Consider the following 144,179-nt stretch of genomic DNA (forward strand, 5'->3'; position numbering starts at 1 on the left):
TTCTCAAACAGTTCCACTAACTGGGAACCAAACTTTCATATGTATGAGTTTATGGGGGCCTTTTTCATTCAAACAAGTGCTACTGGGCAGTGGGACAAATGCCTTTAATACCAGCAATTGGGAGGTAGAGGCAGGTGGATCTCTGAGTTCAAGGCCAGCCTGGTCTACAGAGAGAGTCCCAGGACAGCCATGGTTAAACAGAAAAACCCTTTCTTAAAACAACAAGCAACAACAAAATAAAAAAACAAACAAACAAACCCCAAACCCCCAAAAGAACAACAAACAAAAAACCAAACTACCACAAGCTTCTCTTTGAAAACATTTTTTTTATTCTTTAAAAAGTTAACACACGAGGGCTGGAGAGATGGCTCAGAGGTTAAGAGCGCCGGCTGCTCTTCCAGAGGTCCTGAGTTCAATTCCCAGCAACCACATGGTGGCTCACAACCATCTGTAATAATGAGATCTGGTGCCCTCTTTTGGTGTGCAGATATACATGGAAGCAGAATGTTCTATATATAATAAATAATTTTTTTTAAAAAAGTTCACACATGCACACAAAGTATTTTGATCATTTATCCTTCTTGTTATCTCCCTATACTTTCTATTGTGTATGCTATTTCTTTTTTCTTGAGCAAAATTAATTTTTCTAATTATTTGATATCAGAAACTTGTTGCCTAAATTAAAGCTAACTCTTACGTTTTTTTTTTTTTGTTTGTTTGTTTGTTTGTTTTTCGAGACAGGGTTTCTCTGTGTAGCTTTGGTGCCTATCCTGGCACTCGCTCTGGAGACCAGGCTGGCCTCGAACTCACAGCGATCCGCCTGCCTCTGCCTCCCAAGTGCTGGGATTAAAGGCGTGCACTAACAACATCCGGCGCTAACTCTTATATTCTTTTTTTTTTATTTATTTTTTATTTTTTTGTTTTTTCGAGACAGGGTTTCTCTGTGGCTTTGGAAGCTGTCCTGGAACTAGCTCTTGTAGACCAGGCTGGTCTCGAACTCACAGAGATCCACCTGCCTCTGCCTCCCGAGTGCTGGGATTAAAGGCGTGCGCCACCAACGCCCGGCCCTAACTCTTATATTCTTGAAGTGACTTTCTGTGGTGATATTTTGTTTATGATCTAATAAAGCTTGTCTGAAGATCAGAGTGCAAAGCTAGTCACTGCCATAGAGGCCAGGCAGTGGTGGCCCAAGCCTTTAATCCCAGCACTGGAGAGCAATATAAAACAGGAACAGGGTTTCCAGCCACGTTGAGGACGGGATCTCCCCACCCCTGGGGGAGGTCAGAACTCTCTGGTGACTTGGCTGCTTTGCTTTTCTGATCTTCAGCTTGAACTCCAATATTTGTCTCTGGGTTTTATTACTTGTGCCACACTTTCCACGTGTTCTTACGTGGCCACAGTCCCTCTCTCAGTCAATGAAACGTCCACACTTTCTCCACTGTTGTTGCCATCGCCTGACAGGAGGCTACCGAAGACTGTGCTTTGCCTGAACCCGCAGTGTGCTCCCAAATTGTGCCCCTGCCACCATCCCAATGAAATGGCCAGAATTATGTTTTTAAACTTTATAGAATATTGTGTTACTTTTTCACTTACTGCCTGAGCTCATGAGTTTTCCATGCACTACGGGAAAACTCTGACTCTATGGCAGGACTTTCAAGGTCTCTAGGGCACAGGAGCCAGTGCTTGTGAGCCCTCACATGCCCTTCTTCTGTGTGGATGGTCCTCTATTTCTCAGGAGTTTTTGATTTCTTGCTGTCCAGGCATCACTCCTCTGGTTTCTTCCAGTTGCTGATGCTTGTTGTGTTCATCCAATTTTTAATTTTTTTTCAGGACAGGGTTTCTCTGTATTGCTTTGGAGCCTGTCCTGGAACTTGCTCTGTAGACCAGGCTGTCCTGGAACTCACAGACATCTGCCTGCCTCTGCCTCCCGAGTGCTGGTATTAAAGGTGTGCACCACCAACACCCGGGCAAAATACACACATACACACATACACACCACACACACACACACACACACACACACACACACACACACACACACACACAAATTCTATGTTGTATTAATTGCAATTACTAATTGTTAGATTCACCATGCCGGGGCCTGGAGATATGGCTCAGTGGTTAAGAACACTGACTGCTCTTCAGGAGGACCCAGGTTCAATTCCTAGCACTCATGGTAGCTCACAACTGTCTAACTCCAGTTCCAGGGGATCTGACACCCATGGCAAAACACCAGCACATATAAAATTTAAAAATAAATTAATTGGCCGGGCGTTGGTAGCGCATGCCTTTAATCCCAGCACTCGGGAGGCAGAGGCAGGCGGATCTCTGTGAGTTTGAGGCCAGCCTGATCTCCAGAGCGAGCGCCAGGATAGGCTCCAAAGCTACACAGAGAAACCCTGTCTCGAAAAACCAAAAAAAAAAAAAATTAATTAATAATGAAAAAAGAATCACTATGCCAGCATTTAAAGAATAATGATCAGAAATGAGATGTGCACATTTGCTGTGCAATCCTTGGCAACGTTTCAGGCGAGCATGGAAGAAATAAGATTCTGACGGTTAAAAAAAAAAAGAAAGATAATTCAATGTAGAAAGACTTCTTTACTAGCACAGATTCAGTTTCTCAACAGCCTTTCCCATACAACCATTTATTTTGGCATACCTCACAAGCAATGTAAGTGTACCTAATGTCCCCTCTCCCTGCCTGCAGGTGCTGTTTGTGGTGAATGCCACTTACCCATGAGTGTGTCCTCAGATTTGATTTCTTATCAACCTTTTACTGGCAGAAAGCTGCTGGGGTACGGTGCTCTTAGTAATTACATCTTACATCTTCGTAAGGTCTTTCTCCCCTACCTATCTTAGTTTTCTATTGCTGTGATAGAGTACCCTGATCAAAACAGCAAATTGGGAAAGAAAGAAGGCCTTGTTTCATCTTACACTTTCCAGTCCATCATTGGGGGAGTCAAGGGAGTAACCCAAGGGCAGAAACTGAAGCAGAGACCCTGAAGGAACTTTGCTGAGCCTGTTTTTTCTATTGTCCTGCCCACCTGCCCAGGGTGGCACCACATACAATGTCTGGATCCGCCCACATGAATCATAAATTAAGTAAATGCCTGCAGGCGGCCAGGCATTGGTGGCACTCGCCTTTAATCCCAGCACTCAGGAGCCAGAGGCAGGCGGATCTCTGTGAGTTGGAGGCCAGCCTGGTCTCCAGAGCGAGTGCAGGATAGGCTCCAAAGCTACACAGAGAAACCCTGTCTCGAAAAAAACAAAAAACAAAAAAACAAAAAAACAAAAAAAAAAAAAGAAGAGGAAGAAGATAAATGATATGGGCCCACATCTTTAATCCTAGCACATAGTAATTTCTAGGACATCCAGGGCTATTTAGAGAAATGCTATCTCAAACAACAACAGGTACAATGATATATCTGGATGGTGAGAATCCAAAATGCTGAAAGTCCTGAATGCCAATGAGAGTAAAAGGAACTCTTATCTTCATTATGTATTCTTGGGGATGTAGCTGATGGGGGAGGCTATGTAAGTCTAGGCATGGATGGCCCAGGGGAAGGAGCTCTTTTCCACTTCATCTTGTTGGGAACCTAAAATGTACCCAGGAGTTGTGTGTGAATGCCATCTTTTTTTTGTTTTTGTTTTTGTTTTTGTTTTTTCGAGACAGGGTTTCTCCGTGGCTTTGGAGGCTGTCTTGGAACTAGCTCTTGTAGACCAGGCTGGTCTTGAACTCACAGAGATCCACATGCCTCTGCCTCCTGAGTGCTGGGATTAAAGGTGTGTGCCACCACCCACCGCCCGGCTGTGAATGCCATCTTTATTGGTTGTGTTTTCTGTTGTACTTTTGGGTTTTCTTTTATGAGTCTCTCTTTTGTGTTATTTTCCTTCTGAAAGTCACGGAGTTTATATTTATAGCTTGGGAAGTAGGAAAAGCATTTTGTGACAGGAATAGGCTGATTCATAACTATTAGACATGCCTAATTTACTCGCTCTCTCTCTCTCTGTTTTTCAAGACAAGTTTTCTCTGTGTAGCTTTGTAGTTTTGGCTGTCCTGAAACCTGCTCTATAGACCAGGCTGGTCTCGAACTCACAGATATCCAACTGCCTCTGCCTCCCGAGTGCTGGGATTAATGGCATGTGCCCCCCCCCCCCCCGGCTAGTTTATTATTTTTAAGATCATAAAATTTAATTGATTGGCAGAGGCAGGCAATCTCTGTGAGTTCGAGGCCAGCCTGGTCTCCAGAGAGAGTGCCAGGATCGGCTCCAAAGCTACACAGAGAAACCCTGTCTCAAAAAACCAAAAAATAAAAATAAATAAATAAATAAATAAATAAATAAATAAATAATTTAATTGATTAAGAGGACCTCTGAAATAATCCCATATGGTGTTCTCTTATACACTTTGATTCTGAGAAGCTAGACAAATGGCTTAACAGTTAAGGTCACTTGCTGCTTTTGTAGAGTACCTGCGTTCAGTTTCTAGCATTCACGAACTGGCTTTGGTTTCCAACAACCACATGGCAGCTTACAACTATCTGTAGCTCTAGTGTCTTCTGGCCTTCACAGACACCAGGAATGGGCACAGTATACTTATATATATGCAGGCAAAATGTAACAGGCCCTCAGACTAGCACAACGGACTCCGAGATGGAAGTACCACTCAGGCCTTTAAAACTCAGTTTGTAAGCAGGGCATTGGTGGCACATGCCTTTAATCCCAGCACTAGGGAGGCAGAGGCAGGTGGGTCTCTGTGAGTTCGAGGCCAGTCTGGTCTCCAGAGTGAGTGCCAGGATAGACTCCAAAGCTACACAGAGAAACCCTGTCTTGAAAAACCAAAAGAACAAAACGAAACAAAACAAAAAACCCTCAGCTTGTAGAAAACACCCCCTCCAAAACTAAAACAAAGACCTAATTCATCAAAGTCTACAGTTTGGGAAAGTCTCTAAGTGTGCTAATTTTGGTTTTTGACTTCTGTAGTTCCGCATCTGGCTAACAGTTGTTATTAACTGAACTATAACAACCCAGAACATCATTTTTGTGCTTAAAAGCCCACCTTGGGATTGTGCTACCCCAGGATTGTGAACATTGAGTTTAGTTGCTGGCCAAGATCCCCAGACACCAGACCTGGAGACACTGGGTTGGGGGTGGGGTGCTTGGAACAGTGGTGGCCAAGGAGCTCCCAGGGGGTGTACAACCTAAGCTCCAGGTCCCTAAGGCTCCCATTGATCAATCACTGCCTAAGGCTTTGGAGGAACCTGATACCTCTTTCCTTAAAGGAAACAAATAAGAAAGTCACCTGATCTGTCACCTGTGGAGGTGAGTCTAGTTAAGACTCCTTCTGTTTGGACATGTAGCAGAGGTCAGATGTGGTCACTGATCCAGTGTCTGGGAATTCATGTGAAACACACTGGATTCCCTCTGTCTGTTCAGGTGTATGGATGTGTGGTGGCTGCTCCAGGTTGTCTTTATTGTGTGGCTTTCTCTGGTGTGAGAACCTCCTGGCTTAAGAATTGTGCCCCTCTTGTTGAGGACCTGAATCCTTTTGGCTGTGCCAGGTCACCCCAGAGAGTCCAAGCCAAACCAAACAAACTTCCACTTGTCCCACTATGGGAGCAGAGACACATGCTTGTTTCATTGTTTGACTCCTGCTCAAGGGTTGGTCCCTATGTGGAGGTGGGAGGGGCCAGGCCTCTCATCCAGGGCCAGCTGCCATCTAAGCAGAGTGTACACAGGTGAGCATCCCCTCTGCTACTTTACTCCATGCCTGCTCTAAGCAGCCCCTGGGAAAAGGAAAATTTCCCCTGGGCTGAGCCTGAGGGAAAAGAGAAAGTCCACTCCTTTCTTTCTTTTTCCTAATTATGACTTCTTTTTAAGAGAAAAAAAAATATGTCTTCTTTTAAGCTAATGATCAGTATAACTAGAAACCATTCTCTAAAAAAGTTTAAAAAAGCCAGGGGAGCCGGGTGTTGGTGGTGCACGCCTTTAAGCCCAGCACTCGAGAGGCAGAGACAGGTGGATCTCTGTGAGTTCGAGACCAGCCTGGTCTACAAGAGCTAGTTCCAGGATAGGCTCCAAAGCTACAGAGAAACCCTGTCTCGAAAACCAAAAAAAAAAAAAAAAAAAAAAAAAAGCCAGGAAGTGGTGGTGCACACCCTTAATCCCAGCACTCAGGAGGCAGAGGCAGGTGTCGAACTCTGTGAGTTCAAGACCAGCCTGGTCTACAAAGAGAGCTAGGAGAGCTAGGGCTGTCACACAGAGAAACCCTGTGTCAACAAAACAAAACAAAACAAAACAAAACAACCTGCCCCTGGACTGGGCAGTGATTCCCCCTACCAGGCAAAGTAGCCTGGACAAAATGGATTGTCCCTTCTGTACAACACCGAATAGGGAGGCTTAGTTTTTTTTTGCTAGGTCCTTCTTAGAAGGATTAAAGATAGATGTTTTGCCTTGATATCCAGTCGGCCCCAGATAGTGAAAAAAATTAAAAAAATTTAGGAAAACTTAAAGGTTAATTAGGTCATAATTGCTGGAGGTAGCTCAAAAGGTGTTTAACAACAGAGAACTGAAAGGCACAAGACCTTTTGCATAACCTGAAAGCCACAGGCCCCTTCTCTGATGATGGGATATAGCTAGATTTACAGATACTCAGCACAGCTTTGGTGCCTAACCTCTTTCAAAATATCTCCTAGCTGCCTCCAAACAAAAGTAGAGTGGCCAGCCACTTGACGTTTTTTTTTAGCTTTGGAGCCTGTCCTGGAACTTGCTCTGTAAACCAGGCTGGCCTCAAACCCATGGACATATGCCTGCCTCTGCCTTCCAGTTGCTGGGATTAAAGGCGTGTGCCACCACTGCCTAGCTGGCCATGGTGTCTTTTCACAGCCACAAAATTCTAATTAATTCAGGGACCAAGTCAGGTACCTCAGTCCAGATAGCAGAGCAGATTAATTTGATCCAGGCTCTCAGACAGGGAAAAGAAAAGTCCACCACCATATACATGGACAGTCACTGTGCTTTTATTACTGAGCATGTCCACAGTATTATAACCTGAAGAGAAAGAGGCCTTCTTTCTCATTGCTGGAAAGAAAGGACATTAGAAAATCTTGGACCTCCTAGAGACCATTTGGCTTCCCTTATGAATTTCTGTCCTTCACAATCAGCTCTTGACCTGGCTGTCTGACAAATGACCCTAAAAACAATGGGGCCTACTGAATCTGTGGTAAAGAAGAAATGGACAGTTCAAACCCACATGTTGATGAAGGACACCAGAAGGAGAGATCATTCTTCCAGAAACATCTGGCAGGATTCTGGTAACTGACTTTCACCAAGCTAGTCATCTGTGGCCCATAGAACTTTTTGAGTTGCTCAGACCAAGGTCTGTTATACCTGGACTGGACAGCCTGGCACAAGATGTCTCCCTCAGTCAGATGCCAGATTTGTGCTCAATTAATCCAAAACAGACACCCCTTACTTATAAAGGGATCCGAATGAGAGACCAACACCCTGGTGCGCTCTGGGAAAACTGACTTCACTAAGATCAGCTTGCCAGAGCTAGGTGGTGGTGGTGCACATCTTTAATCCCTGTGCTCAGGAGGCAGAGGCAGGTAGATCTCTATGAATTTGAAGCCAGCCTGGCCTACAGAGTTTTAGGACAGCTAGGGCTGTTACACAGAGAAACCCTGTCTCAAAAAACAAAACAAAACAAACAAACAAACAAAAACAAAAGATCAGCCTTCCTGGAGAGGATATAAGTACTTGGTAGTTTGTATAGATACCATTTCCTGGTGGTGGCAGCATTCCCCACGGTCTTAGTTAGGGTTTCTATTGCTGTGAAGAGACACTGTGACCACAGCAACTGGTTCTACCACTGGATTGGCAGACTGCAAGGAGAGAATGAGACATGGGTCCTGACCTGAGCATCTGGGACCTTAAAGGCCACCCACAACGATGCTTCCACCAACAGAGCCACACACACTCCAACAAGGCTTTACATACTAATAGTGCCTATCAGTCCCATTTTATTCAAACCACCATATTCTACTCTCTGGCCTCCATAGGCTTGCAGCCATATCATAATGCAGAATTCATTTAGTCCAACTTAAAAAGTTCCCATAGTCTATCATAATAGTATCAGCACTGTTTAAAGTCCAAAGTTCAAAGTCTTTTCTGACTCACATGATCTTTTAACTGTAATCCCCTGTAAAAATCAAAATGAAAAAGCAGATTACATTCTTCCAACATATAATGACACAGGATATACAAAATTTTTCCAAAAGGGAGGAAGGTGTCCATAATGAAGAAATACTGGACCAAAGCAAAACCAAAAACCAGCTGGGCAAACTCTGAACTCCACATGTCCATGTCTGATGTCAATGGGCTCTTCAGATATCCTCCTTTTAGCTTTGTTGACTGTAACACACTTCTCTCTCTTAGGCTGGTTCCACACCCTGTTAGCAGCTCTCCTTGGCAGGTATCTCATGACTCTGACATCTCTAACATCTTAGTGTCTCCAAGTCAATCCAGATTTCACTTTTTTTGTTGTTGTTTTTTTTTGTTTTTTTTGTTTTTCAAGACAGGGTTTCTCTGTGTAGCTTTGGAGGTTGTCTTGGAACTCACTCTGTGGACCAAGCTGGCCTCAAACTCATGATCTGCCTGCCTTTGCCTCCCAAGCGCTGGGATTAAAGGTGTGAGCCACCAATGCCCTGCCAGATTTCACTTTCACAGCTTCATGCAATGGCCTCTCTAGGCCTTCATGCAAGGACACCCCTGACCTATACCTGGCCTCAGCAGCTTTCCTTAGTAGCAGAGGGAGATTCTATAAGCCCTTTCTTGTATTCTTGTCTCTAAAGCCAGAATCATGTGCCTGATGCTGCCAAGTTCTGCTGCTTGCTGGGGCAGGAACATGGCCTGTACCTGGGAACTAAGAAAGACAGATACAGGGGAGGTGATACTGTAAGACCCCCGGAAAGCTCTGGCTTCCAGGATCTTAGCCCAGGACCTCGGCCACCCCAATCACAGAATGGAGGCGAAAGCTTGATGCAAATTACATGAGGCTTTATTGTAGTTTAATGAGCTAACCCCATGTTATCTTGGGTCTTCGATCCACCCACCATGTTGGATGGCTAGCAAAGACAGTTCAAAGCCGCTGCGTACAGATCTTTATAGGGCAGCTTAGGGGAGTGTCAAGGGGTAAGCACAGTCTCTGGATTGGTGTGCCTCCAGGCTTGGAGGGTTTGCCCTGTGTTGATTGGTCAACTGGTTGTTATGGCCCATAGGCCCTCCCAGGGTGGTTGCTATGCTCTGAGCGTCATTGCTGTGCGCTTGTCTGTAAAGCACACCCAAAGCCATAAAGCATAGTAGCACCAGCTAACTTCTGATTGGTTCCTTGCCTCGAGGCAGGCATCTGACCTCTAAGTGACCAAGGGAAGGTTATGGCAAGCACGTGTTCGGCTGTTATGGCTGCCGAAATGGGGAGCTGGCCCCTTCAATACCAAATGTGACTATAAAACAGCAACCCATATTCCATCTTGTCCTTTACTTACTGGTGCCCACTGTCTTAGTTAGGGTTTCTATTGCTGTGAAGAGATACCATGACCATGGCAACTTGCAACTCTTCTAAAGGAGAACATCTAATTGGGTGACTTACAGTTCAGAGGTTTATTCCATTATCATCATGGTGGGACATGGCGACATGCAGGCAGACTGGGTGCTGGAGAAGGAGCTGAGAGTTTTACATTTTGATTTGCAGGCAGTAGGAAGTGATGTGGGACACAGGGTGTGGATGGGCATGTATGAGACCTCAAAGCCCACTCCCACAGTGACACACTTCCTCCAACAAGGCCATACCTATTGCAACAAAGCCACGCCTAATAGTGCCACTCCCTGTGAGCCTATGGGGACCAATTACATTCAAACTACCACATCCGTTTTAAGTGTCTGGTTGTATTGGCGACAGGAAAGATGCAGGGAGTTAATCTTTTGAGATAGGAATACAGAGTTTATAATTCTATGCACGCCCTGTGGCTGGGTCCCCTGTTGTCAAGAACAAGGGAGTTTCCATTGCAAAAATTAGAGGCTTCCTGAAAAATTCCTTAAGAAAGATTCTGGTCTTTTAAAAATAGGGAAAAACCTGGGGAATCAGATTCTATGCCACAGGAAGGGACCCTGGGGATAGAGTCAATTATTCTCACCTGGGTGGTGGTGGTGCACGCCTTTAATCCCAGCACTTGGGAGGCAGAGGCAGGCGGATCTTTGTGAGTTCTAGGCCAGCCTGGTCTACAGAGCAAGTTCCAGGACGGGCTCCAAAGCTACGGAGAAACTATGTCTCAAAAAACCATTAAAAAAAAGTCATTCCTAGCTAATAATTGACCAGGATTGCTGGTTAGACTGCCAGCCCATTGTCTGAAAAAAAATCATTGTGACTGAGAACAGCCCAAACTAAAGTAAAAGAATAACAAGGGACTGAATGGAACTTGTCTAATATCCAAAACATTTCATCTAGGCAGTTCTCCTTATTCTGACATCTACTAGTCCACCGTGTCGCTCAACACATCTGGGCAACATCATTGTTATTGGGCCCCTGAGACTATATGGTAGGCATGTACCAATGGTGACTAAATGACCCTCTTCCGATGCTTTCCAATTGGCTAACTGTTGTTTTCTTTTTTAGATTTTATTTATTTATTATGTCTTCTGCCTGCAGGCCAGCAGAGGGCACTGGATCTCATTCAAGGTGGTTGTGAGCCACCTTGTGGCTGCTGGGTTGCTGAGAATTGAACTCAGGACCTCTAAAAGAGCAGTCAGTGCTCCAGACCCCTGGGCTATTGTTAACTGAACTATGTCAACTAATGACATGCCGCGTGTGTGTGTGTGTGTGTGTGTGTGTGTGTGTGTGTGTGTGTGTGTGTGTACACAAGTGCATGTGTGTGCTTAAAAGCTCATCCTGAGAAAGACTCAGTGCTACAATGCAATCCCAAACCCCTAGGGTAGTTGCCGGCCAGCTAATAAAAACTTTCTATTGGCTTAAACCTATGTTCAAGCAATCTTCTCTGGTGAATACCCCATAACACAAAAACATTCCTATATATAATGTGAATGTAAAAAAAAAAAAAAACAACTCTCTAAAAATAGTAAGGCCACAAAGAAGAAAAGGAAAGGATATTAGTAATAAGCTAGAAGAATAAGAAAGAAATGCACTGGGATCCTACAAATGAGGACAGGGGAGAAACAGAGGTTTCTTTCAAGGACATAGGATGTGTGATTCTCTCATTTTAGTGAATAAGTTCCGACTTCAAAAGATTTAGAGTTACTGCTAGAGTTCGAATGCTTTTCCTTGCCTTCAGAACTCAGGGGTACCATGTCTGTCACTCAGGAAATAGAAACAGGACAATCAGGAGTTCAAGGTTGTCCTCTGTAACACAGTGAGGTCAAGGCCAGGCTAGGCTACATCAACCTCATTTTTAGAAAGAGAGAGAGACCCTCAAGTTCAAATTGAATTGCTATTGTGCCAATAACAAGAGGAGTTTAGATCATGGGGGTTCGCCCCTTATAAATTTATTAGTGCCCTTATGGCAGCAGTGGGTTCCTTATCTAGGAGTGTGGCCATCTATTTGCTCTTTTGGGTTTCTGTTCATGTGTTGATGTCCACATTAAGCACAGGAAAGCTCTCTTCATCTGGCATCTTGATGAACTTCCCCAAATCTAAAATGAACCAATAAATTTCCATTCTTTTTTGAATTCATTAATTTTTCTTTTATGTGCATTGGTGTTTTGCCTGCATGTATGTCTGTGTGTGAGAGCATGTCAGATCTTGGAGTTAAAGACAGTTGTAAGTGGAAGCCGGGAGTTGGTGGCACACATCTTTAATTCTAGCACTTGGGAGGCAGGGCAGGCAGATCTCTGTGAGTTCGAGACCAGCCTGGTCTACAAGAGCTAGTTCCAGGACATGCTCCAAAGCTACACAGGGAAATCCTAGTTCCAAAAACCAAAAAAAAAAAAAAAAAAAAGACAGTTAAGCTGCCATGTGGTTGCTGGGAATTGAATCCCGGTCCTCTAGGAGAGCAGTTGTTGCACTTAACCAATGAGCCATCTTTCCAGCCCTTAATTTCCATTCTTTATAAGATATACAGGCTCTGGAATTCTGTTCAGAATAGACAGACAGTCACAGGGTTAGCGAGCAGTCGTATCAACATCGGCTTCAAACTTTGGGGTATTCTTCCCGGCATCCTGACTCTTCTTACTTCCTTGGGAGCATTTTGTTTGGTTTTTGTTTTCACAGATAAAGGTTTGTGCCAGGCATTGATGGCGCACACCTTTAATCCCATCACTGCAGAGGAAGAGGCAGGTGGATCTCTGTGAGTTTGAGGCCAGCCTGGTCTCCAGAGCGAGTGCCAGGATAGGCTCCAAAGCTACACAGAGAAACCCTGTCTCAAAAATCAAAAAAACAAAAACAAAAACAAAAAAAACCCAAAAAAAAACAAAAAACCAAAAAACAACAACAAAAAAACCCCCAAAACAGATAAAGTCTTGCTTGATTTCAGTACCTGATTTGTACTCACCCAGGCCATTGTGTAGCGACACCAGACACAAACTTCATTTCTTGGTTTCTTCTTCCAGACAAAAGGAGTCTAAGGTGCCCTTCTTAGGCAGAAGGCTTTTTCTTCTTCCTGCTTGAGAACTCTGAAGCCTGGAGTTTCCCCAGGGCCCTTATGGAATGTTCAGAACGTTTGGTGAGGATCCCCTTCTCCTCTGTGAGCAGTTATGATACACGTGGTGTTGCATCTTATTAGATTCATAGAATCTGAAGCCGGCATAGGACCTCACCCAAATCACCTTTTAATGGCATCCAAAGGCAGGCTGCAACCTTCTCATACCTAGGCCCCAGCAGGGTTATCCTTCTCTGGACCACACGTGTTTTTATGGATGCTCACAGGCTTGTCTTATTGGATAAGACTCTGGATGCACTGGCAGAATTGACATTTGGTTTATTTGGTCTTACCAGAGATGAAAAACTGGCCCTGTAGTTTCTGCTTCCTCCTAAAAGTTTACAAGCCAGACCTCCATCATCTGTACTGCTCTCAACATACCTTTCTCCCAATCTCTCCCAATAGCGCTTTGAGCTCTGAACACTAAATGGCTTTTGCAGTTCAAAGTTCCAAATTCCTTCCACCGTCTTCCCCAAAGCAATCGGGTCAGTCTTGTCGCAGCAATACCCCACTCTCTGGTACCAGTTTCTATTCTAGCTTGCTTTCTGTATGCTGCAGGCCTGGGAGTCCAGCACCTGGAAGGAAGAAGCAAAAAGATCAAGAGCTCCATGTAAGCTTGATTTGCCTGAGACACTGTTTCAAAGAAAAACAAAACGGAAAAAATGAGAATTGACTGATAACTGTGGAAGCTGAAGGATCTGTATAGCACTGGACTCCCTGACTGTTTCAACGTGGTTAAGAAGGTCCCTTTCCAAGGGACCAAGACACAGTGGCCTTGCTTTCTATTTTTTTATTTTTTATTTTATGTCTGTGAGTGCTCTGCATGTATCCCTGCAGGCCAGAAGAGGGCATCAGATCCTATTATAGATTGGTTGTGAGCCATCACGTGGTTGCTGGGAATTGAACTCAGGACCTCTGGAGGAGCAGCCAGTGCTCTTAACCTCTGAGCCATCTCTCCAGCCCAGCCTTGCTTTCTAAAAAGCCATTCCTGAAAGGGCTCTTGCACTACAACTATGGTTCTCAACCTTCCTAATGTCTAGACCCTTTAATACAGTTCCTCATTTTGTGGTGACCCCAACCATAAAAGTATTTTGTGGCTACATCATAAATGTAATTTTGCTACTGTTAGGAATGGTAATGAAAATATCTGGTATGCAGAATGACTGTAGGCAACCCCTGTGAAAGGTCATTCCACCTCCAAAGGGGTTGTGTACCACAGGTTGAGAACCACTGGACTACAGAGACTTGTATCATCCATTCATAAAAGCCATTCATCCCATGGCTGCCTGCCTCCTCCTTCTCTCACAAGGTCTTGTATAACCCAGACTATCCCCGAATTTACTATGTAACCGATATTGGCCTTGAATGTCTAATCGTCCTTGCTTACCTACCCCCCACCCCCCAAGGGTTTCTCTGTGTAGCCCTGGCTGTCCTGGAACGTGTTTTGTAGACCAGGCTGGCCTTGAACTCAAATTCACTGCCTCTGCCTCCTTCTTCCCAACTGGGATTTAAGGAGTGTGCCATCACTCTCTGACCTGCTTCAATTTCTGAAGAAGTGAGGTTACAGTCTCCCCCCCCCAAAAAAAAAAAACAGCTTGTCGTGGTGGCGCACGCCTTTAATCCCAGGACTTGGGAGGCAGAGGGAAGCGGATGTCTGTCAGTTTGAGGCCAGCCTGGTCTACAGAGTGAGTTCCCGGGCAGCCAGGGCTACACAGAGAAACTGCATCTGGAAAAACAAAAGAGCCAAAGCCAGGCAGTGGTAGCTACTTCCTATAATTTGCAGCTCAATTATCTTCATCCTGTTAGTTTACCAGGCCCATTCACTACTGACATAAAACTTCACATGAAGTTAAATAAGAATTAAAAGTGAAGTTAGGAGCTGGGTGGTGGTGGCATTGTCTTTAAACCCAGCACTTGGGAGATAGAGACAGGCCAGCCTGGTCTACAGAGCAAGTTCCAGGATAGGCTCCAAAGCTAAAGAGAAACTCCATCTCAAAAAACAAAAAGCAAACAAAAAAGAAACAAAGAAAAAAGAAAAAAAAAAGTACAGTTAAGGCTACAAGATGACTCAGTATTGTAAAGATGCCTGCTGGGAAGCCTTACAAGAACACAATCCTCTAGAACAGTGGTTCTCAGCACATGGGTCTGGACCTCCACAGGGGTTGCATATCAGATATTTACATTATGGGTTTTTTTTTTTTTTTTTTTGGTTTTTTTTTTAGAGACAGGGTTTCTCTGTGGCTTTGGAGGCTGACCTGGAACTAGCTCTTATAGAAGAGCTGGTCTCAAGTTCACAGAGATCTGCCTGCCTCTGCCTCCCGAGTGCTGGGATTAAAGGTGTGCGCAGCCATGGTCTGTCCGGCTCAATGAAAATTTTTATAACTGGCTGTCTACAGTGGTACACATGTTTAAGCTTAGCACTCAGCAGGCTGAGATAAAATTTCTGTGAGTTCCAGGGGAGCCTGGTATATATATTGCATTTCAGGCCAGTCAGGCAACACAGTGAGAGATTGTCTTACAACAAAATGAAACAAAACTCTGATAAGTTGTTAAGTTTTATGAACAAAATAAAATGATGAGCAAAGTATTGTGTCTAATCTTCCTCATATTTTTTAAAAACATTTTTTTTAAATGGTGACATGCCACAGCATGCTTGTGGAGCTCTTTTTATTTTTATTTTTATTTTTTTTTTGTTTGTTTGTTTTTTGGTTTTTCTGAGACAGGGTTTCTCTGTGTAGCTTTGGAGCCTATCCTGACACTTGCTCACAAAGATCTGCCTGCCTCTTCCTCCAGAGTGCTGGGATTAAAGGTGTGCACCATCAATTCCCGCCTTCATTTTTATTTTTAAATTTTTATTTGCATGTTTGTCTGTGTGAGGGTGTCAGACTTGTAGGTACAGTTGTTAGCTGCCATGTGGGTGCTGGGAATTGAACCCCGGTCCTCTGGAAGAGCAGTCAGTGTTCTTAACCACTGAGCCACCTCTCCAGCCCCATCTTCCACATATTTTATTTTTTAAAATTATATCATACACTTATTCACACACATACATGTGCACATGGATGTTCGTGTAGTGGCACATATTTGTAATTCTTGAATTTAGGAGGTATAGGCAAGGTGAAGAATCCAAAGTCATCCTCTGCTACAGTATAAGTAGGCCAGACTGGAGTATATGAGGCATTTGAGCAGAGTACCTAGACCCATGCTTATACTAGAATTTGAGAGGTAGAGGCAGAAGGACCAGGAATTCAAGGTCTTCCTTAGGTTTGAGTTCTAGGTCATCTGGAGCGTAAGAACTTGTTTCAACTAACCAGATAAACATTTGAATATTTTCCAAGAAGGGTCATGCACACCTGCCTTCCACTGCATGGGTTCCAGGGAATGAGCTCAGGTTGTCACCAGAGATTCGTGAAGTATAAAACAGCAATAACATCAGGGAATTGATAGCAGTGTAAAGCTGCTCTCATGTGAACAGCATGTGGCAAACCAATCAGCCTACCACGTGAAAACAGTTCTAACCATAAATTCAGTGAGTCAACTTACAATACGGCCCTAATGACTTCATCAGACCCCTCCCTCAAGGCTCAGGGATGTATTCAGCAGAAGACAGATTGTTAGAGCAAGAGGTGCTGGGTGACTCCAAGGAAACAACAGGAATGATACACTTATGGTCTCTCAGAGAGATTCGGGTATAGAACTCATGGGACCTGCAGGCGTTCAGGTTCCAGTATTGTGAGGGGGGAAGTGGACTCTGGGGTCCCACTCCTAAACCAAGAAGCTATTTGTAACTAGTATCTGTTGGCAAATGGAAAATCAGTTTTCTCCAAGGGACTGTCATTGAGTATATCAGCCACTAGTCAGGGCACACCAGGTGCCCAGGAGTAGTTGGCCAACACAAACGAACTCCATGCTTTTTTAAGTAGACCTTTTGTTTTGACATTATTTATTCACTTGGATTTTTGCAGATAGGGTTTCTCTGTGTGTGTAGTCTTTCTTTCTTTTTTTTTTTTTTCTTCAAGACAGGGTTTCTCTGTGGCTTTGGAGGCTGTCCTGGAACTAGCTCTTGTAGACCAGGCTGGCCTCGAACTCACAGAGATCCACCTGCCTCTACCTCCCAAGAGCTGGGTTTAAAGGTGTGCGCCACCAATGCCCGGCTCTGTGTGTGTAGTCTTGGCAGTTCTGGAACCCACTCTGTAGACAGGGCTGCCCTCAAACTTGGATTTGCCACCATTGCCTGTCACGTTTTGGCATGTTTTAGTCTTACTGATTTCCTTCTTATTTTCTTGAGAGAAAGAACAGGAAGTTGGGGTAGGGAGGTGAGGAGAGAGCTTCAAAGAGGTGAAGAGGGAAAACATGATGGAAATATATTTTATGAAAACATTTTTAAAGAAATAAAGGATATGGCTCTAGATGGTAGCAAAATAGATACTGTCACATTTTTAGAGAATTTTATTTTCCAAATTTATTAAGAGGATGTTCCTGTTGTGACAATGACATCGTGCATGTCAATGTAAAATGGCATTGTGTAATATGAAATTTCACAAGAAAGTTTAAGTGTACTGAAGACTTTTTTTTTAAAACAAAATTTCCTGAAAAATATTCTTTGAAAAGCTGGGTCAAATACATGTAGGCCTTTTACAATTAGTAAAAGAGAGTAGTGTATGTGCGGAATTTAGACAAGGGTGAATGCACTTGGGTTTAATTTTTTTGAGAATGAATCTCAATTTCTACAGGTTATACTTTGCAAATGGCATCCACTAGAGTTTACACGTTAGTCTTGAGTCTTTAATCAATAATTCACTTCATTAAAAATTTCATGTTCATTATCATTCTGAAGAACTTTAAAATGTATGGTCATATGTCTCACATTATAATAGGCAGTATTGTCAATCCGGAAATGGAGGTCTAATCCACTCAACCATTTGGCTGGGGAAGCAACCAACAGCATCAGTTGTAATCCCGCTAACAACCGCCAGGGCGAGGCGCATCTCTCAGGTCTTTACTGGAGTCCTGGAAATCCGGCACCATGACATCCGCCGAAGACGTAGGTGTAGACGAGGAACAAAAGACCCTCGTGCCGCCCTCCCGCGGCTCCGCTCCGAACGCGCCCGGCGGGGCTCCCGGGCGAGGGTCGCTGCCCACGGGGCCACGGCGGGCAGGAGGAGCGGAGGGCGCGCGGTGGCCCGAGGCCCCGTCAACGTAGAGGACAGACGCCGGGCAGGCCCGGGAGCGCGCGCCCTGCCGGGCACCGACGGCCGAGCCCGCACAGCCCCGGACCTGGGGCGCGAGCCCGCTAGGGGGCCCGCGGCTTCCGGCGGCTGCACCTGGGCCCCGCACCGTCGTGTGGCCCCGCCGCAGCCTAGGCGCGCACGCCCTCAGCGGCCGAGCGCATGGTCGATGGTAGAGCGCGGTCGGGGCTGCTGCGGGCCAAGTTTCCCGGCCCCACGGGGCCCGGTGCTGATGGCACCAAGTTCTCCCAACAGATCCCACAAAATGGAGGACGACGTCTCCTCCCGCCGCAGCCATGGCGGAGGTGGGGGGCCGGCCATTCCCACGGGCGAGGCAAGGTGGAAGCGCCCGCGCGGCCGCCAGCGCGCCAGTGCCCTGCAGCCACGGCCCGGCCCGCCCCCTCGGCCCGCCGCAGGCACCGCGGGGCTCGCCCGTCTCCCGGGCCCTGGGAGGGGGGCGGGGGTCTGGACAGGGAGGACGCTGGGGCATCGAGGCCGCGCGCGTCTCTCCTCGGGCAGAGTCGCGGGGGACCGCGGCGACCGTCTGCAGGCCGAGGCCCGGTGGCCCGATCCCGGGCCCACGGGAAGCCTCGACGAAGATGCCCCGCCCCGAGGCCCGAACCGCGAGCCCTGTACTGCGGGCCTCGCCACTCGGGCTCCTGACCCGGGCGGACCCGGCGAGTGGGGGCGGGGCGGGGCGGGGGCACCGAGGGAGGGAGGGAGAGAGGGAGGGAGAGAGGGAGGGAGGGAGGGCTGGCGAAGCCCGAGGCTGGCGGCAGGGGGGAGGGAACGGCAGGCCCGAGGGCGTGGCCCACATTTGACGGACAGCCGCTGCGACTACCTCACCGAGGAGGGTCGTGAAAGAAGGCCGGCAGAGCCAATGGACATGCCCGAGGCATTCCGGGCCGCCTTCGGCAGCAGCCAATGAGCGTGCGGAGGGCGGGGCGTCCCCGGGCTCCGCCGCGCCGCCGCCTCCTCTGCCTCCTCACCAGCGCTAAAGCCGGGACTGGACCGAGCGGAGTTGTGCGTGTCGCCGAAGGGGGGTGGGCCGGGGGAGGGGAGGTTCGTTCCGCGGAGCTGCAGCCAGAACCGGGTGAGGCTTATCCCCGCTGTCTTTCCTGTCGAGGGCCGCGGAGAGTGGGGGTGGCTGGGAGCAGCGCAGCCTCGGGAGGAGGAGGCGGAGGCGGGGGCGACAGGGGAGGCGGAGATGGGTGAGGGCAGCCTCTGGAGCCTCCCACCGACCCGGGCTTAGCAGCCCGCGGCGGCTGGTGTCGCCGCTGCTGCGTCGGGGCCTCGGGGTGCGCTGGGGGCCGCGCTCATGTCCCGGGCGTCTTCGCGTGCGGCCCGAGGGCTGAGGGAGCGCGGGCGCGGCCGGGCGGGCTGGGTGAGGCGGACGCCGGGGCGGGGGGCGCGGGGGCCTTGGGGCGCGGGCGGCGGCGGCGGCGGCCGGAGGTCGTGGGGTGTTTTCTGTGCTGCGGGCGGGCGGGCCGGGGAGGGGCCCGTTGGCCCTCCCGCCTGGGGGCCGCGCTCCCACCCTGTCTGCCTGACCAAGACCCCAAGTTTTCGAAGGCTAGGGGCGCCGCCTGAGTCTCGCCGGGTTCTCTTCGTCGCTGGTCTCCTCCCGGCTCTGTGCTGCGCGGCTCTTGCTCCTCACGTATTGTTTGGCTGGGTCTCTAATGGCGGACGGGGAGGCAGCGCTGCCGGTCGCGGACTGCAGGGGGGGCAAACCTCGGGCCCAGGGCAACTGCTTGGGGCAAATATGGGCAGTATCAGCCCAGCTCAGACGTGAACTGTTTCTTACCTGTAAATTGGTGCTGAGTTTGCCTGCAATGACGGTGGGTGGTAAGATTTGAGAGGGAGTACAAGTCCCTTGCTGGCGTCGGGGCAGTGTTTGCCCTTCCCCCCTCCCTTTCCCAGGAGCAAGCTTGATGCCCTCAGGTCCCTTCCCCTGCAGCTTGTGGCTTTTCCATCTGTTTTGGCCCCAAATAAATTATTCACTCCACTTGCATAGGAGTGGGCAGTTTTGCGTGGGCTGGGGGTAATAATAGAAGGGCCGAACCTCCTTGACCTCTTAGTCCCTTCTCTGCCTCCTCCTGGTGAAATAGGCTTGGTGCTTCTACCAGATTGGGTGTTCATCCATTTTTTTTCCCTTTTTTTTCTCTTATCCCAGGACCAGAAATTTCGTTCAACCCTGTCTGGTGCATCTTTGGGAGAAAGTGAGGAAAACACCCCCATTGTGAGTCCTTTGCTTCCAATATGTTTTTAATACAGAGGACATCGTCAGGTTATAGGGGTTCAGCTATGGGACTTGGTTCTCCTGGTTGTTTTCAGGGGGAGGAGCCTTTGCTTGGGTGGCAGCTGCTCCCGGGGAGAAGCCGGAGTGATGCCTGGTAAGGCAGCTGGGAGTGGGCGCTGCTGTTTCCACCGCTGCAGACACCGCTTCTGCGGCTGCAATACCAACCTCAGCAACCAGACGACGGGCTTCTGCAGCTGCTCACGTTACCGGGGAGGAGGGGTGTTGTGAAGGAGGGCATATTTCTGGTGCCCTCTAGAGTTGCAAAGTAGGAATTAACGTTATTTCGTTTGAAGTGCATGCAACCATTTTTGACATTTTTCTTGTCATCATGGTTAATTGATCTAAGGTATTGGAAAACTAGAGAGAGCTTCGTAACTTTCTGTGTCTGATTTAAATTGAAAAAAATTTGATCCTTACTGTGGATGGGTTTTTACACCTTTTCTTATCTTTGGTTAAGAAAGGACACAGTATCTGTTCCTTTCGTGTCTACTGTTTTACCTCACCAAGCAGATGCTGCTCAGAGTTGTGTAGTCCTCTACTTAGTTATTCATCTCCAGTGTTGGCCAATCTTCCATGAAGTCATTCTTTTTTTAATTGCTAAAACTTTTTATTGTGTGTGAGTACCTGATATGTTTGTGTGGGTGCACATCCCACGGCACTGGTGTGTAGGTCAGGACAGGTTTTGGAGTTGTTTCTACTCTTGAGCTTATTGGGTTCCATGGAACCAGCTTAGGTTTGTTAGGCTTGTGCAGCAACCACCTCTGTCCACTCAGGACATGCCAGCCCTGTCACTGATTTTGAGACAGGGTCTAATGTATCCCAGGTTGACCTTGAACTTTTGTTGTACAGCCTAGGAGATGATTTTGAACTTGATCCCTCTGTCTCAACTTCTTAAGTGCTAGAATTACAGGTATGTGCCCTCTTGCCAGGTTTATGTGGTGCTGGGAGTCAAACCAAGTGCTTCCTGCATGCTACAAGCACTCTACCAGCTGAGCTACATCCCTAGTCCATACATCATTCTTGAGCCCAGGATAGCTTGTGTTGTAATTTGTAGACTTTCTGGTTAGGTGGTTTCTTCTTCTTTTTTTTTTTTTTTTTGGTATTTTGGGATAGGGTTTCTCTTTGTAGCCTTAGCTGTCCTGGAACTGGTGCTCTAGACCAGGCTGGCCTCAAACTCAGAGATCTGCCTGTCTCTGCCTCCCGAGTGCTGGGATTAAAGGTTTGCACCACCACTGCCTGCTATAATTTGTAGACTTTCAAAGGTGTGTTACAAATATTGTTGCTTATGGTTTCTTTGGATCTCTTTTTATGTCTGTGAGTATTTTGCTGCATGAATATATGTGCACAATATCTGTATCTGGTGCTACAGGGTGTCAGAAGAGGGTATTGGAACCCGTGGAACTGGAGATAGTTGTAAGCCACTGTGTGAGTGCTGGAAACTGGGTCCTATGCAAGAACAAGTGATTTGTTTTAACTGCTGAGCCATCTATCTCTCCAAACCAATGTTCTAGCCTTTTTAACCTGTATTAATTTAATTCACAGGAGAACTTGGTGGCATAGCTAATATTTTTTCCCGTTTGAAATGCTCTTTTCATTCCTAATATGCAGAGGAGTAAATGGGGGTAATTAGTAAAGCAAGGTTTGAACTTAAGCAGAGTGATGATAGAGCCCAACATCAGCAACAACATTATACTTTATTCTCATGACATCTCAAATTTGAAACTGAGTCAAAATGATCTTTCCTGTTTGGAAGTAGAAACAAACATAAAAAAGTGCTTGAATCCTACTGAATGAATTCTTTTTAAAAAATCAGAGAATGCCAGGCATTGGTGACACATGCCTTTAATCCCAGCACTCAGAAGGCAGAGACAGGCAGATCTTTGAGTTTGGGGCCAGTATGGTCTAGAGTGGGTTCTAGGACAGCCAGGGCTGTATAGAGAAGCTCTATAAAGGGGAGGGACACACACTTAATTTGCATCTATTTAATTAATTTTAATGAGGATTATGCCCCAGGCTGGCTTTGAATTCATTGTGTAGCACAGGATATCTTTGGGTTGTTCTTTCTGCCTCTCTTTTCTAGTTGTTGGTGTTAGAGGCATGTGCCACCATGGCCTACTTCATTTAAATATGTTTTTACTACCTCATCAAAAACAATAGAGGCTGCTTATGTCAGTATTATTTTTTTACAGTATATGTCTAGATGAGTCTGAAAATTTTTAAGACCTTTATTATTATTATTATTATTATTACTGTTACTATTATTTGAGATGTTTTACATTATCGTCCTGACACTCACTGTGTAGAGCAAACTGGCCCTGAACTCAGATTCACCTGCCTCAGCAGTCCAAGTGCTGGGATTGTAGGTGTTTGACATTATGCTTGACTTGAATATAAACTTCTAATGACTGTAAAGCTCTTTAGGAATTAAGTCGTTCAGATACTAAATTACAGGATCCTTCAAGTGAATGATGTTTATCATATTCTGATGAAAGCTTGACTTTTCTTCCCCGGCCGCCGCCGCCGCCGCCCGCGCGCCGCCTCCGCCTCCTCTCCTCCTCCTCCTCTCTCCTCTCCTCCTCCTCCTCCTCCTCCTCCTCCTCCTCCTCCTCCTCCTCTTCTTCTTATTGAGAATAGTCTTGTTCACACTGGCCTAGAATTTGCAGCAATTCTCTTGACTCATTCTTAGTGCTAGGGTTACAGGTGTGCACGACCTGGCATGGACTGACTTCATGCCCCTCATTTGATGAGTCAGTTCTTTGTCAGTCACTTTGGTATTTCATAGAAGCTGACATTCCACCTTGCATGGATATGAGCTTGTCAGATCATAGATTTGTATAACTGGGTTCATTTTTTAGTCTTTTACTCTATTTTGCTTGTTTGAGGTACAGAAGTGCATCTTTGCCTGTAATAAGTTGCTCTGATATTACTGTGATAGAAAAAAAATAGAGAGCCAGGCAGTGGTGGCACTCACCTTTATTTAATCCCTGTACTCAGGAGGCAGAGGCAGGCAATATCTCTGTGAGTTTGAGGCCATCGTGGTCACAGAGTGAGTTCCAGGACAGCCAGGGCGGTTTCACAGAGAAACCCTGTTTTGAAAAACCAAAAGAAAACAGAAAAAGAAAAAAATGGGTATGAAATGCTGGAATTCTTTGTTGTCAAAAGTTGTGGTATTTTTAGCCAGGCGTTGGTGGCGCACGCTTTTAATCCCAGCACTTGGGAGGCAGAGGCAGGCAGATCTCTGTGAGTTCGAGGCCAGCCTGGTCTCCAGAGTGAGTGCCAGGATAGGCTCCAAAAAGCTACACAGAGAAACTCTGTCTCGGAACCCTCCCCCCCAAAAAAGTTGTGGTTGTTTTAATTTTGTTTCTTTTTGCATTGATATCTGTCCCCATTTCATTGATACTATTAACACATAGTTTATGGTATTAAAGGGACTTTTTACAAGAAATCTTAGGCATATTCATTTACTTCTATGTGTCTTTAAGGAAAGCTCAGACTGTTACTTAGTATGAGTGCTAGGATTATATGTGTGAGCTATTTATTACAGTGGTAAGGGAGGGAGGGTTCTGTCTTTCTCTTTCTGGAATACCTCTCATTAGGAAACAGACTCCATGCTTAGTAAATTTTAACTTTAGTTCATTAATATTTTTCTATTACTAAGAGTATAGAATGAGGATTTTTGCAATTGAACATACTCAAATCTAAAAGCTGTGCAGATCCCAATACATATAATTCATAAAGTTGCTAGTGAGGAAGAAATGCTGTTAGATAAATGATATTTTAAGTATGAGGTTTAGAGAAACAATTACAGTTTATTTATTTATTTTTTGTATGCTATCCAGAAAAGTATATTTTACGTGGTTGGAGTTGGAAATTTACATCTGTAGTCCACCTCTTTTTTGCCAGTAATAGGGGAATCACCTAGGCTCTTAAGCTAGGAAAGAGCTCTACCAGTAAACTACAACCCTAGGCTATTCTGTCTTAGTTTTAAAACAACTATTTTATAGTTGTTTTATTTATTTATTTTCAGGATAGCAATAGCATCTTCATTGATGTAAATTTGTGGTAAAAACAGTTGATGGCCAGGCGTTGGTGGCACATGCCTTCAATCCCAACACTCGGGAGGGAGGCCAACCTGGTCTACAGAGGGAGATCCAGGACAGCAGCCAGGGCTGTTAGACAAAGAAACTTTATCTTGGAAAACCAAAACCAACCAAACAAATAAAAAAGGTAGTTGATCATCTTAAAGGGTGAATTATAACACACCATTTATTTGGCTTAAAAGCATATCAATTTAAAAATGAAGTTTAAGTAATAATAGCACTTTTGTTAAACTGCAGAATAAAATTTTGGTAGCCATTAAAAATCCCTTTCGACTTAGAAAATTAATGAGGTGGGGCTGAAGAGATGACTCAGAGGTTGAGAGCATTGGCTGCTCTTCCAGAGGTCCTGAGTTCAATTCGCAGCAATCACATGGTGGGATCTGTAATAAGATCTGGTGCCTTCTTTTGGCATGCAGGGATACATCACTGTATACATAATAAGTAAACCTTTAAAAAAGAGAAAATTAGGGGCTGGAGAGATGGCTAAGAGATTAAGAGCTGCTCCTCCAGAGGTCCTGAGTTCAATTCCCAGCAACCACATACGGTGGCTTATAACCATCTATAATGAGATCTGGTGCCCTCTTCTGGTGTGTATACATACATGCAGGTAGAGCACTGTATACCTAATAAAGCTTTTTTTCTTTTTCTTTTTCTCTTTTCTTTTTCCTTTTTTTTTTTGGCTTTTCGAGACAGGGTTTCTTTGTGTAGCTTTGGAGCCTATCCTGGCACTCACTCTGGGGACCAGGCTGGCCTGGAACTCACAGAAATCCACCTGCCTCTGCCTCCCGAGTGCTGGGATTAAAGGCGTGCACCACCAACGCCCAGCATAAGTAAAGCTTTAAAAAAAAAAAGCAAATTAATGAGGTTGTATAATTACTTTATCACACGGTGTGATTTGTGAATGTTTTCATTATTATTATTGTTTTTTTTGAGACATAGTGTTCTAGTTTGCTTCTCTGTTACTGTGATAAAGCAAAGATTAGAAAAAAAGTAGTTTAGGGGAAGAAAGGCATTGTTTTACATTTCTAGGTCACAGTCCATCATTGAGGGAATTCAGGAGGACAGGAACTCCAGATAGGAACCTGGAAGCAGGAATGTGGAGGAATGCTGCTTGTTGAATTGTTCTCCCCTCCCCTCCCCCCTCCCTCCCCTCCCCCTCCCCTCCTCTCTCCCCCTCCTCCCTCTCCCCCTCCCCCCCTCCCCCCCCCTCCCCCTCTCCCCCCTCTCCCCTCTCTCCCTCTCTCTTCCCCTTCCCTCCCTCCCCTTTCCCTCCCCTCCCCCTCCCCCTCCCCCTCTCCCTGTATGTGTGTCTTGTCTTGTATTTTTTTTTCTTTTTTCTTTTTTGAGACAGGGTTTTTCTGTGTAGCTTTGTAGCTTGTCCTGGAACCAGGCCAGTCTGGAACTCCGAGAGAGACCCTGCCTCTGCTTCCCCAGTGCTAGGATTAAAGGTATAGGCTACAATGCCAGGTTTATTTAGTTTTAAGTAAACAGCCTATGTTGTGTGATATTTTGACCGCATTCTGTCATTCCCAAGACTGCCAATAAAATTTGCTTTGAATCAGAGGGCCAGAATTACCCCCCTAGAGGTTTTGGAGGGCTGAGGATAGAAAGACACATGAAGTAGTAAGGTGGGGCATAGAGGATCTCACCCTTTTTGGATCAAGGAACCAGAGGAAGGACAGAAGGGAGAGGGGAGAGAGAGAGCCAGAGATCACTGGTTGCTTGGCCACTTTGTGATCTTTCAGGTTCTAACCCCAATATCTGACTCTTAACGTTTTTATTGATTAAAAAATAATTAGGCTGGGCGTTGGTGGCCCATGCCTTTAATCCCAGCACTTGGGAGGCAGAGGCAGGTGGATCTCTGTGAGTTTGAGGCCGTCCTGGTTTCCAGAGAGACTGCCAGGATAGGCTCTAAAGCTACACAGAGAAACCCTGTCTCGAAAAACTGGGAAATAAAAAAAAAAAGAAAAAGAAAAAAAATTAGCCCAGGCCTGCCTGCCACAGACATGGTATGTTGGGCCCTCCCATATCATTCATCAGTTAGTACTGTTCCTCAGACATGGCATAGGCCAATCTTATTTGAGCAGTCACTCAACTGCAACTTTCCCTGAGATTACTCTAGGCTATGTCACATTGACAGTTCAAGGGTATTATTGACAATTAGAAATAACAACTTCTTTCTTTGGCCAAAAATAAGCTTTTCTTCACAGCTATAATTGTATGTGTTGTTTGTGTGTACATGTGCATTTGGTAGTATACACGGTGTACATATTGAGGTCAAAAGATGATGTTGCTTGATGTTGCTTGTCTTCCCCAATTGTTCTCCACCATAGATTTTTTTCCTTTCGGTTTGGTTTTTTTTTTTTCCTCCCCAGGTTTTTGAGACAAAGTTTCTCTGTAGTTTGGCTGTCTTAGAGCTCACTCTTTAGACCAGGTTGGTCTTGAACTCAGATATCCACCTGTTTTTGCCTCCTAAGTGCTGGGATTAAAGGCATGCACCACCACAGCCTGGCCTCCACCATAGTTTTTTGAGGCAGTCTTTTATTGTTTGGATGGAGTGGTAGTTGCTTCCCATAAAGATTGTGCTCAAAATTTAGTGTGAGATACTTACAAAAGGTATCATTTAGCTGGGTATGGTGGCATACACCTTTAATTCCAGAACTCTAGAGGCAGAGGCAGGTGGGACTCTGAATTTAAGGCCAGGCTGCTCTACCTGAGTTCCTGCTAGCAAGGCTACATAGCGAGACCTTGTATCCAATGTAAAATTAAAAAAAAAATTAAGAACAAAAAGGCATTATAAGGGGCCTGGAGAGATGGCTCAGTGATTAAGAGCACTTCTTGTACTTTCTGGGAATCACACACTAAGCCATACATTGACCCTTATACAACATACGTTAATAAAAAAATCTTACCCCAAAATATAACTTTTGTCAGTATAATATTAAGATGGATGTTCTCTCTTTTTTTTTTTTGGTTTTTTGAGTTTCTCTGTCTTTGATAGGCTTTGGAGCCTATCCTGGCACTGGCTCTGGCTGGCCTCCAACTCACAGAGATCAGCCTGCCTCTGCCTCTTCCTCCCAAGTGCTGGGATTAAAGGCGAGCGTCACCAACGCCTGGCTACCCTTGGGTTCTTTAGATCTCTTCTTCTGTAGACTTAAAACTGTCATTTATATAAAGTAAACAGTTAAATGTAAATTCTAAATTGAGTTTTATGGGCAGCTTTAGCAAAGTTTGGACCTAATGAGAGGATCTTGAGGGCTCCCAGTTTTAGAGCTGATTAATCAGAAATAGAAGTTCAAACAAATCTACCATTTGCAATCTGAAATGGAAGGTACATGAGTTCTCAACCTATGGGATCTGATGTTGTCTGTAGATAGATGTCAGAATTAAGCTGAATCAGGGTATCTTGCCCAAGGAAGTCTGTACTGATTTTTGAATGGGAGTATTGGAGAAACTTCAGTGTATCTTTTTTTTTTCTCCTGATTGGTTGTCTTAGGGTTTCTATTGCTGTAAAAAGACACCATGACCATCACAACTCCTAATTGGGGTGATTTGCTTACAGTTTCAGAGGTTTAGTCTGTTATCAGTCATCATCATTGAGCATGGTGGCATGCTGGCAGATGTGGTGCAGGAGTAATAGCTGAGGATCCTGTATTTTACAGGCAGTAGGAAATTTTTTTTTAAAAGATTTTATTTATTTATTATGTATACAACATTCTGCTTCCATGTATATCTGCACACCAGAAGAGGGCACCAGATCTCATAGATGTTTGTGAGCCACCATGTGATTGCTGGGAATTGAACTCAGGACCTCTGGAAGAGCAGTCCAGTGCTCTTAACCTCTGAGCCATCTCTCCAACCCCTGTTTTATTATTTTTAAATATGGGTTGTGTGTTTGTGTGTGTCTGTGTGTGTTTATGTTTGCATGTATGTGCACAGTGCCTTCAGAGGCCAGAGAACTCTCATCTGCCTGACATGAGTGCTGGTGATTGAACTTCCATCATCTTCTGAGCCACTCTTGTGCAGATTGTAAGTGGTGGCTCACACCTGTTATCACAGTACTTAGAAGACTGAGGTAAGATGATCACCAATGTTTGAAGTCAGCTTGGACTACATATGAATTCTAGGCTAGCCTGGGCGACAGTAAGACACTTTCTCAAAAAAAAAAAAAATGTAAGCAAAACAAAGTATTCCTGTAAAATACACTAAAATAAAGTTACCTTTCATTGTTGCGGTGGTGAAATCAAATTAGAGTAAGTACCTCATGATTGGAGTCATATAGTATTTGTTTTTTTGTGTCTTTTTGTTCATCAAAAATATTTTCAGAGTTTTATGTTGTGTTAGAATTTAATTCATTTTCAAGGCTGAGTACTATTCTAAATATTATAGAACAACATTTTTGCTTACTTACAAATTTGGTGATAGACATAAATGTAAAGATAATTTCTACTTTTTGGACCTTATGAAAATGTTCCTATGATTGATTGTTTTTGTACTGCCCATGTGATTCTTTGCTTTTATAGTACTGTTGGGTATGTATGAAATGAGTACAGTCAACAGGTTGTATGTTATCTAATATTTAGAACAACTGTCAAACTCTTCCATGCTATAATATTTTTCAATTTAATTGGCATGCACAAAACCTCTAGCTTCAGGTATCCTTGTTTGTGCTTGTTATTTTCCTTTAAAAAATATTGACAGGCTAGAGAGATGATGGTTCAGTGATTAAGAACATCAGGTTTGATTTCCCAGCTCCCTCATGGAGGCTCCCAACCACCTGTAACTCCTATTCCATTGGATCCTACACCCTCTTCTGGCCTCTGGGGGCACCAGTTATGCACATTGTGCACAAGCATACTTGGAAGCAAAATACCCATACACATAAAATTAAAAAAAAAATCCTGTGGGCATTAGCAAAAGGATATTATCTTTCTTACTAAAGTTGACACTTTTTTTTTGTGTGTGTGACTGGGTCTTGTGTAGCCTAGGCTGGCCTCAAACTTGCTGCGTAACTAAGGCTGGTCTTGAAGGCCTGTCTTGCCAGTCTCTACTTCCCAAATGCTTGATTGTAGACATGTCTGCCCTCTCCCCTTTAAATTAACACTTTTTTTTTTTTTTTTTTTTTTTTTTTACAGGGTTTCTCTGTGTAGCTTTGGAGCCTATCCTGGCACTCGCTCTGTAGACCAGGCTGGCCTCAAACTCACAGAGATCTGCCTGCCTCTGCCTCCTGAGTGCTGGGATTAAAGGCGTGTGCCACCACCTGAGACTTAGTAAAATGTAGCTCAGACTGGCCTGAAACTTGCTTAGTATGCAGAGCTGAGATTATATTTAAATCTGGTGTTCAAAGTTCCACTCACCTACCTACATTTATTTCCATGTTGGTCTTTGATTTGAGGTATTTCCCCTCTGCATTGTCTTCATTTCCTTGGTACTAATTCTTTGCAGAAATACTGCAAATTTTGGGCAATCTAATACGTTTTTTTCTGTATTTTTGGTGTCATCCAAAAAGTGAATGACAAATCCAGTGACATGAAGTTTTCACTTTTTCCAAGAGTTTTAGTTGATTTCTCTTTAGATCTTGATTCTTTTTGAGATTTATTAATTTATTGTACATGGTCTAAGTAAAGGACAAGTTTGTGAGTTTTTTCTTCAGATTATCATTATATTTTTGTTTCCATATATGAAAGAAGGCATATGACCATTTTATTTTATTTAACATGATTTTTTCTAATTCATCCATTTTCCTGTAAATAAGAGGATCCCATACTTCATGCTAAGGCAGAGTGAGAACCTTTTCTATAAACAACAACAAATGAACAGAAATAGTTGAATGTAACAGAGCATTGGAAGGCCATGGACTTGTATATTCTTACTTTGTACTAGGTACAATTTTCTGAGAGGAGGGAGGCAGAGAGAGAAGAGAGAAGGTAGGTAGAGGGAGAGAGAGGAGAGAGGGGAGTGGCGAGAGGGGAGGGAAAGAGAGAGAGAATGAACAAATGTATATAAATTATTTTTGCCTGGTGCTGGTGGCACACGCCTTTAATCCCAGCACTGGGGAGGCAGAGGCAGGCAGATCTCAGTGAGTTCTATCTGGTGTACAAATCGAATTCCAGGACAGCCAGGCCTGTTACACAGAGAAATCCTGTCTAGAAAAACCAAATATAGGGCTGGATAGCTGGCTCAGAGGTTAAGAGCATTGACTGCTCTTCCAGAGGTCCTGAGTTCAAGTCCTAGCAACCACATGGTGGCTCACAACCATCTATCATAAGTTCTGGTGCCCTCTTCTGGTGTGTAGACATACATAGATGCAGAATTCTATATACATAATTAATAAATAAAAAATAAATCTTAAAAAAAACCAAATATATATATTATGTGTATGTATCATGTATATGGTCTGATGTCCATGGAGGGCAAAAGAAACCACCTGATTTCCTGGAAATGGAGTTACAGATGGCTGTGAACCACTATGTGGGTGCTGGGAATTGGATCTAGATCCTCTGAAAAAACAGCCAATAAATTGCTGAGCTACCTCTCCAATCCCTAAGCTACAATTCCTTTCTTTTTTTGGGGGTAGGTGTGGTTTACCGAGTTTCTCTCTGTAGCTCTGTCCTCGAACTTGCTCTGTTGACCAGGCTGGTTTTAAACTCAGAGATCCCCTGCTTCTGCCTGCTGAGTGCTGGGATTAAAGTCATGTACCACCACCTGGCCTTCCTTTATATATAAATCTAAGTTTTTTTTTTGTGTGTGTGTGTGTGTAGTTGTAGCTCACTGGAACTCTATGTAAATAAAAGCAGGTTGGTCTGGAACTCTACCTGCCTTTGCTTGGAATTAAAGGCCTGTGTCATGTCTGGCTTGCAATTTCTTAATTATTAAGATAGGATACCAATTATACCTCGATTCAATGTTGTTTGGGAGATAATTGAATAGAGAAATGGATTATTTGGGCTTGTGGCTGCTGCAACAAGTATAATAAACTCGGTAGCTTAAAACAACAGAAATTTATCCTGATAGCTTTGGGGGCCAGAAATCTGGAATCATTTCACTGGGATCAGATCAAGGTGTCAGCACTGCCACACTTGCTCTGGAGGCTCTAGTCCCTGCCAACCTTCTTAAATTGTATGGTTGTGAAAAATTTGTAAACAATAAAAAGTTTCCAAATGTCCAAATAGTAAAAATTCAGTGAGTTCTAGGTTTAGTGTAAGATTCCTTTTGAAAAAAAAAAAAAAAAAGTTGACAGCAATAGAGGAAGATACCTGATGTTCACCCCTCACCTTCATAGTATCATGTTAGTTTTGGATTTTCTGTTGACACTTACATTTGGGGTAAACTTTATGGAGTAAATACTGTCTCCAGAAAAGAAGGTGGTACTGAGAATTGGCTGTGTTCCTTGTTCCTCGGCATGTAGCTATATGGATATGTAAACTATAAAGTGCTTGTCCACAGAATATTACAGCAGTCTTATAACAGAAAATAAATGCATCTTTAAAAATAAAATTACATACTCACATCTATATTTTATTTCCCTGAACAGGTTCTTTGGTATGGAAACAAGTTCAGTGGGAACATTAGAATTGACTGATCAAACTCCTGTTTTATTAGGAAGTACAGCCATGGCAACTAGTCTCACAAACGTAGGAAATTCATTTAGTGGTCCATCGAATCCTTTAGTGTCTAGATCTAGTAAGTTTCAGAATTCATCAATGGAAGATGATGATGATGTTGTTTTTATTGAACCTGTACAACCTCCTCCATCTTCTGCACCTTTGGTCGCTGATCAAAGAACCATAACATTTACATCTTCAAAAAATGAAGAACTACAAGGAAATGATCCCAAAATCCTTCCTTCATCAAAAGAGTTGGCTTCTCAGAAGGGCAGTGTAAGTGAGACAATTGTCATTGATGATGAAGAGGACATTGAAACAAATCAAGGGCAAGAGAAGAATTCCTCAAATTTTATTGAAAGGAGACCTTCTGAAACTAAAAACAGAACAAATGATGTGGATTTCTCTCCTACTTTTTCAAGAAGTAAGGTAAACACAGGAATGGGTAATAGTGGTATTACGACGGAACCAGACTCTGAAATTCAGATTGCTAATGTTACAACCTTAGAAACAGGCATAAGCTCTGTGAATGATGGCCAGATAGAAAATACTGATGGGAGAGATATGAACTTAATGATTACTCATGTAACATCACTGCATAATACCAACTTGGGAGATGTCACTAATGGACTTCAGTCAAGTAACTTTGGTGTTAATGTACAAACATACACCCCATCTTTAACTTCACAGACCAAGTCTGGAGTAGGACCTTTTAATCCTGGCAGGATGAATGTTGCAGGAGATGTATTTCAGAATGGAGAGTCAGCACCTCATCATAATCCTGGTAAGCAGTAATACTCTACTGCATGCAAATGAATTTCATATTTTGTCTGATCTCTTTTTCATTGTAATAAGAGGGGTTGCCTTGTTTAATATCTAATAGGAAATGTTTTAATTCTGTTGACTTTTAAGTTCAAAGTTTTTTTTTTTTTTTTTTTGGTTTTTTGAGACAGGGTTTCTCTGTAGCTTTGGAGCCTATCCTGGCACTCGCTTTGTAGACCAGGCTGGCCTGGAACTCACAGAGATCAGATGCCTCTGCCACCGGAGTGCTGGGATTAAAGGCGTGCGCCACCAACGCCCGGCCAAGTTCAAAGTTTTAATGAGCTGTAAAACAATGTAGTATTTGTCAAGTAGAATATTAATAGCAGTATGATTTTATGTTGAATGGATTAAAAATAATGTGTAAATATAACATCTAGTTAACTGTTTTTTTGCTAATACGTATTAATATTTAAATATGTAAATTAGAAAAGATTAATAACATCTTAAAACTATATAATAAAGTGCATTTACATTCTCTTTTTCTGAATATTTTTCATTTTTTTTGATGAATTGACTAAGGTATCCTTTTATTTTCTATCTTTTGAAGAAAACCAAATACATTGTTTTTTATTCTTAAACTATTTTAAGGGTGATTGACATGCACGAGTTTACTATATTCAACTCAATGACTTTGAAGTCCTTGTGGTTTGCTTGCTTGTTACTATTTTTGTTCTTTTGAGCCAGGGTCTCACTATGTAGCATTAACTGGCCTGGAACTTGCCATGTAAACCAGGCTGACCTTGGACTCACAGAGATCTGCTTGCCTCTGTCTCCAAAGTACTGGGATTAAAGGCAGTGACAGCACACATGACGTGTGTTTGATTTTGATCAGCCACCTTATTTATTTATCTATTTATTTAGTTTTTTTTGTATTTTTTCAAGACAGGGTTTTTCTTTTTAGATTTAGAGCCTGTTCTGGAACTCACTGTGTAGACCAGACTGTCCTCGAATTTACAGAAATCCACCTCCCTCTGCCTCCCAAGTGCTGAGATCAAAGGTGTGTGCCACCACCACCTTGCTAGAGGTTTTACTTTTTTCTCAGTGTTTTCAATAAGCACTTCATTTATTACTTTTTGAAAGTTGGTATAGTTCTTGATTGTTGGATGTCCCTTTATCTTAGTTGCTTTGGTCTTTGAAAAATATTAAAATACAGAGGTTATAATAACTCTGGCCTTAGCTAGGTATAGTGGCACATACCTGTAATTCCAGCACTTGAGAGATGAAGGCAGAAAGATTAGGAATTCAGAGACATCCTTTGTCACATAGCACATTTGAGGGCATCTTAGGCTACAGTGAGACACTATCTCAAAAAGTTCTCTCTCCAAACCAGCCAACACACAAAACTGGCCTTTTCACAACAGTAGCTGTACATACTTCTCTGTTTTCGTTTCTTTCTCTGCACATAGATATGCCTGTCTCTATCTCAGTTTCTCTGTGTCTATTTCCACTTCATTATTTAGTCTCATTAGCAACCTTAACACTCTAGGAATTGTGGAGGGTAAATGTGAGTTACTAAAATATAGATGATATGCAATGCTGTTTGATATATATGTCAGTAATTTATTTTTTAAACTTATTTATTTAATGTGTATGAGTATTTGGTCTGCATGTATGTAGCTACAACATGAACTCAAGGAGGCCAGAAGAGGGTATAGAATCCCTTGGAACTGGAATTATAGATGGTTTTGAGCCCCCATTTGGGTGCTGGGAATCTTGGGTCCTCTGGAAGTACATCCATTTACTGTTAACATGTAAGCCATCTTTCTAGCCTGTTATTTTTTTTTTTTTGTTTATTGACTTTAGCATTAGTATTGATCAGTAAAGAATGTTTGAAAAATGTTTAAGAGGCATTTAAGAATAAGGGGCAGAGTCCTTTATACTAATGAACTTTTTATAATCATTGTCAGTGCTCAAATCATGTTTTCTTTTTTTAATTTAGTTTAATTTTTTAATTTTGCCTAATTGAAACATAACTCTATATACTATTTTGTTTTTTTAATACTATTTTTAAGCCGGGTGTTGGTGTCTCATGCCCCAGCAGTCGGGAGGCAGAGGCAGGTGGATCTCTGAGTTCAAGGCCAGCCTGGTCTCCAGAGCGACTGCCAGGATAGGCTCCAAAGCTACAGAGAAACACTGTCTTGAGCCCCCCCCCAATATTATTTTTTAGATTTACTTTATTATTTGTGTCTGAGTGTTTTGCCTGCATGTATGTCTATGCATCAAATGTTTCCTAGTGCCCAAGGAGGCAGCAAGCTAAGAATTTAACCAAAGCAAGATCAAGTGTTCTTAACCACCAAGCCAACTCTCCAACCCTTATGTTTTTTGTTTTTCCCATTTAATATTATGCTTCTCATAACATGAACATTTTCTGTATAGTTTGTGGGGAGTAGTTGAGACAGTGTAAGGTCCCACTTTGTATCGTTGAACTCATGGTAATCTTCCTGTTTCAGCCTGAGTTTACTGGGATGCACTGTGGCACCTAGCTCTATTTATGTGTGTTTATGACTCCCCAATGGGCATAAGTGTCCGTTTCTACTTTTGTGTTTTCCTATTTACTGTATTTTGCTTTTATTCCTGGTTATTTTCTTAGCATATATTTCTAGAGGTGAAGTTAGGTCATGGTTATCCTCATACTTTTTAGTTTGGAAAAAGAAAGTGGAGCTTGTTGTGGTGGTGCATGCCTTCAAACCTAATACTTGGTTAGCAGAGGCAAGGCAGAATTCTGAGTTTGAGTCCAGCCTGGTCTCCAGAGCAAGTTCCAGGACAATCAGGGATACACAGAGAAACCGTGTGGGGATGGTTACTAAGTTATAATAATAGATCCTGAGTGCTGTGATTAAAGGTGTGTACCACCACTACCTTGCTGAAAAGATGTTTCTTATTACTCAATTTACAGATTTGTTTCAATACCTTTTCCCATACATATGCATTCGTGTGTATGTGTAAATATATGCAAAAATGTAAGGGGGTGCATGCATATGAGTATTGTGTATTTATTTGAATTGTGTGTCTTAGTCACTATTCTGTTGCTGTGAAGAGACCATGACCAAAGCAACTCTTACAAGAAAGCATTTAACTGTAAGGTTGCAAAGGGTTGGTCCAATATCATCATGGTGAGAGCATGGTGGTACACATGGCCCTGGAACAGTAGCTGAGAGCTACATTCTGATCCATAGGCAGGGAGAGGAAGAGAGGCAGGGGACAGACAGTCAAAGACACTGGGCTTTATGTGGGCTTTTGAAACCTCAAAGTCCTCCCCCAGTGACATACTTACTCCAAGAAGACCACATCTACTCCAGCAAGGCACACCCCCTAATCCTTCTCAAATAGTGCCACCAGGTATTCAACTATATGAACCTATGATTGGGGGGGGGCATTCTTAATCAAACCACTACAGTTTCTATGTACACATACATTTAGAGGCCAGTGGTCACTCTTGGATGTGTTGTTGTTCAACCACTTTTTGAGGCAAGGTTTCTAAGTGAACCCGGAACCTATGGATTTGACTAGGTTCAAAACTGGTTGGCCAGCAAGCCTTAGGGATCCTCCTGTCTGCCTCCCTAGTACTGGGATTACAGGTGTAATTAAGCGCGCGCGCGCGCGCGCGCAGGCGCGTGCGTGCGTGTGTGTATTCTAGGTGATGAAACTTGGGTTTTTAGTCTTCTGTGGAGAGTTTTTTTTTTTTTTCTTTTATTAGTTCAAATTAGGAACAAGCTTGCTTCAGATGTCAATCCCTTCTCCCTCTCCCTCCCCCCCTCCCCCCCAACATCCCACCTGCCCCTAGCCATCCCCCCTCCACTCCCCAGGCAGGCTGTGGAGAGTTCTTTACCCAGATCTATTTATTTTTTGAGGCAGTTTTATATAGCTCATACTTGGGTTCAGTATGTAACTAAGGGTGACCTTGAACTTCAAATTGTTTTTGCTTTTAAAATTTTTGGTTGTAAGAATTCACCACCACCATGCTGTTTTTTTTTTTTTTTTTTTTTTTTTTTTTTTTTTTTTTTTTTTAATATTTTCTCCTCCATGGTGTGTGTTAGGAAAAGCCTTAAAAAAAATGAAAACTCTTTCTCTCATGTATGTGTTTTTGCACACATGCTGTCTTAGTTACTGTTATATTGCTGTGATAAAACACCAAGAGCCAAAGCAAGAAGAAAGAGAAAGGGTTTATTTTAGCCTACATGTCCTGATCACAGACCTTCATAATAGAAGTAAGGGCAGAAACTTAAGACTGGAATGTGGAGGCAGGAGCTGATGCAGAGGCCGTGCTGTACTGTTAGTTATTGGCTTATTCTCTCTTGACTTGGTCAGCCTGCATTCTTACAGTACCCCAGGACCACCTGTCTAAGGATGACACCACTCATAGAAATGGGCTTGGGCCCTCCCATAACAGTCAGTAATTATCTTATGGAGGCATTTTCTCACTTGAGAGTCTCTTTTCTCAGATAGCTTGAGCTTGTTTGTCAAGTTAACACAAAACTAGCCAGGACACAGACAAAACGGTATAGGAGCCAGGTTCTCTTTCCTTCTGTCTTGTTGGACCTGGGATTTGTTGACAAGTGCCTGTACCTCTGAGTCATCTCACTTTTTCATGCTTAGGTTCTGCCATGTTAGGGACACAGACTCTACTAAGCTATACCCCCAGACTGAGCATTTTTGACTTAGGACATACATTGTATATGGCTTGCTAGAACACTCTTTTACTCTTTTATACTTCCACCGGTGGACCAGGTATATATTAGTATATTTTTCTTTTTTCCCCCCTAAAGTCAGGGATTCTTTGTGTAACAGCCCTGGCTGTTCTGGAACTCGCTCTGTAGGTCAGGCTGACCTTGAACTGGGTTATCTGCCTGCCTCTGCCTCCCAAGTGCTGGGATTAAAGGTGTGCGCCACCACCACGTGTTTCAGAATAGCTGTTTTTCTAATTATTATAAGTATGCTAACAATATTAATGTAAAGAAGTAAATAATAACATTTATTACCACCATTAAGAAGAATCAATTACTTTAGCCAGGGCTACATGGTGAGACCCTGTCTCAAAAATAAGAGTGAATTGAGCATAGTGTAGGTATGGTTTTGAAATCTTGGAATCTCTATACCATTACTTTAAATACCTAACATTTTTTTTTCTTAAAAAATTTATTTTTATTTCTGCCTTATGTGCCTGTCTGTTACATGCATGTGTGTACGCAAGTGCCTGTAGAGATTAGAGGAGACATCAGATCTTTTGGAGCTAAAGTTATAGGTAGTTGTGAACTACTTGACATGGGTACTGGGAACTGCAACTCCAGTCATAGAAGAGCACCAAGTGCTCTTGACTGCTAAGCCATCATTCAGCCCCCACAATAGTTGTTAAAGTTTGTCCAAGTCAAGTGTATGTGTAACAGTTCTTAATTTTGTTTTGTTTTGTTTTGTTTTTTTTTTGAGACAGGGTTTCTCTGTGGCTTTGGACACTGTCCTGGAACTCACTCTGTAGACCAGGCTGGTCTTGAACTCACAGAGATCCGCCTCCTCTGCTTCCTGAGTTCTGGGATTAAAGGCGTGTATCAGTTCTTTAGTCTCTACATAGTTCTAGTTTTTTAAACTTAATTACTCGTAGTAAACTGTGCATGTATCTTGTTATACTTATTTCTTTAGGAATATTGACAGGTCATAAAATTATGTACTATTTGTATACTACCAACATTATATAAAAGAATGTAAAATACACTTAAGAAAAATTTAGAGGCTGGCAAGATAGCTAGTTCATGCTACCAAGACACTTGAGGTCCATCCTTGGAAATCTTGTGGTGGCAGAGGAGAACTGACTCCCAGAATGAGAGAGCTGACTTCTTCATGTTGTTAAAAAAACAAACCTATAAAATATAATCAGACTGATGTAGTTTCTAATTAGCTCTTGCATTTTGGGGCTGTTTTCATTTGTAATAGAGAATAATAGAGTAAGAAAACTTACCTAGGTATCATGGTGCTAATCTGTATTCATAGCATTTGAGAAACTAAACGCAGAGGGATCAGTAATTCATTGCCAGTCTCAGGTACATAGAGTTGAGCCAACCTGACTCAAAAGAGTGTTTTAAAAAGCTTGCTATTTATACCTATTATTCTACTGGCGTTATTTGGAAAAATGTAACTGCTATTCCTTTATCTGTTTATATAAAACTGAGGACTTGAATAAATGATTACCATTCCTGCCTATTCCTAAAATGTTTTTAAATACTGGAGGACGTGAAAACCTGGAAGGGGAAGTAGAGCTGATGTGTAAAGAAAGCCATACATATTTCTACAGGCATGAAGCCAAATAAAATCTTAAATCTTTGTTTCCCTTAACTTAGTATGGAATAGATGCCCTTGTTTATAAAGTATGTGATCAAAAGAGGATCCTACAAAATTGAAAATCTCAGTGATCAGTATTTGTATTAAAAACGAACAAAACAATTTTTATTGTTTTTGGAGACAGGATCTCAGTCTGCATTGCTGGATAGCCTGGAACTCTTGATCTGCTTACCTCTCTCTGCCTCCTAAAACTTTGTTTAAAGATGTGTGCTACAATACAGCTCTTAAAAATTCTCTTTTTTCTTTAACTATATGCTTATGTATGGTGGGAAATTACCAATACGGAGTCAGGTAGAAATATAAAGGTATTTAATAGGGAAAAGCCTTACTTACAGAGTGACCTAGCCACCCGGAGTGGCAGCAGTCTGTATGCAAGCACCAAAGAGAAACCAAAAGCGAAAAGCAGTCCCCTGACCACGCCCTCGCAAGCTTGTGAGGGCGTGGTCAGGCACACCTGTAGCTACAGCTTCCCCTACAATTCCTCTTTTAGTCTAAAAGAGGATTAAAACTTAAAAGTTTAAAGTATAAGAAGATACAACAATCTGCTTATGTCACATCCTAACTATCTTTTTTAACTAAACCCTAAAGTCATCTGAAAGAGGTGTCCAAGCCTGAACACCTCCTTCCAATCCCAACCATAAACAATAGGAAGCTATCCCTAACTAGGTATATACACTATCCTAAGTGACAACAATGGGGAAAGGGGGCGTAGCATTCTCCAAGTTACTTCCTGCTGAAATGGGACGATGATAGTCATGTGGGGTCCTGTAGGAAGAAAATGTTAGTATCCAGTCTATGTTAGATGGGATTTACTTGATTGAAGATCTCGCTTCACGCCTACTTAGGGGCTGGCTACAGGTGTGCCTACACTTATGAATTTTGTCCTTATTTATTGGTTCATTTTTTTGAGACAAGGTTTCTCTGTATAGTCCTGGATGTCCTGGATCTCACTCTGCAAACCAGGCTGTCCTCACACTCCAGATCTGAAAGACATGCACCATCACTGCCGAGTGATTTTGGCCTTTTTAAAGATTTGTATTTGTGTGTGTGTGTGTGTGTGTGTGTCTGTGTCTGTGTCTGTGTAGATGTGGGGGTGCCTGAGGAGGTCAGAAGAGAGTTTTCTGATCCTATGAGCTGGTACTATATTTGGTTCTTTCTTTCTTTCTTTCTTTCTTTCTTTCTTTCTTTCTTTCTTTTTTTTTTTTTGGTTTTTCGAGACAGGGTTTCTCTGTGGCTTTGGAGGCTGTCCTGGAACTAGCTCTTGTAGACCAGGCTGGTCTCAAATTCACAGAGATCCACCTGCCTCTGTCTCCTGAGTGCAGGGATTAAAGGTGTGCGCCACCACCGCCAGCGGTCGTGAGTTTCTTGACATGGGTGCTGAGAATAGAACTTGGTTCATTTGGAAGAGCAGAAAGTGCCCACCTAACAATGTGTTCAGCCCCATACATATGATGATAGCAAGAAAACACTTTCAGAATGTACTGTATACTCTTTATGTGTATTGTGAGATAGTCTATGTATTTATTTGAGACAGTTCTATGTATTCATTTGTTCTGTGTGTTCATATGTATTCATCCCAAACTAGCTGAGATCTCCTTTTAGCTTAGTTTTAATAAACTAAACTGGGTCCATCTGTCTAAGCCTCTCCTGTGTGGTGGGATGATCAGGCATGCACTACCAAACTCAATTTAAAGTTTTGATTTTGAAGATGGGATTTTGTTGCTCTGTGATAAAAACTGAGCACAATCATCTTAAAGAAGAGTTTATTTTGACTTATAATTCCAGAGGGGAAAATGTCTGTAACGGTGGGATAGGTGTGCTTGCAGGAACAGAAAGCAGTTTGAACTAAGAGTGGGGTGAGCCTATAAACTCTAAAGGTCTGCCCCCAGTGATTTATTCACTTCAGGAGACTGCACATCCTAAAAGTTCATATTTTCCCTAAACAGTTACACCAGCTAGAAACCAGGTCTTTAAATAAATGAGGGACAATTGCTCATTCAAATCACCCATTACCCAGGGTTTCACATAGCCCCGGCTGGCCTCAAAATTCACTACATAAAGGAATTTTACGGGAATTTTTCTTTTATTTTTCTTTAACATGTGTGATTTTTTTGCCTACATATTTGTATGTGTACCACATGTATGCCTCATGCCATGGAGACCAGAATATTGCAGATCCCTAGAACTGGAGGTATGTATGTATGGATCGTTGCTAGCCACCATGTGGGTGCTGGGACCTGAACCCTAGTCCTCTGTAAGAGCAGGGTTCTTAACTGCTGAGCCATCTCTATAGCTCCATGACTTTGAACTTATGATTCTCCTGTCCCCACCTTCCAAGTACTGGAGTCACCAACTTGTGTTACTGTGTCCCCCCTTTTATTTTCGTGGTGTTGAGGACTGAGCCTGGGCTTTATGCATGCTTAGCAAGCACTCTACCAGTTAAGCTACATTGCCATATTCTATTCTATTTTAAATTGAAGAGCATTAATATAAAATGTGACTAAAAAAGTATGTAATTGCTTGAAACCATTGGGTTGATAAAACTGATAAGAACCAAGAACTCACTCTTAAATGTTTTTATAAGTAAAGAAATCTCTCCCAAGTTTTGGTAATCTGCGTGCGTGCGTGCGTGCGTGCGTGCGCGTGCGTGCGTGCGTGCGTGCGTGCGTGCGTGCGTGCGTGCGTGCGTGCGTGCGTGCGTGTCTGTCTGTCTGTCTGTCTGTCTGTCTATCTAATGGTTTTTCAAGACAGGATTTCTCTATACTTCCTGTCTCATTGTCAGTGGTATATTTTTTAGTGCTTCCTGTATGCTAGTCATTGCTTTGTTACATGTATTACCGAATTTAATGTTAGGTGTTATTTCTAGCTTGTCTTTTTTTTTTTTTTTAAGAGTTTATTTACTTATTATGTATACAACATTCTACTTCTGTGTATATCGGCACACCAGAAAAGGGCACCAGATCTCATAATGGATGGTTGTGAGCCACCATGTGGTTGCTGGGAATTGAACTTAGGACCTCTGGAAGAGCAGTCGGCGCTCTTAACCTCTGAGCCATCTCTCCAGCCTGCTGTTTGTAGTTTAAGGAAGAATAAAACACATTTTTCTCAGTAGTATACCAATCTTAGAAGTGGTAGAATGCAAAGTATTATTTTAAATGTGTTTTTACTTATTGCTTTGTTGTGTGCATATGCATGAGTGTTTGTGTTAAGGTACCTGTGCACTGCTTTGGTTGCCAGAGGTTAATCTTGAATATTGTTCCTAGGCACCATCTATCCTTATTCTTTGAGACAAGGTCTCTCATTTGCCTGGACATCACTTAAGTTGTCTAGGCCGGCTGGCCAGTAAGCCCTGGGGAATCTGTCTCTGCCTCTTCAGTACTGGGATTATGAGTGTGTGTACCATACTTGGCTTTCTTTTTTTAAAAATTATTATTATTAAGATTTATTCATTCATTCATTCATTCATTCATTCATTCATTATGTGTGCAGTATTCTGCTTGCTTGTATTCCTGCATGCCAGAAGAAGGCACCAGACCTCATTATAGGTGGTTGTGAGCCACCTTGTGGTTTCTGAAAATTGAACTCAGGATCTTTGGGAAGAGCAGCCAGTGCTTTTAACCTCTGAGCCATCTCTTCTAGTTCCTTGATTTGTTTTTTTACAAAACAAAACCATGAGTTCTGAACTCAGACCTTCATGCTTCTACAGCAAGTATGTTACCAACTGACCTATCGTCCAGCTCCATTCTTTTTTATCTAAACTGACAGAAATAATATGCTTTTTTTTTCACATAGAACATGTTGATAAGAAATATGTATACATTGTGGAATGGCTAAATCAAGCCTATCACATATTGTACTATATACTTCCTTTCTTTTTATAAAACTCTTGAGCCGGTTGGTGGCGCATACCTTTAATCCCAGCACTCGGGAGGCAGAGGCAGGCAGATGTCTGTGAGTTCTAGCCAGCCTGGTCTATAATAGCTTGTTCCAGGACAGCCTCCAAAGCCACAGAGAAACCCTGTCTTGGGGGGGAAAACAAAAACAAAACAAAACAAAAAAACCAAAAAAAACCCACACACACTTGAAATCTTTTTGTTTTTCAAGACAGGGTTGTGTGTGTGTGTGTGTGTGTGTGTGTGTGTGTGTGTGTGTGTGTGTGTGTGTGTATAGCAGCTCTGGAACTCACTCTGTAGACCAGGCTGGCCTCAAACTCACAGTGATCCGTCTTCCTCTGCCCCCCATTTTCTGGGATCAAAGGTGTGTTCCAACACTGCCTGGCCTTATCTTGCCATTTTTAAGACTATAATATATTGTTTCTAGAAAGCAAACAGTCTTACCCACAGGCACTCTACCTCGGCAAAATTGCTGCTTCAAGCTTCATTAGCATGAGACAGGTTTTACTTTTGAATTCAGACAGGTCTTAAATTTATGGCAATCCTTCTGTTTCAGTTTCCCAAGTGTTGGGATTATAGACATGAGCCACCACATGTGACTTTAATTATTATTATAAACCTTGGCAAATTGGAAAAGTAAAACTTTTTCTTTGATAATAAATTTCAATGTCCTTAAATACTTATTTGATTATTCTTTTCTCTATATTTTCTTTTTAAGATTCTTGGATCTCTCAGTCAGCATCATTTCCTCGTAATCAGAAACAACAAGGGGTGGATTCTTTATCACCAGTGGCCTCACTTCCTAAACAGATATTCCAGCCTCCCACCCAGCAACAACCCACTAAACCAGTTAAAGTCACTTGTGCAAACTGCAAAAAACCTCTACAGAAGGGACAGACGGCTTATCAGCGCAAAGGATCAGCTCACCTCTTCTGTTCAACCACCTGCCTTTCTTCTTTCTCTCATAAACCTGCTCCAAAGAAACTCTGTGTTATGTGTAAAAAGTAAGATTAACCTTTCACACAATTTCATGTGGTTGAACAGTGATCATAAAAGTTTTTAGAAATTTCATTGAGACTCTTGGGGATGATTTCATGTTTTAAAATTATAGATTCAGCTTCCTATTTGGTAGGTTTGGGGCTAATTTGTTTAGGCCCTTGTAATTATTTTGATTGTCATCTCCAATGGATCTCTTGATTGTAAAAATGTGAATATTTACATTGTTTTACTGTTTTTGTTTTTTTCGAGATAGGGTTTCTCTGTGGCTTTGGAACTAGCTCTTGTAGACCAGGCTGACCTTGAATTCACAGAGATCCGCCTACCTCTGCCTCCCCAGTACTGGGATTAAAGGCGTGTGCCACCACTGCTCGGCTCTTGAGCCTCACCTCATAGAGGCTGACTACTACCAAATGCATTATTAAGAATGCATTGTATTTATATTTATGATCTTCTTGTTTTTTGAGTATTTGTTTTGAATGTTATAGTGTCATGACAGGTACTTTTTTTTGCTATCCTTAGAAATACAGTTTCTGTCCTATTTTATATCTGTTCTTAATGATAGCAAACAAAACTGGATGATATAATGTATTGCAGGGTCATATCAGATGGATTTTCTGTGCCCTCTTGGAGTTGCCTAAGTCTGAAGCTATTTTTAGGTATTAGACCTCCAAGAAGGGCTTAGTGCTTTATTCTTAAAGTAAATCTAAGCACAGTAACAATTGTTCAATAGAGTTTAGATTTTTTTTTTAATTAGTTTTATTTTATATGCATTGGTGTTTTGCCATAGTTATTGGGTTCCCTGGAACTGTAGTCACAGACAGCTGTGAAGCTGCCCTTCGAGTGTTGGGAATTAAATCCAGGTCCTCTGGAAGAACAGTGTTCTTAACCACTCAGCCATCTCTCCAGCCTGTGTTTAGATTATTTTATAATACACTTAAATACTGTAATGGAGAGTCTAGATATTTAGTATTTCTTTTAAAGTCAGTAGTGTCATATTTATAATAATAATAATAATAATAATAATAATAATAACAACTGTTATTTTTTTTGAGATATCTTGCTATGTAGTCCAGGCTATCTTGGAACTTTATGTAAGACATTCTGGCTTCAAACTTGTGTCAGTCCTGCTATTTCTTCCTAGTGCTGGGATTACAGGTGCATGCCCCCCTTATTGTATTTGTTCATCATTTTATCTAATTAGTTAGTTAGTTCATTCAAAGATTTATGTCAAAACAGGGTCTTATGTAATCTAGGTTAGCTGTATATTGAGACCTTGAACTCCTGATCCTTTTTTGCCTCTACCTTTTAAGTATTTGGATTATTGATGTGAGCCGCCATGCCTGGCAAGTGGTGCATTTAAGTAGAAAATATTTGATGTAAGCTGTGTGGTGGTGGTGGTGCACGACCAACAATTGGGAGACAGAGACTGGTGAGTTTCTGCGTTTGAGGCCAGCTTGGTCTATGGAGTGAGTTCCAGGACAGCCAGGGCTACACAGAAAAACCCTTTCTTGAAAACCCCAAAGGGGGAAAAAAACATCATGTAGTCTTTCTTGATGTTAAATTCCTATAATCTAGGAATTTTATGCTTACCTATTAGTCCAGAAGGCAAATTCAACAGTCACTATCTATCATTTTAAATAATTTGACTTTAATTCTATGTAATTATGGTAATTTTATTTTACTGTTTCCAATATCTGAAAGCCTTGTTAGTACATTTGATGATAAATTATTAGTGACAGGATCAAATATTTTGACTTTTTAATCTTTATTGCCAAGAGTTCATATTTTATACTAAACGTGATCTCCTGAATCTAAAAATGGTGTTTGATTTTCATGAGTCAATCTGTGGAAATTAAAAATATCAGGTATAACTTTTATTTTTGGTTTCTTTTGAAATGGAGCTTTGTAAGTTGTACCTCTTATTTTTTTCAGAGATATAACTACAATGAAAGGAACAATTGTTGCTCAAGTGGATTCAAGTGAGTCCTTCCAAGAATTTTGTAGTACATCTTGTCTATCTCTCTATGAGGACAAGCAGAGTCCTGCCAAAGGAACTCTAAATAAATCGAGATGCACAATCTGTGGCAAACTGACCGAGGTTTGTACTTTTGTATTTTTTACTTGCTCTCATGTGCGATCATTTTAGATGTTGACTGTTTCTCCCTACTTTTTTTTATGTGTATGTATCATTAGAAGTGAGGATATATAAACTCTTAGAATATTCTACTATTTAATCATAGTCTTCCAGAAAAATGATTCAGGAAAAATTACCTTGTTTCATCAGATTGAGAGAGCAGTCACAGAAAAAGTCATAGCGTTACGATTGCTCTTTTTCTTTTTTACTGGTCTAATAATATGTTTATACAAATAGGCTAACTACACAGGAAAGATAAACACAGGCAAATAGAAGTGGAAGAATTTTCAAAAAATAATAAATGCTGGGCGTTGGTGATGCACACCTTTACTTTAGTCTCAGCACTCAGGAGGCAGAGGTAGGCGGATCTCTGTGAGGTCGAGGCCAGCCTGGTCTACAGAGCGAGTTCCAGGACAGCCAAGGATTCACAGAGAAACCGTGTCTCAAAAAACCAGAAAAAACCAAAACAAAACAAAAAAATAAACATTAAAGTAACCTATATATGCATACCTTATTTGAATTGCTTGTAGTACTGGCTTTTCTTCTTCCTTGCCTAGTGCAGTGTACTTTATCATTTCCTTTGGAGTTGTCTAAAGAATTATAATGGGTCTGTTTATGAAATGTAATGTTAAGAGTATCCAAATGTGGTTTTTTTTTTGTCATTTTTAATCTATCGTTACAGAAGTTTATAGTGATAATCACTATGGTCATTTATTTTCTTAAGTGCCATGCTTGTGTGCATATGTTCTTGTGTATATAAACAGTTCAAAGATGTAGAAAATGTATTTTGATTTTTTTCCTTTTCCTCAAATTAGCCTTCTTGTGAATTTTTGTTGCTGCTGGTTCAGCTTTTTATCTACTTGAAAACAGATACATTCTTTAAATTGTTTGTTTTTCTTTTAGATTCGCCATGAAGTTAGTTTTAAAAATATGACTCATAAGCTGTGCAGTGACCACTGCTTCAATAGATATAGAATGGCCAATGGTCTAATAATGAATTGCTGTGAACAGTGTGGAGAATATTTGCCCAGTAAAGGTGCTGGAAATAATGTTCTGGTGATTGATGGCCAGCAGAAAAGATTTTGCTGTCAGAGTTGTGTCAGTGAATACAAACAGGTAATTTATGTGCTAAAACACCCGAGGTATTTTTTTGGGTGGGTTTGAAAGCATTGTAGTAGGACTTAGCTATATTTTTCTTGGAATCTCATTTAATTCCACAATTTTCTTTATATGAGGATGGCCTATCTCAAATGAATTAAGAAATATATGTTGGTGGTTGGAAATTAACTATTGATTTTACATATAATAGTAAATGCTACTAGTGTAATTCCTCTTTTGAATTTTCTTTTGGGGGAATTGGAGAGGGATTTTCAAATTGTAAAGAGCTTAGATTTGGAATGATTACCTTTGTATTTAGCTTTAAGATTAATTTCCAATTTTAGGTCTTTAGTTTGAGTTTGTAAATACATTTAGAAGTAAAATATGCATAATAAGATAAGCTTTAGTTTGGCTGCTAATTTGTTTCTCCTTGATTTCTATGCATTATTTTAGGTAGTACTTATTAGTCTACCGTTTTGTATGTATATTTTTTGAAAAATTAAGGAAATACCTAATTCACTGTTAATCTTTTTCTTAAACAGATGATACCTTAAGTATGTGTTGTTCTGTATACAGGTCTTTGAACTCATTCCCTATCAAATACATGGATAGATCTTTCTCAATTTTTATGGTAGTATAGTCCATTTCATAGTAATGTTATAAATCTAATACTAAAAATCACATTATGAAAAATTATGATTAGATTAATATTAATTTGTTCTTTAGGGCTGATATATATATATATATATATATATATATATATATATATATCAAAAAACCATAGACTCCATCTTAAATAGTAGTTACTGACATTCTCACAGTCTGGGGGATGAAAGTCCAAGTCTCTGGTGCTGTCCCTTCTCTACTTTCTACTCTACAGCTGATTTTGTTTTTGTTTTTGTTTTTTCTTTTTCTTTTTTTGCTTTGTCAGGATGTGACCTTTCCCTCTTCTCATAAGGAAACCAGGTTTATTGGATTAGAGCTCCACCCTTATGACCTTGTTTAACCTTAATTACCTCTAGAAGATCCTGTCTCCACAAAACAATTAAATTGGAGGTTGGAGTTTCAAAGTAGGAATTAGGCTGAAGGGAGCACACAGTTCAGTCTATAATAATACAAGCAAAGATACTCAAAAGTTCTTACTATATTATCTTTTATTTTGTTCTGTTTTGTGACAGAATTCTTTGTAGCTCAGGCTAGCCTTTAACTTGATCTACCTCGGCCTTCCAGGTACTGGGATTGTAGGCATATGTCACCATTCCTATGTTGTTTATTGCATTTTAGATATCTGTGCTCTTAGGTTATTTACATCCATTATATTTGAATGCTGGAAGTATAATGGTGTGCCTCTGTGTATCTCTTCTCATTCTATGATCAGCTCCATGTTCATAAACTTAATAACTCATGGGATTAAATATGTGTACCACCTCCCTGCTGAAGTAGACTTCTTTATATTTTATATTTTATATTTATATTTTTTATATTGGGTCTTTTTATTATAAGAGGGTGTTAAATTTGGTTTAATGCTGTTTCGTTTCTTTAGAGATCATTAAAAAAAAAAAAAAAAACCTTTATGAGGGCTGGAGAGATGGCTCTGTAGTTAAGAGCACTGGCTGTTCTCCCAAAGGACCTGGGTTTAATTCCCAACATTCACATGGCAGCTCACAACTTGTAACTCCAGTTTCAGGAGATCCTGTACCCTCATAAAGACATATACCAAATACAAAACACAATGCAAATAAAAATTAAAATGAAAAAAAATTAAACCTTTATTGGAGCATGTAGATTGATTTCCTTTTTCTGAATGCTCTTTATAGGGATAAATCACATTTGAATGTTAATACATGCTACTTTCCTACTCCGATTTTCTTTTGCTCTATCTGTTGTAATGAGGGTAATGCTGGCCTCATGGAAACGTTGGTTGAATTGCCACATCTCCTAGTTTTCTGATGAGATTGAGAATTCTTGTTAATTCTTTGAATGTTTATGGAATTTAGCAGCGGAACTGTCTATTCTTGGGCTTTTCTTTGCTGGAAGCTTGTTTTAGTCTTGAAATATAGGGTCTTGTTATGTTGTTCAGGCTGTCCTCAGGCTAGTCTTCGCCTACCTTCTGTGTGCTAGGGTTACAGGTGTATACACCATCATGCCTTTGTGGGAAAGTCTTCAGTGACTAATTAAGTCTTTTAATACAGTTCTCTTGACACATTCTGAGGGTGTTTTTTGGTCTGTTTTGGGAATTTGTGTATATTTAGAATTTATTTGTCCATTTCATCTAGGTTGGGTTTGTACAACTTTTCATACCATTCTTGTACATCAGTAATGTCACATTCATGTATTAAGTTCTTTCTGTTCTTTTTGGTATAATGTGTATGCATGGTTGTGTGTGTGTGCATGTGTATAAGCCAGAGGCCAACCTTAGGGTATGTTTCCAGGTGCCAACCACCTGATATATTTTTTGAGATATGGAATTGTATTGGAGCTCACAGAGTAGTCTATGCTGGCTGACCAGAGCCCCATAGAACCTCTTGGTTCTGTTACAAGAATGCCTGGCTTTTTTTTTTTTTTTTTTAATGTGAGTACTAGTGTTGGAAATCAGGTTATCAAGTTTGTATATCAAAGAGTTTACTGACTGAGTTATTTTGTGTCTTTTGCTAATTTAGCAATAGGTTTGTAGAGTCTTTTTAGTCTTACTTATTTTTCCTCCCTTTCTGTACCTTGGGTCTCACATGCTAGGCATATGGTTTCCCACTGAGTTGTATCTGCATCCCGTTTTCTATAATTTTCATTTTCATTTTGAAGTATTTTTGGGAGCTGGAGTTGGCATGGGTGTGTTGTGGTTATAGGGTACTTGCATATACACACACACACACACGCGTGCGCCACAGGTCAATCTTGAGTGCCATTCTGTAGTCACTTTGGTTTTTGAGGCAATGCTTTGCCCTGAGACCTGGGGCTCATAATTAGGCTATACTGGCTTCAGAGCTCTAGCACTGGGATTACAAATATATGCTACCATACCCAGCTTTTTAACTGGGATCATGGAGATTTTAAACTTGTGTCCTTATAATTGCTGAAAAAACACTTTACTAAGTGAGCTGTCTTCTGGCACCTGCTTTAATTTTAATTTATGTAACAATTTTATGTATATGGGTATTTTGGGTATGTCTGTGCACAACACATTTGTGCCTGATCCCCACAGAGGTTGGATCCTCTGAAGGAGCAGCCAATGGTCTCACCTATTTATTCCTTTCTCCAGCCCCTACCTTACTCATTCATTCATTGAGATAGGGTCTCACTGTATAGTCCATGCTGTACTCAAATTCATAACAACCCATCTGTTTCAACCTCCTGAATAGCTGGGGTTATACACATGTTGCCTGGTCTGTTATTTTTGAATAATAAACTTTTATCCATTCTATTTTACTGCTTTTTGTGCTTTAATCTTTTATTTAATCTTTTTTTTTTTTTTTTAAGACTTTGTATACAACATTCTGCTTCCGTGTACATCTGCACACCAGAAGAGGGCACCAGATCTTATAATGTATGGTTGTGAGCCACCATGTGGTTGCTGGGAATTGAACTCAGGACCTCTGGAAGAGCAGTCAGTGCTCTTAACCTCTGAGCCATCTCTCCAGCCCCCCTTTTATTTAATCTTTATTTCCTTTCTTTTCTCTATCCTTCAGGTTATAGTGATTTGCTGGAACTCAGTAGTAGAACTGTTACCTTTGTTTGCCTGTTTTCTTTTCTTTGTTTGGTTTTTCAAGATAGGGTGTAGTTCTGGCTGTTCTGAAACTCATTCTATAGACCAGGCTGGCCTGCCTCTGTTAGGATTGAAAAGCATTGCTGCCAGGCTTCTTTGTTTGGAGTATTGATTGAGTATTGATTGAGAGTTAATGAATGAATGACAAATGGGAACCAAATTGTCTCAAATAGGCATTCTTTCTGTCTCATCTAGCAGCAACTAGACTTATGTAAAAAGGTACATGCCCCAAATCTAGCATTTGTGGTGGCTATTGCTGTTGCTGCTGAGCTCCCCCCTCTCTTTCATCCTTGTTTCATTTGTATTGCTGGCTGAGCCTGAACTTTCTGTGTAGGTGCCCTCCATGTGTTTGTGTGGTTCTGGGGCCTTGCTCAGGTTCATTGTTAGCACATTCCTTCAGAGATACACCTCCAAACTCCTTTGTGTTTTTATTTTAGTTTTTGAGGTGTAGCCACTTTCTCTGTAAATTCAGTAATTTCAGAAAATTTACAATACTGTAAATTCAGTATTGGTCAGACCACCTTTGCAGGATTTGGGGTAAGTGTGGTTGTTGGTGGTTAAGCTATGTTGTTACTGTCTGGGAAAGTGGAAGATTTAGTCTTTAACATAATGGGGTGGGGACCTTAGTCCCTTAGTACCTTACTACTAACAGGTAAGAGTAAGACTGTATGCTTTGCCTTTTCTTGTGTGGATGGGTCTAGAGTAGAGGGGTGAATGTTTTGTTTCTCTGTGCTGCCGTTGTATTGTAGTTGTGTCTACTCTGTAAGTGCTTCTGTTTGTAATTTCAAGATTTTATTCTTGTCTTTAATTTTAACACATTGTTAATCTAGGGTCTACTCAGCCTTTATCTGTAGATTAAGTCTTCTGCCTGATGGGAGACATCTTCCAGTGGTATTTCTTAGACAACTCTGTCTTTTTGTCTTATCCCCCCAGAGCTCCAAAAAATAGTACAATTTCTATTTATAGTCTTACAATTCTCTGATTCTTTAATATTTTTTCTTCTTTATACTTAGTTACTTGTTTTTTTTGAGACAGTGTCTAGAAGTTCCAGCTTAAACTTCTAGAGATCTGCCTGCCTCAGTCTGTCAAGTGCTGGGATTAAAGGAGTGTGTGCAGCACCACAGCCACTCTGTATCTGTTTTTAAGTTGAGAGCTTCTACTTTATTTCTTCTTCAAGCATATTATAATTAATTATTAAAGCATTTTTATGAGGGCTACTTATGAAATCTTTGTCAGTTAATTCTAACACTTGCAATTTGGGTTTTGACATTTATTGCCTTACTAATTTTAAAGTGTTTACTTTTGGTGATGAGCATTGCTGTTTTTAACTTAAATTGTGATTTTTGTAATCTAGGGCTCTTTTCTTTTTTCACTTTTTTGTGTATCTGTATGTGTGTATGTGCATTTTTGAGATAGGATCTTTTACTATATAAGTCATGGAAACTGTGGTGGTTTTTCTCTTGTTTTAGTTTTTCAAGTGAAACTTTGTGAATGTTAGTTAAGAATATACCCTGTAACTGAGCTCCACAGCCCTATCAGTATTGAGTCTTGAGCTTTTATTTTCATATATTTAATTCATAAGTGAATAAGTAGATAAGAGTCCATACAGGCCTTTTTATTGATCACAGGACTTAATCAGACAGGTTGAGGAACTCAGCATGAGATATTCTAGTCTAAACAGTGTCTTCTTGCAGCATAGAAACTAAAGTTACATAACTCTGTCTTAAACTTTGTCTCTCTGACAGTGAAGTTGACTGTTTTTATCTGTGTTGCTCAGTTTCTGGAATCCTGTAGATTATGGCATTGCATACTGTGGGATGCTTAGTTGTTCTTCAGTAGCTTTCTACATCTAGCATATTTTGACTTTCATAACACATAGGAAGCTATCCTTTTAATCTTACTGTTTAGGATAAGGATGGACATTTTTATCTATTAGAGAATATCGTAAGTGCTTTAAAAGGATTCTCAAAACAACCCATTTTTCAGATAATGCATATTCAATCATAATTTATTACATTAGATCTGAGATTTCATTACAGTTAGTGTGTGTATATGTATATATGTGTGTGTGTATTATGTATATATTTGTTTTTTGAGATAGGGTTTCTCTATGTAACAGTCCTGGCTGTCCTGGAACTCTCTTTGTAGACCCTGCTGGGCTCAAACTCACTGAGGCATTTGCCTCCCAAGTGCTGGGATTATAGGCATGTGCCACCACTGCCTTAGAACATGCTAGGTTATCTAAGAGGAGCAAGTGATTTTTCTCAAAGTTGATATAAGTGTGGTTCAGTACTGCAGGACTGTGATTTCAGCTACTCAGGAAACTGTGTAATTCAAGGTTAATCTGTGCTAGACAGTGTGAAGCAAGTCTGAACAACATAGTAAGTCCATCTCAAGACTGAAGTACAGCAGCTGATGTGACTACCAGCATTTGAATTCCTTAGAACTAACAAACATAACAAAGCAGCATGTTGTCTGTAATCCCAGTGCTCCTACACAGGATGGGAGATGGAGATATGATGTCCCTAGAAGCCCATGGAGAGAGACCCTGTCTTAAATAAGGTGAAAGTCAGGACTGATATCCAAGGCTGTCTTCTGACCTTTATACATATGTGATTAAAAACATGAAAAGTGTAGGTTGGGTGAGGTGGTATACACCTTGAATTCTAGTACTCAGGTGGTAGATGCAGAGAGCTCTCTAAATTTGAGACTAGTTCATTCTATATATCAAGTTCCAGGCCATCCAGGGCTATGTAGTGAGCTCCAGTCTGTAAAAAAATAAAATTTAAAAAAAAAAGCCCACAAATGATCAAAAGTTGAAACATGGATAATAGTAATCTCTACTATCAAGATATATCTTAATATTATCTTGCCACTTGTGTTGGCTCATCTTGTTAACCTCAGCACTTGGGAGGCAGAGGTAAGCAGAGCTCTGAGGCTAAGCTTTAAGGCCAAGCCTGGTCTAGGTCTATACAGTGAGTACCAGGATAGTCAGGGCAACATAGAGAGACTGTGTGTGTACCTTAATACTAGAGTGCTTATCTAGTATTAAAGAACAGGTGTTGGTTCTTTAATGATGCTAGGGTGTGGTGGGATGAATCAAAGGTCTTGATTCTTTCCCACATTGTTATGTTAATGATTTATCATTGTATCACCCCCCCAACAGTGAGCACAGAACAGAAAATGTATTGTTGAAAAGTTAGATTATAAATCAGTCAATAATTGAAGGAACTTTCATAGATTATTCATTTACTTTTCAGTCTAGCAGCTTTTCTTTATGTATTTACAAAATCTTTTAAAATGTTTTAGGTAGGTAGCCATCCAAGCTTCCTGAAGGAAGTTCGAGATCATATGCAAGACTCTTTCTTAATGCAGCCTGAGGTGAGCAAGAATGTTGGTGATATTGAAGACCCATTGAAATAAAATAAAGCAAAATTTATTTCATGTGTGTATATGTATATATGTATGTCGGCTTATGCATGCCATGGTGGGTATATGAAGGTCAGAGGACAACTTGTTGGAATTAGTTATCTTCTTATACTACGTAAATAGGTTATTTGTGTAAAATGTATATGAAAAATCACATCCATTTTGAAGCATTAAAATGTATTTTAGCATAATAGTTGTGTATATTAAAATTTATTCTCTTAAATTATATCAGATGATAGATGGTTTTATTTTCTTCAAGAGATAGATTTTTCAATTCCACCAAATTTTACGTCTTTTGTTTGTCAGAAAATACTTGTGTTCTTAGAAAATTCTTTTCAGATACTATCTTTTGTTTACCCAGATTAATAATACCCCTCTGAGACATCTGCCATTTTGCCTTTAATGTTCTTAGCCACAGAGGCTATATTTTCTTCTCCACATGCTCCATTTTGCCGCATGTTTTTGTTGTTGTTGGTGCCACTGCATCTTTTTGACACAGGATCACATTATGTAACCTTGCCCCCTGGCTCACCCTCCTGCATGCTGAGATTGAGACATGTGTCACCACTGCCATCTCCTCATGTCTCTGCTTCTCACACATGCACATACTAGTTTTTATCCAGAGACACCTTTTGAGATACCCGTGGTTAGGTAGTCCTAGTTCTTTTTTTGTGCAGTTCCCTTCGTTGTTATTTTTTTTTCCAAATTGTATTTGTTCAGAACTTCATCTGTTTCCTCATCTCAGTAAATCTTCTAGACTCCAAAACCACCTCCAGGCAATGAGATTTAGTAGCCACAGAACTTTCTTTGTCCTTATTTCTAAGGGATGCCGTCTGAACATAATGCCAAAACCATTGTAAACACACAGAAAAGGTACTATGCTTTTCCTGGATTTTCAACTAATTATAGACAAAATCATTGTTTTTTGAAGGAGAGTTAGATGATGATTGGTTTGTTAGAACCTAGTTTAGTTGGTGCCACAATTAGTTTGCATTTAGATGAAAGCAAACGCTTTGAGCCAGGTATGGCATGTGTCTGCAATCGTAGTTCTTGTGGGGCTAAGGAAAGAAGCTCAGAAGTTTTGAGGCTGGCCTGCACTCAAAAAATGCTATGATGAAACTAGTTGTAGTCGAATGTGTTTTTTTTTTTAAAAGATATCCTTTTATGTTCAAATTTTAGAAATACGGAAAACTGACAACTTGTACTGGTTGCCGAACACAGTGCAGGTTTTTTGATATGACTCAGTGCATAGGTCCTAATGGATATATGGAGCCATATTGTTCAACTGCTTGCATGAACAGTCACAAGACAAAATATGCAAAATCACAAAGTAAGTTTCAGGTATTTGGAGAGTTTAATGATATTGTTTATTAATGGTAACTGATCATATTTTTATATAGATTGAACTGTGTTTGTTTTTTTTTTCATACTGAATTTCTTTGCTGTAAGCCTAAAATTATTTTGATGATTGTCATACTTTTTAATTTTTAACAGTTAGGTATTATTTGTATCTGAAATTCTTAGCTAAACTGTTTTATACCCAAAAATATCTAAAACATTTTTATGTGTTCACGTATACTTTAGAGACATTAGCAGTTTTTTAATGGCAGTATTTTCATTAAATATTGATTTTTCTTTTTATGTGTATGGATATTTTGCCTTTGTGGTCTGTGTGCACATGTGTGCATGCAGTTGCTCACAAAGGTCTGAAGAAGGTGAAGGGTCATCTGGAGTTGGTGTTATAGGTGGTTAGTTGCCTTGTGGGTGCTGGGAACTGAGCTTTGGTCCTTTTCAAGAGCTCTTAATTGCTAAGCCATCTCTTAAATCCTAGCAGGATTTTTTTTTTTGATTAATTATTATGTATACAACATTCTGCCTCCATATATGCCAGAAGAGGGCACTATATCTCATTACAGATGGTTGTGAGCCACCATGTGGTTTCTGGGAATTGAACTCAGGACCTCTGGAAGAACAGCCAGTGCTCTTAATCTCTGAACCATCTCTCCAGCCCCCTAGAAGGATTTTTTTGAATACATAAATAATCTTTCAAAACTTCAGGTACAGATAATATGAGAATAATTTATAGATAAACCCATTTGAAAAAATCAGTTAACATCTTAAGAAAACCCTCTTTTACTTTATAAAGAAGTCAGGTATGTATCTTTTTTTCTTCTAGGTTTGGGAATTATTTGCCATTTTTGTAAGCGAAACTCTTTACCTCAATACCAAGCCACAATGCCTGACGGAAAGCTTTATAACTTTTGCAATTCCAGCTGTGTGGCTAAATTTCAGGTTTGTTATCTGTTTTTCCCCCATCCCCATAAAATGCATATATAAAATTATATGCTTTATCTTTTCTGCTACTTTCTACTTAATATGTTGAGGCCCTGATTGGAGGGTGGAGATTATATCATGAGTCACAGAAGGCCTGGATAAACTTCTGTACAGATTTGATGTGATACAGAGGTTCAAGGAAAATGAATTTTAGGATGGTTTAATTCAGTGTTTGATATGTAGCTTTTGTTGGATAGTTTGAGTAACTGTTCTGTGTTAAGTGAATGAAATATATAGGTGTCTTTTTTGGTTTTTGTTTTTTTGAGACAGGGTTTCTCTCTGGCTTTGGAGGCTCTTATAGACCAGGCTGGTCTCGAACTCACAGAGATCCACTTGCCTCTGCCTCCCTAGTGCTGGTATTAAAGGCATGTGCCATCAACACCCGGCAATACATAGGTATCGTTTTTTTTTTTTTTTTTTTGGTTTTTCGAGACAGGGTTTCACTGTGTAGCTTTGGAGCCTATCCAACACCCGGCATAGGTGTCTTTAGCCTGAAAATAATAAGCTATGTGTTTTCCAAATTAAAAATGAACCATATAAAAAAGGGATTTAGACTTACAATAGACATTAACTTAGTATGGGATACATTTCAAGGTGGCAATTTTTGATTTGGTAAATGATATGAGCTGTTTGACATAGTTCTTCAAATTTGGAGTATGGATAATCTCAGAAGATATTGTTTTAGAAAATGTTAAGACAAACTTGGTTGAGCACTCTGAAGGAATAGTTTAGAGGGGACTCAAGCATTAGGTAGTACTAGTAGGTTTACCTATTATATGTGAAAATTTCAGGGTATTGCTTAAAGCCATGATTCATGAGCTAATTCATCCAACAGTTCTACTTTATTCCAGGTACTGTGCTCTGTGTTAATTTATTTAATCTGAAACTATAGTTTGGCTCTGGAGACTGTCCTGGAACTAGCTCTTGTAGACCAGGCTGGTCTCAAACTCACAGAGATCTGCCTGCCACTGCCTTCCGAGTGCTGGGACTAAAGGCATGTGCCCCCACCACCCCTCAAAACTATAGTTTTTAAAAATGCTACAGTAGTTACTACAACAGTTATTACCATTTAAATTGAGTTTTTAAATTTAGTCAAGTGAATGAACATTGTTTTCTTGAGTTATACCCTCATTGAAGTTGATACTAAACTTGTTCAATACTATAAACGTATGTAAGTTGAAATCATGGTCATTGATAAAAGTTCTTATAATGGTACATATTTTTTTATTTCGTTGGCTTTTCTTTTTCTTTTCTTTTTTAAAGATTTATTTATTTATTTATTTATTTTTTATTTATTAATTATGTTTGCAGTGTTCTGCTGCATGTCTGCCTGCAGGCCAGAAGAGGGCACCAGAACTGATTACAGATGGTTGTGAGCCACCATGTGGTTGTTGGGAATTGAACTCCAGACCTCCAGCCCTTTTTGGTTTTTCTTAAACTAGAAATACAGGAATAATAAATTTGTGAAGAGAAAGATAGTGATGATGGTCTGCTGCTTGTCAGATACTAAAACTATCTTTAGCCCTTCTGATGTTAGGTATACTAGAGATAAAAGATGATGTCTTAACTACTTTATTCTCCACTTTTGCTTTCCAAAGTGTTTAACGCTGTAGCTCAGGTTGTCCTAGAACTGGAAGTCATTCCCCTTTATCAAACTTCCAAGTGCTGGGATTGCAGGCTTAAGCCACTATGGCCAGTTTAACTACTTTTTCCATGTACTTGAAACTTCTCGTGACTATGGTTTGATGAGGCTGTGGATATGTACATTAAACATTTTTTAAGAAACAACTTTTGGGGGGCTGGAGAGATGGCTCAGTGGTTAAGGGCACTGACTGCTCTTCCAGAGGACCTGGGTTCAATTCCCAGCACTCACATGGCAGCTCACAACTGTCTGTAACTCCAAGAACTGACAGCCTCACCCAGACATACATTTAGACAAAACACCAATGCACATAAGATAAAAATAATAAATTATTAAAAAAAAGAACCAACATTGGGTAACATATCCCGATAAGGATATAAATATCTTTATATAGTCTCATTTATGTACAAATAAGACAAAGTTGAAAAATAGGCAATACTTTTGATCTTTCAAGGAAGGTATATAATTTGAACTTTTTATCTGTATTTTCCCTTTAAAAGCAAGATAATATGACTGGAGAGATGAGTGGTTAAGAGTACAGAGTGCTCTTCCAGAAGACATGAGTTCAATTCCTAGCACCCACATGGCTGCTCACAGTTGTCTGTAACTTCAGTTCTCAGGGTCTGGCACCTCACACAGACACACTTGCAGATAAGCCACAAATGCATACAAAAATGATTACCTCTTTAAGAAAAAGCAAGATAATAAAATACTAGTCTTTTGTCTCTTTAAGCTATTTTTTGAATAATTTTATTAGCTACTTCATACATGAACAAGGTTATGTGTAGCCTGTATATGTGATGCAGGACATATCAAAAGAATGGTAAATACCAGTGTACTCGGCTAAGATTCAGAAAAAAACAGCTGGGTGTGGTTATTGCTTACTTTTTAAATCCCAGCACTCAGGAGGCAGCTCTACATAATTAGTTCAAGGATATCTATATTAGAAACTGGCTCACACAGAGAATCATGAAAAATTTCAAATCTGTATATGTTTATACATCTTATCCTATTCTGTGAATTATTCCTGATACGAATACCAGCTTTTACTCTTTCCCCATGTAACTCTGTAGAATAATTTAACCCCCCCCCTCCAAAAATAGGGTTTCTCTGTGTAGTCCTGGCTGTCCTGGTACTTGCTTTGTAGACTAGGCTAGCTTCAAACTGACACATCTGCCTGCCTCCCAAGTGCTGGGATTAAAGGCGTGCACCACCACTGCCTGGCTTGATTACCTTTTTGAAAGGTAATAAATGCTCTCTTCCTTGATAATGACTTGTGTGAGAATTATGGGAGTGTTTGATCCTTGGGAACATAGGTTTTTTTTGTCTTTTCCCCTTCTTTCTTCCCTCCTTCTCTTTTCATCCCTTTTCCTTGCTTTTATTTGTAGTTCAGAACTTGGACAACAAACCTTACTGTGATCATTTTCTTCAATTGAAGTAACTGAGTTGTAGATTTCCCTTTTCATATTTTGCTTTCTGTAATTCTTGGTAAACATTAAAAAATATTTTCTTTCAGTACTGCTCATTGGAGCTAGGGCCTTAAACTTGCTAAAGCAAGCATCTCACCACTGAGCTATATTCCAGCCCTTTGACACATGTATTTTAATGGCATAATTAAGAATTGTCTAATGTTCTAAAGAAATAATTAGCAAAGAAACTTGCTTTCTGCATCTAGTAGACATTTGATAAAACTTACAGGTAGAAGTTCTAAAAATAGATGTCAGACTAAGTGTATTTTGTTCTTTATTTTAGGCTCTAAGCATGCAGTCATCTCCAAATGGCCAATTTGTAGCACCCAGTGATATTCAATTGAAATGCAACTACTGTAAAAATTCCTTTTGTTCAAAACCAGAAATCTTGGAATGGGAGGCAAGTCTTGTTTTCCTTTTATGTGTTACATAATGCTAAGATGAGAATCTAATAACTGGCATTTCTATTTGGAAAACTCTTTCTTAGTGGGTAATAATAGGTTTCATGTTTCCTGTTGTTGGTGTGTCTACTTGTATGGAAATGAAATCAACAGGATAGAGTTTAGGTGGAGCAATTTATTGAAGTCTCCATGCACATGAAAGAATACACTTGTAATAGAATATAAAGTCACTTCATATATCCAGAGTATCTGTCGACTATTTTACTGTTTTCTCATTATCATTATCTTTGAACTATAAATAGCTTACTGCTCAATATTTGAAGAATTAGAATTTGTAAGTCAGATACTATGCTGTCATTTAATATCTTATATTTTAATAAGAGATTAGAGGCCTGTGAATCTAGTTGAGTTTTTTCTTAGCACTCTTAACCCTTTTTAGTGTACTAATTTACTTGGTCATGTTCCTTCTTTTGTTGTTGATACCTCTGAGTAGTGAGTTTGTTTCCATAAGAGGACAGTAATGGGTAGATGTCTAGGCTGCTCATTGCAGTGTTGAACATTGTTTACTTTTGGTCATTTTTAAACTTTTTTTTAGGTGGGTTGAGTGGTCGGAGGATAGAGCAGGAAGTATATACTTAAAAGTTGTATTAGATATCAAAATCATACTGCCTTTTATGATCACACATTACCTAAAATGTAATCCTCAAAGTGGTATCATGATTCTAAACTATTTGGAAATCTGAGAAAGTTTGTTATTTTAATCTCTGTAAAATTCTGTAGTTTATTATTTTGTTTGGTGCTGTTTCCAATGAAGTTAAACCAGCATTCTTTTGAGGCTCTTGATGACATCCTGTCATGATTTTTAGACTAATAGACTAACAAGTAGCAGGAATGATATTGAATGTCTAACAAGAGAAAAAGGAATAACCAGGGCGTGAGGAAAGCAATCCACCAGCAAGCATACAAACAATGTCATACAGGAAATGAATGCCCTATCATAAACTGAGATTTGAGTATTTCACATGAAAATCATTGCTACCCAGATTTTGTAGTGATACAGTATTGCTTCTGTTCACACGGGACTTTAGTGTTAGATACCATAAAGAGATACTGCCCTATTGGGTGAGAATCTCCCTCAGGAAACTGAGTTTAAGCTCTTTTTTCAGTATGATTAGCAGTTACGATTTCTTTGTGTGTGTGTGTGTGTGTGTGTGTACACATGTTTATGTACATGCATGTGTGTGCTCGCTCTGTGTTTGTATGAGTCTCTGTATCCTCCCCAGTGATTCTGTATCCTCCCCAGCGATTTTTTTTGTTTTCCATTGATGACTCCTTTAACTTCTTGAATTGTTTTCTGCATTGTTTTATTTCCTTATTTTAGTCTTCAGATACCTTTGATATGTATTAAGTTGATGATTTAGATTTAATCTATATCTACCATAATTTGGGAGAAAAGTTACTTTCTTTCAAATTTTAGTTCTTAAATCCTGGCTCACTGTTTAAAAATAGGCCTGACAGTTACGGCTTTGAAGCCAGGACAAATAATTAACCATTTTCCACTTAAAGAAACTAACTTAGTCTCGTTTATATGAATGCTGTAGAATAGCACTAAGTTGAAAACTCTAGACATAATAGATGTTTTTATTAAAGTGTCTCAGGAATGTCTTTGAATTTACATGTCTATTTTCAACAAAAAGTATCTTGCATTGACTAAAAAAATTTGTATCTTGTATTTCTGTAGCTTACATTGTATTTTTCATTATTTCCATTTTGTTTGTGCAATTCAGTTAGCATTTCCAGACTGATACTTTTATGTTAGTTATTGTTCACCTAGTCTGAGTACTTTTAGTCTAGTTAATGATGCTGAATTTAGTGGAGCTATGTTCATATTTAGTGAATTGGTTGGCTTAAGTGTCTGTGGCCTATAGGAAATGTGTCTGCAAGGATCCTAACATTAAATAGATAAATGATTTAATTTACTGTAAAAGTGGCTTGTTTACTTTTTAAACTTGGTGTTGACATGGTTCTCATACTTACCAAGGTTCCCATTGTGCATTTAGAACAAAGTGCATCAGTTCTGCAGCAAAACTTGCTCAGATGATTATAAGAAGTTGCATTGCATAGTTACATATTGCGAATACTGCCAAGAGGAGAAGACGCTTCATGAAACAGTAAATTTCTCTGGCGTTAAGAGACCTTTCTGTAGTGAAGGCAAGTGTGTACACAATATTTGTTGTTCATAACCTATTATATATAATGTCTTTCCCCAAAATATTTAAAGAATATATAATTACAGATCTCCAGAATAGGTACACAATTTTGATAAGGCTGAATAAAACTTAAGTTTAATTTTCTACTAGATTATTTTGTTGTTTTTACATGTGTTTTTAGACTTCTGAGTTTCAAAGTTTCATCTGTAGAAATTGGGATAAAATGAAAAAAGCATTGTCATACCATGTCATCTCTAAACTTGTACATTGTGGCCTAAAAGCTGATTTTTAAGAGCAAAGAATGCTTTGTGTTAGCTCTGTTTCCCCTACAAGCTTGCTGCCTAGCTATAGATGTTTTTAGTATGTAGATTGATCATCACTGATCTCAAAATCTGAAACTCATAATACCCTAGAAGTTTCAGGTTTTGGATTTTTAGGTTCAGGGAGCTCAGTAAAGTGCATCTGTTCAAAATAAATACCTCCCCCCCCCTTGCTCCCACCTCCCCGTCCCTATCCCCATTCCCGTTCCCATCCCCATCCCCACCCCCAGCTGAAATTAATCTGACCACAAGCATTTTAGATAAGAGTCATTGATGGAGAGGTGGGTAGAATTACATGCAGTGACAACTATCGTGGGTACATTTAGGCTATGGGGTTTCTGAGCATATTGAATTCTGTTACAATATGTTTACAAACATCCTTTCTCCTTGCTTAAAGTTAGTTGGTCTCATACCAGAAATCAGGTTATAGACATGAACTCTAGTTCTAAACTCTAAAGATAGGAACAGGATTGTAACTATGGTCTTTAGGTACTTGTTGTTACTAGTATTCCTAGTTGTCACATTTTTACTATAAGCCGACTTTTACCTTCTTTTCTTTTGCTGGGGCCAATGACCTATCTATTATTTTCCAATGAGAACTCTTTGTCACTTGTATTTTTTCTGTGTATTCATGTAGCAATTTTAGGGCAAGAGTAAAGTTGCATAATCCTGAATGCCAACAGTCAATGACAGAAAAATCAGATTGTTATCTCCATACATACTTCTCACATGCATTAGAACACATATGTTAGAAAGTGTCAACAAAGCAAGGCCTTACTACTTAGTTGTAATTGGTACATCTCATCTAGAACCATGGTGCTTTATTATCATCATCTAAGAGCAAAGTTACAGTGAAAATGACAAATTTTAAGATGTTAAAATGATAATACTGAGTTGATTTAGTCTATCACTTGTGTTTTTGTACAAAAGCAGTCTAATTTATTCCTGTATGTACATAATAATTGATTATTAATATATGTGTCAGTCATCTTGTAACAATTATTTCTATAAATCTAAAATGGATTTTACTAAATAGTTATTTTACTAAATAAATGATACTTAGATACATAATTTTCATGGGGAAGGACTTAAGGTTTCAGATGGGTAATAAATTGTTATGAATGTGAATTTTTATTTTTTACTATTAAATGATGATTTTTAACACTGTTAACCTAGTTTTCTGCTGGAACTTATAAATAACAAAATACCTAGTGTTACCATCTATCAAATCAAGTTAATTTAAAAAGGCCAGATGTAGTGGCACACGTTTAATCCCAGCACTAAGATAGATGGATACCTTTTGAGTTCCAAGATTGTCAAGGCTACAGAGACCTTTCAAAAAACCAAATCAAAAGAATACCCCACCACTACCACCACAACAACAAAAAACTAAAAAAGATATATATATATATATATATATATATATAATATATATATATATTATATATATATGTATTTTAAAATATAGTTCATGTCCTGGTGATGGCTCAGTCGCAGAGGTGCCAGGTCTGAGGCCTCAGTTGGAGTCCAGTATCCACATGATGGAAAGAACTGACTCTTTCAAGTTGTCCTGACTGCCGTGTGTATGCTGCAGCATGATGAGGACACACAGACACATCTACATATACAAAAAAAAAATGTAATTTTAAAAGTAAAATATTGTTCACAGTAATTAATTGTAGAATGGTACACAGTGATTTGTAAAACTTTATATTTTTAAAACCTGTACAGTTAGGTGTGGTAGCAGTTGCCTACAGTCGTAACACTCAGGAGTTTGAGGAAGGAGAATTGAAAGTTCAAAGCTATCTAAGCTGTAGCTCAGGAAAATGATGAGACCCATCTTCAAAAAGCAGAACATTCATAGATAGGACAAAAGATTGAAAACATTTGATGAGAAGATTGTATATGGTAGAATTATAATCTGAGCTTATTAAAGGGTAGATATGGTTTTCATAGATACTAGCTGATTATTCTACTTACATGAAATAGCATGAATAAGAATATAGAGGCCTGTTTAATTTCGGCGGTACTATAGGTGGTAAATTAGATATGTGAAAATATTTAACATATTTATACAGTAGATAAAGAGAGGTATTAAAGAAGTAGATAGCATTTTCTCTAGACAAGTCAATAAATCAGTTCTATTTCCTTGAAGAATTCCTGTATGAAAATAGGCTGATAGGAAGAATCTAAATGCTTGAGTATAATGCCTTCTAAATATGTCTGTAAGTCAGGCAGTGGTGGGTACATGCCTTTAATCCCAGTACTTGGTGACAGAGGTAGGCAGATCTTTGTGAGTTTCAGGCCAGAGAGTGTTCCAGGACAGCTAAGGCTATATAGTAAAACCCTGCTTCGAGGAAAATTAAAAAAAAAAAAAAAAAAGGATGTCTATTAGTTTAGTTGGAACTTCTCCGCAGTCTGTGTTCATTTTTCTAACATGCTCATTTGCTGTATCCTTGTGATTTTATTTAAATAGAAGAAAGAAAATAGGTCTGAAGTATTGCCAGATTTAATGTCTTTTTTTTTTTTTTAAAGATTTTATTTATTATGTATACAACATTCTGCTTCCATGTATATCTGACACCAGAAGAGGGCACCAGATCTCATAACGGATGGTTTTGAGCCACCATGTGGTTGCTGGGAATTGAACTCAGGACCCTTGGAAGAGCAGTTGATGCTCTTAACCTCTGAGCCATCTCTCCAGCCCCTCAGATTTAATGTCTTAATAGTGTTGTCTGAATCCATGTGATAGATGTGTTTTTTAATATAATAATTCATGTTCTTTTCAACTTTTTAGAGGTTGGTGTTATCTCAGTAGAGTTAGTATTTCATAGGGCCTGGGGAAAACGTTCCATTAGTAATAAAGTTTCCTGCAAACATGAAGCATGAATACCTGAGTTTAATCCCTATCATCCATGTAAAAGTCATGCACAGCAATCTGTAATCGCAGCACTGGGAGTGGCAGAGACAGGAGGATACCTTTGGGGGCTTGCTGGCTAGCCAGTCTAGCTTTAGGTTCAATGAGAGACTGTCTAAAAAATAAGGTGGGGAGCAGTTGAGGAAGACAATTGTCTTGAAGCTCTGGCCTTCACATGCACCTGAACATATACATAAAACATGTAAGTTTTTGATCAGAAGGGAAAGAGGACTTTATATGTGGATATATTGGGCATTTTCTGAAACTAATAACTAGTCTTATAAGATCTGTCTCACTTTATAGTTTGTCTTTTTATGTGTTCTTTAAAAAAATGTAACATTTTGCAGGCTGCAAGCTATTATACAAACAAGATTTTGCAAGACGATTAGGATTAAGATGTGTTACGTGCAACTATTGTTCTCAGCTGTGTAAGAAGGGAGCCACTAAAGAGCTTGACGGGGTTGTCAGAGACTTCTGCAGTGAAGACTGCTGTAAGAAATTTCAAGAGTGGTACTACAAGGCAAGTAACAACATATTCTCATTGCAGCAACTACTTTGGGTAGTCTTTTAAAATTCTTGGTAGCTGTTATTGTGACAGTAACTCTTACTTGTTTTTTAAATTTGCATACTTTATGCCTAATCCTCATTCTGCTGTTCATTAAGATGATTTTTGTCTTTTCTGCTTGTTTTTTATAAGTTGAAGTGGAATTATTTTCTTTACAATTTACAATTCAACCATTAGGTTATTCATGTATTTTCAGTGGTGTAGCTTCATAAAATGGATAGTTCTGATTTTTATTTTAATGACTCTGTTATAGCTTTAAATATGTGGCTAATGTTCTGTAAATCTTATGTGTATGTGTGAGTTCACATGTAAATGTCTTTTTGTGGAACAGGGGTGTGGAACAATGTTGCATTGTATATTACAAAAGACTTCTTAAAAGTCAATACAACAATACCCTTTGGCCCATTGCATTAACTATTTGTTTTGAGACAGTTTCCCATTGTAGCACTGGCTCACCTTGATATTACTATCTTTGCTTCCTGACTGCTGGGATTAAAGGTGTGCACCACCATTCCTGTCAGCTTTCTTTTTTGTGAGAAAATAAAGATAAATTTGGAGTTTGTATCGTCAGATGTTACCCAAGGAAAAGTTAGATATAACACAAGAAAAATACTAATTTTTATGTTGATAGCATGGAAAAGTACCTCAGTGGTAAAAACTTCATTATGAATACAGTTTTAAAACACGTGATGATAGATATCATGACTCCTAAATTGTGGGATAGATGAAGTTTGAAGAATCTGACTTAATTTCATTCAAGGTCTAAAGTTTAGAAATACACCGAGGACACACATTTTAACACTCCTCACATTTTCATATTTTAAAGTCCTGTTTCGCTATGTTGCATATTTAAGAATTTTCCCCCTAATTGTTACTTTGATCATATTAATGCTTAGTTTTTGCTTAGCACACACAAATGCACTGTTCCCTTCACCTTAGGTTTTATTATTTATTTATTTACTTATTTTTGTTTTTTCGGGGCAGGGTTTCTCTGTATTGCTTTGGAGGCTTTCCTGGAACTCGCTCTGTAGACCAGGCTGTCCTTAAACTCACAGAGATCCGAGTGCCTTGTCCTCTGGAGTGCTGGTATAAAAGGCGTGCATCACCACTGTCTGGCAGAAATAATTTCTTTATAACTATTTTACTGTTTAAGGTTCTGCCTAATTGTGAACCTAAATTTTATTTGTTTGGAGATTTTGGTTTTTTTGCTTATAGAACAAATTAAATTCATTTTTTGGACTAACTATTCCATGTCTATTATTTCTTTCTTCCTCTTGTGTGCTCCTTCCTACCTCTTTTTTGAACATTCATATTTTCTTTGTATTATGTTCAATGAAAATAGAAATCTTGTAGTTTCTTTGTTCTTTGTTTGCAAGTAAAGATGAGCTGTTTAGTAAAAGCCCACATTGTTGTGTTATGTTCCATTTTGTTTAGTTTTCGTAGTGCTGGGGATTGAATCTAGGGCCTCACATATATTAATTGTACATGCTAATAATGTTCATTTACGTAGTGCTCAGTCATGACAGTTCATGAAGCAGTACATTTCAGAATGTATAAGATCACTGCATATTTCATATTTGGTTGGTCTTATATAATGTGGTTATATTTCTCATTTTAGTGCTCACTCTCACTAGTTTTGTTAGTGACTTACTATTTGTGCTTATTTTATACTATGGAAAGTCTGTTAGACAAAAAGCAATTTTAACGACTTTCTTACTCGAATTCAAAGTGAGTCATAAAGTGGCAGAGGTAACCTGAGGAGCCTCAAGAATGTGTCTGGCCCAGAAGCTGCTAGGAAACCATACAGTGCCTTGTGATGGTTTAAGAGAGTTTGCAAAGGAGACTTTTGAGCCGTGAAGATAAGGATAGGAATCAGTCATTGGAAGTAGTCAGTGAAGCTGGACCTCTTACAACTACATGAAGAATAGTCAAGGGTCACTAGACATTTGAGGCAAGTTGGAAAGGTGGTAGTGGGAAAAGTGGCCGCTTCATACTAAAATTGTATTTTATTGGGTAGCACGGGCTGTTCTGGAGCTTGTTTTGTAGACCAGGCTGGCTTTACCTGCCTCCACCTCCTGAGTGCTGGGATTAAAGGTGTGTGCCACCACTGCCTGGCAACAAACCATTTCTTGATTGTAGTGGCTGGAGAGATGGCTTCATAGTTAAGAGCCCCCAGCTGCTCTTCCAAAGGACCTAAGTTCATTTTCTAGCATCTCAGTCAGGTGGCTCATAAATGTCTGTAACTTCAGCTCCAGGAAATCTGACACCCTTTTCTGGCTTCAGTGGTGGCAGCTACATACAAGTGGCATATGCACACACAGAGCCATACATACGTAAATGTATAGATTAAGATTTTAAAAACGTGGATTGTATACATCTGGCAGTTGACAGCTCAGTGCTGTGCTGAGAACCAGCTCTAAAGCACTTCCCAAGGCCAAACATTGACTGAAAAATAGCCGTGGTCACTGTTGGGTTGTCTGCTGTCTGTCCTGATTTACTGCAGTGTTCTGAACCCTAGAGAAATGTGTTCAGAAAACTCATGAGATGTACTGAAAACTGCCAACTTCTGTAGCTGGTATTGGTCAACAGAAGGACTCAGTTGTTTTCCACAATATCCACCACTAATGCTTCCAAAGATGAGGCAGGTTACTTACTGTCCTGACCTCTTGCCAGTGAGGTACTACTTTTTCAAGCACAGTGACAACTATTTGAAGGGAAAGTGCTTTCTAAGAGTTCATCAATTCCCAAAGCATAAACATTTCTCACCCCCCCCCTGAGGTGATAATTGTAATCCTGTTTTGATGGGTATGTTCCTAGTTACACTCACATGGTTACACACCCATATATAAAAACAGAAATGTGTGTTTAAAATTTCCAGGCCAAATTGTTGTTTCTTTTGCACCAATATAGTAATTCTTATTCAAAACCCACAAACCACCAGGTGGTGCTGGCACATGCTTTTAATTCCAGCACAAGAAGACCCTGTCTTTAAGGGTTGAAAGGATGGTTCAATGGTTAAGAGCACTACTTTTCTTGTAGAGGACTCAGGTTCAGTTCCTAGCACCCATGTTGAGGCTCATAACTATGTGATGACTCTCTTTTCTGACCTCTACGGGCAATAGGCATGCACATGGTTCATAGACACTCCAGCTACTAAAACACTTAGGTGCATAAAATCAAATAAGTAAAAGTTTATGACCCTCACAATTCTGTTTATGGCAGTAAGCTTAGAATTGTTAGTTTGAGTTCTCACCATTTTAGTTTGTAAAAAGTAGTAGGTATTTTGCTTTTGTGTGTAATTGGCATCCTGCCCTGGTTTCCTTTGGATACATTGTTTTTAATTTTTTGGAAGAAAGGAGCTGAAAATGTGAAAAATGCATATATGATTTTAGAATGAAGGACTGATTTTTGGGAGAGGATATATTTAGTTATGTTCTTTTGAATTACTAATTTAAATAAAAATATCAGGTGTGGTGGCAAATGCCTGCAATTCTGGCACTTAGGATGTGGAAGCAAGATGATTGATTGGGCATGAGGTAAGGTTCAGCACCCTGATACCTACCTGCCTTTTCAGAAAGCCAGTAAAGTACATAGTACTATGCTATGATATATTTTACATGAACAGAGTTTTGGCTTAGATGTTAAATTGACAACCCTTTTTGTGTGTTTTATTAGTCAGGACTTTCATTTTTTAGTTTTTTATAACACTTTGTGTCTTTCTTTGCCAATCTTTCATGAAGTCATGGTAAACTACAGGTTTTGACTTTTTTTTTTTTTGCTAGAATCATGTTACTTCCTTTTTAATATTTGATGTTAGTTGGATCTTTAACTTTTGAGTGTTGGCTTTCAGTGTCTGTTGGACTATTGTAAGAACTGTAGATAAGATAGTGGGTCAGTATTAGGGCTTTTATCGGGTTCTCAATGACAGGCAATAGTCAAGCTGGAGCTTCACTTGCTTTTTTCTGGTACTCTGACTCATTTGTAAGTGTGGTAAGCTTACTTCCTTATGCTTTGATTATTCAAAAAAGGAGAGAAAAAAAATACTGAAACACACCTTTGGTTTCAAGTATTAAGGAATATTTTCCATTATTGAGTCAAGTATAATGTACTAAGAATTCTCTAGAGGAACAGACATGATAGAATGTGTAGATTAAAAGGGGATTATTTAAGCTGGGTGTTGGTGGCACACACCTTTAATCCCAGCACTCGGGAGGCAGAGGCAGGAAGATCTTGTGAGTTCAAGGCCAGCCTAGTCTCCAGAGCCACTGCCAGGATAGGCTCCAAAGCTACACAGAGAAACCCTGTCTCTAAAAACCAGAGAGAGACAGAGACAGAGACAGAGACAGAGAGACACTAACCATCATGACCTCGGTTAAACACTAAACCCACTCCTGTGATTGAGATTACCACATAATACTACCAGTACTGTAAAGTTTGATTTATAAGTCTTTAGACAAGGCATATAATATTAGCTCCAGTTACTGCTAATACTATATAACATGACGTTTCATTTGTTTAATGTTTATTCAGCAAGTGCTGAAATGGAGGAATAAAAAAACTAAAACAGTATGTTATGACCTATCTTTGTTAGTTCCTTAAGACCTGTGTACCAATATGATCCTTTATTAATAACTCCCAACTGGGAGCTTGCTTTTCCTCTAGCTAAAATGTACTCCACTTCTGAGATACACCTTTAAAGTTTCATTTGAGATATGTTGTGATAATCACATATACAATATAAAACTATGGATTAGAATAAAAAGTCACAGGCATAATTCTTACGAACTGTACAGTAGTACTTAGTATTATCAGAATTTCTAAGCTGTTGACAGTTCTTAAAATTATAATTTCCCAAAACAACATTATAATTATAGATTAGAAACTTATTATTCTATTTGGAATTACATCTTTTGTTTCACTCACTGATCAAAATGTCTTTAAAAGATGGGCAAGATTTAGATGAAATAGTATCTCTTTAAAAAAAGTTAAAGTTGCGAGGCGTTAGTGGCGCACACCTTTAATCCCAGTACTCGGGAGGCAGAGGCAGGCAGATCTTTGTGAGTTCGAGGCCAGCTTGGCCTCCAGAGCAAACTGCCAGGATAGGCTCCAAAGCTACACAGAGAAACCCTGTCTCGAAAAACCAAAAAAAAAAAAAAAAAGTTAAAGTCTGCCCTAGTATTGAGTTACTACTTTAAAGTGTAATTGTATGACTGTTAGGAGATATATATATATATGAATGAGAAGTTTGGATTGGTTTGATCTGGTTGTAGATCTGTTGATCTTTTCTAGGTGTAGATCTTAATGGATATCATTTATTTGTTTAGTTGTTTTTTTTTTTTTTTTTTTTTTTTTTTTTGAGACAGGGTTTTCCTGTGTAGCTCTGGCTGTCATCAGAATTATTCTGTAGACCAGGCTGGCCTCAAATTCAAAAATCCATCTGTCTCTGCCTCCAGAGTGCTGGGATTAAAAGCATGTGCCACCACCACCTGGCTTCTGATTGGAGGTCTTGATAAATTCTTTTTTAAAATTTAAAATAAATATTGGTTCTTTTAATACCATCTCAAAGTTCTTGTCAGAAAACTGACTTTTTACTTTTAAATTTTATATTAAACTGTCAGAAAACTAAAATAATTGAAGCTATTATTTCTGAGTTTTCCATTAAAAGAGCTTGCTTCAGAATTACTCTGGTCTTCCTACAGGTGTCTTTCTTGCTATTGTCCAGTATGTTGCCCTGCAATGCATTCATTGAACTCATTTTCTTTAAATTAAAAGAAAATCTGGTTTCTACTTAAGCATAGAAAGCTGCTTATTATAGGAATTGTTCAAGATAATATAATTGCTAGAGACTTGTTATGATTATGGCCCTCAGAAATTGTCTTATGCTACTGCTGTTTGGTTTAAGTTTTTTTTTTTGTTTATTGATTTGTTCGTTTATTTTTGAGTTGGGATCTTACTAGGTAGCTCCTAGTCTTGCTGTGTAGCCCAGGGTAGCCTCAAACTTGCCAGTTTCCTGCCTTGATCTGCTGACTGTTGACATAGTAGTTATGCACCACCATGCTCAGTTTCAAAGTTATTTTCAAGTAAATTCTATCAATTTTGTCTAATCATGTTCATTAATTATTTTTTAAATTATTCATGTGTGTGTATACAGGTGCAACATGCCTGCATATGAATACCATAGGAGGGTATGAGATCCTTCAGAGGTGGATTTATGGGAAGCTCGGTTAGTGTTATGGGTGCTAGAATCAGAACTTAGTCCTAATGATTGCACAGCAAATACAAGAAAGTGCTGAGCCATCTCTTCAACCATTATTGTTTCTTTTTTGACTTTGGTAATATAGGATTGGATTTCATCAGTATGTATTACACATTTGGTCTTCATGTGTGACTTACATTTTATTTTTCCTTTGATATCAGTTCAGTACTTTCTCATCACTTTTTTCAGCAAATGTGTATGATATGTTAAATCTTCTCATTTGAAATGTCTGAGCAGTTTCCCTTTTTATTAAGGCTGCAAGGTGTGACTGCTGTAAATCTCAAGGCACTCTTAAAGAGCGAGTGCAGTGGCGTGGGGAAATGAAACATTTCTGTGATCAACACTGCTTACTACGTTTCTATTGTCAGCAAAATGAGCCCAACATGACAACCCAAAAAGGACCTGAAAACCTACATTATGGTATGTAATGTGGCCATTTTAAACTCTTTATATTCTTTTTTTCCTAGTTTTAAATCCCAACCTTTGATGCTAAGCAGTTGATTTGAAGATAGTTATTAAGATTGGGGCATGGCTCAATGGTAGAGTGAGGGACATAGGTTATATATAACTCTAGTAAGCCTCCCCATGAAAATGTCAGGTCTCTTAGTTTATATATGTATGTAAATATGTATGTTTAATAATTGAAATAAACACCATACTTTGCCTAGGTTCAAGTCCCTTGTATAATAATGTTTAATAGGTATATTGCTTATTTTTATTCCCCTTTAATAACCTGTTTGCTGAAAAACATTGGGCATTATTGAACTAAATTAGAGAGAAATCACAGAATTAAAAGAACAGTTTTAAAAATAATCTTCCTACAGATTAGATTGTACAATCTAACTTCAAATAAGAAACTTTCTTAGCAGATTATGTACTAGTAGTGGCCTGGAAGGAACAACAAAACTTTTTATAAGTTGTGGCCTTTTATTTATTTAAGCATTAATTCTTAGAATATAGTGTTTACTCCCAAGTACTCTGTGTATCCAGAGAGGGCAAAGGGGAAAATCAGTTAATTACTCTTTTACCTCCATATTTTTATACTGTCTGTTTAAATTTGATATTCTTTCTTAAAAATAAATTTTCAAAATTCGTAAAATTCAGTGATAAACAGGGATTTACAAAATTTCAAAAAAGTGTATTTGTCTTATTTTAAATGTTTATGTTTTTTAGATCAGGGCTGTCAGACGTCCCGAACCAAAATGACAGTGAGTATTTTCTCAGTTTAGTGCTGTGATGTGGTTAGTATGAATGAAAAATAATTAGGCTGAGTTAATATAATCATTATGAAAGTTTTCTATTTTGTTGAAATGGAAACATTCAGCTTGCTTACTAAAAAGTACTTCCTTTAGTACCAGAAGTTGCCAGACATAATAGGAGCATAAAAGTGAATTGTTGATAATAGATAGCCTCTATCCAATGGGGAAGACAACACATGGTGTTTGAATTGACATAGCGGTGACTTTGAGATGATTGCTCTCTCTGAACTTAGAGAGCATAGATGGGTCAGTGGTTAAACAGTTAAAATGTTGTCAAGAGGAACAACATAGGACAAAGTGCATGAGTAATTTTGGCAGAGGATCACATTAGGGTCCATCCTGATACGGATCTTTGAGAAGTAAGGGAAGTGAAGCTAAAAGTGATTTAAAGATCTCTTAGTAGATATCTGGAACTATGAGTTTTTTTTTTTAATTAAGATTTTATTTATTTATTTATTTATTTATTTATTTATTATGTATAGTGTCCTGTTTGCATGCCAGCAGAGGGTGCCAGATCTCATTCAAGGTGGTTGGGAGCCACCATGTGGTTGCCGGGAATTGAACTCAGGACCTGGAAGAGCAGTCACTGCTCTTAACCGCTGAGCCATCTCTCCAGCCCACCTATGAGTCTTTTAAACCTGAAAAATATGTACAAAATATGCTTTTTTGCTTAGTCTTTTTCGTTCTTTTGGTATAATGCAGCAAATCCTTAATTATCATTTTAAGAATTTTATAGGTTGATAGTGGCCATTTACATGTAGTGATCACTAGAGAGCATAAGTAATGTTTTGCCATTCCGTGAACAGTGAGGCCTTTAATATGTTGCCTTTTCTGGAGTTTCTAGTATCCTTGTTCAAATGAAGTTCTGTGTTTCAAGGAGTCGTTCATTCGCATCATAAAAAAACTTCTGGACTAGCCCTAATTTGGTAGTAGTGATGATGATGATCTGTAGTTACTAGTTTCTAGTTTCAGCAAAGATCATGTCGCAGGTTTTCAGAACTGTGTGATATCTAGTCTCCAACTCAGAAATTGTGGTTTAGAAAGTTACTAGGTAGTTTTTAATATAAAAGCAGAGAAGATAGTAACTAAGAGACATACAATCTTTATATCCTTGGGTTATGATGCCATCATGGCTATTAAGATCTGTGCTTTACAAAGCTATTTTTTTTTTTTTTTTTTTTTTTTTTTTTTGTATTGTATCCATAGTCAAAAGACTAGCCTAACTTTTTTTGAGACAGGATCATACTCTGGTTTAGGAGTTAGTCTCTAACTCCTCACAGAAATCTGCTTGCCTCCGCCTCCTGAGTGCTGAGATTATAGGCGTATGTCACCACACTTGGCCATTAGCTGGATTATTTGTTTGTTTTGTGTTTTGCTTTTTTGAAACAGGGTTTCTCTTTAGCTTTGGAGGCTGTCCTGGAACAAGCTCTTGTAGACCAGGCTGGTCTTGAACTCACAGAGATCCGATTGCCTCTGCCTCCCGAGTGCTGGAATTAAAGGTGTACCCTACCACCACCTCGTCTTTTGGTTTCTATTTCTAAAGGATCCATACTAAGATACAAGTGAAGTGATGCATCTGGGGTTTCCCTCAGGGCTCTCCAGAGTGAGGCAGAAGCAGGTGGGGGTCATTTAGAAGAATGATTAGCCAGTAGCAAGACACAAGTCACGTGGGTTAGGCATGTGAGTTCTGTTTTTTGTTCTGTTTTGAACCTGTCCTGGAACTTTATAGACCTAGCTGGCCTCGAACTCACCACCACCCGGCCTAGTTGGATTATTTTAAGCAAATATTTCACTATCTTTTAGTTTTCTGTTTATAAAATAAGGTTGAATATGATACTCTCTTCAAGTTTGTTTTGTTTTAAGATGAGATGTCATTATGCAGCCCTTGGCTGGCCTGGAATTTACCATCATCTTCCTGCTTTAACCTCTGAGATTTTAAGTGTGTGCCTCATCTTGGTATGAAACACATGGTAATATTTTAGTTCCAGTGTTATTATGTAGATGGTATATATGGTAACACAGGCTTTGACATAAGACGAAAATGTTTGCATTCTAACTGCATAGCTCTTCACCCTTTAATTCCTTGCCAGATTATATAATTCTAAATCCTTACTGTTCTCAGTTGTGAAACAGTGATAAAAAGAACCAGCTTCTTTTGTACAGAGGAGGAAAAATTTGTTGCTTTATGTAGCTTTTAGCATAGAGTATGCTCCCAACAGGATGGCTAATGGTTTTGTTAAAAAATAAAAATAAAAAAAATTAACATTTATAATTTTTATTTTGAGAATTTCATACAGCAGTATTATAGTCTTTGTAATTTTTATTACTTTGGGTCCTTTAGTATAAGCATAAATAGCTATAGATCATACCTGTTGATTAGTAGACATTCTAAAACGTTGGGCGTCAGTTGTAGGCTTTCATTGTGGCATAGTTAATTCACATGGTGTCAGGTTTACAGAATAGGGAGAGGTATAGCATGAAGTAATCATTTGTGATTTTGGATTTCTCTGTTGTTAAATTGGGAGGGTATCTTCATTTAGGGTTACTACTGCTCTGACAAAACACCATGACCAAAAGCAACTTGGTGAGGAGAAAGGGTCGATTTCATTTACAGTTTATCCTCAAAAGATGAGCACAGGGCCTCAAACAGGGCAGGAACCCAGAGACAGGAGCTGCTGTAGAGGCCATTGAGGGGTGCTGCTTACTGGCTTGCTCCTCATGGTTTGCTTAGCCTGCTTTCTTATACAATCCAGTACCACCAGCCTTGGGGTGTTCTACTTATAGTGGATTGGGCCCTTCCACCATCAATCGCTATTTAAGAAAATACCATTCGGACTTCCCCACAGACCGATCTTATGAAGGCATTTTCCAGTTGAGGTTCCCTCCTTCAGATGACTGTAGCCTGTGTCAGGTTGACATAAAACTAGCCAGCACAGGGGTATAAACAGTATTTTCCTAACTTAACGTAGTGCCTGGCTTATAGTAGATACTCTGCAAAGTTTTTTTCTTGATTATATATTTGAAGAGATTGAGGTGTAAGTTGATTTGCCTGAGGTTACAGAGCAGATTAGAACAAAGTTCCTTTCTTGTTCTGGAGTCTGTATTTCTGATTAGTTTGTAGCTTGAAATCCAGTGAATCTGGAATAAGCTTATCCTAGAGCCACCCTTCATGACTATATATGTATTATTTGTAACAAATGAGTATGGTCTCCCCCATCTCCCCCTTCAGGTGTAGTTTTGAAGCCTGTCCTGGAACCCACTCTGCAGACCAGTCTGGCGTCAAAATTCATAGAGATCCGCCTGCCTCTGCCTCTCTAGTGCTGGGATTAAAGCTATGCACCACCACTGCCCAGCTGAGATCATTTAAAAAATATACATACATGCGCACGCGCACGCGCACGCACACGCACACACACACCTACCTACCCCTACACCTTCTAGAGCAACTTTGGAAGTGGCCTCATGTTCTACCTGACAATTTTTTTCTTTCCCTAGTAGGAGTTTTGATTCATTAATTAAAAAGGGAAATTGACAGACGGGGTTGGGATACAGTTCACAGGAAGAGCCACTTCCTAGCTCATGCAAAGCCCTGGGTTTGGTTCCTAGTACGAATACTTTCCTTCCAGAAGATGTCCGTATCCGTCACCCCCCCCCAAAAAAAAAAAAAAAGTTTTAACAGCATCGCAAGTCTTCATTATTTGTAAATGATGTTTTTGTAAATTCACTTCTCCAAACTTACCAAACCTAACTTGGTACTTATTAAGAATTATCTTTAACACAGAGTGTTCAAGTCATCTGAGGTACACATTTCTTACAAATGAAAACAGAGCTGTGATTTTATTGTTTCCTTGTTCATTCTGGAAATTAGAAATGTGTGTTTGCTTTTTTTGAATTATGCTGTGATTGTTTTTGCATTTTTATTATGGATTTTGCTGCTTATAAGGGCCCACAAGTGTGGTCGTAAAGTGCTATTTCTTGTCCTTGCATACGAGAAAGATAATCTGTAATAGTTAAACTATTCAGGTTAAGTTGAGTATAATTTGTGTGGATTTAAAATTAGAAAGTCAGCTGTGGATGGTCCTAGATGTCTGTGATTTTGATGCCAGCCTGGTGTGTACAGAGTGAGCTCAGAACAGCCAGAACTACAGAATGGAACCCTGTTTCAAAAGTAAATAAACCATAACAGAACTACAGAAAAAAAGGAAGAGGTCACTACAAGAACTGACATAACATTTAAAGCAAAATTGTAGATTTGCAAGATTATGACTTTATTTACAGAAAATGTAATGCATAGCATTGTTGGAACACTTTGTGCTTACAACATAACAGTCAAATTTAGCAGAATGTTAAACTTCATCTAGTGCTGACTGCTTGCACATTTGATATGTTGAAAAAGTTGAATTTGAAAGAAGCAAGTTATGTAGATCAGGACCCTGGAAGAATCTGGAATGTGTTTTACAGGATAAATTAAATGAAGAGTAAGTTTCTAGAGCTGACAGGAGTAGCTGGTGTTCTCAGAGGTATTGGCAAACTTACTAATAATTTTCAGAATATGTAGTTTCACATCGTTCATTTTGTGCAGCCTTGCCATTGTATTGATGTCTAAAACAACCTTACAAACTCCTAATAATAGTGCTCAGAATCTGTCAACACTTAGCAAAAAAAATAGAACTATACATCATTCTATTGGCGATGGGATAAAAAGCATAGAGGTGTCTAAAATATTTTGGAAGTAGTCCTACACTGCATCATGCTAGAAGAGAGAGAGAATTTGGCCTTTGGAGTTGTTGAAGAATTAATCCATTCATTAGGCTGGAATTCTCAGGTTCTAATAATTTCTGGAAACAGAATGTGCTTCACTTCTCTCGAAGACAGTCTAACAAAATTGAAAATCAAGGCTTGATGTGGCTGGGCTGGGACTTTTACTCTCTGGTACTCTGGAGTTGGAGTCAGGAGGATCAAAACTTCAAGACCTAAGTGGTCTACAGAGTTAAGTTCAAAGCTTAAGGGTAGCTTGGGAAACTTAGTGAGATCCTGATTGAAAAAAAAATTGTTGTTTTAAGTATTAGAAGTTCACTTGCCTAGCATGTGCCAGGATGTAAAGTTTTTCTTTTTTTAAAAAATTATCACAGCAGGCCACAAACCTTGAAGTCATACTGCATGAGGAAGATGCAAGGCTTAGTGTCAACAAAGAAACTACCATGATCGTTATCATTAATATTACATTAACATAGCCTGGGACAGAACCAAACAAATTACTGATAGCTAATTTATGGGAAAGTGTTGGTTGAAGTAAAAAAATTTTGAAGGCTTTGATTTTTTTTTTTTTTGTAGCAGAAATTACAAATGTTAAAAACATAATTTAGGGGCTGAAGAGGTGGCTCAGCAGTTAAAAGCACTTCCTGTTCTTAAAGACTATCTGGATTTGGTCCCAGTACCCACATGGTAGGTTTCTCCATAACTCCAGTTTCAGAGGATCTGATGTCCACTTCTGACCTCTTCAGGCACCATGCATGCAGATGGTGCACATATATGCATGCAGGCAAACACTCATACACATAAAATAAAGATACATATTTTTTAAAACCCACATATTTATTGTTCAGTGAAAGATTAAGACTTTGGTGACATGAAAGGAGATGGCACAGATAGAACAGATGTCTTGAAAAACTGTTAGTAATATGGAAAAATAGGACCCTATGCTTAAAATTCAGCATCAGTTAGGCACCACATGTGTGTATGCTTTGTATCAAGATGCCTATAAGATTGGAGACACATCAGCCAAACAGACAAGGCATTTAAAACAATGTTGACTTGGGAGGAAAAAATTTCTGGTGCTGCCAACAAGTCACAAGCCTTAGTGCTACTAACCTCTTCTTTGGTTTTCAAGAATTTCATCAAAGTGGAAGGATGAAGTCAGTCACTATGCCATGACATCATAGATTCTGATGCTCTACCAGAGTGAAACTTAGTGTGTTTAATTAAACTTCAATTGCTGAATCTTTGTTCAGTGTATTTTCAGGACTTTTTATATTATGTAGTACATAATTGTTTCTGTAGTTTTGTGTTTACTCTGTGATTACTGTGTAGCATGTTATGTGCCATTAGTGATACATGGGAGTGCTACATGATATGTAAGTGCTGAATTGTGAGTGCTATACAATGTGTGATTATTGTATCTGTACTGTGTGTATGATCTAGTCTCAGTGCATTGAGTTCATTTGTAACTGCAAGTTACTTTATAAAAAAAAGTACTGCCAGTATATGTCTTAAAACAAATGGGGCACTTGATGAAAATGTAGCCAGAGGTTTACAGGAATACAACCCTGTGTTCTTCTTTGCAGCCATGTTCTGTTCCATATTAGTTACTTCTTTGCTCAAGGAAACTTTATGTAAAAGAAAGTAGCTAGATACCTTAATTTTTGAGGATTGAATTTGTATTCTATATTTAGTTAACTTCACCTATTAGTAGTAGAGAGAGTATGTCTGTACAGTACAGGAAGCTGTAATAATACCTGTAAGAATTCTTTTCATAAAAATAGATATAAATGAGCCAATTCTTTAACAGTTGAGTTCATTGATACTTAAGAGGTAATTGTTCTGTTATTTTTTTCTGAGAACATGCTAATTTGTAGAATCTCCTGAAGGTGACACTGCTCTGCAGAATGAATTCCTGCTGCTCACTAATGTCTAGAGTAGAATCTCAATGATCCTCCTTGATTAAGAGTGGTAAAATTGTAGTAATAACATTTGGTTATACTTTCCCACTTTTTGTGGAGGTAAGTCCCCTTAGGACTTGGAAAATGGACACTGAGCTGGGCATAGTGGCACATGCCTTTATTTCTAGCACTCTGGAGGCAGAGACAGGTAGAAGTCCTTGAGTTTGAGGCCAGGTTGGTCTACATACTGAGCCAGGTCAGCCAGAGCTACATAGTAAGCTCTAGAAAGGAAAGTGAAATGAAAAGAGGAAAGAAAACAGACTTTTGGCACCAGGAAGTTATAAAAATTACAAAAATAAAATGTTTCTTTTTGCTTCTCTGTAGGGCTCAGCACCACCACCTTCTCCTACACCAAACAAAGAGATGAAGAACAAAGCAATTCTTTGCAAACCTTTAACAATGACAAAAGCAACTTACTGTAAGCCTCACATGCAGACCAAATCTTGTCAGACAGGTAACTTAGGAACTTTTTAATTATACCTCCTTCTACTTAGACTTTACTGAATTAAAATGCATGCTTTTCTGGAGTGAAGGCTACAGATTTTTTTAGGGCATTGTGTCTTTTTCTTTTGATTTCCACCTGTGTGATTTTTTTTTTTTTTTTATTTATATATTGCCTTGGGAATAAAACATTGTTTAAATTCTTGTGATCTGTTAATAGCTGATTAAGGGCTTTAGAGTATAACTTGTTAAAACTACACAATTCTATAAAACTTTTCCTGTTGAGAAAATATTTTCTTTGTGGCCTATAATAATGATAGTTCTGTTTCCTCCTGGTTAGAAAGATGTTAAATAATTTAGGTTCTTCATCTTCAGCATTAACTGTTTTGTTGTTTGTTTCCTTTTGATTGGGGGGGGGATTCTGTCTTGTTATATACAGTTTTGCCTGGGATTACAGGAGTGGGCTACTGTGTAGCTCAATGTCTGCTACATTTTAATTGTTAAATAAACTGAGGGGAATTGCCAGAACAGTCTTCTGGATATCGAATTATATTTTTAAAGAATATATATTGTGTTCATTTTTTTTTTTAAATGTAAGTTATGTTTGTTTTAAGAACAGGCGTAGAAAACAACAAAAATTTTATTGTTTGAAGTCTATTAAATCTTAAACTAGAAATTTCCCTGTTTTTTGGTTTGTTGTTTGTTTTTGAGACAAGGTTTCTCTGTGTAGCAGTTCTGGCTGTCCTGGAACTCGATTTCTAGATCAGACTGGCCTCAAACTCACAGAGATCTGTCTGCCTCTATCTCCCATGTGCTGGGATTAAAGGTGTACACCACCACCATTCGGTTAGAAATTTCTTTTAAATGATTACAATATTATTTTCCTTTGCTGTCCAGTTAAGTTCATTATGAAACCAAGTAACCAAAGAAACAAAAAGCCATTGTGAAAAATGAAAAGTCATGCTTGGTGGTTATATGCTTTTAATTGCCCTACACGGGAGGCAGAGATAGGAGGATTTCTATGAGTTTTAAGGCCAGCTTGGTCTACAAAGCAAATTTATAAAAACAAAAGCCATTATCATAGCTCATACCTGTATGTAATCCCTGGATGTAGGAAGTTGAGGCAGGGGGATTGCCAGGTTGTACAACAATGTGAGATTATGTCTCAGACAAAGCAAAACACATGTTCTCTTTGCCTATGTCTTGTTTTTCAGATGAGAATTGGAAGACAGAATATGTCCCAGTGCCTATTCCTGTGCCTGTGTATGTCCCTGTGCCTATGCACATGTACAGCCAGAATATTCCTGTCCCTACCACAGTTCCTGTTCCTGTGCGTGAGATTTTACCCTCAAATTCTAGTTTTTCAGGCAGCTTGGGAAACATGTTCATAATGACTAGATTGGTGATACTGGTAAAACTGTACCACTGTCAGTCACTGTGACAAAAGTGACCTCAGGGAAGGAGGAGATTCGCGTGATTCAGGGTCGTGATTCAGGAGGAGGGCATGGAGGCGAGAACATGAGGGAGCTGCTGGTCTTACTGCGTCTGTAGTCAGGAAGTAGACAAGAAGTTGGGCTGGATTATAAAACCTCAACACCTGTCCCAAGTGACCCATTTCTTCCACCTAACCTTCCAAAACAGCACCAGCAGCTGAGGACCAAATGTTCAAACACATGAGCATATGAAGAATAGTTGTCATTTATACTCAACAGAAACCATCTTTTTCTGTTCTTCCAAAGTTAGATTTTTTTCAACTTCTTGTTAACATGGTGATGCTTTTTGTTTGTTTGTTTGTGTGGTCATTTCAGAGAGTAAGTTGAGCAGATGGATGTATGTCCTGTGCCAATATTATATTTTATATTTAAATTCATCTTCAAAAGAAATGTTTTGTGAAACCATAAGGTTTAGAACCAAAACAGACTAGAGATGTGTATTTTTCTTTCTTTCTTTCTTTTCTTTTTTTTTTTAAGATTTATTTATTTATTTATTATGTATACAGTGTTCTGCCTGCATGTATGCCTGCACACCAGAAGAGGGCACCAGATCTCATTATAGATGGTTGTGAGCCACCATGTGGCTGCTGGGAATTGAACTTAGGTCCTCTGGAAGAGTTCCCAGTGCTCTCAACTTCTGAGCCATCTCTGCAGCCCAACTGAAGGTTCTTAAAATGTTTACTTTGTCACAGATCACCTGTAATGTGTAGAATACTACATTTGAGCTTGCCTTATTTTCCCTTTTTATTTTTTAAGTATCTGTATTCTGGGATTTCCTTGCTAAAGTACACATCTTAGTTTTGATATGTATTCTTCCCAAAGATTTTTTTTTCCGTCCCCCTCCCCCGCCGAGACAAGGTTTCTCTGTGTAGCTTTGGAGCCTATCCTGGCACTCGCTATGGAGACCAGGCTGGCCTTGAACTCACAAAGATCTGCCTGCCTCTGCTCCCAAGAGCTGGGATTAAAGGCGTGCACCACTAATGCCCGGCAATGATTTTCTTAAATAATGCATTTAAATAGTAATATCATGCATTTAATTTTGGGAAATACCTTGAATTGTTTAGTATGCCTAACATTAAATGCTTTGGTTAATTAGGTGCCCGTTCCTGTGTTTCTGCCTGCTCCATTGGATAGCAGTGAGAAGATTTCCACCTCAGTTGAGGACCTAAAAAGCAAAGTTTCTTCAGATCCTCTTGATACAGAATTGCTTACAATGACAGATATGATGACTGAAGATGGGAAAACAGAAGCATCAGATGTCAACAGTGAGCCATAGTTTGTCAATAAGTGATTTGGGGGATGGGTTCTATGTATTGTCATTATTACAGTACTTGAAGGCATATTCTGTAGCAACTTAATATGAAAATAGGAAAAAGAAGTATAACAGAAATATATTTTATATTAAGAGATGCACACTTTGGCTCAGCAGTTTCTCTTGCAGAAAATGACCTAGGTTTGGCTCCCAGCACCCACATACTTAACATCTGTTTGTAATTCCAGTTCCAGAGGTTCTCAGGCTCTCTTCTGTCTTTCACAGGCAAAAGACATAAGTTGTGCACAGATACACACACATACAAAACACCTGTACACATAAAACAATAGTAAATATTTAAAGAGATACACACCCAGCCTTGAGCCAAGTATTCTCTATTTCTAAGCTTGATCTCCAGTGAAATTATTTGTTTTATCTTGAGATGAAATCTTGGTATATGCCCTGTGAAACAAACTGTCAGGCTCAAGAGGTCCTCCAGCCTCATCCTCTAAAGTACATTTAAGATTATTTTTGCCCACCACTACACACATACTTAAGTTCTCAAACAAATCCACTGTTTTTAACTGATTTGTGTGTTTGAGAGTTGCAACAGAGTGTGTGGTACCTGTGGAGGTCTGAAGATAAAATGATGTATCCTCTGGAACTGGAGTTGCAGATCCAGGTTCTCTGCAACAGTAGTCATTTGTTCCTGATCCCTGAGCCACTCCCTGTGTTTTAAAAACAGTAGGATGTGATTTGAACTTCAACTCAGTTATTTTTCTTAGTAACTTGTAGTTTTCAAGATTTTATTTTGTACTAGATAATTTCCAGTATTATTTTGTTTCTTACATTAATCAAATATAATTTGCTTTAACTAAATCAGAATTTATCCCACTTTGTTAGGACACTGTTTGCTATCTAGTAGTATGATTTAATATGAGTGTTTCGTGGGTGGTTCTGTTCCTTGTAATATTTATTCCTACTCCTAGCCTTTTGGTGATACTCAGAATCTCTTTTTAGACCTGAACTGCCTGATTACCTTTACACTAGAAGACAATTGTAATAGTAGTTTTGCAGTACTGTTAGGGGGCTGTAAAATTTAGTAGATTGTAACTAGCGGTATGATTTTTGTTTTTAATTAAAAACAAAATAGAGATACCCACTTACCTGTTGTGCCAGGGCACTGAGGCAGAAGGAGGGTGAGTTCTAGGTGTGCCTGCTATATACCATGGCGAGATTCCATGGAAAAACATATCTACATCTTCTTTACACATGCATGCTCATCTAATGTGGAATTATATATGCCACACTAGCAGGTACATACTTGTCTCTTGTCTTTCTGTCTCTTACACACACACACACACACACACACACACACACAGAGAGAGAGAGAGAGAGAGAGAGAGAGAGAGAGAGAGAGAGAGAGAGAGAGAGAGACTCTAACATAGAAATTGTTTTTGTGTTATAACATTTACTAATTTTTGAGAAGGGACAACACGAATGTATAGGATTAGAAGTTTGCAATTATAGTTACAAATTTTATAGTAGCTTGTATACTAAGGTTGGTGTGTACTTTTTCCTTTGGCAAATTAAGTACAGATACTGAGTTTTTGAAAATTTGATTTCTAATACAATTATTGCTTGTTACAGGTGTAATTATTGAGACTGACATAATTGGCTCAGATCTCACAAAGAACTCTGACCCAGATATACAATCCAACATGCCTGATGTACCATATGAACCAGATTTGGATATTGAAATAGATTTCCCCCGAGGTACTTAAATATACTACGTTATCATTGTTAAATCAATCCATAGAGTTGTACTTAAAATATAAATGATCATCAATGTTAAGTCATTGCCCATTGTCTCCATAATTGGTTCTTTTTTTCCTGTGGGTTTTGTGTGTGTGTGTGTGTGTGTGTGTGTGTGTGTGTGTGTGTGTGTGTGTGTGTGTGTGTGTTTTGTGTGTGGTTGTGGGGAATGTGCTTTTCCACTTAGCTATATCCTTTATCCTCTGTTTTTTCTTTTCCTGACTAAAACTTAATTCATTATAGGAACTTTAGACACTAGAGAAGAATACAATACTTGCCTTTCAATTACAGGTATTGATAGTGTTGGGGTAGAGTCAGATAGGGCTTTGCTTTATATTCTGTGCTGGCCCCCAATTCAACTCAGTCCTCGCCTCAGCCTCTCTAGTTTTTGGATTATAGGCCTGTCAGCACATCTAGCTTAGTAATATTTTTCTTGATGTTTTTGAAAGTTAAATTCACATTTAAATGGAAAAGTTGCTTTCTAAAAGTCATACTTCATTGCTTCTTGGCTGTAGCTAAGATCTCCAGTCCAGCAATTGAACGATGGAAGAATAAAAGGGCAGCCCCTGCTATGTATCAAGATTTGAGTCAACCTTATCTAATTAGGACCAGTCTCAATAAAAGAACAGAAGTGTTTCAAAGCCTCATGTTATAGTACATACCTATAGTCCTGCTACTAAGACAGGAGGGTTGCAAATTGGAGATTCTATAAAGTAAGTTCCAGACCATAAACAGAGAGATGAATGTGTTCCTATTTTTCATTCCCCCCTTAATTTGTGAATTCCTATTGAGTGAAATGTAAAGCATTTCATGAAAAAGACTTAATAGATTAAACTGGATTGTCACTTTAGACCTAAATTTTTAGTTGTTTGCTTTTTCTGGTATCATAGTTCTATGAAATTTCTGTATTGATACTTGTTACATACTTTTTTTAGGAATATGAACAGGGTTTATCAAAATGTGGACTATGTTAGGTATGATAAGTCTTTTATTCCCTAACCTACCTCAAACTTATCCCCATGTTTGAATAATCGTTCATGTCATATGACTGTACTGTTTTATTTAAAATAAAAGATTTTCTAATTTGTCAGCTGCGGAGGAGCTTGATATGGAAAATGAGTTTTTATTACCACCTGTTTTTGGAGAAGAGTATGAGGAGCAGCCCAGACCACGATCTAAAAAAAAGGTATAGAATTTGATAATAATTCTTTGTCTTGTAGTCACTTAGTATCTCTATAGCAGCATCTCAGGCAGAGTAAGATTCATTGGTGTGATTACTTATGCCTGACAATATAGGAAAATAGATGTTAAAATGTATTTTAATACAAGGGCAAATCAGAAAATATTTGACTTAAAACGGAAATTCAACTCTGACAGAATGAGCAAGGAAATCACTTGTGAGGCTGAAGCAGGAAGAGTGTCTGAAAAAGGAAAGGAGAAAGGTGAAGGAATTGATGATTTTTCAAGGGATTAATTTTTTCAGCAATTTTTTTTGATATGGTTAATAAAGAAGAGGTATTTCTTTGGGGGGGGGGGCGGTTCTTCAACACAGGGTTTCTCTGTAGCTTTGGAGCCTGTCCTGAAACTTTGTAGACCAGTCTGGCCTCAAACTCACTGAGATCTGCTTGCCTCTGCCCCCGAGTGCGGGCATTAAAGTTGTTCGTCACAACTGCCCGTCAGTATAATTTATTCTTAAGCATGCCAACACAGAGAGAAAGACATCTTGGGAACTGGGCATGTAGCTCAGTGATGGAATGCTTGCCTACCATACAGGAAGCCTGGGTTTGATTTCCCAGCATGATGTAAACTGTGTTTGATGGTACATGCCTGTTCTTCTAGCAGATTAGAAGCTAAAGGATCAGAGGTTCAAGGCCTGCTTGAGATAAATGACACACTGTTTCACACATCTCAAAACAAAACAAAAGCAACAAAATAACACGAAATAATAAAACAAGAAGAAAGAAAAACCAGATATCTGCTAGACAGTTTGATCATTCATACATATAGAATCTATATTTGTTTAATATTCTATCAAATAACTTGGTTTCTGACTTCCAACACCTGGCAAGATCAAATGAAATTGTAATAAAGTGGCTTTCACAAATTTGTTTCAAAAGAGAGAAAGAAAACTGAAAAGGGAATATCCACAGTAGGATAAAAGTGAGCTTTTACTTGACATTATACACAGTCATTAACTCATGGATCATAGTATTAAATGTTAGAGCTAAAAGTATAAACTCTTAGGCCTGTCTTCATGACCTTGTGGGCATAATGAGTTTGAGACCACCTAAATAAGGATAACCTTTTTCCAAAACAATCGACCAACCAACCTCACCCCCAAACATTGAAGGGGGTGGGGTGCTGACTCCATGGCAGATGCTTGCCTAGCATGTGCATGCTCCTGGGCTTGATCCTCAGCACTAATAAGAAAAGAAAGGAAACAAAAACAGTGGAAATCAAGGAAAGAGTCAATTTATTTCTTGTGGGAGGGGAGCAGGGATTTTGTTTTTTGCAAGACAGTGTTTCTCTGTGTAATCTAGCTTTCCTGGAACTCACTCTGTAGACCAGGCTGGCTTCTAACTTTGAGATTTGCCTGCCTCTGCCTCCCAAGTGCTGTGATTAAAAGCCACTGCTCAGCCAATAGTAAATTTCCTTCCTTCCTTCCTTCCTTCCTTCCTTCCTTCCTTCCTTCCTATTTTGGGGGGTGGGAGTAGAGGGTTTGTGACTGGGTTTCTCTGTGGCCCCGGCTATCCTGGCACTCATTTGTAGGCCAGGCTGGCCTCGAACTCAGAGATCTGCCTGCCTCTGCCTCCCAAGTGCTGGGATTAAATTCCCGTTGAAGTTATTAAAAAATTTTTCAGTGTCAGCTTGACATTTAGAATCCTGTTGTTGTTGTTGTTGTTATTATTATTATTATTATTATTATTATTATTATTATTTATCTTATTTTTCATTAATTCTGATTTTGTGGTTTGTATAGAAACATTCATGGAGTTAGATTTCAAGAAGCAATATGGATAACTATCATCAGTTCTCAGAATACCAGCCAATTCTAACACAAATAAATACTGTTCTTTTTTAGTTGCTTTTTTTTAAAGATAACTTGATAGAATTCATGGGATAATGTAGACTCGAAGGATTTACAGTGCTGTTTTATTGCCAGGGAACCAAGAGAAAAGCTGTATCAGGATACCAGTCTCATGATGATAGTTCTGACAACTCAGAATGCAGCTTTCCTTTCAAGTATACATATGGTGTAAATGCATGGAAACATTGGGTCAAAACTAGGCAGCTCCATGAAGATCTTCTGGTGTTAGATGAGCTAAAATCCCGTAAGTGTTTTGTTCTGTTTTCCTAAGTTCTGTTTAAAAATCTGTTTCTGTAATTAATTACCTTTAGTATTTTTCTTCAAGATTTAATTTAATTTTCCCTTAAGATTTATTATTTAATATACATGAATGTTTTGCGTACATGCATGGTGCCCATGAAAGCCAGGGAGGATGTTGGATTCCCTGGAACTGAAGTTATAGACAGTTGTGAGCTGCCATATGGGTTCTGGGAATCAGCCTGTATCCTGTGGAAGATCAGTCATTGCTTTTAATTGCTTAGTCATCTTTCTTTCTTTCTTTCTTTCTTTCTTTCTTTCTTTCTTTCTTTCTTTCTTTCTTTCTTTCAAAGATTTTATTTATTTAATTATTTGTACAACATTCTGCTTCCTTGTGTATATCTGCACACCAGAAGAGGGCACTAGATCTCATAACGGATGGTTGTGAGCCACCATGTGGTTGCTGGGAATTGAACTCAGGACCTCTGGAAGAGCAGTCAGTGCTCTTAACCTCTGAGCCATCTCTCCAGCCCGCTTAGTCATCTTTCTAACCTCAGGATTTAATTTTATTTATGTCTATGTGTGTATTTCTATGAATATAGTCCATGTGTGTATGGATGCCTGTGGAAGCCAAAAGATGGTATCATAGTTAAAGCTGGAGTTAAAGGCAGTCATGAGCTGCCCAGCATGGGTGCAGAGACATAAGTTACTGATTATTTTATTTCTTTTTAGCTAAATCAGTAAAGTTAAAAGAAGATCTACTCTCTCATACCACAGCTGAACTCAGCTGTGGGTTAGCCCATTTTGTCAATGAGATCCGACGCCCAAACGGAGAAAATTACGCACCTGACAGCATCTATTACCTCTGCCTTGGTATACAGGAGGTAAGTTTTTGAATATAATAAAAGTTATGGTAGAATTTTTCGATATATAGATTGCCTATGAAAATTTAAGCTTCATTTTCTAGAACTTTAAAATGTTTATGTAATTTATATGTGTATGTATGTATGCACATGTGTGTATGAATGTCCACAGAGGCCAGAGAAAGTATCAGATACCTTGGAGCCAGTGTTTATAGGTGTTTGTGAGTTTCATGATGTGGGTGCTGTATCTGAACTCTGATCTTCATTATTGAGCAGTGTTCTTGGGTGAGTCATTTCTCCAGTCTCAGGTTTCCGGAATTTCTGTTTGCTTACCAAGAAAGGTAGAATTTAATCTCTTTGGAAATATCTAGGGTATATAAAAGATACCTAGGGCACATAAAATATTTTCCTAGATATTTTGTATCAAGACAAAAACCAAAAAACAATTGACTTAGCTCAACTGTGTCCCCCCTTTTTTGTTTTTGTTTTTGTTTTTTTTTGTTTTGTTTTGTTTTTGTTTTTTAAAACAGGATCTCACTGTATATCCCTGGCTGACCTAAGACCCACAGAAACCCACCTCCCTCTGCCTCCTACATGCTGGAATTACCATATGCACCACCATGCCTAGCCTCATGCATCTTTTGTGAGGAGTCTTAAAAGTGTTGTCTGTTTGGGGATGACATCATTTTTTAGTAGTTGCAAGAAAATGAATTCATAGATGGTTAGCTTCAGAATTCCCTTTAGAGTTGCTCATGTTTCTATACAGGGTAAAAATATATGTACCTAGACCACACTAACAATGCTAAGTAACTTTATATGCCCTTTGTTTCATGAGACATGATTTTTGACCATGCAGATGTAAAGATCAACTATTTTTCTGTGTAAAACAGAGCCCTGGGGTTCAGTGGGAAAGGAGAGAAAGTTTTAGGCCTTTCTTGTTACTTTAATCCATATCTTTATTTTCATTGTGTTTTAGAGTCTATATAAAATTTTATTTTAAAGCACCTTCTAAACATATCCTAAAAATGAGCTTCTAGGTTTTTTGGTTGCTTGATTGGTTAGTTTTGAAGGTTTATTTGTTGTTTTTAATATTTTCATTCTTTGAGAATTTCATAGTCTATGCTGATAGATTTCTCTCTCTTTCAAGTCCCTAGCTAGCCTCTCTAGAGAGAAACTTGACATCATCCCAGAATTTATTCTAGGGTTTAACCTTTGAGTATTTTAGACGTAGGAATGTAGTAAGATTTTGTTTTAAAGCTTTGCACTATGTTTATAAATTTAAGAAAGAGTAGAGCAATGGCCCGTGTAGTTCTGTTGCTGGAGTTTCTTTCCAGCCTGGTCCAGTAGCCAATTAGCTCCAAATAAACACAGAAAGACTTATATTAATTTATAAACTGTTGCCAAAGGCTAGGGCTTCTTACTGGCTAGCTCTCTCTTAATTATTAACCCATAACTACTAATATATGTATTTCTACATGGCCTTATCTTACCAGAGAACCACTGGCACATCCCATCTCCCTGGTCTCTACATGGCATCTCTCTTGTGGCTTCACAATGTCTCCTCTTCTTTCCTCTCTTAGCTCTGCCTATACTTCCTGCCTATCATTTGGGGCTGACGGGCGGCAAGACCTGGTGGGACAGAAACCTCCAACTTCAAGTTCTATACAAATGAGTAGTTTTTAGTAACTGCTAATTAAATACAATCAACTTTTTTTTTATTCATGAGACTTTAAGACTGCAGCATTTATTAATACTATAAAATATGTGTAAATTTATGAAGCAAGCTTGAGTCTTGCTACTCCTTCATTTTAATATTTTCTGTTTACTGGACATTGATGTGTTTTAGAAATTGGCATACTCGTGTTGATAGATTTCATTAACTAATTGCTAACATTTGATTTTCTGTATACACATTCTAAGCATTGGATGTACCTACTCTTTATTTTTTGCCTTGTTCTGATGAAGAGAGATGCTATAAGTAGTAGCTTTTCTAAATTATGTAATTCGTAAGTTTTGAATCTGGACTGAGTATGGTTAGCATGGTATTTGTGGGGGCTGAGGCAGGTAGGCTTATGAATGTGAGGTCAGCCTGGGTGTTGCATTGTGAGTTCTTCGCTTGTCTGGGATACATAGCAAGACCCTGTCTCAAAAAAAACAAAAAAAACCAAAAAACAAAAAACCCCACAAAGACGACCCCCCCCAGAAAAAAAGAAAAAACAACAAAAGAAAAAATCAAATAGAATCTGTTCAGTTTGACTTAGAAAATCATTATAAACCAGGCATGGTACATGGTGCATGCTAACATCTGTGAGGCAGGGGGATTGTAAGTTTGAGGCAAGGGCCATGAGGGAGAATAGCAAGGGAGGCTACTATAATATGGTTTGCTCAAGGATTTGAAATATATGGTCCTCTACCCAAAGATTATCTGTAGAACAGTTTTGGGACAAGTATCTATCAATTCTATCCAATGGGGCAAGGATATAGCTCAGTTGATAAAGTGTTTGCAGCACAAGCTTGAGGTTCTGAATTTGGATCCATGTAAAAAGCCAAGTATTTGCTTATAATCCCAGTTCTAGGAAGGAGGAGATGGGGTTTCCTAGGGCTTCCTGGCCAGGTAGTATACCTGAATCATTGAGCTCCATGTTCAATGAGAGATTCTGTCTCATAAAACAAGTGGAGAAGCAATTAAGGAAGACATTCGGTGTTCACGTATGGCCTCCACATGCATGTGCATGCACATGTATGTTGCACAAACGTGTACACAGCATGAAAGACTTTAAATTGAATTTTTTTGAAATACAGATAGAAATTTTGTAGACAGAAAGGATGAAAGGAAATGGCATCCCTAGAAGACAGAGTCAGGCAGTTTCCCAGGAACCATGTTTAACATGGGTAGGTGTCAGGTATGAAGTATAAAGAGTGATGGTAAAGTCATACTATAAAGGACCTGAACTCTCCTATAAATTGTTTAGTTTTCAAGTGAAAATATTGTTCCTGTTTTGATTTCTGCTATCCTGGAAATAATGCCCGGGCCCTTGAGCACATTAGACAGGTGCTCCACCCTGGTTAGGTTCTCGGCATTTTCAAAAGCCCAACCAGAGGATTGGCAGAAGATTGGGAGAGCAGAGGCAGCCAGCTAGCTCCTCAATGTTTTCCTTTAATCATTAATTATTCTTTAAAATGATTATTTTTCTCCATGTGTGATATAAATTGAGGATTCTATATTGTGTCTGACAGACCACTGAGCGAGTGTGTGTGTATGTATGATGAAAGTTTGTGTATGCCACACTGAACAGATGGCAATCAGAGGACAATGTTGTAGAGTGGGTTCTGAGGTCCCTTGCATGTCATGCTTTTTGCATGGCAAATGCTTTACTTGTTAAACCATTTCTGTGGCCTAGACTAATGATTCTTATCCAGTGTTTATATTCAGGATTTTGTGTTATACTTTCCAGCTTTGCATGTTTTAAGCAACAGGTTAATTGGTAATTCATGCTTTTTCCATTGTACACACATACCCATGGCCAGTAATCTCTTGTGTTTATTAGAATCCTTGCTTTTCTTAAACATAAAACTTTTTCTTAAGAAATGAAAAGTACAATACATTGACTGCTTATAATTAGCTGGTTTTCCTCCAATAATTTTTTTTGTAGTACTTATGTGGTAGTAATCGAAAGGACAACATATTTATTGATCCAGGATACCAGATGTTTGAGCAAGAATTGAGTAAAATACTCCGAAGTTGGCAACCAAGCATCCTTCCAGATGGTAATTTTCTTTTTAATATGTGTTAATAGTTGCTAATGGAATTGTTGTTTTTATAGAAAGTATGTTAAGTATAGTTAGGTATGATTTAAATTAGAAAGTAAGAGCTTGTGCCCATGAGCTCATTTGCAAATAAATAGTCAGTAACTAATGCTTTTGAAGAACTTTGTAAAACAAGTGGCCTACTCTGAGGAAGAGTGCAAGGTTAGATATTTATGTCTTAAGACCAACAATATACAGATTCTGATGTGACGAAAATGTATTTGTTTCTGGGAAGCACATGTTGTTTTCAAGGATTATACATATTTTAAATTATTTTCTGATCATAACTTGTTTGTCCTACTGAAGGACAGAAGCTAGCATCCTGTACCTTATTCTGTGGATGGTGGTTCCATACACTGTTCCCCAACCTTTTATATTGTTAAAAGAGCTAATATGTAATTTTCAGGTTCATTCACATTGACCTAATGTGGAAAGTGGATTGGCATTGGGATGTTTTAAATTCACTTTTATTTCTACATGGTTAAATTTAAACTGTTGTATTTATAATTCTTTTAAAATAGTTCTCTCTATTTAAGGGTCAATATTCTCTCGGGTTGAAGAAGACTATCTCTGGAGGATAAAACAACTAGGATCACACTCTCCAGTAGCTCTTTTGAACACCCTGTTCTACTTTAACACTAAGTATTTTGGCCTGAAAACAGTGGAACAACACTTAAGACTTTCCTTTGGCACCGTGTTTAGGCATTGGAAAAAAAATCCTTTAACAATGGAAAACAAAGCATGTCTTCGTTACCAGGTGTCTTCCTTATGTGGAACAGACAATGAAGGTAGTATAATTTCTTTTAAAATCAAAATTTATCTTTATTTTCTGTGTGTTTTGCCTATACACCACATATATGCAGTGCCTCAGGGTGCCATAAGGGTGTCAGATCCCTTGGAACTGGAGGTATGAATGATTTTAAGACACCATACAGATTCTAGGAACTAAACCAAGGTCTTCTGCAAGAGCAGTAAGTGTTCTTAACCTCTGAGCCATCACTGGCCCTGGTATTATAGCATTTTTATTTAGAGATTGTTTGTGATGGGAATAGTCAAACTTTTTCTATCAAAGCCCACCTCAACCAGTCATTAAGAACCTAAAGACAATTGCTTTCATAAAACACAACAAAATGTGTTGTGATTCCCCCCTTTTCCTTCCTTCCTTCCTTCCTTCCTTCCTTCCTTCCTTCCTTCCTTCCTTCCTTCCTTCCTTCCTTCCTTTCTTTCTTTCTTTCTTTCTTTCTTTCTTTCTTTCTTTCTTTCTTTCCTTTATTTCTTGAGACATGGTCTTACCTGTGTATCTTTGGCTAGTCTGGAACTCCCTGTGTAGACCAAGATGGCCTCAAACTCCTAGATATCCTTCTGCCTCTGCCTTCAAACTGTATCTTAAAATGTCTTCGTTTCTTTTTGTTATTTGTTTTGAGATTGGAGTTCTAATTCAAACTGGCCTTAAACATTATATCAAAGAATGACCTTGGAACTGTGCAGTCCTCCTTCCTTTGCTGAGACTACCTGCATGAAACATTGCACCTGTTTTTATGCTTAGCTGATGTTCAAACTTGGGCATCAGGCATACTAGGCAAGCATTCTACCAGCTGCCAACTGAGCTGTATTCTTAGCCTCTCAGTTCCTTTTGTTGGAAAGATACACATTATCAAAACCTACCACACAGAAAACTCTGAAGAGAACCTAATCCAATGTTGATAAAACAGGTGCTATGGATGAATAGTAATTTCTTTCCTCAGAACTGGTTTTAGGGTGTTGGTAAGTAAAACCAGTGAGTGAAATCAGTTGTTGCACATGTCTGACCACTTGAATTGGAATTCTGGAGCCCACATAAAAAGCTAGATGCAGTAGGGTGCACCTGTAATCTCAGCACCCTATGGGGAGAAGAGAGGTAGATGGGAGAATCACCAGGAAGCTCATAGTCCAGCTAGCCTGGAGTATGCAGTTCAGAAGCAGAGAGAGCCTGCCTAGGATAGGTGGAAGACAAGAACTGACTTTCAAAACTCCTCTGACCTCATCTACGCTGTGGCACACTGTGCCCACATTCATACACATAACATACATACACATATACACAAGAAAGAAAAAACGATTGGTTTTAGGAAGCTTACTTTTGTTATTGTTGCTTTTTAAAGATAAAATTGCTACTGGAAAACGAAAACATGAAGATGATGAGCCAGTATTTGAACAAATTGAAAACACAGCCAACCCTTCTAGATGTCCTGTGAAAATGTTTGAATGCTACTTGTCTAAAAGGTGAACATTATTGATATTTGACTTTTATTTTGTAGTACTGGGGTATTGAACTGGTGGCTCTACCACTGATCTACATGCTCAGCCTGATACTTGACTTTTTAAGATGTTTGTATAAGTTGGTTGAATTGAACACTATTAAATGATGGTATTGTTGGGCAGTGATGGTGCACACCTTTAATCCCAGCACTCAGGAGGCAGAGGAAGAGGTCTCTGTGAGTTCAAGGCCAGCCTGGTCTCCAGAGAGAGCTCCAGGACAGCCAGGGCTACACAGTGAAACTCTGTCATGAAAAACCAATATAACACGCATGCACTAACGCACACCCCATTAAGAAGTGACATTTACCATTTTTTGAGATTTCTTTCTTTGTTTAAATGAAAGTTTATATTCCAAAGTTATATTCTACTTTAACTTTAGAGTCCTCTTGTGAAATACCAACCACATAGGCTTTAGGCTTCCCTCCGTGTTAAGCAGTTGCTCTATTAAAAGTATCACTCTGCTATTGTCTTTTATATTAGAGCAGTTCTGTTGCTTGCTAAGCAGGGACACAAACTTTCTATTTAGAGGTAACTATTTTAGGTTTTTGGGTATTTAGTCTCTATCTACTTGATTGTCTTACTACAACTAGAAGAGGCCATATATTGTATAATAGTAAGTTCACGGTACATGGCTTTATACAGGTTGCTGGCCACTGTTTGCCTAGTGCAAAGGTAGATGTCTTTCAAAGTAGGTACAATGGGTAGAGATGAAAATAAAATATTTATAGCCGGGCATTGGTGGCACACGCTTTTAGTCCCAGCACTCGGGAGGCAGAGACAGGCGATCTCTGTGAGTTCGAGGCTAGCCTGGTCTACAGAGCGAGTGCCAGGATAGGCTCCAAAGCTACACAGAGAAACCCTGTCTTGAAAAACCAAAAAAAAAAAAAAAAAAAAATCTAGATGTGAAAGAAAACAGTTTTTTGAAGACATTCTTTGGAAGGTCCTCCAGTTGCATGACTGCTGTCATCCTGTCTGGAATTAGCAGGCTTTGTTGAGTCAGTCCTCTGTCAGATGGTTTCATTTTGAGTGTTTTAAATAAGCACTCTGACTTTCAGAAAGTGCAGAGTTGGGTTTGTAAACAACTTCTCACATTGTAGTGTGGTTTCCAGGGTGGCTGTCAAGAACTTATAAAAGTATGAACTTTACCTTTAGCATGACCATGTTTGTAACAAGTGTAAGAGTAGGTTTCTTCTCTTCAGCTCTGTTCTGGAGCATCAATTTAGTTTCATTTATTTCCAGTGTTGGTGACTATTTGCCAGATGGGAGTTCCTTTCTCAGTATTGTCTTGTTGGTATTTAATGTTTGGGTTTTTTCCCCTTTTCTTTCTTTCTTTCTTTCTTTCTTTTGTATAATGCTGTAAGACTTTACTATGCTGCATATTTTCATCATTTTAAGTCATTTTTTTTTTTTTGCATTTCCCTTTTCCTGAAATGGACATGCACTGTTAAATTAATGCATTTGAGATTATAATTGGCACCAATATAAACATGACTAAAAAAAATAGTGTATATATTAATGGAGTCTTGGATTCTATGAAATACAGGATTAGAATTATAGTAGGGAGCTCATGCTTTTATCACAAAACTTAAGAGAACAATTTACTGATAAAACAATGCGGTTAATGAGGCAGAAGGCATTGAGCACATCTGATGCTGGGGGCTGAGTTGTTCTTGAAATAAGTAAAGTTATGGCGAATTTCATTCTGTTACATGAAATTGACCTTTATCTCTCTCTTCCTCCAAAGTCCACAGAATCTTAATCAGAGAATGGATGTTTTTTATTTGCAACCAGAATGTTCTAGTTCTGCAGATAGCCCTGTGTGGTACACATCTACTTCCCTGGACCGGAACACCCTGGAAAATATGCTTGTACGGGTTCTTCTAGTAAAAGATATTTATGATAAAGACAATTATGAACTGGATGAAGACACAGACTAAAAAGGACCGTTTCAGAAGCTATGGGATAACACAGCATTAGATAGTCATGCTGCTAGATCTTTACAGGAAAACATTTCAAGTTTACTCTTTCTGTTTTAAGTTTTGTAGCAGTGTACCCACACTGGGTATTACCGTGTAAATAATCTGTGAGTGAAAGTTACCATTATTCTATGTAGTGGTTTTAGGATACTTAACAAATACATCAAATTCTTTTTTATTATTATTTATTTGATTAGGTATGTTTGTAACTTTTTACATTACAAAATATGAAGAGAATGTGCCATGTATAAGTTTTCTTGTTGCACTGCTCTACTGTGGCAAAGCTCCCTCCAAAGGGCGTGCTTTTACTGCGTTCTTGACCAGACGGTTGTGTATGGGTAGCACTACTCAAGTTTAGAACTTGCAGTGTCTTTCAGAATTTTTAAAATAAACTGTAAACTAATAGGCTGGGTTTTTTGTTTTGTTTGGGTTTTTTGTTTGTTTGTTTTATGTTTTAGTTACTGAAGCCTTACCAGGTTATGTAGAGAGATACCATCTTCTGTACCAAAAATAGACGAGAATGCTGTCGATACTGGTGTTCTGTAATGTGAACCTATGCTGGTGAAAACAACTTTATGTTCCCCTTATTAAAACTTAGTGTCCTTTTCTCACTTGTGACTTTCTGCATCACCCCATCAATAAAAAAAGTATGTATATATGTATATATATATATGTAAGTAGAGACAGAGTGACTGTAACTTAAAAACAAGATTAAGACATTTTTCTTTGTAAAATGTCTGGTGACAGTGTAAGACTGTTTTCTTTTTCCATGCCAAGCATCAGTATATGACCCCTGCCCCAAGGGTTTACAGACCATGCTGCACTACAGCTTGCATAGCACTCTCAAGTTTTACCACTCTTAAAAGAATTCTTGTGCCTGCTTCCAAAAGTGACTGATTATTCAGGGCAGAATTATTTTTAGAAATTCCACTCCTGAAATAGTCATTTTTAGAAAGTCAGGCTACTTGAAGAGAGATGGTGTCACACTTTCCTACAAAGATACCAGTCGAGAATGCTGAGTAATCCAGAGGATCAAGAAAAGAAACTGGTGGATAAAGTCAGTTTCAGAGGAAATCATACTTGATGTTAGATTGTTTGGCTTTGAAATTTTAATTACTTCTTATAGAAGATGACATTTAAAATATCTTTGTGCTTCTGCATAGCAGTTTATCTGTTCACAACTTTTAGATTAAGGAAATTTACTTCAATTATACTCTAAAGACTAAGTAAAGCGGTAGCTGAAGAGACTTATTTGGCTGACTTTGTATAGCATGTGTGATGTTACTTTATTATTTCTGAATCTTGAAATCACCATGGTGATACTAGTTTTAAATAGTTCTGAGGGAAATTGGCCTGTTTTCCACAGTGAGTAGACAGTATCTACACAGCCTTTGCACACTTCTCTCTCCCTTAGGGTAAATTTTAGCGCACTAAAGAAATTTTATCAATCATGATTTTGAAAACTTCACATGTATAGCCACTGGTCATTTAAGCAATACCTATCTGAAAAAAATATTTTGGCATGAAAATTTGCAGTGTACTAACTTTTTCTAAGTTTGAATAACTTTCGTCCCTTGGTTTTATATTTGAATCATCAAACTGACAGTAGCAAATCCAGTCCAAGTTACTTTACTAAGATTGATCCCCCATTCACCTGTTGAATGACGCTGGAAATACTTAAAACAGAAGCAAGTTTCTTGGCTTTTCAGCGCTCCTTCTGAAATACTTTTACTATAAATGCATATTGTGACTAAAGGCTGGTTAATCCTAACCATCTTTTATTCCTCAGAGTGGTGCTATAGCCCATCAAAAAGCAATAAAACTTATCCACAATTGTCACATGTATATTTTACCAAATACCATAAATTTCTGCCATGGTACTACTAAGCACCGTGTCTTGCTATTTAGTTTTTATCATTTGTACATTTTAGCTTTTCTAAACAGAAATGCCTACAGAATTTTGATCTTACATAATAGAAGATTTAGAGCTTGTCTTTGTCTCATGCAATCCAATGATTGATCTACTTGATTCTCAGGGGGAAAGAAAAAAACTATTTTATGAGAGTTGTTCTGGGAAATTTATTTCACCTGGAACATATTTCTTTGGTTCTTGGCGTTCCTTAGTGTGTGGCCATAACCTACTGCTGAGAGAAAGGACAATGAAATGATAGTTTATTTTTGCTTCTTGGTGATTTCTGATTATAGATAGCATCCTGTAAATATAACTTTATTGTCTTGAGATGTCTATTGAAGATAATATATTTTTCTGTTCTGAACGATTTTGCTACTTAAAATCGTTCAATTAAAAAGATGACTAGCCATTCTGAGGCAGGTGGATTTCCCATGCAAACTGAATCCTCAACGCATTTCGAAAGGCTTTTACTGTATTAGGTAACGTGAGATATTAAAGGATTTTTCTAGGCAAGACGCTCAGCCTTTTTTTTTCCCATAAAAATACTTTTTACTCAAACCGTAACTCATGTTTTCCTTTCATGAAATGGAGTGGTCACCAGTGTGTTAAATACTGAATTAGGAGGAGGGTGCACACTGCTGTGCTTTCTATTTACACTGATTTTTCTGGCTTCCCTTTGTCCTGGCCAATTGTGACTTGCAAATCAGGGTAACTCATTTATACATGTGGCATAAAGGACTATAGTGATGGGAGTATAGAAATGGCAAGGTTTGAGTTTGCATTGTATCATAGGTCCACTTAATCTTTGGTCTTCACTATCTTTAATACCCTAAATGTAGTCTAAAAATCATTGAACATTAGGCTAGCTGACCATCATATTGGCTCTACTTTTGTTCTAAGCTACCATTGACTGCATGTTACTTTAGTTTCCCTCAAACAAAATAGTAATGATTCTCATGTCTGTGTGAAAGATTTTTAAAGAATAAATTTCCTTAACTAAGTTACAGAATTTTCAGTTTTACCCTGACAAACCACTAATATTTATAGTAGATTCTGAAGTTTGCTACATGACATCAGTTTCAGAGCGTTACCAGCCTGGAAGCTTATGTCCACAGTAGACTAGCTTCTCCATTCAGGGCTTGGGAGTAGAAACAGCTGTTTTACTTTATGACTGAATTGGGAAACTGGATGTTTGGAAGGGTAATCTAGTAAATGGCTGTGATTCCCAATAGGAAAACGTTTCTACAATTAAAGACAGGAAGTATCCTGGTAACAGAATTAACAAGCCTCCTGAAAAGGAGACCAAAATACAAGGTAATATTTAACTTGTAAACAGTAGTGACAAGGTGAGCTTTCATAGTTGGAAAATCTGAAATCTACAATGGTGTAAAATCCAAAATGTTCAAGAGCTTTTATGACAATAGTCAGGTTTTGGATGTTCAGTGAGGAGTGGTCAGGCAGTAAGTCCATGGAGACGTTACAGACCCCCTAACTGTCACTCTGGTGCTAAGCATTTCAGCTTGGGTAGATATGAAGGGGACCACAGGCAGTGGAATCTGTGCTTACATCCAAACTGACCATGTTCTCCAATGCCATGCACTGACAAGAACAGTGACAGCTTCAGGTCCATCAAGCCCAGTATTTCCTGCATTTCTGGTTCTAGAGTTGCAAATTGAGATTGGTGATGGTATGCATCATGGGTTGACAGTGTCCTTGTGATTCAATTAGAAGCATATTTTCTTAGAAAATGTCTAAAATAGCTTTAATAGTTTTAAACCTTACCATGTTTTAAAGTCCAACTCAAAACCACATCAATATTAACACAAAATTGAATACTACACATTTTACTTTTTGGTCTTTTGAGACAGGGTTTCTCTGTGTAGCCCACTGGCTGTTCTGGAACTCACTGTGTAGACCAGGCTGGCCTTGGAGATCTGCCTGCCTGAGTGCTACTACACAGTATCTTTGTGCCACAGAACTGCAGCTCCCCCCCCATGGTAGGTGTAGAGGAAAAGATAGTGTGTTGAAGTGTAGTTCTAAACAAGACACACCACATTTAACTGCTAGGAATGCACTCTCCATTTTTAGAAGGCTGTGAACAGCCTAGAAGTACTCCCAAAGGCTATTGCTATGCACTAGATTTGTTGAAGAGGTCATCACTGCCTGTGAATGTGATGTACATTCATTCCTGTGACAGCAGTGTAAATGGTCTGAATAGTTTTGGACAGTGATGGTATCAGCCCTGGTACATGAGTAGTTGAAATATAGTTCTCAACTGCAGACCTGGAATGTTCTCCATGGATCAGCCAAGTCTACAAGAGCCTCTGCTGCAGTGAATCAAGAGCAATCCAGTTTCTAGTAAGTGATGGAAACACACAATGTCCAACATGTTACTGGTTATTTTAAGAACTTAAATTGGTAGAGGATTATCCATAGCAATTGCTTTTGAAATAAACTCACTAAGTTATAGAGTGTTCTCTCAATTATATGCAGTGCAAGGCATTCCCACTTTGATCACATAGTGGTAGTAGTTTGCTTTTGTTGTTGCTTATTGGAGATAGCATCTCACCCACCTATCTGGATGACCTCAAACTCATTCTCTTGCCTCACTCCCAGATGCACAAGTTTGAAGTTCCAAGTTCCTGTCAACAGGTGGCAGTAGTGCACAACAGTATCAGTCGCTTTTATGGTATACATACTCCTTTAAATCCCTGAGGGTTTTGGAATGCAGAATTTTCAAAAGTGAATTATATGCTGTAGGTTTATGTTAGTGAAGTTGGGGGAGCACTTCAATGAAGTTAAGAACCAATGTGACTGGCATAAGCTATCCCTGACACAGTGTAAGTCAGTTTCTGTCACAAACTTGCGGAAATTTGTTTTCAGATTTTTTTTTTTTTAAAGAGAATTATTGGTAAGGAATTATTGGGGATGGGAAAAGTAATAGATTGGTATTTTTAGTAAAATATTTAGCTTTTTTTTGGTAGAGATAAAAGGAATCTGTAAGACTTGGGTTTATATTTTGTTTTGAGGCAGGCTCCTACTATGCAGTGAGCTATGGTGGTCTTGGAACTCACTATGTAAACTAGGTTGTCTTCTAGCTCATGGAAATCTGCCTGCCTGCCTCTGCCACCCAGATGCCAGAACTAAAGGTGTGTGCCACCATGCCTGGCCCCATGTACAAATGGCTAGAGTAGGAATAAAATACAGAAGTGATAATTTTAGGCTCACCATTGGATTTTAAATCACTGAAGGATAGTATTCACTTTCCACCCTTCGGGCATTTGTAGCTTACATACATAAATGACACCTTTGTGGAGGGCTACACTTTCTATGGAGTGAATTGTTTATTCAACAAGTTGACCATCCTTCAGGCACCTTATTCATGTGCTAATAACCCAATGGGACATAGAGCCCAGCTGCTCTCCAGGATATGGACCTCAGCTAAAATGGTCACTTCTTTGCTATACCAGGGACCTACTTAGACCAGCTCTGACTGCAGTTCCAGGCTTCTTTATTGGCATGCTTTCTGTTCTCTCAAGAGAGAGATAGATGAAAAGTGCAAACAGCAGGGGACAGATTGGGATTTTAGTTTTTATAGAGATTTAGTCATGCATACCTATCCATTCTTCATGGACCATACTTGATGAGGATGTAATGGGGTAAGGTTTCTCTCCTGTATCACAAGTACCTAGGGAAATTCTAGCAGATACTAGCTGTTAATAAATGCTTGTTGAATGGATCAATGGTTCTAAGTACCTTTAATTGAAAAACCGAAATCAAAGGAGCATCAGGACCACCAACACGATGCATGATAATGTGCCTGTTTGGGGATGTGTCTGACCATCTGTGCCCTCTGGGTCTCCTTACTCATCTTGAACACTGCTACCTTCTGAGTTCCTCGGCCTTCTTTTCAATAGCCATGGGAGGTGGGGTACAGGGTTAGATGTAGGCATCTGGTTAGTAGCCCCCATGGGCTCTAGAGGAACTGTATTTGTAACATTGGTTAAAAACCTAATCAAATTCAGCTACAAATCCTTAGAGGAAGAACAGGCATGTAGTTAGAACAAGATAAAGGCATTCCTGTCAAAACCTCTTAAACCCTTACTGTGCTGGGTGACATCTCCAAGTACTTATGCGTACGTTTCTTTTTTAGATTCCCTTAATTTTCTACACTGAGCTTCACCTGGGTCATTTAAAAATATTTTAATTAGTATTGTTTCATTTATTTTGCATACTGACCACAGTTTCCCCTCCCTCCTCTCCTGTTCAACCCACTCCCACCTACTCCTTCCCCCTCCCCCTTCCACTCCTCCGTCTCCATTCAGAAAGGGGCAGGCCTCCCATGGGCTTAAACAAAGCATGGCGGATCAAGTTGAGATACAGGACAGTGTTCCCAACCTCCCTTGCATTAACGCTGGGTGAGGTAATCCTTCATGGGGAACAGGTTCCCAAAAGCCAGCTAAGCTACACAACTGTCACACATGCAAAAGGGCCTACCTTGGTCCCATGTAGACTCCTTGTTGGTGTTGTTGGTGCATAGTTTATGAGCTCCCACGAGCTCAGATCAGCTGTCTTTGTGAGATCCCGTGTCATGACCTCCCTGGCTCATATGATCCCTCCTCCCTTTCTTAAGTAGGACTCCTGGAGCTTGGTCCAGTGCTTGGCTATGGATCTTTGCATCTACTTCCACCAATTAATAGATAGAAGCTCTTTGATGACAACTGGGGTAGTCACTAATTTGATTACAGTGGATGGCCATTTCAGGCACCCTCTCCACTATTGCTAGGAGTCTTAGCTGGGGTCATTCTTGTGGATTCCTGGGAGTTTCCCTGGCACCAGGTTTCTCCCTAACCCTGAATTCCCTCCTTCCCCCCTCTCCCCCCACAACCCAGCTCGGGTGCCCAGCGACTTCCTCGAGTTCCCATTCTCCCACCCCACCCTCAGATTACCCAGGAGATCTCCCTCTCCCCTTCCCAGGGAAATCCATGCAACCTTTTTTGGGCCTGCTTTGTTACCTAGCCCCTCTGGGGCTAGAAATGGCAAGAGAGTATATGCCAAGTCAATAGTAATAGTGAAGTGTTTAAGAAGGCTTGGAAGCTGAGAGGCAGGTGGTAAGTGGCCACTGCAGAGCCAGTAATAGCCACACTAGGAGTGCTCAGTCATTGCCACAGCTGCCAGTACCTAGGACACAAGTGTAAAAGACCAGAGAATATGCTAGATCCTAGGATCAATGGAAAGCATTGATGATATTATGAGATACTTAAAAGAATTTCCACAAGGTTTTTACTGACAAGATGTCAATTTACAGAAAAATCAGTATTTTCCAATAAGAATGAAATGCCCTTTAGAGGACTACTCATTTTGCTTAATTGGGATTCAAAGCCAGTAATTCTTTATCATCAGAAGTGGTTGCAAATGTCATATTGTTGGATCTCATCTTTACTAATGCCTTCTTGAATGGGTAGGGATTGCTTAATAATGGCAATTCATGAATTAACTTCATTCCTCTCTTGGAAGGCAATAGTACAATTCTTTTATGTTTTATTTAAGGCTGTTTACATCTTAACATATCATTATGTTGCAGATTAATCCTGTTCCATGTAGAGTTCCATGGACTGGTTGCACCATCAACTGTCAGGTTAATGCTATTTTGGAAATCACTCTCCTGCAGGATATTTTATACTGCAGCACTCTCTACCTTGTTTTTTTGTTTTTTTGTTTTTTTTTTTTTTTTGGCTTGCTCATTAAGAAACATCCATAACTCATAACGAAAACTAGTTTCCAAAACTAGTGTTCAGTGTGGGACTTGGACCCCCCCCCCCCCCCCCGCACACACACTAAGAAAAAAAATTCAGCTTGGCCCTGAGTGTAAAGCATCACAATAAGTTAAGTGGTAAGCCCTTGAGCCGACCTGTGTATTGAGACCAGTAGGGCTGGTCTTCAAGGCCTTTCTTCTCTGATAAAGTCTGTGGATCCAGGATCCAGGATAGTGCACAGTGCTGGAATGGCATTGTAGGTTCATTGTTAGGTAGCATGAGGTCTTCCTTTTCTGCTGCAAGGTTCAGCAAAAGCATTTCTTCTCTCCCCACTTGGCACTCATGCCATGGGGTTTGGAGAAGCCAGGCTCTGTAAGGGTGCTGCAGCAGGTTCAGGGCAAGTGTTGAAGCTGTTGCTATTACAGGAACTTGACTTAACAGCTCACAGGTTTCCCTAAATTGAACCTTTGCAAGAGCAACACTGCCCTTTATCCCAAACCTGAACTTTTATGTAATTTGAAATGTATTTGCCGCTATCTCCTAGCCCTCTGGATCAACTCAAGCTGGCTTTTTGGGCTAAGAAAGCAGTTCTGACACAAGCCGGTGAACCACAGTTTAGCAGCTTTTCTCCCTCTTGCTGGTGTCGGTGTGTGTCTGCCATGAATTCTTTAGCACTATTACCCACACCCCCTACATGGAAGGAAGGAAAATGTTTTTGCTTTGGCCATAATGGATTCTTCTGAGTCATCAGAAGGTGACAGGGAAGAAAAGAGAAGTGGTTTTACGTTCTAACCAAAATCCTAGCTCTGTGGTACATTCTAGAAGCCCTCAAAACCAAGGAAAATTTTATTCAGACATTTCTACAGAGAACCAAACCTTCTGAGATCAAAGGTGATTATTCAAAATCTCTCTTTCCCTGTTTCTTCTTTCCCTGGAGTCTGATGATGTGATATGGCCCAGAACCTTCTCTGTCCTGTTGAATGAAACGTCTGAGACTATCACATGACCAAGCTTTCAATGAAACACAACAAAGAGCTGCAGCCAGACACAGTTACGGCGTCATGAAAGGCTGATGGAAACACATTCTGGGGAACCACAGTATGTCAGGGATGTGAGGCAGAAAGGAGCTCACAGAGGCTGGTGACAAGGACAGCAAGAATTTAGGTTCCAAGCAATGGCTTCTGGACAATTCTCATTGAGATTATCAGTAAAATATTCAACTCTAGATTTTAAATTTTCCGAGTCAGTGTTTTGTTAATTTTTAATTAATTAATTAATGAAATCATGAAATTTGCAGGTAAATGAATGGAACTAGAAAAATATCACCCTGAGTGAGGTATCCCAGACCTAGAAAGACAACTATGGTATGTATTCACTAATATGTGGATATTAGCTCTGAAGTTAAAAAAAAAAAAGAATAAACAAACACTGGCTGGGTGTTGGTGGCACATGCCTTTGATCCCAGCACGTGGGAGGCAGAGGCAGGTGGATCTCTGTGAGTTCGAGGCCAGCCTGGTCTACACGAGCAAGTTTCAGAACAGCTAAGGCTGTTACACAGAGAAATCCTGTCTTGGCAAAAAAAAAAAAAAAAAACCAAACCACAACAAAACAAGCAAAAAACAAGTGCTGTGTTGAATAGATATGGAAAAAGTAGACAAGGAAAAGCATTTTTCTCCTGTATTCTCTCCTTCATCACCCTCTCTTCTCCCCCTCCTCACTTGATGTTCCTGGTCTACCCCCCCCCCCAATCCATCCATAACTATCTAGTCTATTTCCCTTTCCTAGGGAGATCTATGTGCTCTGCCCTAGTCCCTTACTCTATACCTAACTTCTGTGGTTCTATGGATTGTAGTTTGCTTATCATTGACTTCACAGATAATATCCACAAATAAGTGAATGCATACCATAGTTATCTTTTTGGATCTGGGTTACCTCACTCAGGATGATTTTTTTCTAGTTCCATCCACATACCTGCAAATTTTATGACTTCATTTTTAAATGGTTGAGTATACTCCATTATATAAATGTACCACATTTTCTTCCTTCTTTTGTTGAGTGACACCTAGGTTGTTTCCAATTTCTAGCTATTTCAAATAGAGCAGCAATGAAAATGGTTGAGCAAGTATCTCTGGTAGGATGAACCATTCTGTATATGCCCAAGAGTGGTATGGCTAGATCTTGAGGTAGCTTGATTCCTGTCTTCCTGATGAACTGTCACACTGATTTCTGTAGTGGCTGTATAAGTTTGCACTCCCACCAGCAATGTATGAGTGCTCCCCTTACTCCACATCCTCTCCAACATGAGCTGTTACTTGTTTTATTGATATTAGTCATTCTGATAGGTGTAAGATGAAATCTCAAAGTAGTTTTGAGTTGCATTTCCCAGATGGCTAAGGATATCAAACATTTCTTTAACTACTTCTCAGCCATTTGAGTTTCCTCTACAGAATTCTCTTGTTTATATATGTACTCCATTTTAAATTAGGTTTTCTTGACATCTTTTTTGAAAGTTTTTTTTTTTTTTTTTTTTTTTTTTTTCCCGAGACAGGGTTTCTCTGTGTAGCTTTGAAGCCTTTCTTAAGCACTAGCTTTGTAGACCAGGCTGGCCTCGAACTCACAGAGATCCACCTGCCTCTGCCTCCCAAGTGCTGGGATTAAAGGCATGCGCCACCAACGCCCTGGGAAAGTTTTCTTTCTTTCTTTTTTTTAAAGATTTATTTATTATATATACAGTGTTCTGCCTACATGCCTGCAGGCCGAAAGAAAGCACCAGATCTCATTATAGATGGTTGTGAGCCACCATGTGGTTGCTGGGAATTGAACTCAGGACCTCTGGAAGAGTAGCCAGTGCTCTTAACTCTAAGCCATCTTTCCAGTCATATATATACATATGTGTGTATGTATGTATACACACACACACACACACACACACACACACACACACACACATATATATATATTATATATATATAATATATGAATCTTTGACCTCAATAATATGTAGAGTTGCTAAAAACCTTTTTCCATTCTGTCGGCTGCTTCTTTGTCTGAATGATGGTATATTTTGCCTTGAGAACAGTGAGGCATCTGGACCAGCTGGAGTGCAGAGCTCTTGTGGAGACTGGGAAACAGAGGACAATGGTGTTAGCCAAAGGTTTGGAGCCAGATTATGGAGACTCTTGGATTTTACCTAAATGGTTTATTAGTCAGCTTTCTTTTCTGCTACTGGGACAAAATCCCTGAGGAATCAATCCCCTAAAAAGAGGAAAGGTTCACTTACTCCAGAGTTACGTCCAGAGTCAATGGCTTCTGTTATTTTTGGGTGACACAGTACATCATGGTGGAAGCAGATGGTGGAGGAAGCTGCTCACTTCATGGTGGCCAGGAGCATAAAGAGAAGAGGGGCTGGTGTCCCCATAATCCCCTCAAGGTCGCACTCAATGGGCTAAGGTTCCATTTACTGAAGGTCTTACCACCTTCCAATAATGTTAAGTTGACACCAAGATTTTGAGCATATGGACCTTTGGGGGCCCTTTCACATCCAAGCCACAGCTCCTGAGAATTCCCAGGTGACTTTTAGGGAGGGTGTTTGTGTTAGTGACCACCCTCAGTGCTGTGACTAAATGCCTATGAGAAGCAACTTAAGGAGAGTTTAGCTGGGTGTGATGGCACACACCTTTGATCCCAGCATTGAGGCAGAGGCAGGCAGATCCAGGACAGCCAGGGCTACACAGAGAAGACCTGTTTCAAAAATTCAAAACAACAGCAATAACAAAACACGAAACAGCAACAACAACAAAAACAAAAAAGAAGGAAAGCTTATTCTAGCTCAGAATCCTAGAGGGTGCATCATGTCATGGCAGGGAAGACACAGCAGCAGTGGACAGTGGACAGTGGTCACATTGCATCCACTGGGCTGGGCTATAAAACCCCATGTGGCCCACTTCCTCCAGCAAGGCTCCACCACCTACATGTTTTATAACCTTCCCAGACAGTGTCACCAGCTGGTGACCAAGAGCCTTTTGGGAAAATTCACACTTGAACCACAACACTGAGTAACTTCAAGATGTGGCCTTAAAATACAAGCCTGGGCAACTTGTTCAAGACAGGCTGAAGAGAAGACAGACCATAGACAGAAAGTAAAGCCTAAGGAGACAGAAATGGAGCTGGAGGATGGGATTTCAGACTGTAGGTTTGGATATTACAGTCTTGTGCTAAAAGCTTGGTTGCCTACTCATGGTGCTACTGGAAGGTGGAGGAACTTTTAGAGGTGGGACCTATGTAGGTCATTGAGGGTATACCTTTGAAAGGGAAATAGAAACACTGGCTGTGGGGAGATGAACATGCTTTCACCACAATGTTTTGTGCTACCACAGGACCGTGGTGATATGGTCCATTGACTATGGACTGAAAAACCTTTTCTGTCTTTAGAGTTTCTTGGAAAATGTCAAAGTAATGGAAATTTAACATGGTGTCACTTGAGTTTTGATACAAGCTTCCACCAGCGCTGAGTGTGTTCAGGAGGAAGAAGCAGTGGCAGGTGGGTCCTTAGTCCATCTTCTGGGCATGTGGGGTTCAGAACCCTGGCAGCAGAGTGAAGCTCTGGAGAAGGTGAAGCGGTGGGAGCCGGTTACAAAGATGGGGTCTGGAAGAAGGTGAGGCCCGAGAAGGAGCATATTTAAAGACAAGAATGAAGGACAGGATTGAGGAGATTGCCCTCGGTATATAGTACTGGGGAGACTGGGAGCATTTGGAGAAATCAGGAGGTTGATGTCAGAGGCCCTATGCCAACATGAACATGGAGTTAAAAATGTAGACCAGAAGCTTGAGAGAGCAATGCTGCTCCTGAGAGTTTGGCTGGTGAAAGGAAGAGATGGGAGCCGTATTTCTTTTTTGAGCCTGTCCTGAAACCCATGCTTAGTCACCACTGGGTGGTTCATTCTGACTCTTATTTCGTCCGTAAGAATCTGTGACAGTGGGAGCCAGGCAGGCTACTTCACAGTGGCTTCTCTTCAGCTCGCTCTGTCCCACATACCTGCCATCAGCCCGTCCTGGACAACCAAATTCCAAAATTCCACTCCTTCCCCACAGGATTGAGCCCGGTCACAGTTAGCGAGGTCAAGAGTGGCTGTTGGATTATAGACAGGAACTGAAAAAGGACTGCTCGCAGACGAGGCCTGCCACCACCCATTCTGGGTGATGCTGCGTGGGTATTGACACACTCATCAGCCTAGTGTCTGTGGTCACGTCCTGTGCCAGAGGCAGAATTGAGCGGTTGCATAAGAGACCATTGGTTCTCATGTGTGAAGTACCCACCGTAGAGGAAAGACCTATGGAGCCTTGGATCCCAGGCAGGGGGGGCAGCTGTGCACTTATTGTGACCACATGGGTCTTCCTTTCGACCTGGGCTAATCGAGATGCATTTTCAAAAGCAGCAGGAACATGTTTTTTGGAAGTGAGAGTTTTCCATCAAGTGTTGTTGGCTGAGTTCCAGCTCGTTCCTATTCATGTGAGGGCAGAGCTGGATGGGCACATGGTGTGACAATTCTCAGACCTTGCTTTTGTTTCTGCTCAATCCCTGGTCCTTTTAAGCGGCACAATGAAAGTGCTTTGGTCAGCAGGGTCAAGCAGGATACCCAGAGAGGAATGTGAAAACGAGATTATGGGCTGTGATTAGAGGCTGGGACCCGCGATGAATGTCTTTCACCACGTGGTCTGAACTAAGGCCACCGTTTGTCATAAAACAAACTGTCTGGTGCTCAGCGGGTAAAGAACAGATGACAACTGCACTTTAACGTGTTTTGTTCAAGTAAATGAGGCACCATTGTTTTGGAAAACAGAAGCAAAGCTTACAAACAGTGAAAGAATCTCCACATTTTCATATTTTTGTGCTTCTAAGGGGTGTGGGTGCTTTGGAGGCTCTTTTACCAGTCTGTTTGTGCCTGGGGCTTTCATTTATTGGACAGGGGCATTCATGAAAGTCAATTAATGTAAGTTGGGGACAGTGGCTATCCCACACCTGGGACCTGAGACAGGGTACTCAGGGACTGAGGTGGAGGACAGTCTTCTTGGGAAGCAGTTAGGTAATGTACATCTTAGACTTCATCTCCCCCACCTCAGCAACCCACTCCTCTGCATCTGTTCTGAAGAAATAATCAGTGGGGACCAGGGAGATGGCTCAGCAAGTGTCAGGATCCCTAGGAAGCCATGTAAATATCTGGTGGGCATGGTGTATCACCGGTAACTCAAGCTTCTGAAGTAAAGTATCTAAATAAAGTACCCAGAAGGACTGGCCACAGCTGTGAGCTCTCAGTTTGATTAACAGATCCTGACTCAGTGAAGAAAGTGGAAGTGCAGTTGAGGCTGAATTTCGACATCACCTTGAAGCCTTTATGCTGGCACACATGCATGCATTCTCCCCACACATGCAAAAACATGTGCACACACATACACACATCACACATACATAAGAAAAATAGAAAACAAGAGAAATGATGCATATACAAAATTGGCTTCGGATTAAACAAATTGTCATATAATGAAATGGTGGAATCTATTTATTTATTTTCTTGTTGCTGGGTTTTGAGACAGGGCGTCATACTTTAGTCTAGGCTATCTTCAATCTGCTCTGTAGCCCAGGCTGGCCAGGCCTAGGTGACCCTGACTCAGCCTTCTGAGAGTCAGGGTTACAGGTGTGTGTGTGTACACAGAATTACAGATGTGAACATACATCTGATTTAAGTACTCCCTGCCCCGTCCCAGGGAGCAGGTGGTGGGGGGAGCACAGACTGTTAATCTGGGCTACACCTTCTGCTGGACATCTATGTAAAGATAATAAAAAAAGGCATGATGGGAAAAGTCCTTCTGTGTATATGTTTGTCTTATTGGTTGATAAATAAAGTACTGTTGGCCAATAGGAAAGCAAGATAGGTGGGGACTAAAGTCTTGTGATCCAGGCAGGAAGTGACATAGCAGGCTGACTCAGAATATAAGCAGGGACAAGCAGGAAGTCGCTCTCTTCCTCCTGCTTTCTGCTCTGGAGCCGCCATGTGATCCCTGAAAGAGAAGATGCCTGCCGCTGGCATCTGATCAGATAAGTCTTTATAAAATATATAGATTAAGAAATCCTAGTCATTGGCCAGCAGCATTGTACCTAATATAAGCCTCTGTGTGTTACTTGGGACCTTGAGCGACTGGTGTAAAGACTTATTGTTACAAAGGCAGGCTTCTTTCTTGTCTGCTTGCCCCCTCACTGCCGGCACATCCATTCCTTCACTGGCATTGGAGCCTATTTCTTTGGAAATTAGCATATACAGATCAGCAGCTGAGACACCCAGCTTCAAGGGACTGAGCAAGTACTAGATAGATTCTTGAACTTTCCATTCACAGCTAGCTGTTGGATTAGTTGAACTGTGGCCTTTAGAATTTATAGATTCGAAGAAGATGTATTAACATAGAGAACACTCTTGATATAATAGAAAAACTATAAGGAGAAATATGCATGACCCAGATTCTGTGTGAACACACAGGTAAAAGATAACTCAAGCCAGGTGGTAGTGGTATACACCTTTAATCCCAGCACTTGGGAGGCAGAGACAGGTGGATCTCTCAGTTTGAGGTCAGCCTGGTGTACAGATCTAGTTTCAGAACAGCCAGGGCTACACACAGAAACCCTGCCTGTCTTGAAAAACCAAACAACAACAAGAACAACAAGAACAACAAAAAACAAAGCAAAACAACAACAAAACCCCACAAACTGTAAGCAGAGCTGCCCTGTGAATACTAAGATAAAAATCTCATTGTAGCTCCTTCATGCCGTTGTATAGTTGTACTTCCTCTATGACAAGTCTGGAATCCATTGGGTTTTGAATCCATGGATGGTATCCTTCATTAGACTTGACAATCTTTTGTCTTCTCACATATTGTCCCTTCCTCCGCCTACCTCCTTGTAGTGCTATATTACTTATGATTTATTAAAACTTGAATGAGGATTCAGAAAAACAAAGTCAGCCTCAAATTATGGAGATCACATAGTTTGTAACACATAATATATAGTATTATGTATATAGTGTATCACATAAAGGTGATACACACCTTTAATCCCAGCAGCCAGAAGCTAGGAGGTGGTGGTACGCAACTTTAATCCTAGGACTCAGGATTAAGAGATAGATGGATCTCTTTGAGTTCAAGACCACCCAGATCTACACAAGAGTGAATCAGTCTACAAGAGAATTAAAGCTCACACCTTTAATCCCAACATTAGGAAAGTATTTAAGACAGAAGCAAGGTCTCAGAGAGGCATTCATTTTCCAGCCACATTGAAGATAGGAGCTTTTGTTCTTCAGTAACACTGAAGAGAAGCAGCAGTCTGAGACTTGGTGAAGAGCTTGTTCGTGGATAGCTCTTTCATCTCCACGAGTTAGAGGTGAGAGTTACTGGCTGGCTGCTTTGCTTTTCTGATATTCAGCTTGAACCCCAGTATCAGCCTCTGGGTCTTTTATTTATTCATGTTACACCTCTTTCCCTTCTAGCGTTTTCTTCTTGTTGTTGTTTGTTTTCATTTTGTTTGTTTTGTTTTTCATGACGGGGTTTCTCTGTGTAGCTTTGTTTGTGCTGGAACTAGTTCAATAGACTAGGCTAGTCTCAAACTCAGAGATCTGTCTGCCTCTGCCTCCTATGTGCTGGGATTAAAGGTGAGTGCCACGGCCAACTCGAAAGCTTGCTGACTTAAGATAAGACTTTCTGTCCCTGAACTTCTTTCTCATACTCTTACAGTAGAAGAAATTCCTGGTCAAGAGAATTGATCTCTGGCTTGGGTGGAGACCTACCATTGCAGCTGAATGATTCATTCATTTGGCCAGGGGACTTCCCCAAGGAAGTCTGGCTCATGTGAAGTCTATCTAAAGAGATAGGAAGAATTATTAGCACTTTAATAAGATAATCTTTCCTTTTCAGGATCCCCATCCTTAAGGAGGTAGCTTTGGGGCTACAGCCATTCATATGGCACGGAAGTCTGCCTGCTTTAAATTTCCCCTTTTCTCCTCTATCTCCATTCTAAGCATGCTCTCCCTAACACTTCTGGCTTCCTCCACATTTTAGGCTTCCTTACTCTTTCCCTAAAGTCTACTCCCCCTCCCCTCCATGTGGCTGCTTGCTGGCAGGTGTCTGAACCGGCCAGTTTATAAGGCATGACATTTTGCCTCTGCTTCCCATCATGATTCTATGGGCAATTTATGAGGTTGACAACCTGCCTGCTGTGTAGTTGTTTTTTTTTTTTTTTTTAACTCCAATAAAATTGTCTTTGAGCTTCCAGTTCACTGTTAGATTTCATTATTGGTGAGACAGATAATGAGACCCTGATTTCTCCTGTATACCTTCTGCTTTTTTCTAGTTCCTGGTTCATTCAGGACAATGTCTTCAGCTTTTTTTTTTTTAAATAGATTCTTATTAGGTCACTGTGACAGCCATCTTTGGTTACCAACTAATAAAACATTTGGAATTAATGAACCCCCCCCAAATGGAAGGCACACCTGTGAGGGATTACTATGACCAAATTCTAATACAGGGCAGGAAGACACACCATTAATACAGATCTAATCTAGACAAACAACTTCCACTGGAAGCTATACAAGCACTCTTTGCCTGCTCTCTGCTCAGTGGCAAGTCCATTCTCTCACTGGCACTAGAACCTACTTGTTTGGGATTCCAGTGTATATTGAAGACATGCAGCCTCGGGAACTAAACAACTACTAGAATATTGGACTTTCTGTTCACAGGCAGCCATAGTTGAATTAGCTGGACCACAGCCTGTGAGTCATGTATATAAATCTTCTTATACACACACACACACACACACACACACACACACACACACACACACACACACACACACACACACACAGCATACAAACAGACATATAAAATGTATATATAGAGATTCATTCTTCATAGGTGGAGTTTTCTGTAATGCCAGTCAGCTCTGTCCCACCAGCCAGCTTCCTGAATAACCACACAGAGACTTATCATTAATTATAAGTGCTCTGTCAATAGCTTAGGCTTGTTACTAACTAGCTTTTACATTTTAAATTAGACCATATTTCTTATCTATGCTCTACCATGTGGCAGTACCATCTTCCGAACGGTATGTTTATCTTCTGTTTCCTCTGTGTCTCCTGTAACTCTGCCCTTCTTCCCAGCATTCTCTCAGTTTGGGACTCCCACCTAGCCTCTTCCTGCCTAGTTATTGACCAGTAAGATCTTTGTTAACAATGAGAGCAAAGGTCTTCACAGTGTAGAGAGAGATTATTCCACCTCAACTCTGTAGTTCTGTTACTCAAGAGAACCCTGATAACCACACATAACTACAATCAATTATCAAAAGAATATTGTAGGCCAGTTCTGGGTCCCTGCAACTGTGTCTCAAAGGGAGAAAAAGGAAAAAAAGAAACTATCTATCCTTCAAAACAATGTCACCCAATTGACTATCTCTAGTCCTGGTGACTAAAATAATTAATACCCTAAATGTGTGACATTATAAAATCAACCAGCCAAGGGGGGGGCCACACCTTTAATCCAAGCCAAGCACTCAGGAGGGTGATTCAGAGACAGGCAGATCAGAGTAATGTCGTGGACCATTTGGTTTACATTTTGATGAGTCCAGAATGGCCAGGACTAAAGAAACCCAGTTTCAAAAAAGAAAATGAAATTATCTGACATTGTTTTTAATTTGGTTTAGACGATTTTAAATTGATAGTGGCTTTGCAAGCTGGTCTAGCATAGACTACTAGAAATCTGGGCAACCTTCCTGTCTCAGTCTCCTGAGATGGTATTAAAAGCTCCTGTTATCCTCTGCTGCTCCACCCTGTAATGTCGATAGGCTGGGCCAGATTCAATCACAACCCAGAGCTTTATAAAGGGTCAGATCTACACAGTGCTCTCAGACTTGCAGCAGTCCAGGGAGGTGAGCAGGGCTCTCCTTCCAACTGAAGACTCTGTTGCACCCACCAGCACCCAGAGAAGTCGAATTCCCTGACTCTGTAGGGGCACAACAGATCTCAGGAGGGAAAAGGCAGGTGAGTCGGGGGATTCCAGTATTGTGTTTTCAGGAGGATGGCTGGTAAATATCAGTCTTTGAATTCATCTCAGAAGCTCCATAGCGTTAAAGCAGGCCTCTAACATGTTTCTCACTCCACATGGATGTGACACGAACTGGGACTCATAGTTAGCTTCATGTGAGGTGTTGGTAGTGTTCATTGCACAGACAAGGCAACAAGAGGTTCACTATCTTTAATGTGAAGTCATCTCTGCTATCTCCAGAGACACAATAGTCACCAAACTTCATGTCCTTGGGTTTACTTGTTTTTAGTTTGAGGCAGATAAGATACTTCTTAATCCAAGGCTAGCCCACCAAACTGCTGAATCACTATGTACATCTCGCCCAAGAGCTGGGATTATAGATTGCCACCAGGCAAACACCCAAGTTCCCTTCCATGAGGAGATGCAAAGGTGTTGGTTGATATCTTTCCTCTGATACCTCTATGTGTTGACAGCCCAGCTGACATTTATTAGGAGACTCTAACGTGGACTTTTAGCAGTAGGGTGATGGAGAGGGGTTAGGAGAGAATGTGAGCTGTAGAGTGTGGGTGAGGTCCTGTCAAAGGCAGGCCCTTCTGTTTCTTATCTGTTCCTTCCACAGGGGGTACACCTACACCTGCATTATTGACTGGAGGCTTTTTCTGCTCCAACCTGACAATGGAGCTTTCCATTAGGTGAGAATGTACCAGCACCTGTAGATGAGGAATGAAGAGTCCATTGTTTGGCTGGTGCTGCAAAGGGCTGGTTCCTTATTCCAGGCACAGTGAAGAGACAGAGATTCCTATTGAATGAAAATGTTTAATATTTTCTTTATTTCTAAACAGAAAGGAAGCCCAATTCGAAAGTTTGAAAATACCAGAGGAGGAGGAGAAGCCAGAATGGCCCAGAATTGGCAGCAGGAAGGCCAAAGGCCCTCAGGCAACCCTGGGAAAACTGCTAAAATAAAAAATCTTCTACTATAAATCTGTGTTCTGTCAGGTATGGGTTTATGCAGGAGCCAAAAGGGGGACAGTTGTGATGGGGATAGAGGAGTCCCCAGTGGTGCCAGATACCTGACCTCCCCAGCTCTCCAAAATCTCCAAGAATGAGAGAGGGTCCTAGGTGGTGGCGTGGTGTTTACCAGTGTATACAGGGACAACATTCACAGTCAGCACTAAGCCTCTGAGTGCCCCTTCTATTCTGAAGTTTAATTTTAAACTGAAGACACCTACACTTTCCCAGGGAGGGCTATCTTGGCATTATGGGCAGGGTGGCTGTCGAATCCTGGATGGGCAAGCAAGTGTTGCTGTTGGTAAGTGAGTGAGGCTACTTGTGTCTGTTTGTAAGGGATGCTGTCGCCACACCTGCTTAGGGGCTGGCTACAGATGTGCAGGCATGGTCAGGGGATATAGAGTGAGGGATGCTTACATGGCGCTATGTTTTCTGTTTCACTTTTGGCTTTCTGTACAGACTGCTGCCTGCTGGCTGGCTAGGTCGTTCTGTAGGTAAGGCTTTTTCCCTATTAAAATCCCTTGTATTTCTACCTGGCTCCGTATTGGTAATTTCCTGAAATATCTGGTTGTCAGGAGTGGGATCTTGTAAACCTAGGCCCATTTGGGACAGCCTGTGGGTTCCACTGGGATGGTGGCCTAGGCAGGGAAAGTGCTCTGTCTTTACAGGTGCTCCCAGGTCGCAGCGGACCCACTGACACTGAGTCTCTCTGAACCATCCACCCAGCTGGGGGACTTCCACAGACCTCCCCACGGTTACTGTCGCAGTTTCTAACCACAGGCAAGGGACCAGCTTGGACTGCAGCCTACCTGTGCCCTGAGGCCTCCTCCCCTAGAGCCGAGTAGGCCTCAGCTTTCAGCATCGGCTACCCCTGGCTGCATCTTTTTCAGTGGTTGGGGCCGTAAGGCCATATACTCTCTAAGATAAGCAGCCGCCTTTGTTACCTCTCTCAACCACTGCCACCATCTTGCCTGACTGACCACTGCCAAACGCCGCAAGACTAACCGAACGCCTGCACCACCTGCTGGTCAAAGAGTAAAAATCAGGTAAAATCTTGGTGGAATATTTATCATTTGCTAAAATTGGTAATATTTTTACTTATTACATGAATTCAATGTTTCAGGAGGATGCTAATCTGCCTATTACTGGCCTATATGCAGTAATGGCAGTTAGCTTGCTTGTACAAATAATATTACTAGCCAGAGGCCTTAGGAACAGGGACAAAGATAACCTCACCACCTACTTACAGGAAATAACAGCTTTCCGCAATGAGGTTTTAGAGAACAGATTAGATCAGGCCACAATTGTGCAAGTGGAACAGAAATTGGATGATAAGCTTGGCTCTGTGTCCAATACGCTAAAGACAGAGCTGTCTGTTACCCAAGATGAGATGCAGGGTATTTATGATAAGATAAATACAGAGAGATCCTTCATGTCTGAGGCATTAGAGGCTAGGCTGTCAGAGGACTTCAAGGAACTAAAGAATATCTGTAGCCAGCTAGAAACTCAGATAGGCTCGGTGACCCAGAAACTAGAAGCAAATTTGCAATTTACCCAGGATAAGGTTGAAGAATTGGACAATGCCATTCAATCAATTATTGAAGCATCTAAGGTAGCAGATCATAAATTTGAATCTAGGTTCAAATGTTTGGAAGATAATTTACAGTACAGGGCTGACAGATTACATAGGTCCATACGGTTGATTGCTGAGGCCTCAAAATCAACAAATCATGACCTCAAATCTAGACTCTAATACCTAGAAGGCAGTTTCCATACCATCCAGATGCTGTCTAAGGACGACCATATTAAAGACCTACAAAAACATGTATAGAAGCAGTTAGAGCAATTTACAGATTCACTAACATGCTTGGAATCTTTTATGATTAAGGAGATTGAAACTTTTCATAAGGATATCATTACTAGGCTTAAAGATCATTGGGATGCCTCAGAGGCAGAATCACTCGAATTCGAGGCACCTACTCCACCCAGGTATCATGACTATTCCTCTAAGGTTGTTACTTGTACACCATTAGTGTACCCAGCTACCATGGTAGAAAAGCCAGCTTCTAAGAAACATCCTCAGGGACAGATGGCTTATGTATGGCAACCTATACAGCAGAAGGATCTTAAGAATATTAAAGAATCAGTTGTCTCATATGGTCTCCATAGTCCATATGTAAAACAGCTATTACATTCATGGGCAACCTTTAACAGGGTGATGCCCACAGACTGGGAAAGACTGGTAGCAGCTGTACTTGAGAATTCATGCCAAATCCAGTGGAAGGCATTGGTCAGGGAAGAGGCAAAGCTCCTCAAGCATCAAGGCATAAAAGAAGGTTTTGAAGCGCCTCTAGATAAGATTCTTGGTGAGGGTATTTATGCCAACTCACAAGCTCAGGCTGAATATGACGACCATATACTTTCCCTATGCAGGAAAGCAGCATTAAACGCCTGGGATAAGGTTCATGAGCCAGGAGAACGCCTAGAAGCTTATACCAGAATAGAACAGGGACCTACAGAACAGTTGCAGGACTTCTTACAAAGGTTAACCAGGGCAGTAGAATTACAGGTAACAAGATCCAGAAACAAGACAATCAATTATACAATATACAATAGCTTATGAAAATGCAAATCCAATATGCAAAAGAATACTTTTGCCTTTAAAGATCAGATTAGCTCCGCTAGAAGAATGGGTTTTGCCCATTCTTCTTTGCATGAAGCCAACATTGACTATAATGTGCAAGATACTGGAGCTTGGGTAGGAGAAGCCATCTCAAAAGGTTTAAAAAGGCAACAGGAGATTAAAAGTTTTGGAGGTGAGGATGCAAGGACTTGGGAAGGAGAAGCACCTTACAGAGGTCAACATAGGTACCAAGAGGCTAGGGGTTACTACTACTATGAACCAGAACCTTGGGTAGGAAGAGCCTTCCCCAGGAGACCACAAAGTTTCCAGGAACCTAGATGTTTCAGCTGTGGTAGAATGGGACATATTAAGAGAAATTGTAGACAAACAAATTTTAACAATGCCTCATACAGAAGGCGACTGCCTTCTGGATTGTGTAGAAGATGTGGTAAAGGCAGGCACTGGGCCTATGAATGTAGATTGACCAGGGATATGCAAGGAAACACGTTAAGGACAGGAGACTCTGAGGGGGCCCTAAAGAAGCCCTCCACATCGAGAAAGGTCCGGTCATTCCCATTAGCAGTGGAAGACAGTCTCTCACAGGACGAATAGATAGTTCTTTGCCTATTGTGAAAAATTATACTGCTCTAGATGTTAATTTGAATAGTGATGAAGAATCAAATGTGAATGGACAAAATGAGAAACGTATACTTTGGCAAACTTCATTTAATGATAAAGACCTCAGTTGAAAGTGAAAATTAATAATAAAGTTATTACTGGCTTAGTAGACACTGGGGCAGATGTGACTATTATTACACAAAAGTCTTGGCCTCAGAGATGGACTCTTAGAGGGGCAAATGTACAATTTTTAGGAATTGGAACTTTATCTAGAGTTCGACAGAGTGTTAACTCAGGGTCTGCATTGGACTGGAAGGACAGAAAGGGAGACTGAAACCATACGTGGCAGATACAGCTATAAATCTCTGGGGTCATGATCTCTTACAGCAATGGAATACTCAGATTAATTTTCCTCCAGTGTCAGATACAAATGATGTACAATCTTTAGATAGTAGAAAAGATATGTTAAGACGCTATGGAAAACGGTTACCAACCATCCAGGCTATACAGAAACTAGGTACAAATGATGGACCTTCAGAGGAGCCAAAGACCCTGCCATTGAAGTGGCTTACAGATAAGCCTGTTTGGGTAGGACAATGGCATATGATCTCTGAGAAGCTAGAGGCTTCAGAAAAGTTATTACAGGAACAGCTAGAGGCGGGAGACATAGAGGAATCTACCAGCCCTTGGAATTCTGCATTTGTTATCAAAAAGAAGTCATGTAAGTAGAGAATGCTGACAGACCTGAGAGCCATAAATAAGATAATTCAAACAATGGTCTCTCTGAAACCTGGAATGCCTTTGCCTTCCCTAATACCTAAAGGATGGCCTATAATAGTTATTGATCTAAAAGACTGTTTTTTTCACAATACCATTACAGGAAAATGATAGAGAAAAATTTGCATTTACTATGCCAACTCTTAATAATTCACAGCCAGTTAGGAGATATCAGTGGAGGGTTTTGCCACAAGGAATGCTAAATAGTCCTACTTTGTGTCAAAACTTTGTACAGCAACCTTTGGAAATAATTTGTAAGAAATTTTCACAATCTCTTGTTTATCATTATATAGATGACATTCTTTTATCAAATTCTAATAAGGAAATTTTGGAACATATATTTGACATGGTGAAGGAAGTTATGCCTAGATGGGGGTTACAGATTGCCCCAGAAAAGATACAAAGAGGAAATTCTATTAACTATTTAGGTTACAAGATAGATTTACAAAGAATCAGGCCACAGAAGGTACAAATTAGGAGAGATTGTTATCAAACTCTTAATTCTCTTCAGAAATTATTAGGGGAAATTTCTCAACTTCAGACGATTATTGGGGTAGAAGGACATGACTTAAAGCATTTAAAAATGGCCCTTAAAGATGATAAGGACCTAAGCAGTCCAAGAATATTATCCACTGAGGCAGAAAAAGAGTTACAATGGGTAGAAAACAGAATATTGGATGCATATGTAGATCGGATAAACCTTAATTTAGAATGTATTCTGGTTGTCTTGCCATCCAGAGAATACTCTTCTGGGATTCTGATGCAGAGGGAAGACACAATATTGGAGTAGATATTTATGCCACATAAACAGAATAAAAGTTAAAGACATATATAGAAAAGATTTCTGATTTGATTCTAAAGGGCAAATTAAGACTTCACCAACTGACTGGAAAAGATCTAGCAGAAATTATAGTACCTTTAACTAATGGGGAAATTTTTTCCTTATGGAAGGACAATGAATATTGGCAAATAGCTCTTACTGACTTTTTGAGAACAATTAGCAACAACTATCCCAAAACTGACAGAATTAAATTCATAAAAAAAGGCAGTCTGGATTCTTCCATGTATTTATTATAAGACAGACTCCCATTTCAGACTCAATCAGCCGGTATACTTAAAAAATGTACTAACCTCTGTATGGAAACCAGGACATGTGTTACGATGGGGTAGGGGTTTTGATTGGTTTCCACAGGAGAAGAAAAACTTTGGATACCATCAAATTTGATCAAGATTCGAGTTGAAAAGGAAAACCTCTCGACGAGAAGAAATGACAGGTATTCTACTTAGGTATATCTCATAAACTAAATAGAAACCTCCCAAAGGAAAGGGAAGTGTTTTTCTTTTATCTTCACAGGAAAACTCATCTCCAGAAGTCAAAAGACACTGCATGGGTAGTATTTAAGAAGAGAAGGTAGCGATAACCCTCAAACAAAAGGATCATGCCATACATTAAACTTTACAGCTGTCTCTCAAAGATCTCTATTTCTCTCTATTTCCTAGTCCCTATTCAATTAAACCATGCTGTATTTACAGGTGATGTGGCTTTCCTCCTCTAAAATCCAAGCACGTTGTTTAACTAAACTTTAGAGTTTCTGTATTGCATCAAGAAGCCAATTGATGTAATACAGAATAAAAGAAGAATTTGGGGACTATCTTTGTCTTTCTTGGCTCTTTCCTTCAAGGTGAACACCGTCTCACAATCATTATTTTTCCACAATTGCCTTTTCTAAGTATACATTCTTACATAAGCAAACATTTCTCTGCTAACATTTATGTTTTGAGTCCCATACAGCTAATGAAGACCTGCCTGACAGCAATCCCTGGACACTCTTGACTGCACTGGATCCAACTTTCTCCATTTCAACTGACACTCCCACCAGAGCTTCGGGTACTGACTTCAATCAAGTTGAGGATTTCAAGTGAGATCTTCAGTCAAGCAAATCCCATCTAACATGGACTGGATACAATACACTCAAGACTTTCACTATACTAACATTTTCTTCCTACAGGACCCCACAAGAACTATCATCATCCCATTCATCCCATTTCATCAGGAAGTAACTTGGAGGATGCTACGCCCCCTTTCCCCCATTGTTGTCACTTAGGATAGTGTATATACCTAGTTAGGGATAGCTTCCTATTGTTTATGGTTGGGATTGGAAGGAGGTGTTCAAGCTTGGACACCTCTTTCAGATGACTTTAGGGTTTAGTTAAAATACATAGTTAGGATTGACATAAGCAGATTGTTGTGTCTTCCTATATTTCATCTTTATGATTGTTAATTTTGGATACTTTACACTGTTAAGTTTTAATCCTCTTTTAGACTAAAAGGGGAATTGTAGGGAATGCTGTAGCCATGCCTGCTTAGTGGCTGGCTACAGGTGTGCCTGATCATGCCTGTGAGGGTGTGGTCAGGGGGTGTAGAGTGAGGGTTGCTTATGTGGTGCTCTGTTTTTGGTTTCACTTTCTGCTTGCTGTACAGACTGCTGCCCACCAGCTGGCTAGGTCGCTCTGTAAGTAAGGCTTTTTCCCTATTAAAATCCCTTGTATTTCTACCTGGCTCGGTATTGGTAACAACATGACCCAGACATCAATCCTTTGTTCCAACCACAGGCCCACTTACCTAAGCAACTCTTCCTAGTCCCACCACTTACCTAGGCAACCCTCCCTCTCTCCACCACCCATGAACTTTTTACCCTGCCAACATCCTCCTTATATAGTTTTCTAACATCCTGCTTGAACTAACACCTGGCTCTTGGCCTCTTCTCCCCCTCCCCTTTACCCCATACTACTGACTATATAAGCTAGCCTGGAAAAAATAAAATTTGTCACTTGATCAGAATCCTGTCTTGTGGTCATTCTCCTGTGTCTCTTTTCCCCATTCCCCTCCCTGGACTTCTTGCTCTAGGTTGCTGTCCCGAGGGTCGGAACAACTACAACAGGCACCCAACGTGGGGCTCCGCTGTTCCAGGAGAGGAGAATTTCAGTGTTCATTAGAGGGACCGGCCTGTCCACTCATTGAGGCACCCGCAACACGGTCGATTGTGGGCCTCGAGGGGAAGACACTCAGCAGCCTTACCCAGGCTCGGGATCTTTGGGTTCATGAACACCACCTGAGGCAGTGGTGAGTAATGGGACAACCACTTAGCAAGGAAGATTTCTTTCTTTCTGGGATCCAAGAATCCCTCAAAACACGAGGGACCCAGGGTTAAAAAAAACAATTAAGAAATTTTTTTATCTTCATTGGCGACCTCTGTCCTTGGTTTCCACAGGAAGGGACGATTAATGAAAATAAATGGGCTAGAGTAGGTAATTGCCTACAGGATTACCATGAAGTCTTTGCACCAGTAAAGGTTCCTGTGTCTGTCTTCAGTTATTGGAACCTTATTAATGACATTCTCCAGGTTCATAATCACTGGCCAGATCTCCAGGATTTGATTAAGGAAGGAGAAAAGACTCTCCTATGTGTTTCTCATGCCAATTCCGAGGCAGGCAATTAGCTACACATACCACATCCCACACCTCACCCCCCTCAGGACCTTCCTATGCCCTCCTTAGAATTGGGAGCTTCTGCCCACCCCTCACGAGCAGAGACTCCTGAAAATCTCCCAGCTTCATGACCTGAGACTAAAATTTCTATAGCCATAATCTCGCATCCACATGCCCTCTATTCCCCCATTTCCCTCAATAGGGATCTGCTTGATCCCCCTGATGCCGCCACCGTTGAGGAGGAGGCTGATGGATACCACAATCCCAATTGACCGAATGATTGAGGCCACCGCTCACCATCTGCCCTTTCATAAAAAACCTCCCACCTTCGCCCCTCCTCTTTATAACCCCACTCTGGGACACTTTGTCTTTCAAGGCAACGTAGCTGCCCAGCGCTCCCAGACCTTACATAACCCAGACCACTTAAAAACACTCATTTCAAAGAGGGAGCAACAAATCCAACTCCTGAGTAAACTAAGAGACCTAGATGCCCAGCTCTCTGACTTGGCCTCCCTCTCCTCCAAACCCGTAAAACCATCCCTAAACAAAAACAAGTGATGAAATCACCTCTTTTGGCCTTTTTGCTCTCACTTCGCAGTGGCAACCAAGTTCCACGCCCATCTCCCAATGCCTCCATAAAGGATGAGGAGTCTGGGGACGAAAGCCCCGATGCTCCTGACCCTTCAAGGGAGGAAGCCTTCCCAGTCCCCAGCTCTGAAAGTCCATCACACCCCCAGTTGTGCTATGCCCCCTTGACTTAAAAATTCTAGAAAAGCTTAAGGTGGCTGTTGGGAGCCAAATCTCAGGGCTTAGCATGAGATCCTAGGCCATGCTTGGCAGGCCACATAGTTAACCTTTACATAGCAGCTCCTTAGAACCTCAGCTCAAGAAAAGAAACAACTTGATCCAGTCCTCCACCCACAGGCTCAGTCACCTAGGCAACCCTTCCTGGACCTCTTACTCATAAACTCTTTATCCTGCCAAGCATCCTCTTTGTGGCTTCCTAATACCCTGCCTACACTATCACCTGGCTCACAAACAACCTATTCTACCCCTCCCCATATCCTGCTCTGCCGACTATATAAGCTAGCCTGAGAAAAAAGTAAAGTTTGCCACTTGATCAGAATCCTGTCTTGTGGTCGTTCTTTCTGCGTATCTTGTCCCCATTCCCTATCCCTGACTCTCTTGCCCCAGGTTGATGTCCTGCAGGTCAGGACAGGTGGCTGTCTCAAACTATGGCCCTATGGCTCCCTTGACATTAGCTCTTCTTGAAAATATTACTGAGGCCTGGCTTACTCCTAATGGATGGCACCAATTAGCTAGGTCCACATTAAATGGTGGCGATTTTGTCCTCTGGAAATCAGAGTTCACGGAGTTGGCCAAGGATATGGCTAGAAAAAACACAGCCAGAGCCGAGTCTCGCTCCTGGACAGCTGACAAGATTCTCGGTAGCCCCCCTTATGACACCCTTGAGGCCCAGACTGCCTTCTCCACAGGCCTTCTTGCTCAAATTCGACAGGGAGGCTTGGGAGCCTGGTGTAAGCTTTCCCCACAAGGGAACAACCACAGGGTCACTCACAAAGATTATCCAGGATCCTGATGAACTTTACAGCTCTTTCATTAGCCGCCTTACTGAGACAGCGGAACCGCTTTTTGGTACCCCCGAACCTGATAACCCCTTTATCGTACAGCTTGCTTTCCAAAATGCTAACCCCACCTGCCAAAATATCCTTAAACACCATCGTAAAGAGCCTCTTTCCACATACGTGTGCCACTGCGCAGGAACAGGCACTAGCCACGCCATTGGCTTGGCTATTGGAGCTGCCTTACAAAAGGCAGGTATTGGGGGTCCACAAAAAACCTGTTTTAATTGCAAACAGGCTGGACATTTCTCTAAAGAATGTCCTTACCCCTGCATTAGTTTCACCCCTCAACCTTTGCCCATGCCTTCCTTTACCCCAACCTCTACACGCCCCCCATAACCCTCTGCCCATGTTGCCAGCGAGGGCGACATTGGAAAAACGAATGCCGCTCCAAAACAGATGCTCAAGGGCGCCCTCTTCCACCACAGGGACCGGGAAACTTCCTACGGGGACAGCCTCAGGTCCCCCCCATATAGGCCCCAGGGCACAAGGGTCGATCCCACCTCCCCAAGATCCCCCTCCCAATTTTTGCCCCCCTTCCGTGAGCGCCTCCATGTCTCAAGCTTATGGAGAGGGACAAAAACCAGCCCAGGACTGGACCTCAGTCCCTCCTCCGACACAATACTAACTCCAGAGGACGGGATCTATACCATGCCCACTGGTGTTTTCAGCCCTCTACCACCAGACACTTTTGGGCTAATTCTGGGCCGAGCCTCTGCCACCCAAAAGGGCTTACAGGTGTTCCCAGGAGTTGTCGACCCCAATTCCCATGATGGATGAACTTCAGGTCCTCATACAGGCCTCCCAGGGGGTTCATGCCCTCCTTAAGGGCCAAAAACTTGCCCAATTACTCATCCTAACCCTAATACATCTCAACTCCAACTTTAAACAACCCACCAGGCCCTCCTCAGGCTTTGGATCTACAGAGGTTTTCTGGATCTGAGAGATTACCAACTCCCGCCCTACTCTTATACTACGCCTAGATGGCAAGCCCTCACGGGCCTTCTTGACTCGGGGGCAGATATGTTGGTCATTTCCTCCCGTCACTGGCCAAAGGCCTGGCCCCTTACTGACTCCTTCACACACCTTCAAGGTATAGGACAGACCTCCAACCCCAAACAAAGTTCAAAAATTCTTACATGGCAAGATAACGAGGGCAATAGGGACAAGTTCAACCTTTTGTGGTCCCTGGCTTGCCCCTTAACTTTTGGGGATGGGATATCCTCTCTCAGATGAATATCTTTATGTGTTCCCCTAATGAGTCTTTTCCAAGCAGATGCTTTCTCAAGGATTCCTCCCTGGTCAAGGATTAGGGAAAAATTCCCAGGGACAACGCACTCCCATTCAGCCATACTTCAAACATGACAGGACTGGTCTTGGCCACCATTTTACATAATGGCAACTGCTCTCCCTGTACCCCAGACCCCTGCCCCTACTCTCCATGCAGATAAGATCTCTTGGAGCACCACAGGGCTAGTCTGGGTCGACCAGTGGGCTCTTACTATAGAAAAACTCACTGCGGCCACTCAGTACAGAAGCTCTCACTCAGCTGGTATAGAAGCTCTTAGCCACAGGTAAAATTATCTCTTCCACACCCCCACCTTTGTCATTAAAAACAAATCTGGTAAATGGAGACCACTCCAAGATCTTAGAGCTGTAAATAAAGTTATGTTACCCATGGGTGCCCTCCAGCCCGGACTGCCCTCCCTTGCTGCCATTCCTCATAACTTTTATAAAATAATCATTGACTTAAAAGATTGTTTTTCTCACTATCCACCTTCACCCTGACGAGTGTGTCCATTTTGCCTTCAGCTTCCCCCAAATCAATTTCCAGGGCCCATGAATCGATACCAATGGTGCGTTCTCCTGCAGGACATGGCCAACAGCCCTACTCTGGCCCAAAAGTTCGTTGCTCAAGCTATCCAACCCGAGCGCCTTAAATGGCCGAGGGCCTACATCCTTCTCCTCACCTGTCCTACTCATGAGGAGATATTCCTATGTCTTAAAGACCTATAAACCTCTTTTGCCACCTTTAACTTGGTAATTGCCCCTGAAAAGATACAAACCCAAGATCCCTACATGTATTTAGGATACAAATTAAGAAACCAACAACTTTTTACCCCTAAGATTCAGGTTCACCTGTCCTCACTTAATACCTTACACAGCCTCCAACAATTCCTAGGTAACCTCCAGTTCCTACGCCCCTACCTCCGGCTTCCTCCAGATACCCTTAAGCCCTCACTGACCTTCTTACTGGTGATCCTCATGCCCTGTCTCCACGTTCCCTAACACCTCCAGCATGACAAGACGTCGCTACCATTAATAAAGCTATCTCCCAACAAGCCGCCTTTCAGATAGACACCACTCTGCCTCTTCACCTCATTATCTGTGCCACTCCCATTAATCCCATGGGAATTTTCTGGCAAAAAGATGTCTCCAATACCCTTAAAAGGACATCCACTCCTTTGGGTGACACTACCCCTATCTCCAAACAAAATAATCTCCCCTTATCCTCAACTTGTCACTCTTCTTATAACTACGTTCGAAAACTGGCCAAACAATATTTTGGTAAGGAACCTGACCTTCTTATTGTTCCATATACACTAGAACAGGTTAACTCGCTCCTCCAAACTTCAGATGCTTTGGCAATTTCCTGCCTCGCTTACCCTGGCCAAATTGATAACCACTACCCAGACGACTCTCTCATTCAATTTGCTTGACATCGCCTCATAATTTTCCCAAAACCCTCTACCGACCTCACTCACCACATTTTCAGATGGCTTCTCCTCCGGCACAGCAGCCCTAGTTATTGGCAAAAGCGTACACACATTCCAAACACCCTATTCCTCGGCCCAACTAGTTGAATTATTCGCCGTCAAACAGGCTTTCCTCTTGCTAAACAATATCCCCTTCAATTTATACACAGACAGTGCCTATATTGCCAAATCCATCCCTTTCCTTGAAACCGCACCGTTTATTAAACCTTCTAAGGCCTCGACCCTCTTTCTAGACATACAAGAGTTAATAAGACAAAGAAACCACCCTTTCTTTTTATTATTATTTATTTATAATGTATACAGCATTCTGCTTCCATGTATATCTGCACAGCAGAAGAGGGCACCAGATCTCGTAACCGCTGAGCCATCTCTCCAGTCCCCCAACCACCCTTTCTTTATTGGTCACTTACATGCGCATTCCGATCTCCCAAGGACCCCTTAGCCTAGGAAATTATCATGCTGACATGGCTACCGGCCCTCCTCCACAAACCCAAACCAAAACAATTCTCCCCATACTAATATGCTCCCCTTCTCCTCTTGAGGCAGCAAAAACTGCCCATGCTCTCCATCACTTAAATACCCACACCTTCCAGCTTGCTTTTAAAATTACCCACGACCAAGCCTGTGGAATTGTAAAGGCTTGCCCTAACTGCGCCACCCTCCTGCCAGCACCTCACTTGGGGGTAAATCCCCGAGGGCTTCTCCCTAATGCCCTCTGGCAGATGGATGTTACTCATGTCCCCTTCTTTTCTAAGGTCAAATACGTCCATGTCTCTATAGATACATTCAGTGGTTTCATCTTTGCTTCTCTGCAAACGCGTGAAGCAACCAAGGATGCTATTTCTTCTCCTGTGGAAACAAATGTGAAACCCTTTCCCCAACTTAACACATGTCCTGGTTTCAATACAGAGGTCAGAACATCTTTGAAGTATACCTCTGATTTAGTTCAGCAGTTCTTTCCATAGTCCAGTGTCTTTCTGCAGCTGTTTGTCCTTTCTCATTAGCATTAAGAAAGTTAAGTGTTAATAATGCATTATGTAACCTATGTTTGGGGGGTTTTGTTCTCCCAGCCTGTTTGTGGAGCATTTCTTTTAGTGTTCTATTAGATCTCTCTACCACTGATTGTCACGTAGGATTGTGAGGTATACCGGTTAGATGCTTTATGTCATAATATTTGAAAAACTGTTCCAATTTAGTGGAGACATATGCTGGAGCATTGTCAGTTTTTATTTGTGCAGGTATACCCATAATGACCATTACTTCAAACAGATGTATAATAACAGAATTGGCCTTTCCAGAGCTAAGAGCTGTAGCTCGTTGGAACCTTGAAAATGTATCTGTAGTATGATGCACATATTTTAAATTTCCAAATTCTGCAAAGTGAAAAACATCCATCTGCCAAACTGCATTTCTCTGAATGCCCTTAGGATTACAGCCTGCAGGCAATGGAGCTTGATTATAAAAGGAACAGGTAGGACAGTTTCTCACTATATCCCTGGCTTATTGCCAAGTGATGGAGAATTTCTTTTTCAAACCTTTGCTATTTACATCAGATTTCTTATAAAATTCTGAGGCTTCTAGCAAGCTTCCTCTTAATAAATGATCAATCTCATCATTGCCTTGTGCTAGTGGGCCTGGCAGACCCATATGGGATCTGATATGTGTAATATATGTTATTGTTTTGTTTAAAAAGAAGAAAAGAGAAATTGCTGGGACAGACATATTGACTATAAGTTTATTATAAGGACTGGCAGAATGGGGAGACTAAGAAGAGGAACAGGGTAATGGCTGACCGCCATGGCCGGTCGCCATAGAGAGACAGAGCGGGGAAACAGAGAGACGGGAGAGCACACACACAGAGAGAGAAACAGGGGGAGAGAGAGAGAGAGCGTAAAGGGGCAGGGACTTATCTTTTAAAGGGGTCCTCTGCACCTGCGTGCAGACTTCTTTCCCATGGAACCTTGGGCTGACCAGGGTATTGCCTGAGTGGATTCCACCAGGTAACAGGGGCAGGCCAGCATAATGCCTGAACCTTTCATTCCCACCTCTACTTATTATTAAAAAAAGGTGGGGTGTTTAGACATGGCAGGTTAAGGAATAAGGGCGTCGAATTCTTAAGACTGCTTCCTGCTGACGTGGGGGGCGTTGACCATCTTTGGGGGACCCGAGAAGGTTGGGGTGCTGCCACGTCCTGGGGAAGCTGGTTGTTTCATTGTAGTCCAGGCTGTATGGAACTCCCTGGCACCTCTTAGACCTGGCAAGATGTTGACAGAGCAGAAGACAAGGTTAAGTTTAGAAAAAATTTTTTTCTTAGGTCCTGTCATTTGAGGGGAAGATTGTAAGATGAGGGAGGGGTTCCCGAGGAGTCCCAAGATGAGTGAAGGGAATTTGGGACCGGGGAAAGGTTGAATATTACCTGGAGTGAATCTGACCTGTTTGGATCTGATTCGGCTCCCTGGAACTTACAAGAATCCTTAGAGTTTGTGGAAACATAAGTATTAGACATGTTAGAATCATATTCATGTTAGAAGCAACTTGGCTGAAAGTATTACCATTTTAAAACAGACAGATTTTTGTAGGACAATGAAAAGCATCTTAATCTTGACCTTGTAGTTATTATCCTATAGTGGTATTGTTGAACTTTACTATGAACAGTAGCATGAGAAATAGAGAAATCAGGAACATATTTTATTCTTTTTTAATGTCTCAACTCATTTTATCACCATTTAAGCCTTTATATCCTCAGGCCTTTGTAACTACATTCTCAGACCTTCATAAATCTTAGACTTTCCTATCTTTACATAGATAAACCCTAAAATACCTGTTACTGGAATCTGTTTTGCTTTAAGCTGGCAAGACTATCAGTCGTCAAAAGCATCAGAGTTCTTGAGAAGGATAAGATTTTACCTGAATCAATGATTAAAGAATAACAGAGACTTGCCAGCAGGCTGCATGGACAGCCATCCCCAAGGTCCTCCATCCATAGTAGCGGGCTGCAGGACACCTGCCTTCTTGCTGATAACTTGTGACCTGTGGATTAGAGACTTTGGGAAGACTCGCCTACCGTTGGCCCAAGCAACGCCGGGAAAGTCGATTCCGTTGTCCTATTGTCCATGGTCTGGAATACTTTGTATCAGTTGAGATGAAGGACAGGGTTGTTCAGTGACCAGCATTGTCACTGACTTGAGATGAAGCTTCTTCAGTGCCCATCAGTGCCTTCTTGGAGGAAATGGGGTGGGGACAGCAGCTGGCCTATCTCTCTGTTATAAAAAGCTTTTTAACAAAACATTTTAAATGCCATATTCTCTAGATCTCTGAGCATTTGAGGGCTGTCGTCTGTTTAGTATTTTAGCAGTTAAAAGTTTGCCTTTAGTTAGAGAAAAATCCCTTTTTGTAATAAAAGCTGTACCTCTGTAAACGGCTTATAGGATAGACTGAGTGGCATAAATATTTTGTTAGTTTGAAATAGACCTTTATGATTTTAAACTTTAAAGATGAGTTAAATTTAAGTTGTATAGACTTAGCTTATATTTTAAGTATAGTTAAATTAGACCTTTATGACTTTAAATGTTTACCATCATTTAAAGATATATAGCAATTTAGAAATATGAGACTTAGTATAGTTTAATTTGAATTGTATATAGAGCTAGATAAGTATAAAATTAAATTACAGGTACAGAGACAAGCAGGACTGGATAACAGTAAAGGGGGAGTCAGAATGTAATCTCTGATCCGTACATTGTAGCAGACAGACAGGAGATTTAAAGAGACAGGGTAGACTTAAACAGAGGGCCCTGGAAAGGCACAGTATTCAGTAAACAAGCCATGAACAACAGAGCCAGTGAAAGAAGAAATCATAGACAAAAAATAAAATAAAAAGCAAAAAGATCTGGCAGAAATCAAAAATCCGGCAGACAGGTTTGCTCGATAGGCCGCTGGAGCTGTGCATGCCTACAGGTAGGTCACATGACCAAAACGGCGGCAACCGTAAGCCGCTTTTGTCTGTTTACCTGCTTGTTGGATGAAACCAGAAAGGTTCCTCTATGCATTTCCCATGGGTGAGGCAGGTGGAGAACCGGCAAAAAGCTCCTCTACGGATGCACGTCTGCCCGTGGGAGTTGCCAGGGGCCTGGCCCCGAAGGGGACACAGCTGTCCCGAAACCGAAAAAGGACCCAGTGGTCTGAAGTGAAAAAAGCAAAAAAGCACCGCTCCTGGAGCGGGATCCCATGCCTGACCTTTAGGAAATGCACCCAACAAGTGAAAGAAGAAATAAAAAGCAAGATGTCAGGTGGCAGTGCTTGCCCGTGTAAGTCATTGAACTGAGTGGGCAGGCCTAAGCTAGGTCACATGGTTATGACCAAGATGGCAGCCCCCAGGTTAGCCCACGTGGTTGAGATGGCGACCCCCGTAAGCACATTCTCAATTGCCAGAAAAGTTTCAAACCAGCAAACGAACAAAATGAAAACCAGCAAACAAACAAAAAACTCTTAGAGCGTCTCAAGCAGACATTGCCAACCAAGAAGAAACAGTCAGAAATAGAACAATCAGAACAATGAGGGACATTCCCAGGTGAAAGAAAGTTCCCACTGGGAGGCAGAACTCCGCTCATTTACCTATTCACTGCCAGTAACCTAAAGATCCCATAAAAGTGTATTTCCCGTGGTTAAGGCCAAAAAATGCACAGATTGCCCTGTCTGAGAGCACCCGGCCCGAAACCGAAAAATGGAACCAGAGTGAACAGCGCTGGGTCTGCTCCATGGAAGCGGTTTTGGGTATCTTACCAGATTGTAGCGAATAGGCAGATCAGTGAGTTCAACAGATCCTTAGTTGGAAAAGCGGCCAGTTGAGTTCCGGCATCTCAGGCTGTTGCAGGCAGGAGGGAGTGCCAGGAAAAGCGGAGATGGAAGTGGGCTATGAGTTTAGATTTTAGGATCTCCGAGATTTCCCGTGCTCCTGGCAGGAAAAGTTACAAAGAAAGAAAAACTATCCCACCAGTTAGCTTTGGGAGAGGGTCTACGGAGAGAGCCTAAACCAAGTCGGGCGCCAAAATGTTATTGTTTTGTTTAAAAAGAAGAAAAGAGAAATTGCTGAGACAGACATATTGACTATAAGTTTATTATAAGGACCGGCAGAATGGGGAGACTAAGAAGAGGAACAGGGTAATGGCTGACCGCCATGGCCGGTCACCATAGAGAGACAGAGCGGGGAAACAGAGAGACGGGAGAGCACACACACAGAGAGAGAAACAGGGGGAGAGAGAGAGAGAGCGTAAAGGGGCAGGGACTTATCTTTTAAAGGGGTCCTCTGCACCTGCGTGCAGACTTCTTTCCCATGGAACCTTGGGCTGACCAGGGTATTGCCTGAGTGGATTCCACCAGGTAACAGGGGCAGGCCAGCATAATGCCTGAACCTTTCAATATATATAGAATTAATTCTGTTTCTGATTGTTTCCTGTAATTGTATAAACAGTGAAGTTAATTCTGTATTATCAGGAACGAATTCTACAGTCTCGATGTGTAACACAACTCTCTCTGCATATTGAGAATCAGTAACTATATTAAGAGGTTCTGTAAAATCCATAAGCGCCATGAGAATTGCATATAATTCTGCCTTCTGTACAGGTGTATATGGACTTTGAACTACTTTACTTACCTCTCCTTATTTATAACCTGCCTTACCTGATTTGTTGACATCAGTGTAGAAGGTAAGAACTCCAGAAATAGGAGTTTGTCTTACAATACCTGGAAGGATCTAGATCATCTTTTTTTGTGAATTTAATTCTGTCAGTTTTAGGATAATTGTTGCTAATTGTTCTCAAAAAGTCAGTAAGAGCTATCTGCCAGTATTCATTGTCCTTCCATAAGGAGGAAATTTCCTCATTAGTTAAAGGTGCTATAATTTCTGCTGGATCATTTCCAGTCAGTTGATGAAGTCTTAATTGTCCTTTAGAATCAAATCAGAGATCTTTTCTATATATGTCTTCAGCTTTTTATTCTGTTTATGTGGCAGAAATATCCATTCCAATATAATATCTTCTCTCTGAATCAGAATCCCAGAAGGGTATTCTCTGGATAGTAATATGTCCAGAATACAGCCTAGATTAGGGTCCACACGATCTACACGTGCATCTAGTATTCTGCTTTCCACCCATTGCAATTCTTTTTCTGCTTCAGTGGATAATATTCATGGACTGTTTAAGTTCTTGTCCACTTTAAGCGCCATTTTTAAATGCTTTAAGTCATGTTCTTCCACACCAATAATCGTTTGTAGTTGGGAAATTTCCCCTAGCAGCTTCTGAAGACTATTAAGAGTTTGATAACGATCCCTTCTAATTTGTACCTTTTGAGGTCTGATTCTTTATAAGTCTATCTTGTAACCTAAATAATTAATAGAGTCTCCTCTTTGTATTTTTTTCTGGGGGAATCTGTAACCCCCAACGAGGCAGAATTTCCTTCACCATTGCAAACATACGTTCCAATGTTTCCTTATTAGAATCTGATAAAAGAATGTCATCCATGTAATGGTAAATAAGAGATTGTGGAAATTTCTTATGAATTATTTCCAAAGGTTGCTTTAGAAAGTGTTGACACAAAGTAAGACTATTTAGCATTCCTTGTGGCAAAACTTTCCACTGATATCTCCTAACTGGCTGTGAATTATTTAGAGTTGTTACAGTAAATGCAAATTTTTCTCTATCTTTTTCTTGTAATGGAATTGTAAAAAAACAATCTTTCAGATCAATGACTATGATCAGTCATCCCTTAGGAATCAAGGAAGGCAACGACATTCTAGGCTGCAGAGAGCCCATAGGCTGAATTACTTTATTGATGACTCTCAGGTCTGTCAGCATTCTCCACTTACCTGACTTCTTTTTGATAACAAATACAGGAGAATTCCAAGTGCTGATAGATCCTTCTATATTCCCAGCTTCTAGCTGTTCCTGTACTAACTTTTCTAAAGCCTCTAGCTTTTCAGAGGTCATAGGCCATTGTCCTACCCAGACAGGTTCATCTGTAAGCCACTTTAAGGGTAGGGCCTTTGGCTCCTCTGAAGGTTTATCATTTGTACTTAGTTTCTGTACAGCCTGGATGGTTGGTAACTGTTTCCCATAGAGTCTTACCAAATTTTTTCTACAATCTAAAGATTGAACATAATTCATATCTTATACTAGAGGAATATTAATCTGAGTATTCCATTGCTGTAAAAGATCATGACCCCAGAGATTTATTGCTATGTCTGAGACATATGTTTTTAGCCATCCTTTCTGTCCTTCCAGTCCAATGCAGACCACCCAGTTAACACTCTGTTGAATTCCAGATAGAGTTCCAATTCCTAAAAATTGTACATTCACCTCTCTAAGAGGCCATCTCTGAGGTTAGGACTTTTGGGTAATAATAGTTACATCCACCCCAGTGTCTACCAAGCCAGTAATAACTTTATTATTAATTTTTACTTTCAACTGAGGCCTCTTATCATTAGTAGAAGTTTGCCAAAACATGCGCTTATCATCTCCTCCTCCAGTCATGTTTGATTCCTCATTACTAGCCAAACTAGAGTAGTATCACTACCAGAGTAGTGATACTAGATCTAGAGTAGTATCTAGAGTAGTATCTAGTGATCTAGAGTAGTATCACTTTTTTCAATAGGCAATGCACTATCTATCTGTCCTGTGAAAGATTGTCCTCCATAGTGACTGGGAATGACCAGACCTTTCTTGATGTGGGGGCCTTGGAGAGGTCCCTCAAAGCGTTTCCCAATTGTAACAGGTTTCCTTGCATGTCTCTGGTCAACCTACATTCATTGGTCCAGTGTCTGCCCTTACCATATCTTCTACACAACCCAGAAGGCAGAGGCCTTCTGTATAAGACATTGGTAGAATTCCTTTGCCTACAATTTCTCTCAATATGTCCCAGTCTGCTACATCTGAAACATCTAGGTTCCTGGTACCTTCATGGTCTCCTGGGGAAGGCTCTTCCTACCCAAGGTCCTGATTCGTAGTAGTGATAACCTGTGGCCTTTTGATACCTATGTTGACCTCTGTAAGGTGTTTCTTCCCAAGCTGTTGCATCATTACCTTGAGAACATTTAACCTCTTGGAATTTCTTTAAATTTCTTTTGAGATTGCTTCTCCTACCAAATCTCCTATATCTTGTTCAGTGTAGTCAATGTTAACTGTATGCAAAACCCATTCTTCCAGTGGAGTTGATCTGATCTTTAAAGGCAAAAGTATTCTTTTGCATATTGGGTTTGCATTTTTATAAGCTATTGTATATATGATTGATTTTTGTTTCCGGATCTGTTACTTGTAATTCTACTGCCCTATTTAATCTTTGTAAAAAGTCACGTAACTGTTTTGTCAGTCCCTGTTCTATCCTGATATAACTTTCTACCCTTTCTCCTGGCTCATGAACCTTGTCCCAGGCATTCAAGGCTGCTGTCCTGCACAAGGATAATATATGATCATCATATTCTGCCTGAACCTGTGGATTAGCATAAATGCCCTCACCCAGGATCTTAGCCTGGGGAGCTTCATAACTGTTCTTTATGTCTTGAAGCTCTAAGGCCTTAGATTCCTCCCTGAAAAGAGCCCTCCACTGTATTTGAGATGAGTATTCAAGCACAGCTGCTACTAGGTTTTCCCAATTCATGGGCATTACCCTATTAAAGATCATCCATGAATTTAATAATTGTTTCACATAGGGACTATGGAGACCATATGAAACAACTGACTCGTTAGTTTCCTGAAGGTCTTTCAATTGTATGGGTTCCCACTGATTTGCCATCTGACCATGTGGATGCTTCTTAGATGGTGGTTTTTCCTGTCATAATTTCTGGGAACACCATTGGTGCATGAATAACAACCTTAGGAAAGTTTTCCTGAGGTTTGAATGGAGTAGGTGCATCAGATTGGGAGTAATTTGATTCTGTGTCATCCAAAGCTTGTAACCTGGCAACCATAGTCTCATGTATTGAATTTCATGAGTCATATTAGATTCTAAGAGTTTCACAGAATCAGTAAGTTTCTGTGTTTTTACATCTACCCGTGGTTCTAATTCTTTAATGTTCTCATCCTTAGACAGTATTTGAATGGCATGTAAACTGCCTTCCAAATATCCAATCCTAGACTTCAGCTTGTGGTTTGCGGTGGTAGATTTCTCAGACATGGAGCTAACTGCCTGTGCTAGGTCGCTAATCCTGTCTCGATTCTTAGCTATTTTCGCATTTAAATCATCAGCCATTGAAAAATGTTAGTTTCTATTTGGGTATTTGTCTTTTCTACTCATGTTAGTAATGTATTACAGCTAGGTCTTAAGATTCTTCTAAAATGCCATCCATATAAGAAAGCAAGAGGTTTTTCACTTCCTGTGTAGTAGTGTTATCTGCATTGCTATGGGTAGTCAATTTAACTTAAGTAGATTCTGAAATGGGGAGATCTGGGTGATTGTTGGACATTAGGGAACCTTGCAGCCAGGGTGGGCAAATTGAGTGGAAAGAAAAACTGCTGTGACTGAACTCTTTGGGCTACTTTCCACAGGCAAGTTTTCCCAAATACACGTATGCAAAGAGCACAGTGAAGTACAGAGTTTTCCCAGGACAGGATGCAGAAACTGTGTAGCCAACTCAGCGACCAGAGCAAAGTGCAAAAGCTGCCAGCTGTACAGAAGCCACAAGGCATAGCAGGTTCCTACCCAAGCACACATCTGGTGCCAGCTGAAGTTGAGGATGTAATTATATTTCTAGTCCCAAGATAAATGATAAATGGGTGTTTATTGGGGAACAATTACAAAGAAAAATAGAAAGAACTGCCGGAACATTTCCCTGCTCTTCCTACCAGATCAGCTGAGGCAACGGAAAGAACAAACAAAGGAAAGCAGTGCCTTAAGCTCCTCTCTTCCCACCTCCCTCTGCCTGAAACCACACCCAGAGGGTATGGTCACCATTCTAGGTCCACAGAACAGACACCTACATTTCTCTTTTTTGCCTCCTTGCTATTGCCCAAGATAACAAGTCCATCCCTTGACTGGCATTACAGAAAGGTTTGACACTCAGTGTGTGGGAACCCCATTGGAAGTGGAAAGACAAGAATGGTCTAAGAACATGGGCGAACACAGATATTTACAATTCACAATGGTAGCAATGCACAGTGATGAAGCAGCAATGAAGAGTTCTAGTGTTCGGAGTCACCACAACATGAGGAACTTTATTAAAGGTTTGCAGATTTGAAAGGTGAAAAACACTGTATTAGAGGCTACCTTTTTGAGATGTGGCAAATACTAAAGACCAGTTGAGGCATTCATCCTCAGGGAACAACAAATATTGGATTCTTAGACCTTCTGTTCATGGGCTGCCATTGCTGGTTTAGCTTTTCTTTACATACATATATACATAAACACATCCATAATCATACGCATCCTATATATGTACAGATATATATATATATATATATATATATATATACACACATATACACACACCAATGACTCCTCTAAGTTTTGACATTCTGGAATGATTTATAAATTCAAAACTGGAGGACTCCCCTGTGATTCATATATTGAGGTAGAAAGACACAGGCTTTTGATCAGGACCTTGCAGTGGGATGACACACTCCTTTAATACAGATCTTGAGGAGAAAAGACATACCTTTCATCTGGCTCAGACCTTCAGCTGGAAGCCAATATAAACTCAATCAAATGAGGAAGGCTTCCCAATTTCATGTCTGTTGTCCTCACCCTGACAGCACATGTATTCCTTCAGTGACATTGTACCTACTTAATCAGTTTCCAGCATACACAGGTGAGCAGCTGAGACACCCAGCCCCAAGGGATCCACTGAATACTAGATTCCTGTACTTTCCATTCACAGTTAGCTGTTGGATTATTTTGACTCCAGCCTGTATAACAATGCCATACAAATATATATATACATATATATATATATATGTATATATATATCAGGGGAAATATATATATATATATTTCCCCTGATTTATGTTACTGTAGAGAACCCTGACTAATACATACACACATATGTGGAAGGATTCACGCTAAATTTCAGTTATGTAGAGAACTCAGGTACACTACACATAGCCATAATCAGTGATGAAAAGTGTATTATGTCCTGCTAAGAAGCTCTAGAATTTGCTGCCAAAAAGACAGAGATTTCATGGGATATTGGCTACTTAGGAAGGATCCTCTGATAGGGGGCTCACATCATAACTCCTTTCCATGGGACTTTGCTGGGCCTGTAGCTGGGCAGAGATCAGATCACTTGGGGCAGGCACATCAGGAGTTGAAAGTCATCCTGAACTACTGAAGGAGTTGCAGGCCAGGCACAGGGTTCCTGGGAATCCTGTCTCCATAGGAAGGCACTCTCCATTCTATTGCTGTCTGGTGAATTTCTCTTATCCTGGTGCTTAAAATCCATATTAAAATCTCTCGCCATCTTTGTTCTTGTCCATGAGCCCTCTACTATGTTATGACAGGACTGCGTGGATAAACCCAGCAACAGGGAATCCAAGTGAGGACAGACAAAGATCCATGCTCAACTTTGTCTAAAAAGTGGGTTTTGCTCCATCCTGTGGTACAGGAAATACTGTCTCAAGATCCTCACTCACAATAAGAAAATCCACCCATGAACATAATGAGGGTTTTCCCTATCCCCGAGAATGATGCTTCCTGTCCCTGTTTATGGTGTTATCCACATGGTCCCTCAGTATCCTTTGCATTAAAGTGAACACAGTAGGGAAACCTCCCATCACACGGGGTACACCAGTTGTCCTCAATCTTCCTCCTGATGCAAAACTTTAATACACGTCTTCAAAATGTGCTGACCCCACCACCGAACCTAAAGTTACATAAGTTGCTACTTTTTAGGTGTAATTTTGCTCCTGTGTTAAAACATCATGTAATTCATAATGTAAATATCTATGGTTCCTGATGGTAGGTCCATAGGCCATCCCTGTGACAGGATCATTCTATCTCTAGAGCGATCTTGCCCCACTTTTTGAGAACCACCGAACTGGCTGAGGAAATTTTGTGCTTGTGTAGGAGAGAGAAGCATCCATGACACAGGTGTTGAGTCTGTAACAGTACTGAGATGAAATTAAGGAGAGTAAGTTAGAAGTCCAGGCCCAGAATTGGCCTATTCAGAGTCACCCAATATTCACCACTCCTGTCTTGTCCCCTGGGCATACTTTCCTGCTAATCTCTGGTCTCCTCCACTGCTTCCTCTTCTCCTTTTGCCCTTTGTTGGAGAAGTTGCCAGGCTCCACTTCCCCAATGTTTGGATTTGGTATAGTCATAGGGCTGATTCTACCTTAGAAAATAACAGACCCAAAAATCTGTAAATCTAAAGGTTTGAAGGATTCTTTAGCTGGGTGGTGGTGGCGCACACCTTCAATCCCAGCACTAGGGTGGCAGAGGCAGATGGATCGCTGTGAGTTCGAGACCAGCCTGGTCTACAAGAGCTAGTTCCAGGACAGCCTCCAAAGCCACAGAGAAACCCTGTCTTGAAAACCAAAACAAAACAAAAAGGAAAAAATAAATAAAATCAAGGATTCTTTACAGGAAATGAAGATATTTAGCTGTGGTGATATATTATTCATTATTTATTGAAGCTTTCCTGAGGATTCAGAGAGCTTAGTAAGCTACAAGCAATAGAAGCCATGCACACACTTTTATTCTTAGACTCAGGATTAAGAGGTATTGGCATCTCTCTGAGTTCAAGGATACCCAGTGATACAGGATAGGTTTATGCAGGATAAAAGCAGGGTCATCAGTATTCAGTAGCTGGGCGTTCATTCTCAAGCCAGCCACATTGAAGACAGGAGCGTTCATTCTCCACCACACTGAGGAGAGGCAGCAGATTGGTGCTTGGTGAAGAGCTAGTCAATCGGCTCATTCAGCCTGAGTGGTAAGAATTAGTGGTCAGCTACTTTGCTTTTCTGACTTCAGCTTGGAGTTTGAACTCTGATATCAGTTGTGAGTCTTTTATTTGTTGTGTTACATTTAAGAAATGTGTCAGATTATTAAACTGAACAGCCAAGGTGGCCCACACCTTTAGTGCCAGCACTCAGAATGGGAATCCAGCAGGTAGATCAGTTTGAAGTCCTGGACAGTAAAGTCTAACTGTAGTGAATTCCAGCATGATGGCGACCATGTGAAAACAATGAAACAAATGATAAACAAAAAACCCCATGTCTCAAGAAAGAAATGGAAATTTGTTGACCTTGTTTTGCTTTGTTTCTTTGATAATTTCAAACTGAGACTGAGATCTAGGAACCTGTGAGTCCCTACTGTCTCATCCTCCTGAGAAGGGATTAAAAGCTCTTGCTCTGCCCCACCCTGTAATCCCTTTAGGTTGGGGCAGATTCAATAACAACCAGAGTTGTATAAAGGGTCAGATCTGCACAGGGTTCTCAGACTTGCAGCAGGCCAGGGGAGCTATCAGACCTCTCCCTCCAACTGCAGACTCTGTTGCTCCCATTAGCACCCAGAGAAGCTGAGTTCCCTGACTCTGGAGCACAACAGATCTCAGGAGGGAAAATGCAGGTGAGTCGGGGGGTGGGGGTGGAATCCAGTCTTGTGTTTTCAGGAGGATGGATGGAGGTTATCTGTCTTGAATTCATCTCAGAAGCTCCATAGCCTTAAAGTGGGTCTCTGGCATGTTTATCTACTCCACATGGATGTGACATGAACTTGGAGCTAGTTAGCCACATGTGAGGTGTTGGTAGGGTTCATTGTACAAACAAGGAAATGAGGTTCATTGTGACGTCATCTCTGCCATCTGCAGAGGCAGAAAAGGAACCAAACTTTGTGTTCTTGAGTTTACTTGCTTTTATTCTGTTGAGGCAGCTACTTCTTAATCCAAGGCTAGCCCACCAAACTGTGTAGTCAAGGATGACCCTTAGCTGCTGAAATCTCCATGCACCTCTCCTGGAAGAGCTGGTATTATAGATTGCCACCAGGCAAACACCTATGTCATGTGATAGGAGATGGTAAAGTGTGGGTTGACATCTTTCCTCTGATACGTCTATATATCCGCAGCCCAGCTGGCATTTATTCAGAGACTCTAAAGTGGACTTTAATCGGTAGGGTGATAGAGGGGGATTAGGGGAGAATGGAGAGAATGGGTATGATCCTATCAAAGGCAGGTCCTTCTGTTTCTTGTCTGTCCCTTCCACAGGGGGCACACCTGCAGTATTGACTGGAGGCTTTTTCTGGTCCAAGCTGACAACCGAGCTTTCCATTAGGTTTGAGTGTACCTGTAACAATAAGTCTTTACTCCATCAGCCTGAGCCCCGTCACCACATGGGCACCCAGAATAACACACCGAGTCTTATATTAGTTTCCAATGCTTCTGGCCATTGGCTAGGATTTCTTATATACTAGCTCAGTATTAATTATTATAAATCTATATATTTTATAAGACATCTTATCGAGGACACCTGCTGGCACCCTCTTCCCGGGATCACATGGCAGCTCTGTAGAGAAAAGAGCATGAGGAAGAGGAAAAGCAAGACAGCGATTTCCTGCTTATATTCTGAGTCTGCCTGCTATGTCACTTCCTGCCTGGATCACAAGATTTATCTTTACATTTCCCAGAATCCTCCTTGACTCCTAGTTCCGCCTAACTTGCTTCTTTATTGGCCAACAGTACTTTATTCAACAACCAATAAGATAAACATACACAATAAGATGAACATACACAGAAGGACGTCCCTTATCATCTCCTCTTT

At 40.4% G+C, this 144,179-nt stretch overlaps 1 protein-coding gene across 3 annotated transcripts; it reads left to right on the forward strand.

Moving 5' to 3' along the window:
- Positions 1 to 18,943: 18,943 nt before the first annotated feature.
- Zmym2 (zinc finger MYM-type containing 2) lies at positions 18,944 to 98,430 on the forward strand. 3 transcript variants are annotated; one of them, XM_027390484.2, is made up of 26 exons: positions 18,944 to 19,028; positions 20,106 to 20,171; positions 31,866 to 32,364; positions 32,626 to 32,719; positions 43,699 to 43,984; positions 45,912 to 46,077; positions 47,017 to 47,229; positions 54,281 to 54,352; positions 55,580 to 55,730; positions 56,577 to 56,692; positions 60,129 to 60,245; positions 62,307 to 62,457; positions 66,041 to 66,213; positions 72,769 to 72,934; positions 73,688 to 73,722; positions 80,817 to 80,946; positions 82,148 to 82,263; positions 83,523 to 83,691; positions 85,329 to 85,454; positions 86,585 to 86,679; positions 88,657 to 88,825; positions 89,551 to 89,702; positions 93,335 to 93,449; positions 94,025 to 94,276; positions 95,630 to 95,750; positions 97,531 to 98,430. In XM_027390484.2, the coding sequence occupies exons 3-26, from the start codon at positions 31,876 to 31,878 to the stop codon at positions 97,721 to 97,723; spliced, it is 3,867 nt and encodes a 1,288-aa protein (XP_027246285.1). In that variant the 5' UTR covers positions 18,944 to 19,028; positions 20,106 to 20,171; positions 31,866 to 31,875; the 3' UTR covers positions 97,724 to 98,430. The 3 variants fall into 3 exon arrangements, with proteins under 3 accessions (XP_027246285.1, XP_027246284.1, XP_027246286.1); XM_027390483.2 differs by having other exon boundaries at positions 18,965 to 19,028; positions 31,866 to 32,719; XM_027390485.2 differs by lacking the exons at positions 95,630 to 95,750; positions 97,531 to 98,430 and having other exon boundaries at positions 18,965 to 19,028; positions 31,866 to 32,719; positions 94,010 to 94,135.
- Positions 98,431 to 144,179: the final 45,749 nt, after the last annotated feature.

The sequence above is a fragment of the Cricetulus griseus genome (genome assembly GCF_003668045.3).
Source record: "Cricetulus griseus strain 17A/GY chromosome 1 unlocalized genomic scaffold, alternate assembly CriGri-PICRH-1.0 chr1_1, whole genome shotgun sequence".
NCBI classification, from domain to species: domain Eukaryota; kingdom Metazoa; phylum Chordata; class Mammalia; order Rodentia; family Cricetidae; genus Cricetulus; species Cricetulus griseus.

Excerpts from the sequence above, each read along its gene's own strand:
- Zmym2 (XM_027390483.2), top strand. The coding sequence starts at position 31,876 with ATGGAAACAAGTTCAGTGGGAACATTAGAATTGACTGATCAAACTCCT. Across the intron at positions 73,723-80,816 it reads CGTCCCGAACCAAAATGACA|GGCTCAGCACCACCACCTTC; the intron begins GTGAGTATTTTC and ends GCTTCTCTGTAG. Across the intron at positions 93,450-94,024 it reads ACCAAGCATCCTTCCAGATG|GGTCAATATTCTCTCGGGTT; the intron begins GTAATTTTCTTT and ends TCTCTATTTAAG.